This window comes from Paramisgurnus dabryanus, chromosome 14 (assembly GCF_030506205.2).
Source record: "Paramisgurnus dabryanus chromosome 14, PD_genome_1.1, whole genome shotgun sequence".
Classification (NCBI taxonomy): Eukaryota; Metazoa; Chordata; class Actinopteri; order Cypriniformes; family Cobitidae; genus Paramisgurnus; species Paramisgurnus dabryanus.
Genome location: NC_133350.1, coordinates 29997216 through 30132067, shown reverse-complemented (window position 1 = coordinate 30132067; position 134852 = coordinate 29997216). Strand labels below are relative to the sequence as shown.

Genomic DNA, 134852 nt, shown 5'->3' with positions numbered 1-134852 from the left:
ACTTACGTACAGTGGCAAGCTGTTCTGTATGACATACTATTTTTAAGGCCATGGGAAAAGACCAAAAATGCAAACCGACCATATTTGGCAATTAAGACTCAATCGACAACCAATGCAAAGTGCGACAACCAATGCAAAGTGCAACATCTCACTGCGCTTATCGAACACAACTTCAGAGAGACGACGAACCCCAGTGATGGTAAGTTATGGCTTGATGATTCTGAGAGGGACAAAAAAATTGTTAGTCTTAAGAGAGTCTGGCTTGTAACCAGAGGGTTGCCAGTTCGAGTCTCACGGCCTGCAGGTTGTATTTTGGAGGGATTTTGCTGTTGCAGACAGATTTTCATGCCCTGCGTTCCAGTTCGTTTTTTATGACCTGCCCTTGCTAACTTCCCTCAGTCTTGTTCATTAGGATGTACATCATTGCTTACATTGTATGAGTGCCCACTACTGCTGGAACACTTGAAGTAGGTTCAAATGGATTGCCCTAAGCCCTCGATCACATGGACAGTGGAGACCGCCCCTCCATCATTTGAACTGTGCAAAGCGCGAGTTGTCACACCTTGTCAGCTGTGTGTTGTTTTATGGTAAGAAAAGTGACAAAGAGTTATTCAGAAGAATCCACTCAGATGATTCAGGGTTCAATCATATCATCCAACAATTTGTCCAGAAACCAAAAACCAGTCAGAATGTCTCAGTAAACAATTGCAGAAAGCAACAAGTGCTCTTCGACTTCAGCACTCTTCCACAGTATTTCAGTTAAAATTGTATGCGTTTTTTCCCTGCTGTTTACACATATTGGCTGTTTCTCAATGTCAAGGAAGGATCCTCGGATGCCAGAATTTCGAGGATGCTATGTCATTGACATCTGTCGAAGGACTGTTCCAATGTCGAGGATCCTCAGAATTGCCGTAGATAGGAGTTTTCCTTACTCAAACATGTTCTGAGGGCAGCAAGAATATGTTCACAAAAACGACCAATCAAAATGCTCGTTACTGGTTTAAGCCCTCAGCGGAGCCTTCAAGGCAGCTTCTGCAGTGAAGCAGTTCGAGCTCACCGTTGGTCAGATGAGTAGCGCAGATATGGTTAGATAGGAATGAGACTGTTTTTGAATTCAGCTCGAAACGTTTCAAGCATTTAAGTGACACGTTTTCACGTGTCCGTAGCACGACTTTCTTTTTCGTGCCAGTTTCATGTATTGGTTATTCAATTTTTTTTCCTTTTTTCAAACCATTGTCGATTGGGATTGGGGTTAGATTTGTGCGTTTTGTCACATTTTCAAACTGTTTTCGCGCGAGGATAAAGTTGAGTTTGGGTTAGAATTGCATTGTTTATACATTTATTTACGTAAAATTCAAATTGTTCTTGCTTGGGGTTGGGGTTAGAGTTGGGTTAGGGTGAGGATGTCATTTTATGTAACAGAAAGTTGTTCTAACCCTAATCCCAAGCGACAATGGTAAGAAAATAGGAAAAACAATTGAATAAACAATACATGAAACTGGCACGAAAAAGAAAGTCGTGCCACGGACACGTGAAAACGTGTCACTTAAATGCTCGAAACGTTTCGAGCTGAATTCAAAATCAGTCTCATTCCTATCTTACCATATCTGCGCTACTCATCTGACCAACGGTGAGCTCGAACTGCTTCACTGCAGAAGCTGCCTTGAAGGCTCCGCTGAGGGCTTAAACCAGTAACGAGCATTTTGATTGGTCGTTTTTGTGAACATATTCTTGCTGCCCTCAGAACATGTTTGAGTAAGGAAAACTCCTACGTGCAGAATTGCCACCACGGACTGAGTCCTTCGTTTGATAAATATCCCATATACAGGAAAGGATGCATATGTGAATCCTTCACGCTCTTTGTGCTATCAAATCACCCACAATCCTATGCGCGCAGCGCCGAAAGCACACGTTTTTACTGACTTAATGACACAATGACGTGCACTTGCTAGCCTGTTCCATTTAGGTGTTTGCCAAATTCTAAAGAGGAGCCTCGCCTAGGACCAGTCCTGCCAAGTTAGTATCCTTGACATTGAGAAACAGCCATACATTCTGCTTTGCAGTCATGTACGCACTCTCTGTGCGAGCCCACACTTAAAGGGGCAATACCCATTTTTAAAGTAGCGCTTACTACATGTTCATTTGGGATAAAAATGACAGGGGTTACACAAACAATACAGCTTTTCTGAATTGCTAAAAATATATAGTTGAAACCATCACTTGTTTTCTCAAAACCTTAAACACCAATTCAAATTTACAAAAAACTCTGCACAGAACCATGTTCTATCGTTCAATCTCAAATAATAAACCCACTCCAATCATGCACTTTTCTTCTTTAAACCAATTAGGAATAAAGAACATTCATCAATAGTAATGATCGGTGATAGCTATCACCAACCATTCCTTGATTCACACTCAAAGAAACACATCAACGCTCTTCATCGTGGTTCAAGAAACCCAACTCTTTTGAAACACATTTCCTAGTTTAAAACTATAGAAATGATCTCTAAAAGCATAGTCCTGACATCTCACTGCGCTTACCGAACACAACTTCAGAGAGACGATGAACCTCAATGACAGTAAGTTGTGGCTTGATGATTCTGAGAGGGACAAATTGCGCAGAAACACAAACTATAAAACCTTTCAGCATGGACTGTAGTTAATGAATGGATTTGTGCAAATCTGTTAATAACAATACACTATTTATAGTATTAAGGAAACAAAGGTGGCATGGGCAGTCTTAGCCTATTCGTAAGAGAGTCGGGCTTGTAATCTGAGAGTTGTCAGTTCAAATCATCTCGGAGCCTTCAAGTTGCAACTGGTTGCAAGTTGGATTTTGGTGGGATTTTGCTTTCATGGACAGATTTCTAAGGTATGCAACAAAACCCTCCGATAACGACCAAATCGGAGCTTGTTGCAGTCACCAAAGGTCTTTTAGTATATTTCAGCAACGTGATTCAAACCTGTGTCGAGCTATCACAGATGCCACAATATTTTCAGACCTGTTTGATAGTATCCCCAGAGGATCTCGTAATAGGTTTAGTTTGAGATGCAGCTTGCCTTGCCTGAAATTCAGACGAGAGCAGACGGCTGCAGTGAGGGGAGGAGTGAAAAAAATAGCTTTAAGTCAGACACTTCAACAATCTCGCAGTCCAGTCGACTACAAACGTCAGCAGAGGCAGAGATCACGTTCGCATATTTTATCACGAATTAAATAGATGCAACTTAAAAACCAATAAATGCATTTGCATAAAGATGTTTATGAGGAGAATCAACGAAGGTGAACTGTTCGTTACTGGAAAAGGTTACTTAGTAAATGTTGGGATGAATAAATCTAAGTCTAGTGGTAATACAAATTCGTTTCTGTTGTGTCAAATATAAACAGCTCACAGTACAAATAATTAAACACCAATACAAAAGTTTACAGGAATTCATTAAAAATATTAATGTCATAGTAAAGAACAATTTAATTAATATAAAAACTACTTCAGGAATTAGAGTTTTTAGAATTAACAAGTCATCAGCTGACATCCCCGGGCAAATGAGCATTAAGCTGTGTCATCAGCAAGTCATCCTTGTCTCATCTCAAAAAAACCTAATGTCAGCGACAAAATGACAACTTGTAAGTAATCCAGACAATCCCAGCGCAGATGGTATTAACAGAGAAAGGTCAACTAATTGAAGGGCAGGTGGATCTTGCATTCATGAAGTAATGGCCTGAATGTTGAAATTTCGCGCCAGAATTTATTTGAGAAAATGTATTTTCGCTGATGGTCGGGAACGCCTCTTTATAGAGTGTTTTGTATTATGTGTACCTCATCAGTGGTGTGTTGTATTATGCATAAACCAAAACAACAACGTGAAAAGAAACCTTGTTGCACAATTTGAGCAACACAGCGATTCAGATAGTTTTCTAGTAGTGTACTCTACCAAAAATCTAACAGTATGTTTTTTGAAATAGGCAAAAACTATGGCACTCTGAAATGACAAGACAAAAACAAAACATACATTTTAACATTTGTATACACAAACGAAGTACTCTTTATTATATTCTTTCTTTAAACCTCAAAAAACAAACCCACTCAGATCATGCATTTCTCTTCTTTAAACCTATTAGGAGTAAAGAACATTCATCAATAGCAATGATCTGTGATAACTACCACTAACCATTCCTTTATTCACGCTCAGAGAAACACATCAACACTCTTCATCGTGTTCAAGAGACCCAACTCTTCTGAAACACACTTCCTAGTCTAAAACTATAGAAATGATCCCTGAAAGCATAGTCTTGACATCTCACTGCGCTTATCGAACACAACTTCAGAGAGACGATGAACCCCAGTGATGGTAAGTTATGGCTTGATGATTCTGAGAGGGACAAAAAAATTGTTAGTCGTAAGAGTGTCTGGCTTGTAACCAGAGGGTTGCCAGTTCGAGTCTCACAACCTGCAGGTTGTATTTTGGAGGGATTTTGCTGTTGCAGACAGATTTTCATGCCCTGCATTCCAGTTCGTTTTTTATGACCTTCCCTTGCTAACTTCCCTCAGTCTTGTTCATTAGGATGTACATCATTGCTTACATTGTATGAGTGCCCACTACTGCTGGAACACTTGAAGTAGGTTCAAATGGATTGCCCTAAGCCCTCGATCACATGGACAGTGGAGACCGCCCCCTCCATCATTTGAACTGTGCAAAGCGCGAGTTGTCACACCTTGTCAGCTGTGTTGTTTTATGGTAAGAAAAGTGACAAAGAGTTATCCAGAAGAATCCACTCAGATGATTCAGGGTTCAATCATATCATCCAACAATTTGTCCAGGAACCAAAAACCAGTCAGAATGTCTCAGTAAACAATTGCAGAAATGAACAAGTGCTCTTCGACTTCAGCACTCTTCCACAGTATTTCAGTTAAAATTGTATGCATTTTCTCCCTGCTGTTTACACATATTGGCTGTTTCTCAATGTCAAAGAAGGATCCTCGGATGCCAGAATTTCGAGGATGCTACGTCATCGACATCTGTCGAAGGACTGTTCCAATGTCGAGGATCCTCGGAATTGCCACCAAGGACTGAGTCCTTCATTTGAGAAATATCCCATATACAGGAAAGGATGCATATGTGTATCCTACTCACTCTCAAATCATCCACAATCCTATGCGCGCAGTGCCAAAAGCACACGTTTTTACTGACACAATGACGTGCACTTGCTAGCCTGTTCCATTTACCTGTTTTCCAAATTCTAAAGAGGAGCCTCGCCTAGCCTCTGAAGGAAGTGACTTGTAAGGACCAGTCCTGCCAAGGTAGTATCCTTAACATTGAGAAACAGCCATACATTTTGCTTTGCAGCCATGCATGCACTTTCTGTGCAAGCCCACAATTATGCTGAGTTTACACCAACCGCGTTTCAGGCATCAAAATCGCATCTACCCTGCGTGGTTTGCCGCTTGAACAATTTGGGTGCATTTGCGCGTGTAGAGCGGAGTAGACGCGCGAAAAAAGCAATAATTTGACGCGCGTCAGAGGCAAACTCCGCTTCTTGTGGGAGGGGCAAGTGCAATGCGGTTGTCTGTTTGCAAGATGACTAGTGTTGATTGTGCATTTATCGAGAGAGGTACCAGTTTGTATTTGGTAACCTTACTATAGGGGGAAAATAAACGACGCGGGTCGATAAACGTCACATGACTCAAAAGTGAAGTGTGTATTACAACTTACCAGGTTGCCTAATGTCCTCACTGATACTCTTCCGAGCGAGGCCCTTTTTATTCCTGTCTCCTCTATAGAAATAAGAACTTGTGTCGTATAGGACAATATCAAGGATTGGTTGAATGAGTGACTCCGGGCGGGGCTGCCACCACAGCAGCAAGCAGGCTCCTGATTGGTTAATGTGGCGCGAAATTTCGCCAAAGTTAAAATTTTTCAACTCAGGCGTCAGCCGCAAATTTGCGTGAACCGCAAAATGCACAAAAAGCACCATTCGCGTGTACCACACACAACGCTCAATTTGCGCCTTTCGTGCGAGCTTCACGCGCGAATGAGGCAGAAACGCCTCTTCCACGCCACGGGACCTCCTGATGGGCGTCGACGCGTCTTCACATTGACTTAACATTGAAATCACTCGCGCTTCACGCCTCTACCGCGGTTGGTGTAAACGCAGCATTAAAGGGGCAATACACATTTTTAAGGTAGTGCTTACTAAATGTTCATTTGGGATAAAAATGAGAGGGGTTACACAAATAATAAAGCTTTTTGTTACGAACCCCTCAAATTTTTATCTTAAGGGTATAGGGTTCACGCAACATAAAAAGGACACGCGAGTCAAAGCACCATTTAAATATTTATTAATGCCCCTGCACTCACGTGCCGCAGGCAACTACTTGTAAGGTTGAGGACGAAAGATTTTCACAAACAACTAACAAAACAAAAAACATAGAACAGCCAGAAAAATGAAATAAACACACAGCTTTTCAGCATCAGCGGAACATCAGGATGCACACTGAGCTCTTTTCCAAACAGCAGGACAAATAGAGCTTCCCCTCAAGTGTGTGCCACGCTCACGTGGAGCTAAAGACAGTGGCAGAGGCGACCGGGCGACTGGAGTTTAGATGGAAACAGCAAAGGAAACTCAGCCCCCTCACACATCCACACTCTCCTTTTATCTCCACCCCAAGCGTCATCATGAGCCGCAGGTGCACAAGGGCAGAGGTTCTCCTCGGTAAAAGGATAAACCAAAATCAATACAAACTACATACCACATAAAATAATAATACATATAAAGCATGGCCGTAACACTTTTCTGAATTGCTAAAAAACATATTGTTGATACCATCACTTATTTTCTCAAAACTTTAAACACAAATTTACAAAAAATTCCCCACAGGATCATGTTCTTTCTTTTAACCACAAATAACAAACCCACTCAGATCATGCATTTCTCTTCTTTAAACCTATTAGGATTAAAGAACATCCATCAATAGTAATAATCGGTGATAACTATCATCAACTATTCTTTGATTCATGCTCAGAGAAACACATCAACACTCTTCATCGTGGTTCAAGAAACCCAGCTCTTTTGAAACACGTTTCTTAGTTTAAAACTATAGAAATGATACCTGAAAGCATAGTCTTGACATCTCACTGCATTTACCAAACACAACTTCAGAGAGACTATGAACCTCAATGACGGTAAGTTGTGGCTTGATGATTCTGAGAGGGACAAAATGCACAGAAACACAAACTATACAACCTTTCAGCATGGACTGTAGTTAATGAATGGATTTGTGCAAATCTGTTAATAACAATACACTATTTATAGTATTAAGGAAACAAAGGTGGCATGGGCAGTCTTAGCCTATTCGTAAGAGAGTCGGGCTTGTAATCCGAGAGTTGTCAGTTCAAATCTCGGAGCCTTCAAGTTGCAACTGGTTGCAAGTTGGATTTTGGCGGGATTTTGCTGTCATGGACAGATTTCTAAGGTATGCAACAAAACCCTCGGATAACGACCAAATCGGAGCTTGTTGCAGTCACCAAAGGTCTTTTAGTATATTTCAGCAACGTGATTCGAACCTGTGTCGAGCTATCACAGAGGCCACAATATTTTCAAACCTGTTTGATAGTATCCCCAGAGGATCTCGTAATGTGAGCAACACAATGACAACTTGTAAGTAATCCAGCCAATCCCAGCGCACATGGTATTAACAAAGAAAGGTCAACCAATTGAAGGGCAGGTTGATGGTCTATTCATGAAGTAATGGCCTGAACGTTGAAATATTGCGACGGAATTAATTTGAGAAAATGTATTTTCGCTGATGGTCGGAAACGCCTCTTTATAGAGTGTTTTATATTATGTGCACCTCGTCAGCTGTGTGTTCTATTATGCATGCGGTTAAACCAAGACAACAACATGAAAAGAAACCTTGTTGCACAACTTGAGCAACACGGTGATTCTGATAGTTTTCTAGTAGTGTACTCTACCAAAAATCTAGCATTATGTTTGTTGAAATAGGCAAAAATTATTGTCTTCTGAGATGACAAGACAAAAAAACCATACATTTTAATATTTGTATACACAAACGAAATACTCTTTATTATGTTCTTTCTTTAATCTTCAAAAAACAAACCCACTCAGATCATGCATTTCTCTTCTTTAAACCTATTAGGATTAAAGAACATTCATCAATAGCAATGATCTGTGATAACTACCACTAACCATTCCTTGATTCACGCTCAGAGAAACACATCAACACTCTTCATCGTAGATCAAGAGACCCAACTCTTCGGAAACACATTTCCTAGTTTAAAACTATAGAAATGATCCCTGAAAGCATAGTCATGACATCTCATTGCGCTTTTCGAACACAACTTCAGAGAGACGATGAACCCCAGTGATGGTAAGTTATGGCTTGATGATTCTGAGAGGGACAAAAAATTGTTGGTCTTAAGAGAGTCTGGCTTGTAACCAGAGGGTTGCCAGTTCGAGTCTCACAGCCTGCAGGTTGTATTTTGGAGGGATTTTGCTGTTGCAGACAGATTTTCATGCCCTGCATTCCAGTTCGTTTTTGATGACCTTCCCTTGCTAACTTCCCTCAGTCTTGTTCATTAGGATGTACATCATTGCTTACATTGTATGAGTGCCCACTACTGCTGGAACACTTGAAGTAGGTTCAAATGGATTGCCCTAAGCCCTCGATCACATGGACAGTGGAGACCGCCCCCTCCATCATTTGAACTGCGCAAAGCGCGAGTTATCACACCTTGTCAGCTGTGTGTTGTTTTATGGTAAGAAAAGTGACAAAGAGTTATCCAGAAGAATCCACTCAGATGATTCAGGGTTCAATCATATCATCCAACAATTTGTCCAGGAACCAAAAACCAGTCAGAATGTCTCAGTAAACAATTGCAGAAAGCAACAAGTGCTCGTCGACTTCAGCATTCTTCCACAGTATTTCAGTTAAAATTGTATGCGTTTTCTCCCTGCTGTTTACACATATTGTCTGTTTCTCAATGTCAAGGAAGGATCCTCGGATGCCAGAATTTCGAGGATGTTACGTCATCGACATCTGTCGAAGGACTGTTCCAATGTCGAGGATCCTCGGAATTGCCACCAAGGACTGAGTCCTTCATTTGAGAAATATCCCATATACAGGAAAGGATGCATATGTGTATCCTACTCACTCTCAAATCACCCACAATCCTATGCGCGCAGTGCCAAAAGCACACGTTTTTACTGACTTAATGACACAATGACGTGCACTTGCTAGCCTGTTCCATTTACGTGTTTTCCAAATTCCAAAGTAGACGCGCGAAAAAAGCAATAATTTGACGCGCGTCAGAGGCAAACTCCGCTTCTTGTGGGAGGGGCAAGTGCAATGCGGTTGTCTGTTTGCAAGATGACTAGTGTTAATTGTGCATTTATCGAGAGAGGTACCAGTTTGTATTTGGTAACCTTACTATAGGGGGAAAATAAACGACGCGGGTCGATAAACGCCACGTAACTCAAAAGTGAAGTGTGTATTACAACTTACCAGGTTGCCTAATGTCCTCACTGACACTCTTCCGAGCGAGGCCCTTTTTGTTCCTGTCTCCTCTATAGAAATAAGAACTTGTGTCGTATAGGACAATATCAAGGATTGGTTGAATGAGTGACTCCGGGCGGGGCTGCCACCACAGCAGCAAGCAGGCTCCTGATTGGTTAATGTGGCGCGAAATTTCGCCAAAGTAAAAATTTTTCAACTCAGGCGTCAGCCGCAAATTCGCGTGAACCGCAAAATGCACAAAAAGCACCATTCGCGCGTACCATGCACAACGCTCAATTTGCGCCTTTCGTGTGAGCTTCACGCGCGAATGAGGCGTAAACGCCTCTTCCACGCCACGGGACCTCCTGACGGGCGTCGACGCGTCTTCACATTGACTTAACATTGAAATCACTCGCGCTTCACGCCTCTACCGCGGTTGGTGTAAACGCAGCATTAAAGGGGCAATACCCATTTTTAAGGTAGTGCTTACTAAATGTTCATTCGGGATAAAAATGAAAGGGGTTACACAAATAATAAAGCTTTTTGTTACGAACCCCTCAAATTTTTATCGTAAGGGTATAGGGTTCACGCAACATAAAAAGGACACGCGAGTCAAAGCACCATTTAAATATGTATTAATGCCCCTGCACTCACGTGCCGCAGGCAACTACTTGTAAGGTTGAGGACGAAAGATTTTCACAAACAACTAACAAAACAAAAAACATAGAACAGCCAGAAAAATGAAATAAACACACAGCTTTTCAGCATCGGCGGAACATCAGGACGCACACGGAGCTCTTTTCCAAACAGCGGGACAAATAGAGCTTCCCCTCAAGTGTGCGCCACGCTCACGTGGAGCTAAAGACAGTGGCAGTGGCGACCGGGCGACTGGAGTTCAGATTGAAACAGCATAGGAAACTTAGCCCCCTCACACATCCACACTCTCCTTTTATCTCCACCCCAAGCGTCACCATGAGCCGCAGGTGCACAAGGGCAGAGGTTCTCCTCGGTAAAAGGATAAACCAAAATCAATACAAACTACATACCACATAAAATAATAAAACATACAAAGCATGGCAGTAACACTTTTCTGAATTGCTAAAAAACATATTGTTGAAACCATCACTTATTTTCTCAAAACCTTAAACACAAAAAATTCCCCACAGGATCATGTTCTTTCTTTTAACCCCAAATAACAAACCCACTCAGATCATGCATTTCTCTTCTTTAAACCTATTAGGATTAAAGAACATTCATCAATAGTAATAATCGGTGATAACTATCATCAACTATTATTTGATTCACACTCAGAGAAACACATCAACACTCTTCATCGTGGTTCAAGAAACCCAGCTCTTTTGAAACACATTTCCTAGTTTAAAACTATAGAAATGATCTCTGAAAGCATAGTCTTGACATCTCACTGCATTTACCAAACACAACTTCAGAGAGACGATGAACCTCAATGACGGTAAGTTGTGGCTTGATGATTCTGAGAGGGACAAAATGCACAGAAACACAAACTATACAACCTTTCAGAATGAACTGTAGTTAATGAATGGATTTGTGCAAATCTGTTAATAACAATACACTATTTATAGTATTAAGGAAACAAAGGTGGCATGGGCAGTCTTAGCCTATTCGTAAGAGAGTCGGGCTTGTAATCCGAGAGTTGTCAGTTCAAATCTCGGAGCCTTCAAGTTGCAACTGGTTGGAAGTTGGATTTTTGCGGGATTTTGCTGTCATGGACAGATTTCTAAGGTATGCAACAAAACCCTCGGATAACGACCAAATCGGAGCTTGTTGCAGTCACCAAAGGTCTTTTAGTATATTTCAGCAACGTAATTCGAACCTGTGTCGAGCTATCACAGATGCCACAATATTTTCAAACCTGTTTGATAGTATCCCCAGAGGATCTCGTAATGTGAGCAACACAATGACAACTTGTAAGTAATCCAGCCAATCCCAGCGCACATGGTATTAACAGAGAAAGGTCAACCAATTGAAGGGCAGGTTGATGGTCTATTCATGAAGTAATGGCCTGAACGTTGAAATATTGCAACGGAATTTATTTGAGAAAATGTATTTTCGCTGATGGTCGGAAACGCCTCTTTATAGAGTGTTTTATATTACGTGCACCTCGTCAGCTGTGTGTTCTATTATGCATGCGGCTAAACCAAGACAACAACATAAAAAGAAACCTTGTTGCACAATTTGAGCAACACGGTGATTCAGATAGTTTTCTAGTAGTGTACTCTACCAAAAATCTAGCATTATGTTTGTTGAAATAGGCAAAAATTATTGCCTTCTGAGATGACAAGACAAAAAAACCATACATTTTAATATTTGTATACACAAACAAAATACTCTTTTTTATGTTCTTTCTTTAATCCTCAAAAACAAACCCACTCAGACCATGCATTTCTCTTCTTGAAACCTATTAGGATTAAAGAACATTCATCAATAACAACAATCTGTGATAACTACCACTAACAATTCCTTGATTCACGCTCAGAGAAACACATCAATACTCTTCATAATGGTTCAAAAGACCCAACTCTTCTAAAACACATTTCCTAGTTTAAAACTATAGAAATGATCCCTGAAAGCATAGTCTTGACATCTCATTGCACTTATCGAACACAACTTCAGAGAGACGATGAACCCCAGTGATGGTAAGTTATGGCTTGATGATTCTGAGAGGGACAAAAAATTGTTAGTCTTAAGAGAGTCTGGCTTGTAACCAGAGGGTTGCCAGTTCGAGTCTCACAGCCTGCAGGTTGTATTTTGGAGGGATTTTGCTGTTGCAGACAGATTTTCATGCCCTGCGTTCCAGTTCGTTTTTTATGACCTTCCCTTGCTAACTTCCCTCAGTCTTGTTCATTAGGATGTACATCATTGCTTACATTGTATGAGTGCCCACTACTGCTGGAACACTTGAAGTAGGTTCAAATGGATTGCCCTAAGCCCTCGATCACATGGACAGTGGAGACTGCCCCCTCCATCATTTGAACTGTGCAAAGCGCGAGTTGTCACACCTTGTCAGCTGTGTGTTGTTTTATGGTAAGAAAAGTGACAAAGAGTTATCCAGAAGATTCAACTCAGATGATTCAGGGTTCAATTATATCATCCAACAATTTGTCCAGGAACCAAAAACCAGTCCGAATGGTAGATAGGAGTTTTCCTTACTCAAACGCGTGATTTTTTTTCCCAAACCAGTTCAGATAGGAGTTTTACTTAAACATGAGCTCAGGGGCAGAAAGAAATTTGATTGGTTCACAAAAATGACCAATGAAAGTCCTCAACCGGAGCCTTCAAGGCAGCTTCTGCAGTGAAGCAGTTCGAGCTCACCGTTGGTCAGGTGAGTAGCGCAGATGGTTAGATAGGAATGTGACTGGTTTGGAATTCAGCTCGAAATGTTTCGAGCGTTTAAGTTACGTGTAACCATGTTTTCACGTGTCCGTGGCACGACTTTCTTTTTCGTGCCAGTTTCACGTAATGGTTACTCAATTTTTTTTCCTTTTTTCAAACCATTGTCGTTTGGGATTGGGGTTAGATTTGTGGGTTTTTTTCATTTTTAAACTGTTTTCGCGTGAGGATGAAGTTGGGTTTGGGTTAGAATGGCAGTGGTTTATACATTTATTTGTCAGCAATTTAAACTGCTTTCACTTGATGTTGGGGTTAGAGTTGGGTTTGGGTTAGGATGTCATTTTACGTAAAAGAAAGTTGTTCTAACCCCAATCCCAAACGACAATGGTAAGAAAATAGGAAAAACAATTGAGTAAACATTACGTGAAACTGGCACGAAAAAGAAAGTCGTGCCACGGACACGTGAAAACGTGGTAACACGTAACTTAAACGCTCGAAACATTTCGAGCTGAATTCAAAACAGTCACATTCCTATCTAACCATCTGCGCTACTCACCTGACCAACGGTGAGCTCGAACTGCTTCACTGCAGAAGCTGCCTTGAAGGCTCCGGTTGAGGACTTTCATTGGTCATTTTTGTGAACCAATCAAATTTCTTTCTGCCCCTGAGCTCATGTTTAAGTAAAACTCCTATCTGAACTGGTTTGGGAAAAAAAATCACGCTACTCAAACATGTTCTGAGGGCAGAAAGAATATGATTGGTTCACAAAAACGACCAATCAAAATGCTTGTTACTTGTTTAAGCCCTCAGCGGAGCCTTCAAGGCAGCTTCTGCAGTGAAGCAGTTCTAGCTCACCATTGGTCAGATGAGTAGCGCAGATATGGTAAGATAGGAATGAGACTGTATTTAAAATCAGCTTAAAATGTTTTGAGCATTTAAGTGACGAGTTTCTGCGTTTTCACGTGTCAGGGGAAAGTATTGGTTATTCATTATTTTTCATTTTTCAAACCATTGTGGTTTGGGATTGGGTTTAGATTTTTGGTTTTCGTCAGATTCTTAAACTGTTTTTGCGCAAGGATAAAGTTGGGTTTGGGTTAGAATGGCATTGGTTTATACGTATATTTGTCAGAAATTTAAACGGGTTGGGGTGAGGATGTCATTTTATGTAAGAGAAAGTTGTTCTAACCCCAATCCCAAGCGACAATGGTAAGAAAATAGGAAAAACAATTGACTAACCAATACGAGCACTTGTTGCTTTCTGCAATTGTTTACTGAGACATTCTGACTGGTTTTTGGTTACTGGACAAATTTTTGCAATGATGTACATCCGAGTGAACGAGACTGAGGGAAATTAGCGAGGGAAGGTTATAAAAAACGAACTGGAACGCAGGGCATGAAAATCTGTCTACAACAGCAAAATCCCTCCAAAATGCAACCAGTTGCAACCACTTGAACTGGCAACCCTCGGGTTACAAGCCAGACTCTCTTACAACTAGACAACAACTGCCCATGCCACCGTTGTATCCTAAATACTATAAATAACTCATTGTTCTTAACAGATTTGCACAAATCCATTCATTAACTACAGTCCATGCAGAAAGGTTTTATAGTTTGTGTTTCTGCGCAATTTGTCCCTCTCAGAATCATCAAGCCACAACTTACTGTCATTGAGGTTCATCGTCTCTCTGAAGTTGTGTTCGGTAAGCGCAGTGAGATGTCAAAACTATGCTTTCAGAGATCATTTCTATAGTTTTAAACTAGGAAATGTGTTTCAAAAGAGTTGGGTTTCTTGAACCACGATGGAGAGTGTTGATGTGTTTCTTCGAGCGTGAATCATGGAATGGTTGGTGATAGCTATCAACGATCATTACTATTGATGAATGTTCTTCATTCCTAATAAGTTTAAAGAAGAGAAGTGCATGATCTGAGTGGGTTTATTATTTGAGATCAAAATGTAGAACATGGTCCTGTGGGGAGTTTTTTGTAAATTTGAATTGGTGTTTAAGGTTTTGAGAAAACAAGTGATGGTTTCAACTATGTATTTTTAGCAATTCAGAAAAGCTGTATTGTTTGTGTAACCGATGTCATTTTTATCCCAAATGAACATTTAGTAAGCACTACTTTAAAAATGGGTATTGCCCCTTTAAGTGTGGGCTCGCACAGAGAGTGCGTGCATGGCTGCAAAGCAGAATGTATGGCTGTTTCTCAATGTCAAGGATACTAACTTGGCAGGACTGGTCCTTACAAGTCACTTCCTTCAGAGGCTAGGCGGGGCTCCTCTTTAGAAATTGGAAAACACGTAAATGGAACAGGCTAACAAGTGCACGTCATTAAGTCAGTAAAAACGTGTGCTTTCGGCGCTGCGCGCATAGGATTGTGGGTGATTTGATAGCACGAAGAGCGTGAAGAATACACATATGCATCCTTTCCTGTATATGGGATATTTCTCAAACGAAGGACTCAGTCCGTGGTGGCAATTCCGAGGATCCTCGACATTGGAACAGTCCTTTGACAGATGTCGATGACATAGCATCCTCGAAATTCTGGCATCCGAGGATCCTCCTTGACATTGAGAAACAGCCAATATGTGTAACAGCAGGGAGAAAACGCATACAATTTTAACTGAAATACTGTGGAAGAGTGCTGAAGTCGAAGAGCACTTGTTGCTTTCTGCAATTGTTTACTGAGACATTCTGACTGGTTTTTGGTTCCTGGACAAATTGTTGGATGATATGATTGAACCCTGAATCATCTGAGTGGATTCTTCTGGATAACTCTTTGTCACTTTTCTTACCATAAAATAACACACAGCTCACAAGGTGTGACAACTCGCGCTTTGCACAGTTCAAATAATGGATGGGGCGGTCTCCACTGTCCATGTGATCGAGGGCTTAGGGCAATCCATTTGAACCTACTTCAAGTGTTCCAGCAGTAGTGGGCACTCATACAATGTAAGCAATGATGTACATCCTAATGAACAAGACTGAGGGAAGTTAGCAAGGGAAGGTCATAAAAAACAAACTGGAACGCAGGGCATGAAAATCTGTCTGCAACAGCAAAATCCCTCCAAAATACAACCTGCAGGCTGTGAGACTCGAACTGGCAACCCTCTGGTTACAAGCCAGACTCTTTTACGACTAAGAATTTTTTTGTCCCTCTCAGAATCATCAAGCCACAACTTACGATCACTGGGGTTCATTGTCTCTCTGAAGTTGTGTTCGATAAGCGCAGTGAGATGTCAAGACTATGCTTTCAGGAATCATTTCTATAGTTTTAAACTAGGAAATGTGTTTCAGAAGAGTTGGGTCTCTTGAACCACGATGAAGAGTGTTGATGTGTTTCTCTGAGCATGAATCAAGGAATGGTTAGTGGTAGTTATCACAGATCAGTACTGTTGATGAATGTTCTTTAATCCTATTAGGTTTAAAGAAGAGAAATGCATGATCTGAGTGGGTTTGTTTTTTGAGGTTTAAAGAAAGAACATAATAAAGAGTATTTCATTTGTGTAAACAAATATAAAAATGTCTGTTTTTTTGTCTTGTCATCTCAGAGTGCCATAATTTTTGCCTATTTCAACAAACATAATGCTAGATTTTTGGTAGAGTACACTACTAGGAAACTATCTGAATCACCGTGTTGCTCAAATTGTGCAACAAGGTTTCTTTTCACGTTGTTGTCTTGGTTTAGCCGCATGCATAATAGAACACACAGCTGACGAGGTGCACATAATATAAAACACTCTATAAAGAGGCGTTTCCGACCATCAGCGAAAAATACATTTTCTCAAATAAATTTTGTCGCAATATTTCAACGTTCAGGCCATTACTTCATGAATGCACAATCAACCTGCCCTTCAATTGGTTGACCTTTCTCTGTTAATACCATCTGCGCTGGGATTGTCTGGATTACTTACAAGTTGTCATTTTGTCGCTGACATTAGGCTTGTTTGAGATGAGACAAGGATGACTTGCTGATGACACAGCTTAATGCCCATTTGCCCGGGGATGTCAGCTGAATTCTAAAAACTCTAATTCCTGAAGTAGTTTTTATATTAATTAAATTGTTCTTTTCTATGACATTAATATTTTTAATGAATTCCTGTAAACTTTTGTATTGGTGTTTAATTATTTGTACTGTGAGCTGTTTACATTTCACACAACAGAAACTAATTTGTATTACCACTAGACTTAGATTTATTCATCCCAACATTTACTAAGTAACCTTTTCCAGTAACAAACAGTTCACCTTCGTTGATTCTCCTCATAAACATCTTTATGTAAATGCATTTATTGGTATTTAAGTTGCATCTATTTAATTCGTGATAAAATATGCGAACGTGATCTCTGCCTCTGCTGACGTTTGTAGTCTACTGGACTGCGAGATTGGTGAAGTGTCTGACTTAAAGCTATTTTTTCACTCATCCCCTCACTGCAGCCGTCTGCTCTAGTCTGAATTTCAGCAAGGCAAGCTGCATCTCAAACAACCCTATTACGAGATCCTCTAGGGATACTTTCAAACAGGTTTGAAAATATTGTGGCATCTGTGATAGCTCGACACAGGTTTGAATCACGTTGCTGAAAAATACTAAAAGACCTTTGGTGACTGCATCAAGCTCCGATTTGGTCGTTATCCGAGGGTTTTGTTGCATAACTTAGAAATCTGTCCATGACAGCAAAATCCTGCCAAAATCCAACTGGCAACCAGTTGCAACTTGAAGGCTCCGAGATTTGAACTGACAACTCTCGGATTACAAGCCCGACTCTCTTACGAATAGGCTAAGACTGCCCATGCCACCTTTGTTTCCTTAATACTATAAATAGTGTATTGTTATTAACAGATTTGCACAAATCCATTCATTAACTACAGTCCATGCTGAAAGGTTTTATAGTTTGTGTTTCTGCGCAATTTGTCCCTCTCAGAATCATCAAGCCACAACTTACTGTCATTGAGGTTCATCGTCTCTCTGAAGTTGTGTTCGGTAAGCTCAGTGAGATGTCAAGACTATGCTTTCAGAGATCATTTCTATAGTTTTAAACTAGGAAATGTGTTTCAAAAGAGTTGGGTTTCTTGAACCACGATGAAGAGCGTTGATGTGTTTCTTTGAGTGTGAATCAAGGAATGGTTGGTGATAGCTATCAACGATCATTACTATTGATGAATGTTCTTTTTTCCTAATAGGTTTAAAGAAGAGAAGTGCATGATCTGAGTGGGTTTATTATTTGAGATCAAAAGATACACAGTAAAACTCCCAGTGTTAAATTAACACTGCTGGGAGCATATATGGTCCCACTCTACAGGGTGTTAAATTTACACTGAATCAGTGTTGAAGTTAATGAGGTAATGAAGTGATGATTAAGACATTAATGGTGAACACCTGCTGGTCATTTCATGTCAAATCAACTTAATTTTAGAATTGTTCCTGTCTCTAAGTTTTTATTTTATTTTTCTGGAGAAAGTAATACTAAAATAATGAAAAAGGTCAACATATTAAATGCAATAGATATATAAAAACTGCAGTGTGTATATATGAGTCTATCTTACAGAGTTTTAAAAAGTTACACTGAAGCAGAGTAAAAAGCTGCCATCTTTAACTTTTGCCTCTCTATCATCATCTCTGTTTGAAACTTAAAGTTACAACTTGCTTGTAGAGTTACATGGATGATAAGTTTAATCTCTATACAACAGCTGTATTTCTGGTTAATAAAGTGAGTCACCATTGTCCCGATTAGTGTTTCCATTAGTTGGGCACTTGAGTCTTGAAGATCAGAGTTGGCCTTCTTTTGTTCATTGTGTTTATTAAACACATCTGTTGGAGCAGATGGAGGTGACACAGAAGAAGTTATAAACTGTTGGTGTGCTACAGTAGTTGTTAAATATTGTGATTCACTGATCTCAAATTAAAAAAAACACTGAATGTAAATTACATTTTTTTATGTTCAGTCAAACCTGTGATGTTCCTATGCTGTAAATCCATACCCTTAAAAGTTAATTTTTTTACACAAATCTAATCTGTGGTTTCAGTCGGACACCCTGAGACATCAACAATCACCCTATAAAACACAATCATGGTGACAATCAACAACAAAGCTTCATGACATCAACAATCACCCTATAAAACTCAACCATGGTGACAATCAACAACAAAGCTTCATGCCGCAATGCATGCTGGGTACCAGGATTGTAGAAAACTCTTTCATAACTCCCATCATGCATTGCAACATGACACAGTTGTGCAACTTTCTTACCATTTACTGTCACCATTGTTGAGATTTGTATCCGAAGTCATGAAGTCTCTCTAAAAAAAAAAAAAAAAAAAAAAAACTATAGAATCAAAGCACCCTTATCCAAAACTGTGTCATTTGCATAGAGAAACATTTTTTATGCTTTTTTCTTTACCTTTTTCATATCATATCATATATTAATATTTTTAAAACAAGCAATTTTAGGTGGGTTGATAAGATTTTTTCTACATCAAGCAACAAACAAGTGCTTTTATTGAAACACTGTTGCAATTGCTAATATTGGAGAGTTAGTTTAATGAAGGTCAAGGGACAAACACCTAACTAAAGGAAACACTAATCACAATAATGGTGACTTCAAATGAATCTAAAACACAAACTGGAGATTTATTGTGATAATTTTTGTGATAAATATCCATTTGACTTGTGATTACATCGTATCAGAAAAAAGATTTGTCTACTAAATCACATGTGTGGATGCTGGAATAGTTGAGCACTTTTATTTTTTCTGACAACAGTTGTTTAGAAGTTAAACTTATCATCGTCTACAAAATAGCTCTACAACAAAGTTGTAAGTTTGGGTTTCAAACAGAGATGATGATAGAGAGGCAAAAGTGAAAGATTGCAGCTTTTTACTCTGCTTCAGTGTAACTTTTTAAAACTCTGTAAGATAGAATCATATATACACACAGCAGTTTTTATATATCTATTGCATTTAATATTTTGACCTTTTTCATTATTTTAGTATTACTTTCTCCAGAAAAATAAAAGAAAAACTTAGAGACATGAACAATTCTAAAATGAAGTTAATTTGACACAGAATGACCAGCAGGTGTTCACCATTAATGTCTTAATCATCACTTCATTATCTCATTAATTTTAACACTGATTCAGTGTAAATTTAACACTCTGTAGAGTGGGACCATATATGCTCCCAGCAGTGTTAATTTAACACTGGGAGTTTTACTGTGTAGAACATGGTCCTGTGGGGAGTTTTTTGTAAATTTGAATTGGTGTTTAAGGTTTTGAGAAAACAATTGATGGTTTCAACTATATATTTTTAGCAATTAAGAAAAGCTGTATTGTTTGTGTAACCCCCGTCATTTTTATCCCAAATTAACATTTAGTAAGCGCTACTTTAAAGAGCACCTATTATGGGATACACGTTTTTAAACATCCTTTTGTGTGTAAGTGTGCATTAGTACATGCTAACGATATTCAAAAAGTACATACCTCAAAGAAAACGATGACGCGAGTTATCGTCTCTAACGTTCGAGGACTACAAAAAACACTCGGATTGTAGGCAACAGTTTACTTCCTGGGATTAGTGATGTAGATAAGACCAACATTATCATAGTTCAGCCCTCTCTGCTTTGCTTGGGTACGCCCTCAAAGACGGGGGTGGGGAGCGCCGAGTCAGAAGAGAGCTAAAATGGCGGAGGTTGTGAGTCCCTGCTTTTACTCTGTTTGCAAACTCTTGTTTCATCGTTTAAGCGATTAAATCTCTCGAGTAGACGCTGTCTCTTTAGATGCGAGGGAAAAATAGCACTTTATGGACTTCCACAGAGGACATCATGTTTAATACGGTTCCGGAAAAATCCAGTCAGAAGTTGTTCACGGAGTTTTCACAATAACTGCTTCTCATGAACCGAAGCTGGATTTGCGCGACGTCTCCTCTTGAAAGTTGGATTACTGTGCACTTCTGGATCACAGACTGTAAGTATTCATGTTTATTATTTGCCTTTTACTGTACATTACTGTCACCAGGTGACTATGGGAGGGCGGGAACCAAAAGTGGCGGAGAAAGGTTCCGCGAAGATGGTTTCCGCCCGGGCCCGATTTTTAATCAGTTTTGCTTCCTGGTTTCCCTGCCAACGCTGATGACGAGGGAATGAGCAACAGGTGTGGCAAATTAAATGGAGCAACCTGTGATTAGAGGTGAAGGTGAAGGCAAGCCATATAAAAAGGGCCAAGGAAGCACAAAGAAGAGGTTGGTTTTCGGGTGGGAGTCCCTTTATGCCTTGGGCAAATGCAAACACATGCCCCGTCCCTGGAGGAGCCGAAGGGCGCCGTTGATCCGCTAAAAACACTTATGGTGTAAGGAAAGAGTGCGGCTGCCAGAAGAGGCGAGAAGGACGGGGCTGTGGAACTAATTAAAGGGACACTACACCGGTGCTGGTGGTGTACTTTGTGTACGCTGTGTTTTCTGCTTTGCAGACGGACCACGCTGGTTGGATCGCTCTCCTGTGGAAGAGAGAAAGAGACAATCAGCTGACGAAGGAATATTGTGGAGTTTCAGTGAGAAAGAGTGGACACAGAGCCATCAAGAACGCAGTGAACCGAGGTTATTGGAAACAAAGCGTGAGTAACCGTGGTGGTACTTATCTGTACATAACTTGTATGAAGAGTTGTCCTGGTGTGTGCTTTTTGTGTTTCTTGAGGTCCCTGGCCCCACTGGAGAGGAAAGCGTGGGTGAGCCGCGGGTTGACCGGAAGCACGGACAACGCACCGTTTACCAGTAAGTCAGTGGCCCTGTGGGAAAAAGGAAGTGCAGGTGAGCCAGGGGAGTGATAACCAACACGCCGGGCCTGTGAACATCACATATCTCTCCCTCTATTGTGATCCAGTTGTTACCCAACCATCCTCTCGAGGTCGTCGTAGTCAGGTGGCAAGGACGCTCTAAAATTCACGTGAAATTGTATAAGAGTGCTGTGGGTGAGTTTCACTGATTGATGGTGTTTACGCTTTACTTGTTGTGTATATGCTGTGCTTGTAGCGTCCAAACTGCCGAGCCTCCGACGAGTCACGAGAGGACGACATCCGTTGTGGCCTGAGTCCTACAGAGAGAGAGAAAACCAAGCCCTGTGCCCGGGGTGTGACAACGAGAGCTTCGTTTGTACACAGAACAGACAGTGGTAGAACACAGTGAGTAGTATCAAGTGTGTACCGTGCGGATTGTGGGTCGTAACGGTGTGTGTACTGACCTCGTCAACAGAAGCTTGTGGTGAACGGAGCCTCGGCGAAAGTTCGCCCCAGCTCGTGACCCCGGTCGTGGAAGAAGGAGGGGGAGTTTGGGAAGCGTTCGGCTCTGGTCATCGGACTCACTAGTCCCCACGACGCCCGGACAGCCATACTGGAAGGGCGAAGGAATACGGTACACTGACACTGTAGCAAAATCCACTGTATGTAGCAACTACCTACCTGAAACCAGTGAAGCTTTGTGTGGGAACGAGGAACCCCCGGCACTGTGAGTAACGTAACCTGTGAAATAAACCTGTTCTGTGCTTATAGTAACTATCTACCTGAAACCAGTGAAGCTTTGTGTGGGAACGAGGATCCCCCGGCACTGTGAGTAACGCCACCTGTGAAATAAACCTGTTCTGTGCTTATAGCAACTACCTACCTGAAACCAGTGAAGCTTTGTGTGGGAACGAGGATCCCCCGGCACTGTGAGTAACGTAACCTGTGAAGTAAACCTGTTCTTTGCTTATAGTAACTACCTACCTGAAACCAGTGAAGCTTTGTGTGGGAACGAGGATCCCCCGGCACTGTGAGTAACGCAACCTGTGAAATAAACCTGTTCTGTGCTTATAGCAACTACCTACCTGAAACCAGTGAAGCTTTGTGTGGGAACGAGGATCCCCCGGCACTGTGAGTAATGCAACCTGTGAAATAAACCTGTGCTGTGTTTATAGCAACTACCTACCTGAACTAGTGGAGCTCTGTGTGGGAACGAGGATCCCCCGGCACTGTGAGTAACGCAACCTGTGAAATAAACCTGTTCTGTGCTTATAGCAACTACCTACCTGAAACCAGTGAAGCTTTGTGTGGGAACGAGGATCCCCCGGCACTGTGAGTAATGCAACCTGTGAAATAAACCTGTGCTGTGCTTATAGTAACTACCTACCTGAACTAGTGGAGCTCTGTGTGGGAACGAGGATCCCCCGGCATTGTGAGTAACGCCACCTGTGAACTAAACCTGTACTGTGCTTACAGCAACTACCTACCTGAACCAGTGAAGCTCTGTGTGGGAACGAGGATCCCCCGGCACTGTGAGTAACACAACTTGTGGGATAAACCGGTGCTGTGATTATAGCAACTACCTACCTGCATCAGTGAAGCTCTGTGTGGGAACGAGGATCCCCCAGTACTGTGAGTAGCAAAGGAGTACTTACCCTGGTCTGACTGTGTTTGATTCTGCCTCCAGGAGAAGCGGAGCGCGCCACGGATTGCTGGGCCAGAGCCCCGGTCCCCAGTCTTTGCCCCAAGTGGCCCTGGAGGCAAAGAAGAGCCATATTAGTTTTAAGTTTCCCTTTTTCCCTTCCCCCTTTTCCCTTTTTAAATATTTAATAAAGTCTGTTTTAATAGTAGTATACTCGTCTGTCTGGTCATTGGGGTGGTCTTGGGAAACTCCTCGAGGTGGAGGAGTTAAGGGGGGGTGTGACCCTTTAGTCTATTTGTGTCCGCCTCGGGGTGTGACATTACGTAACCGGTAACCGGAGATTAACATAATGTGCGTGTAGAGCTAAGCTTGCAAGCTAATTGTTTTGTGTTGTAATACTGTATTTCATAAACAACGTACCATATTTACACACGTGTATGTTGAATTATGCAGGCTTTCGTTTTTTTTATCGATGTTGGTTTAGACATGTTTACAAACTTGCTAAGTTGCTAAGATAAATACAAATACAAATGCCAGCTAAACTGTTACCGGTAAAATTTGTTCTCATGATCAAACTCAAGAAACTCTAAGTACAGATGATTTGTTTAAAGTTATGTGTATTTTACTGTTGTATTTACTTGAAGCTTTCTTAGATTTTGAAACGAAGTAAACACGTAATATGTGTTGCTAATGTTGGGCCATGTAATATGTAATACATTTACGTTTTAATGAATAGTCTAACGATTTATAGTCGTTGTACTCTATTGTTATAATATTTCTTTTTGACATGTTTGTTTTATTTGTCTATATCATAGATTCGCAGCTGGACACATCCTTCTACACTGTATGCAAACATGCAACATCATTACACACAGTACAAGGAGTCAGACTGGCATATGAGGAGCAAAGGTGTTTAACACATATTATGTATTTACCTAGTGAAACCACTACCAGTCTTAAATGTATAACTGATGATGACAAAGTTTTTTTTCTCTGCATAATAATAGGAACCCAGGCAGTAGCATCGTTTCACAATGTTTCCATCATCATCATCAGTGGATGCCTTTGCCGTCCGTAGCCTGAGATTTCAGATTTGCAGCAAAAAAAATTGATTTTCTCATTTAAGTATTTTAGTAACTGTGTTAAATAAAGTAGTATTTACTTTTACAATAAATTAATTGCTTGTTTATATTTTACAGGTATTTGTACCTTGCAGCCATCCATTACAATGTCACCAAGCCGTAACAAAAGCAGGAGAGGGAAAGTACAAGGCTATGTTCCCAAAACACACAAATGACATACCGTAAGCAGTAATGTTTTATTTCAAATACATTTATAATTAAAAACTTAATGTATGAAGCAGGGAAATAAATGATCAAAACAAAAGATTAATTGACCGCAATATTTCTACAGTTATGTGGAGGATGTGATCAGGCTTGTGTTTGATGAGGTATTTGAAGATAAGCTGAAGGAAACCCCGATTCCAATGGACCTGGCATCACAGTTTGAGAGACCTTCAAAGGAGGACGTGATTGCATGCCATCTTCAGTGCAGGGGTCGTTGAAAGCCAAAATTGTGACCGATCTGATCAGGAAGCTCCAAGCGTATCTGGAGAACAACACACGACAGGATGATAACCTTATAGTGTCGTCTTAGATAGCACCAGCTGACAAAGCTTTGATATGCCATTTATCTGAATAGATAGCTGTAAGAAATGAATTGAACAATTTTTGAAACAAGAGCACAATATGGTTACTAAAGTATGTTTATTTGTATATTGTTTAACATTTAAATATATATTTGTAATAAATAAAAAAAAACTTTTGACTGACTATTATATTTTCTTTAAAGTTGCATCTTTTGTTCTTTTGGGTACTTTGTTACTATAATGATACTTTAGTGTTATTGGTTTAAAAATGTAATAAAACTTACTCTAGTCCTGCACCTCAAAGGCTTATAGTCGGTACAATAAATGTTCTGTGTGTAGGGATTTAGACAATTTGTGCAAAACCTGGATGATGAATCACGCAGGTAAGAGGCCCTGGAACCTGTTGCATTCTCCTTAAAACCTAATAAGTAAAAACATAGCACTTATAAGTAAGCAGTTTTTCATAATAAACTTTACCATAGTGAAATAATGTAGAACATTCATTTCAATTAATACTTTCTTTGTGCTACATTTGGTGTTTCCATATAGTTTGCACAGTAATATAGTATGTAACAGTCTTTTATAATAAAGTTTACAATAGTAAAATAATGTTAATAAGTGAAATAGTTTTATAATCATTTCAACAAATACTTTCTATGTGCTACATTTGGTGTTTCCATATAGTTTGCACAGTAATATAGTATGTAAGCAGTATTTTATAATAAAGTTTACTATAGTAAAATAATGTTAATAAGTGAAATAGTTTTATAATAATTTCAAATAAAACCTTCTATGTGCTACATTTGGTGTTTCCATATAGTTTGCAAAGTAATGTAGTACATTATAATTACCTTTTGGATGTCTTTGCAACACATTTTCGTCTTCGTTTAGCATTCTGGCAGAGCTAAGGACACCTAAAAAAGTTAAATCCAATCGTGTTCATTGACGGAGATCGTTTATATCGTAACGGCCGTCTGAACTCTCTGGATCGAGCTTGAAGTGGTAAGGCAGTACAGACACCATCGTTTATAGAGAAATATAGCGCTTGTTTACGTTGCCTGTGACTCTCAGTCAGAACCGGAAAATCCACGTGTAGTCAGGGGCGTAACCTTTCAAACACACGCCGAACCCAGTTGACCAATAACAGTTGAGTAGTCATCTGACCAATCCGAATACACTAGACATTTTGGGAGGCGGAGACAGGAACTAAACCGAGCGTTTTCCAGACATGCAGAAATCGGTGAGGTATGTAAGCAATTTATAAGACTCACAGTGCATTAGTTCAAGTTTTAATAACATGTATGTACTATGGGATATTACAATAACGTGCTAACGTGCTAATTTATTAGCATAATTGGTGCTCTTTAAAAATGGGTATTGCCCCTTTAAGTTAGGGCTTGCACAGAGAGTGCGTGCATGACTGTAAAGCAGAATGTATGGCTGTTTCTCAATGTCAAGGATACTAACTTGGCAGGACTGGTCCTCGGGGAGGCTCCTCTTTAGAATTTGGCAAACACCTAAATGGAACAGGCTAGCAAGTGCACGTCATTGTGTCATTAAGTCAGTAAAACGTGTGCTTTCAGCGCTGCGCGCATAGGATTGTGGGTGAATTGATAGCACAAAGAGCGTGAAGGATTCACATATGCATCCTTTCCTGTATATGGGATATTTATCAAACGAAGGACTCAGTCCGTGGTGGCAATTCTGAGGATCCTCGACATTGGAACAGTCCTTCGACAGATGTCAATGACATTGCATCCTCGAAATTCTGGCATCCGAGGATCCTTCCTTGACATTGAGAAACAGCCAATATGTGTAAACAGCAGGGAAGAAACGCATACAATTTTAACTAAAATTCTGTGGAAGAGTGCTGAAGTCGAAGAGCACTTGTTGCTTTCTGCAATTGTTTACTGAGACATTCTGACTGGTTTTTGGTTCCTGGACAAATTGTTGGATGATATGATTGAACCCTGAATCATCTGAGTGGATTCTTCTGGATAACTCTTTGTCACTTTTCTTACCATAAAACAACACACAGCTGACAAGGTGTGACAACTCGCGCTTTGCACAGTTCAAATGATGGAGGGGGCGGTCTCCACTGTCCATGTGATCGAGGGCTTATGGCAATCCATTTGAACCTACTTCAACCCACCAAACATGAGACGTCTCCCCGACGTGCAGATCATGTCTATATGAGGTCGGTTGGTCCAGGCCCTTATCTGTACGTCTATAAAACGTGCAGATCAGGTACAGTATCTGGACGTCTGACTATGACCCCTCTTGGACGTCAGGTAGACGTCCAAAAGGGGTTCGGGAAATCAATACAAAAACATTTTATACAAATGTGGTCTATGAGTTCTGAGTCAAAAAACATAAACATCACGTGTATTTTTGTAGAAAAATTTTGTAAAGCTGATAAAATAATGTAATCTTTATATATGAATGTGTGTTCAAAAACATAGCACTGCTCATAGATAAAGTTCCACCTTAAATGCTGTCTCTCTCTCTCTCTCTCTCTCTCTCTCTCTCTCTCTCTCTCTCTCGCTCTCTTTAATTAACAGAGATGTATATGCTGACGTTTTATTGAAAATGTTTTGTCACCATAATGACGATCAGTGATTCCTTTAGTTGGGTAGTTTGACTCTTTGACTTTTTGTAGTAGTGTTTGGTCTTTGTAAGAGTGTTTGCTAAAGCATGTTATTTGCTGCAAAGAAAATTTGTTATAAACAAAACTCACATGTGGATCTTACAACTTCATTCAAAGTTTACCAAGAGTAATACCACATATGTATAGTCCGTAAATTCATTTTGTAAACCATGTAGTATTGTCTCAATTTCTCAGTTGATTTGAGGTGTCACATCCAACTTATTTAGGTTCATACCACCACTGGGAAGCGCTTATATACAATTAACAGTCCAGATTTCATTGTCACATATGCAGACATCAAGAATCAGCCCATGAATCGCAACAGTGGTGACAATCTCTGGACTCATGAGTTTTATAATACGCTGGTGCAATGCATTGCAACATTTAGAAATATCACCATCATTGTGATTCATGAGCTGATTCTTGATGTCTGCATATGTGTCAAAAAAATCTAGACTTTAGATTTTTGATTACAGCCACGAGGTTTCATTTTCAGTTACAGTAGGCAGCAATATGCATCGAAGTATGTTCATTGTAGCTCCAAACAAAACTGAGATCGAGGTTTACTTCTAAACTTAATTTATGATGTTTTATCTGTGTTGTTAGTTCAGTTATGTAATATCATCACTTCTGACCATCAATGTAAGTAATGTGAAGCCACAAGTAAGTTGCATTGGTAACAAACGCTTGGTGCAATAATAATGTGTTTTAAAAAACACCATCATCAAGCACACACACTACAGTATAAAAAAAGAGTCAAACTACCCAACTAAAGGAAACACTGATCACCATGATGGTGACAAAACATGTTCCATAAAACATCAGAATCTTGTAAATTCTCAAAAACGAGCAGGTAGAAATGACAAAAATAGAGTGAATTTGGTTTGTTTAGTCAGTATGGTCCTACTTCAAAACAATGCTTTGTTAAAACAACTTTTTGTAATGGTGATGACATTGTTTTAGAGAATGTACATGTAACAATTATCCAGCGAGAGCAAGTGTGGGAGGGAGAGTGAAGTTCACCTCACTTCACTTCAATAATTGAACGATAGAGAGAGCGAGAGAGAGAGAGAGAGAGAGAGAGAGAGAGAGAGAGAGAGAGAGAGAGAGAGAGAGAGTAGAGAGAGCGCAAGAGAGAGAGAGAGAGAGAGAGAGAGAGAGAGAGAGAGAGAGAGAGAGAGAGAGAGAGAGAGAGAGAGAGAGAGAGAGAGAGAGAGAGAGAGAGAGAGAGAGAGCTCAATTGCACCTTAATGTTTGTTAATATTGTGTTATTGTATGTTTCTCGTTTTATGTATAATGCTTTGGCAATATTGTAAGTGACACAATCATGCCAATAAAGTTCTTTAAATTGAAATTGAATTGAGAGAGAGAGAGCGAGCAAGATTGCAGACGCAGACAGTTAAGGTGGAACTGGTATATTTGGGAATTATCTATAAGCAAAAAAAATTAACATTTATTCATATATAAAGATTATATATATACATATAATGTTTAAAAAGGCCACATTTTAAATAGTTTTACTTTGCGTGTAGGTCCCCTTGACATCAATCTTGGATGTTCAGAACAGGTCATAAAAAGACGTCATAAAAACTTTCATTCTGGCTCCTCATTGGACGTCGAAATGACGTCTTTTTAAGACGCTTTGCTCAGTGGGAAGTGTTCCAGCAGTAGTGGGCACTCATACAATGTAAGCAATGATGTACATCCTAATGAACAAGACTGAGGGAAGTTAGCAAGGGATGGTCATAAAAAACGAACTGGAACGCAGGGCATGAAAATCTGTTTGCAACAGCAAAATCCCTCCAAAATACAACCTGCAAGCCGTGAGACTCGAACTGGCAACCCTCTGGTTACAAGCCAGACTCGTTTACGACTAACAATTTTTTTGTCCCTCTCAGAATCATCAAGCCATAACTTACCATCACTGGGGTTCATCATCTCTCTGAAGTTGTGTTCGATAAGCGCAGTGAGATGTCAAGACTATGCTTTCAGGGATCATTTCTATAGTTTTAAACTAGGAAATGTGTTTCAGAAGAGTTGGGTTTCTTGAACCACGATGGAGAGTGTTGATGTGTTTCTTTGAGCGTGAATCATGGAATGGTTGGTGATAGCTATCAACGATCATTGCTATTGATGAATGTTCTTTACTCCTAATAGGTTTAAAGAAGAGAAATGCATGATCTGAGTGGATTTGTTTTTTGAGGTTTAAAGAAAGAACATAATAAAGAGTACTTCATTTGTGTATAAAAATATTAAAATGTATGTTTTGTCTTGTCATTTCAGAGTGCCATAGTTTTTACCTATTTCAACAAACATACTGTTAGATTTTTGGTAGAGTACACTACTAGAAAACTATCTGAATCACTGTGTTGCTCAAATTGTGCAACAAGGTTTCTTTTCACGTTGTCGTCTTGGTTTAGCCGCATGCATAATACAACACACCGCTGATGAGGTGCACATAATACAAAACACTCTATAAAGAGGCATTCCCGACCATTAGCGAAAATACATTTTCTCAAATAAATTCTGGCGCAATATTTCAACGTTCAGGCCATTACTTCATGAATGCACGATCAACCTGCCCTTCAATTGGTTGACCTTTCTCTGTTAATGTCATGTGCGCTGGGATTGGCTGGATTACTTACAAGTTGTCATTGTATCCCTCACATTAGAAGATCCTCTGGGGAAACTATCAAACAGCCCTTTATTCCAGTTCGTTTTTTATGACCTTCTCTTGCTAACTTCCCTCAGTCTCGTTCATTAGGATGTACATCATTGCTTACACTGTATGAGTGCCCACTACTGCTGGAACACTTGAAGTAGGTTCAAATGGATTGCCCTAAGCCCTCGATCAAATGGACAGTGGAGACCGCCCCCTCCATCATTTGAACTGAGCAAAGCGCGAGTTGTCACACCTTGTCAGCTGTGTGATGTTTTATGGTAAGAAAAGTGACAAAGAGTTATCCAAAAGAATCCACTCAGATGATTCAGGGTTCAATCATATCATCCAACAATTTGTCCAGGAACCAAAAACCAGTCAGAATGTCTCAGTAAACAATTGCAGAAAGCAACAAGTGCTCTTCGACTTCAGCACTCTTCCACAGTATTTCAGTTAAAATTGTATGCGTTTTCTCCCTGCTGTTTACACATATTGGCTGTTTCTCAATGTCAAGGAAGGATCCTCGGATGCCAGAATTTCGAGGATGCTATGTCATCGACATCTGTCGAAGGACTGTTCCAATGTCGAGGATCCTCGGAATTGCCACCACGGACTGAGTCCTTCGTTTGAGAAATATCCCATATACAGGAAAGGATGCATATTTGTATCCTTCACGCTCTTCGTGCTATCAAATCACCCACAATCCTATGCGCGCAGCGCCGAAAGCACACGTTTTTACTGACTTAATGACACAATGACGTGCACTTGCTAGCCTGTTCCATTTACGTGTTTTCCAAATTTTAAAGAGGAGCCTCGCCTAGCCTAGCCTCTGAAGGAAGTGACTTGTAAGGACCAGTCCTGCCAAGGTAGTATCCTTGACATTGAGAAACAGCCAATGTGTATCCTTCGCACTCTTCGCGCTCTCAAATCATCCACAATCCTATGCGCGCAGTGCCGAAAGCACACGTTTTTACTGACTTAATGACACAATGACGTGCACTTGCTAGCCTGTTCCATTTATGTGTTCTCCAAATTCTAAAGAGGAGCCTCGCCTAGTCTCTGAAGGAAGTGACTTGTAAGGACCAGTCCTGCCAAGTTAGTATCCTTGACATTGAGAAACGTAGATAGGAGTTTTCCTTACTCAAACATGTTCTGAGGGCAGAAAGAATATGATTGGTTCACAAAAACGACCAGTCAAAATGCTTGTTACTTGTTTAAGCCCTCAGCGGAGCCTTCAAGGCAGCTTCTGCAGTGAAGCAGTTCTAGCTCACCATTGGTCAGATGAGTAGCGCAGATATGGTAAGATAGGAATGAGACTGTATTTGAATTCAGCTCAAAATGTTTTGAGCATTAAAGTGACGTATTTCTGCGTTTTCATGTGTCAGTGGCATGTATTGGTTATTCAATATTTTTATATGTGTCTAAGTTTTCCCCTGGCTTTTGCATTGCATTTCTGAATACACATACTTCATTTTGTACGTTTTTCTTTGGGGCAAAGTAGTTAGTGAGCTTAGTTTTTGTGTCTGCATATTTATCTGCTGCTTCGGCGAACATGTCATATATGTCGTGTACCTTTTCTCCAGCCAGATGCAACAGCAGAGCTTTGAGTCTCGCTTTGCCACTGATGTTCATCGCAGTAACATAGTTGTTGAATCTTTGCACTCATTTAGTCCAACAAGGTCCGATAGAGTGTGGTTCACTTTCCATATCAAACGCCGGAAACGAGTGCGGGGTAACCGCCATGTCGTCGTCGTCCTCTGGTTGTGATCGTCAGCGTTGAACTGTCGCTCTGTTTTACATATAGATTTTAATCCTTGTCCCCAGTGTGATGTTTCTGTTTGTTAAAGAGACACAGACACGCTTGATGTGTAGTTGAACCAAATGTTCTGCTTTACTCAAAACTCTTCATCATAACATGCACGTTTAGCATAGTGCAGTTTGTGATACTTCCGTATGCGTACCGCGCATGCACATACAAAATGGCATCTTTACTGAGAACATTACAACCGTGTCACTCAAATTGTGCAACAAGGTTTCTTTTCACATTGTCGTCTTTTCACGTTGCTGTCTTTTCACATTGTAATCGAGGTTTCTTTTCACGTTGTCGTCTTGGTTTAGCTGCATGCATAATACAACACACCGCTGATGAGGTGCACATAATACAAAACATTCTATAAAGAGGCGTTCCTGACCATCTGCGAAAATACATTTTCTCAAATAAATTCTGGCGCGAAATTTCAACGTTCAGGCCATTACTTCATCAATGGACGATCAACTTGCCCTTCAATTTGTTGACCTTTCTCTGTTAATACCATGTGCGCTGGGATTGGCTGGATTACTTACAAGTTGTCATTGTTTCACTCACATTACGAGATCCTCTGGGGATACTATCAAACAGGTTTGAAAATATTGTGGCATTTGTGATAGCTCGACACAGGTTCGAATCACGTTGCTGACATACTTATACTACCCAGATAGCAATTTTGTTCCGGCCCAGCTCCGGCCCACACAACCAGTTTTTCCTCGCCCCACATGCAACGAAGAATGACGGCCCTACAGTGGCCCAGTTCTGAATTACGGACAAAGGCCACACATGGCCCTTACGAAAGGAAAATATATTTACCAATACATTATTTGCAATATATTGCAATATATTATTTTACGTTCAATTTTCCAATATATATTGATGGTACATATATTCTATATATGTGTAATATATTGCAGTATATTGCAAAATATACAAATTATTGCCGCTTTCAATATATTGTACATGAATATAATATATGTGTTTGTATATTTAAAAATATATGCAATATTATATTTATAAATATCCCCAATATTGTATTTCGATTTATATGCAAAAATGTATAAGAAAAATGTACAGATATCGTGTCACATGTATGTTTACTATATGGTAGAATATATTTCAAATATATGTAAAATTATATGAAAATATACATGAAATATATGTAGATATGTGTTCGATATATTGTGGAATACATTTGAAAAATTTGTGAAATTAGATGGGAAATATGTGAAATATATGTGCATATATGGAAACATGTATTAACAATATATGTACAGATGTAGTGTCACATACACTGTAAAAAATTGTGCCGTTAAATAACAGTAATCAACTGGCAGCTTGGTTGCCAGCAAGATAATGTTATTTTACGGTTCTGCCTCTGTTAAAATACAGTTCTACTTCCGTTAATTTACAGCTCTCCTATTTTAACAGTATGTTAATGTTATAATGCCCTGAAAGCAACTCATTTCATTTAGGAAACCAATTGCCTGATCCATTCAAGTTTATAAATATATATATTTACATGGTGGTGTTAGTATTGTGAACTTAATTCATTTGAGTCCAATGAAAACTAGTGATGGTCGTTTTCGAAGCACTGCTTCATGAGGCTTCGAAACATTTACGAATCTTTTGTTTCGAATCAGTGGTTCGGAGCGTGTTTCAAACTGGCCCAAGTCACGTGATTTTAGCAAACGAGGCTTCATTACGTCATAACTGTTTCGAAACGTTTCGAAAATCCGACGATTCACCACTAGGGGGAGTTGATCACATGACCAGTGTCTAATATGTTTCGGTGAACTCGGGTCAGTTTTATTATAAAAGTTCATGAAACATTTATCCTTCTGACCAATTACACTGCCATTTTGTCTATTTATTGTTTATAGACAGATTTAATGACAAAAATGTGCATAATTAAAAGGGTAGTTAGTTTTAATGATTTGTTTGCCCTAAATAAAACAAAAAACACATAATACACTTTGAACTATGTCTTAATTAAGTTAAATATTTTTTTAAACATATTTTAATAAAAATCTTGCTATTTTTTGTAAAAAAAAGAGTCTAAAATGTTTGGCCATATCTGCTTTACACTATTTTGACCAGCAGGGGTCGCCAGCGTGTGTGCTGTTTCGAACTGCTTCGAAAAACTGAATCAATTATCGAAGCAATTGGTTCAATTAATTCAAAGCTTCGTTTCTCCCATCACTAATGAAAACAAATATTACTTCTAAAATTGAACTGCAAACATTTAAACTTTCACACAAATCTCATGTAGTTCACCATGAGCAAACTACACAGTTACTGCTTTAAAATAAAACAACAGGCAGCATAACATCAATGACCTACTGCCGATCCTTGACCTAAACAACCACACTACTCTTCAGCACAATGGTAACCCCAAAACTGAGTCAAATCCTAACAAAACAGAACATTAAACACTAAGAGATCTCTCACATTATCATCTTGTGTAAATCCCCTGATCATTTTTTAAGTTAACATAATAAAAAAAACAAAATACAAGGACTTTTCTCTAATGTCTGTGTAAAATTAACATATTTCTGTATGCAAATTTGACTGTTAAGTTTTCTGTTTTTTAACAGCACATTCTGTTAAATAACAGTAATCAACTGGCAGCTTGGTTGCCAGCAAGATAATGTTTTTTTACGGTCTCCCTCGGACTGTTAAAAAACATTAGCATTCTGTGTTTTTATATCTTACATATTTAACCCTTTAAACCCCATCGCAAAATCCTTGGTGTCAAAAGAACACTGCTTAATGTGTCCACACTACAAAGAGTAAAAGAAACAGACCCAATGTTGAAGTTAATGAGATAATGAAGTGATGATTGAGTTAATGATGAACAGCTGCTGTTAACAAACACAATCACTGAATGAAAGATGAACAAAAACCGAATAAAAGAGAAAACAAGCAGAAACTCAACTTACAGACTTAGAAGAGACTCAGATTTTCTAAGATCTCACAAGAAGATCATCAAACAACTCCACAAACAGCATTACCATCTTCACTTATTACAAACCAGTTAGATTTTATTTTATATGTACATTAGCTCTTACTGAGAAATAAATCATGCGGTGTGGTTTCCTAAACAGGTATTATCTTAAACCAGGAATAGTTTAATTAGGAAATTTAACAAGTTTTAACAAACATGCCTAACTAAAAACATTACTTGTGCATTTTCAGGCGAAACAAAGGGCACTGATGTATTTTAAGATATGTCAGTGCAAGTTGTTTTCAGTTTGGACAGCTCTAGTCTATAGTCTAATCCCTAAATAATAGTTACCATTCTCGTGATCAGTGTTTATTTAAGTAGGACTCTTGATCCTTGGGTTTGCCCTTTGGTGTTAAATTTATTCATGCTTATCAATGAGATTTGAAAGACATTGAATATGGCAAAAAGTATAAATAAATTATTATCACTAACTAATGACTGTTATGGTGTAAGTCTCATGAGTCAAAAGTAATTTACTGATTTATACAGAAGCTCATAACTGATTAGATGGGTGGCAACCCCTTATAGTAGTCTAATAATGTGACAGAAACTGTAGTGATGGTCGCTTTCGAAGCACTGCTTCATGAGGCTTCGAAACATTTATGAATCTTTTGTTTCGAATCACTGGTTCGGAGCTTGTTTCAAACTGGCCAAAGTCACGTGATTTTAGCAAAAGAGGCTTCATTCCGTCATGACTGTTTCGAAACGTTTCGAAAATCCGACGATTCACCACTAGGGGGAGTTGATCACAAATAATCAGTGTAGGTGAACTCAGGTCAGTTTTATTATAAAAGTATATAAAACATTAATCCTTCTGACTAAAACACTACCATTTTGTCCATTTACTTTTTGTTTATAGACATATTTAATGACAAAAATGTGCATAATTAAAAAGGGAGTTCGTTTTAATGATTTGTTTGCGCTAAATAAAACTAAAAACACATAATACACTTTTAATTATGTCTTAGTTAAATAATTTTTTAAAACATATTTTTATTAAAATCTTGATATTATTTCGTAAAAAAGTGTAAAATGTTTGGACAGATCTGCTTTTACACTATTTTGACCAGCAGGTGTCGCCAGCGTGTGTGGTGTTTCGAACTGCTTCGAAAAACTGAATAAATTTTCGAAGCAATTGGTTCAATTGATTCGAAGCTTCGAAAGCTTCGTTTCTCCCATCACTACGAAACTGAGTGTTGAGGTAGCCAGAGGAATCTTAAAAACATTGGGATTAAATGAAATTGAAAAACACAAGCAAACTACACACACAGACATCAAGAATCAGGCTATGAATCTCAACAATGGTGACTATCAAATGAAAAGCTTCATGCAGCAATGCATGCTGGGTATCAGCATAGTACAAAACTCATTAGGCCGATGAACTGTTTTTCCATTTTCTTTTGTCACCCTAGTTGAGAATCGTAGGCTGATTCTTGATGTCTGTGAGTGTAAGCTGAGGACTGTTTTTAAGTTTGCAAAAATACATTTGTAGGCAACTCTGTCAAGCTATCAGATTACTGTTATACTAATAATTCATGTAATGATTAAAGATTCAAATACGTAAATACTTATTCATAAACATTCCTAAGAACTACTAATTTTTATGATTAAGCTTCATAAGGCTGGTAAGACAAACTACTGATCAATAATCAGACATACAACCTCACAAGAATCTATCATCTCTTGGTTTTCTTTGCCATAACAAACATGCATCATAAAGACACAGTTATAGCAACCAGACTGTAAACCAAGTCAAGAGCTCAACTAATGAAAACAGTGATCACCATAATGGTGACTTTAAAGAAAATGCTTGTAAAGTCTAGTAAACACCTGTTTGTTCTCAGTAAGAACTTTTGTAGATGTATAACAGAAATAAAGTCTTAAAATTAAAAGTGGTTTAAAAGTGAAGATGGTAATGGTGTTTGTGTAAATGTTAAATTCTCCTCTGGTGATATATGGAGAGGTTTATTGTGTTGTGTTATTTTCAGTTGATGTTCATCAAAGTCTTTGTGTCTGTAAGTGTTTCTGCTCATCTCTTCTCTTTTTTTGTTTGTTTTCTTCAGTGATTCTATTTATTAGCAGCAGGTGTCCATCATTAATGCTTCAGTACTTGAACTCATTGACTTGATTTCAGGTGGATCATAAGGAAACTAATATAGGGAATAGTGAATGAGGGTGTATGGTGTGATTTGGGACGCAGTCTTTAACGGTGGACTCTCAGGGTTGTAAATTCACATTATTCTGAAAACTGTTTTTTTACAGAATGCAGAATTTAACAGTATACTTAAAACAGAATCATGTTAAATTTGGCTGTTTTTAACAGCAATTTTTTACAGTGTATATGCACAGGAAAATCCCCAGTGTTAAATTAACTCTACCAGTGTTAAATCAACACTATTTGGTGTTTATATAATCCACACCAGAATCGGTGTTAAAAAAGACTGGTGTTAAAAATATAACTCTGAATCAGTGTTAAAGTTAATTAGATAATGAAGTGATGATTAAGACATTAATGGTGAACACCTGCTGGTCATTCAAATCAATTACATTTTGGACATTTTCCTGTCTCTAAATTTTTATTTTGATGACTCGTTTTCTGAAGAAAATACTAAAATAATAAAGAAAGACAAATTATTAAATGCAATAGATGAATACTGTTGGGTGTATGCCTCCAAAAGCTGCAATCTTTCACGTTTGCCTCTCTATCAGCATCTCTATTTGAAAAATAAAATGATAACTTGCAGAGTTATTTTCTAAATGGATAAGTTTAACTTCTAAACAGCTGTCAGAACAAAATACAAGTGCTCAACTATTCCAGCATCCACATGCGTGATTTAGTAGACAAATCTTCTTTCTGACGTGATTTCTCACAAGTCAAATAGACATTTATCACAAAATGTATCACATTAAATCTTAAGTTTGTGTTTGTTATGAGTTCATTTGAAGTCACCATTACTGTGATTAGTGTTTCCTTTAGTTAGGCATTTGTCCCTTGACCTTCACTGATCTAACTCTCCTCTTTTAGCAATAGCAACAATGTTTTAGTAAGATCACTTGTTCATTGCTTCGTGTAGAGGGAAGCCCTTCCAGACCTTCTTAGATTGTTTATTTTTATTATATTCTACTCTACAAATCATTGAAACATTTGACCACAAATTAATTATGAAGAAGCAGGCATATAAAAAATCTCTATGCAAATGACATTGTATTGAATAAGTGTTTCATGTGTTTTTTTGATGTTATTGTTTTTTGCTTAAGAGAGACTTCATGATTTCTGATACAAATCTCAACGATGGTGACAGTTAATGGTAAGAAAGTTGCTACATTTTTGTCATGTTGCAATGCATGATGGGATTTTTGAATGAGTTTTCTACAATCCTGGTACCCAGCATGCATTGCGGCATGACGTTTTGTTGTTGATTGTCACCATGATTGTGTTTTATACGCTGATTGTTGATGTCTCAGTGTGTCTGACTGACACCACAGATTAGGTTTGGGTAAACAATATTTAACTCTTCAGGGTATGTGGACTTTTACAGCACTGTTGGATTTCATGGGAGCTTCACAGGGTTGGCAGAACATAAATTAAACACTTATATTCATTCAGTAATTACTATTTTATGATATCATTGAATCCCAAGACTTATACTTTCATACTAATAATCATAGTAACAGTTATAGACTTAATTTCTCTCATCTTCCTCTGCTTTAACAGATGTATTTTATAAACAGACTGCCACAATGAGCAGAAGAAACCTAACACTAAACTTCAAGACCCAAGTACCCAACTAAAGGAAACACTAATCGGAGCAATGGTGACTTACTTTATTAACCAGATTTACAGCAGTTCTTTAGAAGTTAAACCTATCATCCATGTAACTCTGCAAGCAAGTTGTAATTTTAGTTTTCAAACAGAGATGATGATAGTGTTCATTAAACTCTAGGGATTTTATCTATTGCATTTAATATTTTGGCTTTCTTCCTCATTTTAGTATTACTTTCTCCAGAAAAAGTCTCAACAAAATAAAAAATTTAAGACAGGAACAATTCCAAAATGTTGTTGATTTGACACGGAATGACCAGCAGGTGTTCACTATTAATGACTCAATCACTTCATTATCTTATTAACTTTAACACTGATTTAGTGTTTTTTTAACACCAATCTTGGTGTGGATTATATAAACACCGAGCAGTGTTAATTTAACACTGGGGATTTTGCTGTGTGGTAGAATATATTTCAAATATATGTACAACTACATGGAAATGTATACGTAGATATGTGTTTGATATATTGTGGACTACATTTTACATATATGTAAAATTAGATGGAAATATATGTACATATTTATTGTAAATGTATGCACAATATGTGTCCATATATGAGAACATGCACATACAATGTATGAACATATATGGGGATATATACAGTATATATACATGAAACATCTAAAATATATAAAAACTTAATATGCAACCTGCAATATACAAACATTTATAACACATATTAACACAGACTGATGGGTAATCTATCAAAAGCCACCTTTATTTTCTTTTAATTAGGCACAGATACTAAACCCAATTTGAGATACAGAGCTACATAGGCCTATTAAAACCACAAGAGGTTTTGCATATGGTCAGTCAAAGGAAATGTGACGGGCTTTACATTACATTACATAAATGTGTTGCATTGCATTTACATAAATTACATTTTAAAAGAGTGCCATTAAACAAAAAATATACAAAATATAAATTAAAGCCACTTAAATTACCAATGTCCAGGATCACAGGATGTGGTCTATGCATATATTGCAATATATTAAAGCATATAAAGACAAACTATTACGTGTAAAAAATATAGTTCCCTTTTTGTTCTTGATTGCAATATATTTTGTATCATATATACATGTATGGTTTATGCATATATTTCAATATATTGGAAAATATAAATATTAAATCCCATACATGGGAATATGTTGCCTAATATATTACATGATATTTTCCAATATACTGCAATATATTTTTGTTTCGTAAGGGGGGCCACAACTGGCCCATGTCTCTGACAGATAATAGCCCATAATTGGCCCAAACCTGGGCCAGAACAGGTTCTAACATCGGTACCAGTTCTCAGCCATAGGTCAACCATATTAAAACCAGCATTTAACCAGAACTTCCAAAACTGAGCCATAACTCAGCCTAATCTTGCCCAAATTATATTAATAAATAAATCACACGAAAAATTACTTTCAAATTGTTTGCCTTTTTATTAATCAACAGCACACAAGTCAATAACACTACAACATTGTATGTGTTAAAAATCTTCTAGTATAAACTGCCAGCAATAAACAAAAATACTAGTTTGTTCAAATACATTATTGGCATGAATCTAACACCAACAACTTACATTACAAAGCAATTTCATCCTTAGTAAACAAACAAAAGTTTAGAACAAACTGATAATAAAAAAAAACCTTTGTGACAGTTACATTTGTGTGTTAAACGTATCTTGCCCAAATTGCCAGCTATACACAAATACAAAAGTTCATTGAAATTAATATATAAGCATGAATAGAAATTTAAATGAATTACCATGGGTAAATACAAGTTTAAACCAAACTGAACTTAAAAGTTAGTTAATTAGAAACTTCATGTGTATGTGAAACCAACTCTACAGCCAGCCAGCCAGCAAAGATACAAGGTCCCGTTAAAGTATTAGCATGAATCTAACTTAGGTAATTTCAAATAAAACGAAAAATTAAAACAATACAATTCATAAAAATGAAACAAACAATCAAACACTAATAATAATCTATGTGTATGAGAAAGTGTTCCTATTCAGGATTGTCCTCAACAAGAAGTACTGCTTTCCAGCCTATCTTTTCTTCTCAGCTCCTCTTTCCATAGATGTAAAAATTACAGCAGCCCACTGTTATATAAAAGAAAACAGATGCAAATCAATAATTGTTATGAACCAAAAGCCATATAATTAAGTAATTAAAAGCATAATGATATACTTTAAAACAAACAGTTAGATAAACAATTAGAAGATGAACCTTTTAGGATGAACTGATTCTGTTCTTCCTCAAGTTGCTTTGGATGAAAATGTCTGCGTTGAATGTCTAAATAAAATGAAACATAGCTTAGACCTTAAAGACGTACTTTTCATTTAGACAAAGCAAATGAGCAAATGAGATATGTTCTAAGCATGTATTTAAAATATATTATATTAGGAATATCCCCATTATTAGTTACCAAGAAAATTAAGTCAAATCAATATAAATGAAAGAGCGAAGAACCATCCCACGTAGAAGGTGACGTTCTCGCGACCTTTCGCAACGTTCCCTTAAAGTTCTCTAAAGAGGATGAAAAGACCTGAACCTTTAGAGCACATTAGGTACATTCCTAAAACGTCCTTTGTTGGTAATAAAAGTCTTGCAGTTCAAGGTTCCTTATGTGACTTTAGGGGGACGCCTGAGACATTAACAGAACATTCCCATATGGTACTATTTTGGTCAGATAAAAACGTTCCCGATATGACTGTAGGAAGACGTTCCATATTGGTTATCCTGTGGTCACATAAGAACGTTACAGAGAGGACATTTGGAACCTTAACAGAACATTCCCACATGATACTATTTTGGTCAAATCATAACGTTCCTGATATGACTGTAGGAAGACGTTCCATATTGGTTATCCTGTGGTCCCATAGGAACGTTACAGAGAGGACACCTGAAACATTTACAGAACATTCCCACATGGTACTATGTTGGTCAGATAAAAACGTTCCCGATATGACTGTAGGAAGACGTTCCATATTGGTTATCCTGTGGTCACATAAGAACGTTACAGAGAGGACATTTGGAACATTAACAGAACATTCCCACCTGGTACTATTTTGGTCATATCATAATGTTCCCGATATGACTGTAGCTGGACGTTCCATATTGGTTATCCTGTGGTCACATAAGAACATTTCAGAAAGGACATTTGGAACATTAACAGAACATTCCCATATGGTACTATTTTAGTCAGATAACGACGTTCCCGATATGACTGTAGGAAGACGTTCCTTACTGGTTATCCTGTGGTCACATAAGAACGTTACAGAGAGGACACCTGAAACATTTACAGAACATTCCCACATGGTACTATGTTCGTCAGATAAAAACGTTCCCGAAATGACTGTAGGAAGACGTCCCATATTGGTTATCCTGTGGTCACATAAGAACGTTACAGAGAGGACATTTGGAACATTTACAGAACCATCCTACATGGTCCTCTGTTGGTCATATAATAATGTTCCAGATATGACTTTAGGGGGACGTCCCATATTGGTTATTCTGTGGTCACATGGCAACGTTACAAAGAGGACATTTGGAACATTAATAGAATGTTCTCACATGGTCCTCTGTTGGTCATTTAATAATGTTCCTGATATCACTAGGAGGACAAAATATGAACTTACAGTTAGAGCATTTTATTTTTATAGGCAGTTAATACAAAGGATGTGTCAATGTGCAGTGGACCATACAAACAAAGTAATAAATAAATGATTTCAGAATGAAGAAAAATAAATGAGTGATTCAGTCTGCACTATCCTACATCAGACAAAGACAAATAGCAATTAAATAAGACTTTACATTAAATTGTGTTAACAAGCACAAAAATACTAGTAAGTAATACTATACTAATATGTATTATGTTGTACTCTCTGAATATGATGATGTAGATTGCAATGCATCTTGGAAACAGTAGTCAGTTACCAGCAACAGCGTTCAATCCGCTTTATGAAAAGGACTACCTTACCCATAATGCTACAGCTTACAAGAGGACCCGAAAGTCGCATGAAATTCAAACGGCCACACTTGACGACGCGCGATCTTTGTTTTGTCTTTATATAATACTGTAAGGTAAGTTAAGATACTTTTCTTTTTAAACCTACATAGATTTCACTAGTTGTTCTACAGCGAGTTACATGAATGTTTTTTCTGTTTATTTGCTATTCTTTTCTGTGATGTTTTTTATTTCTATGTTAGGCTATATATTCTTATTTGCCATTTAAAGTATAACGATAAACATGCAGGCTTACAGTGAGCTAAACAATTTTAATAAAGAGGATGTTAAAAAAATCTTTAAGATGTTCGATCTTTACAAAATTAATTAATGCTCAGCCCACAAAGAAGCCAACCGAAGATCAAATGTTTTGTGTACAAAACAAAAAAATCGACACTTTTTGGAAATACTTTTGTAAAGGAATTTAATACCTAAGAATCATAAATTAGTGTTTGTCTTACCCATTTATTTACTCTTTTTTTTTTTACAAAAAAAATGTAATGATTATTGTGCTTTGTTTGCAGAAGTCATGTACCACACATTGTCAAACCTGAAGAAGTGTATCTTCCTGCAATCTGGGTAAAGAAGGTGTAACTTTAATACACTATTTAAAAACATAACAGTCATGTTCATTATTTATCTTTGTGTAATTTGATTTAAATTACAATATTGAATGTATTGAATTTGTTAAATTTTGTATGAGGTAATTTCTTGTATGGGTTAATTTGCCTAATATTAGTATTAGATACAAAAGCACAAGTGTTTTGGTTTAAAAGTGATAGCAGGTTTTAAAAATGTTTCAGGTACTTGGGCTTGGATTGTTTAAAGTAGTAAAGAATAATGGCAAATAATGAAGCAGGCAATAAAAAATACTTGACCAACAAGTTTTGGAGCTTAACATTTTTGTAGTTTGTAATTGCTTTTTTCTTTAAGTTGGTAATTTGAAAATCTTTTTGGAAGTCTGACATCTTCCAACATATTTTATCTTATCTTGATTTGAATGTTAAAAATCTTAGTTCTTGGATTTGTGATGTTTTCTAATATGTGTTTTTGCCCTTACTTATGCATTTTATGTAAATGTATTTTTAACTGGATTTGTATTTGTATGCTCTTATTCTGCAGGCTCCAGACCTGGAGATTGAAGTTCCTAAAGGTTGATGTTTATCAAGCTTGTGACCTTATTGCATGGTGTTATTTTTTTACATTTATATATCTAATACACATTTGCACATCTGTAAACATAAATTTAATATTTTGTGGGTTATTTTTAAATTTTATTTAACCAGTTGTTGTATATTGAAATCTGTTATTACATGTTATGCACTCCAACTGTAAATGTTTTGTTTTAATTGCATCTTTATTGTTTTAAACAATTTAATTAATGTGGGTTTTTGTTAGCTTTTATGTTATTCTTGTATGTTTTGGCTATTTATTTGTTTTTATCATCCTTCTGTTAATTTGCCAGATTTTGACCTTCTATTTGTTTTTCCTGTAATCTCACTTCAATTATTTTCTGTGTTTTTCAATGATACATTTTTGTCACAGTCCCAATTTGTTCCTGCTTGTTTCTCCATGTTTCCCCGTTCATCATCCATTTGGACTTCATTTCCCATAATCCTTTTCACTCTCTCACCTGAACTGTGTTTGTTATTATCCTCACCTGACAGTCATCCCCCTCATCACTCCATTGTCTAAATACCCCACTTTTCCGTTTGTCTAGGTCAGTTCTTGTTTATAGTGATGTGTTGTGCGTTTTGCTGTACCAGTTTCCATGTTCCTTGTTTTATATTAATTAAAGATTATCATTTTGGATTCATCATGATCTCCATCTCCTCCTTTATCTTCCACCACACCAACCGTATCAATTTCACAGTATAATTATATATTGTTTGAGTTATGGCTATTTTCTGTCTTAAATGTTCTGGGAACTTTACTAGGCAATGTCCTTAACACCAGTGGGGTCGTTCCGGGAACATAAAATTTCTACATAAAATATGGTTCCCTTAACATTTTCTGAACGTCCTAAATGTTCCGTGAAGGTCTGCCAAATAACTTCCTTCACCCTTTTAAAGAACTCCACAACACGTCCGTCTCATAACGTTCTGGGAACTTTACTGGGCAACGTCCTTAACACCAGTGGGGTCGTTCTAAGAACATTATGGCAACGTAAAGTGTACATAAAATATGGTCCCCTTAACATTTCCAGAACGTCCTGAATGTTCCGTGAAGGTCTGCCAAATAACGTCCTTCAACCTTTTAAAGAACTCCACATCACGTCCATCTCGGAATGTTCTGGGAACTTTACTGGGCAACGTCCTTAACACCAGTGGGGTCGTTCTAAGAACATTATGGGAACGTAAAGTGTACATAAAATATGGTCCCCTTAACATTTCCAGAACGTCCTGAATGTTCCGTGGAGGTCTGCCAAATAACGTCCTCCAGCCCTTTAGGGAACTCCACAACACGTCCGTCTCATAACGTTCTGGGAACTTTACTGGGCAACGTCCTTAACACCAGCAGGGTCGTTCTAAGAACATTATGGGAACGTAAAGTGTACATAAAATTTGGTCCCCTTAACATTTCCAGAACGTCCTGAATGTTCCGTGGAGGTCTGCCAAATAACGTCCTCCAGCCCTTTAGGGAACTCCACAACACGTCCGCCTCATAAAGTTCTGGGAACTTAACTAGGCAACGTCCTTAACACCAGTGGGGTCGTTCTAAGAACATTATGGGAATGTAAAGTGTACATAAAATATGGTCCCCTTAACATTTCCAGAACGTCCTGAATGTTCCGTGGAGGTCTGCCAAATAACGTCCTCCAACCCTTTAGGGAACTCCACAACACGTCCGTCTCATAACGTTCTGGGAACTTTACTGGGCAACGTCCTTAACACCAGCGGGGTCGTTCTGAGAACGTTATGGGAACGTAAAATTTCTAGGGGGGCATATACTGCACGTCTAAGGTCTTCACAATTGCTGTCATACTTATGAGAAATTCAGCTTTGCAGATATAATTCTAAAGATTTGTCAAGTATTGATTTTGGAAGCAATTCAATTAACATTAAATTTAATGGTGGCCCTGATGTACTGTCCTGTCAGCATCATTGTCCCACCTCTTTACCTGAAGCAAACGCAGCAGATGATTAACAGAAAATAATTTCACAGTATTCCATATATTCAAAATATTTGTATTTTTACCATTTTCCTTTGTATTCAACAATGCAATTCGGGTAACTAAATTAATGTTAGGCTATGGTCAGTTCTTACTCACCTAATGAATGAAACCACTGTCCAGCCCTCTGTATTTATCTGCTTTCACTGAAATCACAGAGCAATCTTTTGATATATAAACACAAAGATGCAAACATGAGCCTCAACATTTAATTTACCTTAATGTGTCTTTTGGAATATACACCCCATCATCCTTCTCTTGTCCCACTCCAGAGTCTTCATGTCTTGATGAACACAGACACACTTTCATCAAAAAAGGAAATTAAACGTTACAGAAATACATTTTTAAATATGTTTTTTTATATAAATGTTCTAACATCAGGAAGACCAGATAACCAAATTCGATTACTTCATTATAATATGATCACAGTTATTCTTAACCTGATAGAAAACAGCTAATATAATATCAATATAACGTTAATTGTCACACATTACGTTACACACGAATCACGTAAACGTTTGCATCCCTTTATACGTTTGTAAGACATTTAAACAAAAACATTTTTATGATTGGAAAAGTTTAAATATTTAAGTTCAGGTACTTACTATCTTTCATCCTGCTGCCTTTGAAATCTGTGTGTCCGTTATGATTGATTGACGCGGTGTAACTGCTACTCCGACGGTAACCCCGCCTATTGGTTAATTTGATTGGCCGCCGCTCGGCTTCCGTTAACAGGAAAGCTCGTCTTCTGTTATGTGATCGGCCAGTGGCACTCGCCTTTTTTGATTTGATTGGCCATCTCAATAATTTTTGACAAGGTGTTCAACGTAATGCTGAGTTGCAGGAACTGAGAAACGGATGACGTTAAAATACCGCGAGAGTGATTTAAAATCAGAATTCTGTCCATGATCTTTCGAGTCGCTCTCGCAGTACTTTGATGTCATCCGCGTGTAGGTTCTTGTTGCACTTCATAAATAAACTGCGCATCCTTAACGTAACGCGAAGGTTAACAATACATTTTGTTTATTTCTGCAGTATGTAACATTTGATTGTACACAATGATAGTTTTACTTAGTCATTGAAGTCAGAAATCTTCAGCACAGTAACATTTATTTCTGCAGTATCTAACATCTGATTGTACACAATGATAGTTTAGTCATTGAAGTCAGAAATCTTCAGCAGGAATAAACTCCTGCTACAATGAAAATCGCGCAAAAGCAAGTTTAAATAGAAACGATCCATGGTGCTTCTCAAAGCAACGTTATAGAACCTTTTAAATTCAGAAAGAAAAACTTTTGGAAGTTCAGGGTCATTTAAACAAAATAATCTTGACCCATGATCTGAAGGCAAGTTTATGTGATTGAAATGTAGACAAACATTATTGTCCGAATATATTAGTTTCTTTTAATACAAAACTAACATTTTACTTAAAGGGGACATATTATGAAAATCTGACTTTTTCCATGTTTAAGTGCTATAATTGTGTCCCCAGTGCTTCTATCAACCTAGAAAATATTAAAAAGATCAACCCAATAACTTAGTTTTGGTAAACCATTTTCTGCAAGCATGTGAAAAATAGGTCATTGTAATTTGGCCCTTATTGTGATGTCAGAATAAGGTAATACCGCCCCCTTTATCTGCACTATCCAACCACAGCACAACCATTTAGTATGGAGAGAAAGAGAGAGATAAAATATTTCACAGCACAATTGAGTTTCAATTGCAACAAACCACCATCATTGTGATCAGTGGTTGCACTTCATCCGCTCATTTGCATTTTAAATGACACACCCAAAACGGCACACTTTTGCTCAGACCTATTTTAGACTTAGTTTTCATCTTTAAAAAAATCTCATAATATGTCCCCTTTAATAAAGGTTAAATTAAAATTAAGATTAAAATAGCCTGAAAATCCTTCAATTCTTCTAATTATTTATTATAAATCAGTATTTTAAATGTGGCTTACAATCAATAGACTGATCTGGGCCAGAATCACTACACTGATCTGGGCCACATACCTCCCAATCACAACTGGCCCAAATATTATCTGCCATCATGGATCCAGTGCCATCATTGCCACAACTGGCCCATACTTGGCTGACATGTTGCATGCCGTTGCCGGCAGCACGCCAGCAGTGCCATCATGAGGCCACATTCGGGCCGAGTCCGTCTGCTATCTGGGTACAAGACCTTCAGTGACTGCAACAAGCTCCGATTTGGTTGTTTTCCGAGGGTTTTGTCGCATATCTTAGAAATGTGTCCATTACAGCAAAATCCCGCCAAAATTCAACCTGCAACCCGTCGCAACTTGAAGGCTGCAAGACTTGAACTGACAAATCTCGGATTACCGCCCGACTCTCTTACAAATAGGCTAAGACTGCCCATGCCACCTTTGTATCCTTAATACTATAAATAGTGTATTGTTATTAACAGATTTGCACAAATCCATTCATTAACTACAGTCCATGCTGAGAGGTTTTATAGTTTGTGTTTCTGCGCATTTTGTCCCTCTCAGAATCATCAAGCCACAACTTACTGTCATTGAGGTTCATCATCTCTCTGAAGTTGTGTTCGGTAAGCGCAGTGAGATGTCAAGACTATGCTTTCAGAGATCATTTCTATAGTTTTAAACTAGGAAATGTGTTTCTTGAACCACGATGAAGAGTGTTGATGTGTTTCTCTGTGCGTGAATCAAAGAATGGTTGGTGATAGTTGTCACCGATTATTACTATTGATGAATGTTCTATAATCCTAATAGGTTTAAAGAAGAGAAATGCATGATCTGAGTGGGTTTGCTGTTTCAGTTGAAAAGAAAGAACATGGTCCTGTGGGGATTTTTGTAAAATTAAATTGGTGTTCAAGGTTTGAGAAAATAAGTGATGGTTTCAACAATATATATTTTTAGCAATTTAGAAAAGCTGTATTGTTTGTGTAACCCCTTTCATTTTTTTCCCAAATGAACATTTAGTAAGCACTACTTTAAAAATGGGTATTGCCCCTTTAAGTGTGGGCTCGCACAGAAAGTGCGTGCATGGCTGCAAATGCAGAGTATAGCTGTTTCTCAATGTCAAGGATACTACCTTGGCAGGACTAGTCCGTACAAGTCACTTCCTTCAGAGGCTAGGCGAGGCTCCTCTTTAGAATTCGGAGAACACGTAAATGGAACAGGCTAGCAAGTGCACGTCATTGTTTCATTAAGTCAGTAAAAACGTGTGCTTTCGGCGCTGCGCGCATAGGATTGTGGGTGATTTTGAGAGCACGAAGAGCACGAAGGATACACATATGCATCCTTTCCCGTATATGGGATATTTCTTGAACGAAGGATTCAGTCCTTGGTTGCAATTCCGAGGATCCTTGACATTGGAACAGTCCTTCAACAGATGTCAATGACGTAGCATCCTCAAAATTCTGGCTTCCGAGGATCCTTCCTTGACATTGAGAAACAGCCAGATGTTCTTTAATCCTAATAGGTTTAAAGAGGAGGTTTTTTGAGGTTTAAAGAAAGAACATAATAAAGAGTATTTCGTTTGTGTAAACAAATATTAAAATGTATGGGGGTTTTTTTGTCTTGTTGTCATCTCCGAGTGCCATAGTTTTTGCCTATTGCAACAAACATACTGCTAGATTTTTGGTAGTGTACACTATTGGTGTTAGTTATTGCAAGCTCACACAACAGGAATGGGAAACTACTTGAATCACTGCATTGCTCAAACTGTGCAACAAGGTTTCTTTTTGTCGTCTTGCTTTAGCTGCATGCATAATACAACACACAGCTGACGAGGTGCACATACTACAAAACACTCGATAAAGAGGCATTCCCGACCATCAGCGAAAATACATTTTCTCACATAAATTCTGGGGAGAAATTTCAACCATCAGGCCATTACTTCATTAATGGACGATCAACCTGCCCTTACAATTAGTAGACCTTTCTCTGTTAATACCCTCTGCTCTGGGATTGGCTGGATTACTTACAAGTTGTCATTGTGTCGCTCACATTACGAGGTCATTTGGGGAATTATTTTTTAAAAATGTAATTTGTGTTTAAGGTTTTAAGAAAATAAGTGATGGTTTCAACAATTGTTTTTTAGCAATTCAGAAAAACTGTGTTACTTGCAGTAAAGTTTTTTAGCAGGACATGGCAAAGAACTCTCTGATGGTTTGAGAATTAGAATTTTTACAGTCCACAAAGATGGCAGAAGATCAGTAACAACCTGAAACTGACTTATAGTACAGTGGCCAAGGTCATACAGAATTTTTTCAAGACTGTTTCCACTCAGCACAGGACGATCAAAGAAGTTAAGTCTTTTTGCAGTGTGTCAGGTGCAGAAGCTGGCTTCAGAAACAGATGCACGAGTGCTGCCAGCTTTGCTTTACAGGTTCCAGAAGCAGAAGGTCAGATTGTTAGTGCTCAGTGCTGCACACGGCAACAGTTGGGTTTGACATTTACAACTCTTGATTGGGCTGCCTCCGACATGACAGTGGCAACAGCCAATGAGAGCATGGAAGCTTCAATAGGATTTTCAGTGCTATAGCTGAAACAAGACACTCACAAACATGACATGAAAGAGAAGTATTGAAGAAAGAATAAAGAATACTTGTATAACTATAAAAACAGTGCTTTTATAATGCATCATGCATGTAACGTTTGATCTCGCAATTTTGTGGAAATCAATACTACAGTCATCACGTGTGTGGTCTCATGGTCTGTTCGAATAATCCATTGTGTGCATTCTAAGGATTATGTTGTTAAAAATTGTTTGACAGTCCCTGTGGTCTCCCATGGATTTAAAATTGTTTAAGATCATCCAGTGTGTCCTAAACCTTACTTTGTTTGTCATTATCAGTCAGTGGGTGTTTTTAAAACGCAACGACACATCCTAGGAAGGCAGCATATCTTGGCTGCCACTTCATCATGCATCGTCATGGACATTTCAATTCAAAGGATGCTTTAAGGCAGCATTTGTTTCTTGTCCTTCTTTCTGCCTCTTTTGAAGGATGCACAAAGTATATCCTTTGTGGCCTCAAATCCCCCAACAATATTTTGCACACATTTCAAAAACATCAAAAGAATCGAGTCGTCACTTTGCCCAGTTTCATTCTGAACTACAAGCCAAAGCAAAATTGTAGCAAACAAGTTGGCACAGAGCTCATCTAATTTTGTTATGACATTTTTTATATAGAAGACATTTATGTTATCCTCTGTTTTGTTGTAAATTATTCACATAATGTTAAACTGCCCATGTTGTAAAGAACTGGGAGACCACAAGCGGTTGATACATGATTCTCATTCACTGTAGTGCATTCATGGAAATTACTTAATTCATTCATTCAACATTAAAAATATTGCAAAAATTTCCATTTTTATATTCTATGCTCCCATCTAGACACAGCTCCAATAGTTTTGTGCCGTTTATTAACAACATATCACAAAAACTGCACAGCACTGATGTAAAGGCAACTTATAAAATGCTTAATAAAACTGATTTCTAACAGTGTATGTTTTTCAACAGTGCAAGTCAAAGTCAGTGGCACTGCAGGTTGATCCACAGCTTTCTCTGTCCGGTGTCAAACGATGAGTATGATTAGGCCAAAAAAACACACGTCACATTGTCCCATTACTCCAGTGGGTCACCCATTGCTTTTGAGGAAAATTAAAGTCTTGTCCAGACATTTCGAATGTCGATTGTTTATCCTTGCGCAGAATCTTCACAGTATGATACCGGGCCACTTTATCTCTATACTGAACTCTTTTGAAGAAACCACACTGTGAGACAGAAAGAGGCAGAGCATCAGTTTTTATCAGTTGAATACTTTACAATATTAAAGATATCAAGATGATTTTTTACAGAATGTACTATACATAACGTATGATGAGTTTATGTAGTAAATCACACTGCTGGGTTTTCACAGGCAGGGGCACAGTAATGCTTATAACAAATAAATGTATTTTGTCTTGGTGGACAAGATCTATATATATATATATATACACCCACACTCACCTAAAGGATTATTAGGAACACCTGTTCAATTTCTTTTTAATGCAATTATTTAATCAACCAATCACATGGCAGTTGCCAGTACTGTGCTTCTCCAAGTCAAAGCGTTATTGTGCAGTGAATGGCTGAATAGTAATGACATCACACTACAGGGAGGGGGCACTAGTTCAATTATCAGATTTATCTATCATCGACAAATCATGCAAATAAAAGACACCTTTGTGGTTTTTTTTTTCAAATTTGAATACCCAGTGATAACTATATTAGCCTGGCCTCAGAAGGGGACCTAAAGGATCTGTGTGTTAGAACTGCACGCAGATTACTCTAAAAATAAAGAGGTATTTTTACACCATGTTGGGTTACACCACTGGACAGAACACCCGCTGGATTAAAATTGGCCCAACTGCTGGGATATTATAACCCATGGTTGCATAACAACAACCCAACATTGGGTCATTTTTAACCCAGCATTACCCATTATGAGTTTAAAAATAACCCAGCTATTTTTAGCATGATAATGTAAACACTATGCGCGAATAACAATAACGTAACCATGAGTGGCCAGTACAAGCTGACCCTAATACAACAAGCCTATTTCATAAGGTAAAAATCTTTTAATCTTATAAATTGAGAACAGAGCTCAGTGAAATTCAAGTGATATAATTTACCATTAAATGTGATAAATGTATCCCCAAACTGCTAAGTAATCTTCTACCTCTGACATGCATGCACACACGTACGTACGCACACACATGCACACACACACACACGTTTTTCATATATTTCATATATAAAATTATATTATCCAATATATTTACATATATTTTAACATTACATTATTAGGATTAATGTGCACACATTATTAGTATTGATTTACACACAAACAAGGTTCAATTAAATGAGGTTCACTAAGTTTTTTCTTTACAATTTTGAGATATCATATTAATACCTGGGGTCGGGTATTGTACTGTGATATAAGTGTGTTGTTACAACTTTATTAAATTGAAACAGATAAAATAAAAAAACAGGTAAAATATCTCAGTTATGTTAAGTGATTGGACATACTTGAATAACAGCATTAATAAAGACAGATAGCAATAGACCCGGGGGCGGATCCACCACAGAGTTTATTGCTATCTGAGAAGGTACTAACGAAATTGATAAAAAGTTAAAAGAGACCTGTCTCCCGTCTCCAGCTGCTGTTTCTATTCTTACTCTTCTAGTATTGTACTGTCTTGGTCATTATAAAGATAATAAACACGAATAACATGCAAAATGACATGGCAGTTATTTGAACAAAACAAAGATCAAAGCAGCACACTTCATCTCTGCACTGAGCTTTACCACATCATGGACGCACTAGAGGTAGATGAGGGTTTAAGGTTGATCTTATTGAAGATCTGTGGACTGTGTCCTCTCGGCATCAGACGGCTGCATCTGCAGTTCAGCACGGTAATACTCTGTTTCATAGTGAGCCTTCTTCTCCGTACGTTTGAAAAAACCACACTGGTCCATTACACAGGACATTATACAACAGAAATCAACAAACAAATGTAGGTACAGAAAGAAGAAAAGAGTAAGAATTAGAAATAGAAAAGTGTATATCAATCCTATACCAGTCAAGTATTTCCAGTGACAAGTTTTTTTTGACAAGACTCAAGTACCAGATGAGTCTTTTTAAACTGGGCGTACACAGTGCAAATTCAGACAGTGAGTCTCTGCACATGCCATGACTTGAGTTTACAGACGCTCAAAATGTCTTTGTTTTCACAATAGCTTGTGGAAGACATAAGTAACATAAGTAAGGCCTAGTCCTGGCTTAATCTAAACCCTGTCTGAGAAACCTATCATGTGCAATGAAGTTAAAGGGATAGATTACCCAAAAAGTGTATTGATAAGATCGTCGCTTTATAAGATTCTGATTGAACCACTGATAGCACATGAATGATGGCTTGAATAGGGTCGGTTGAATAGCAGTCTATAAGACTCCTGGTTTTCATCAGAAATATATAAAAATGTGTTCTGAAGACAACCGAAAGACTTACGAGTTTGGAACAACATGGGAGAAAGTTATTTCCCAAATAGCATGCAACCATTGAAACAATGTTAAAAACGGTTGATGTATCAATGTTAATACAACTGAATCAATATCACGTTTGCACCCTCCATTAATATTGAAAAAATATTGACTTTTCAACAAATCGCCATTATTGTGATCAGTGTTTGTTTAAGTTGGGTCATTGACTCTTGACATTAACTTGCCTTTCTTTTTTTTGTGTGTTTGTATGTGTTCATGTAGAAACACATGTGCATTGCAGCATGAAGCTTTCTTTTGTTGATCGTCACCATTGATGAGATTCATAGACAAATTCATTATGTTAGAGATAGATTCAGTAGTTTAATCTTCTAAATGTGTTTTTATAATTCTCAAAATAACCAGTGCTGGGCAGTATCTTCACTACAAGTAGCGAAGCTAGTAGTTTAACTACATTTTTCAGTAGCTTGGCGGTAGCTTAGCTGCTTTCTAAATCAAATAGCTTTTCAGTAGCTAAGCTCTTTTTTTGACCAAGTAGTGAGGTAGCTTCCACACAAGCTACAATTTTCCAAACATTTCTGAAGTCGTCCTGAATTTAAGAATAAGCGCGTCATTTGAATCGACACAGGACGTCGTTTGTTTCGTATTTTCGAGTTGTGCAGCCTTCATTCATACAAAACATTACCACTCGCATTCTGTGAAGACTCGTACTCTACCTCTGATTGGGTTATGTCACCAAGCCAAGCTAATATAAAAACATGTAATAAATATTACAATTGAAACTATTAATAGAATGTGCTTTGGCGGGCACCTCACAGACTCTGTGCAGGCTACTGTACCTGCTGCATGTGGGCCCACGTTGGAGACCCTTGTGTTAAGATATGTCAGGGCCAGGTGTTTTTGAATAAAGGCAGCTCAAACATGCATTTTATTCTGGGAGCAGGATAAGTCCAGCAAACAGCCCCAAAATGTGAAGTACCTAGGCCTACATTATGCTTGTATTGCCTATAATTACCAAAATGATAAATTGAAACTGAATAAATAATTACATAATAAAACTGGTTAAAAATAAAAAAGTAGCTTGGATGTAGCAAGCTACTATTGATGTAGCTTAGCTTGCTACATTTCCCAGGGGGGTAGCTTCAGTGTAGTGAAGCTTCATTTAATGTGAAGTAACTGGTAGCTTAGCTCACTATATTTTCCAAGTTGCTTGCCCGGCACTGAAATTAACAGACCTGACACTGTTTCCAACTAGTACTGTAACATCCATTTCTTACACAACAGAATTTCATTAATATTATTTAGGTATATCTACAAGAATTAAACTAATTGATGATGTTAGATCTTTGTTTTCTTTGCAATATCAAATGTTTTTATAAACACTGCTTCAGCAGCCAAAGAAAACTTAACATTAACACACATGAGTAAAGGGCCCAACTAAAGCAAACACTGATCACGATAACACTGATTTGTTGACATTTCAATATTTTTTCAATATTAATGGAGGGTGCAAACGTGATATTGATTCAATGGCATTAACATTGACAAATCAAAGATTTTTAACATTGTTTCAATGGTTGCATGCTATCTGGGTTATGATTTTAAAAATGCATTTTGGGGTAAACTATCCTTTAAATGTTCAGCGCTTTTCCAGCACCTTCACATGTAGCAAACAATGTTGCCAGGTAATGGCCCTCAGGTGATGCCAAGTACAGTGGACAAATGATCCTAAGAAGCTCTTAAAAAGACCATTAATGTGCTTGTGTTGTAGCAAATTTTAAATAAAAACAAGTAGTAAAACAGATGGTTTCTAAATAGATCACACCTACCTTCCACAGTATACACACAAGCAGCGCAAGAACAAGAATTCCTGCAAGAACGGCAATGAGAAAGATCCACCATGGGATGATGTGCTGGTCTGACAGTCCGTGCTCTGGATAAACTGTTACTGACACCTGCACAAACAAGAACATTGTGATGCTGTAACACTAACACTGCGACAAAGCTATATTTGGTTGCAAAAGAAAAACAAAAAAACAACTATGTTGTTAGGGTTAGACAGGGAACAAACCCAAGCGCAGACGTAGTCGTAATGATAAAGACTTTTATTTTAGAAAACAGAAGAAAAAAACACGATGGGGTAAACAACAAACAATAACTGAACAGAGGACTCGACGGAAATCGACTCAACTAGGCCTTAATCAACCACTGGCCTTGCCTGACACGCAACCCGATAAGTCCAGCGGTGATGAGGAGGATCCACCTAACCGAACTCTACTAGCTGCTATCACAGCACTCAGAGGTAAAATGACTAAGATTAAAGATGACATCTGTGAGAATTTGGAAAGATGTATTGAACGTGTGTTTGCCAATTTGAGAGAGGAGATTGTTACGACTAACTACATTGCCCAGATGTCAATTATTAATCTTGAAGCAAAATCTCAGACGCTAGCTTAAGTCACTGACATAAAATGACGCACGTCATACTTGCGTCTCTGTTGCCCACACTTTGAAATAATACAAATAAGAAGATCAAAGGAAAATGTATTGCAGATGAAAACAAGCATTGTAAAGAACTAGAGCATTGCTAAAGAAAAAAACTTGATGTATCAAAAGAAATGCTGCAAAGAAATTTTTTAAGAAATGAAAATTGAGTTGTGAAAATGTGAGTTTTGCTTACAACTAAACATTTTTCCAATCAAATACAGCTTTGTCTCAATGTGTCATCATACTGTGATATGATGTCTGTTGTCTGACCTGTGTTGAAGCGTCTTTCAGCAATAGATGTTTGATGGTGGATTTAATGGTGATGTTGGCTCTGATTAGTATCTCCACAGCACTGACAGATGAAAACTCCTATTGAACAAAGAGTAAAATGATATAGACACATGACGGTATATTAAAGTAGGCTGCTACCAACTGGGGATGCTGGATTTAATGAAATTAACATCACAATTCAACAGCAACTACAAAAAATCCTAAAAACGGACAACATTTCTTTATGCAAAATGTGAAATATGACCTGGATATTTTTACCTAAAGAGGCTAATGAAATATACCCAACTAAACTTATTTTTATGTCTTATTCATTAAAGCAGTCTAGGTTGTGCGTGATAATGGTGGCATTACATTTAAGTCATAAACATTCTGTTACATATGGCTTCTCATGGCTCATTGCTTTCTGTCAATACTGTGTCAGTGGGGAAAATGACCTCAATGAAAGTGCTGTTCCACACGTTTGCTCGGATTCTGAGACGGATGGAGCCAGAAAATGTATGTAGAGGACATCTGAAGGTCAGACAGCGTGCAGAACCCAGCAAACAGTCCTGAAACATATAAGCTCGTCTCATTTCGGTCACCCGCAACAACCTCAAAATAATGTACTGTACTGTGAGTAATATTTGATAAAGACACATATTTGTAAAAACATTCCTTTATTTTACTTTAGGTTTCAGCTTTGACTCACCAGTGTGAGAGATTTCCTCCTCTCTGATGCAAATACAGCTGGGGTGAACTCGCTATGTGGGTTTTCGAGGACAACATCTTCTGATGTCTCTATGTGAGATCGCACCTTTCTGCTCTGTTCCCAAATCACCCAGAGAAAAGTCATTCTTAAATGTATGCATCTAATTTAAACCAAAGCCAACATTGTTTTTTTTTTAATACCTTGATGTCCGCTGCATGTGGTGGTTCACCGAGGGCTAATCTGAGTGGATTTAATGCTGACTGAGGTTCACAGTGAGTGTCAGGCTGCCCATCAAGTTGCAGAACACTGGGATACAACAACCACTTCCCATTGGTCAACTCGTGCGGCCACAGAATATTCAGAGAGGCCGATCCGAAGGTCTGGAGAGACTGTCCGGTGTTAGACACCTTCAAAAAAGAAAAATTTTTTTACACATGAGTTATTTGCTTTTACCTCTCAACATCCATAAAAAGGAAAAAAGCAGGTAGACACCAATGGACTGGAGTCGTGGAAATGCTTTTATGATGAATGCTCTTTCCCAGCTAACAGAAAAAAGTTCTAATAACGTTCCCTGAAAGTTCCCAAAGTTCCCAAAAACGTTCTGCCAACATAAAAAGTGTCCAGTTTTTTTGACGTTCTAAGGACTTTTTTGTGTTGTCTCAATGTTAGAGGAATGTTACATTTGACCATTTTTAAACATAATGACAATGTCATGTTTTAATGTTCACACAATGTTTAAAACAACAACTGTTTATTATATTGACCTGTTTGATTTTTATGTAAATGATAGAGAAATATTGCATTTTATTATTTTATAAAACATTATTTCTGAATGTTCAGTAAAAATATTCCTGTAGAAAAAACAATTCACTTATTAGGTTTAGATGTTGATGTTTTGTTTCATTTTAAGTCACCATTATTGTGATTAGTGTTTGTTTTAGTTGGACTCTTGACCCTTGACTTTTTATTTGCTAGTTTTTTTCTCTGGTTGTGTTAACTTTGCGTTAATACACCACATTTGTTATGAACATGTAAAGTTAATTGTGTAATTCTGTGGTGGTTGGTACATAATGATTAAGATCTTCACCTAATTAATTTACTAATCAAAAGTTTATTTTTTTGTCAATAATGTAAATGAGATCCAGTGCTTTCACAGCAGTTATAATTATTATTACAAATAATGGTGACTTAAAATGAAACAAAACATCAACATCTAAACCTAATAAGTGAATTGTGTTTTCTAAAGGAATATTTTAACTGAACATTCAGAAATAATGTTTTATAAAATAATAAAATGCAATGTTTCTCTATCATTTACATAAAAATCAAACAAGTCAATATAATAAACAGTTGTTGGTTTAAACATTGACATTTGACATTGTCATAACGTTTTAAAATGGTAAAATTTAACAATCCTCTAACGTTGAGACAACACAAAAATGTTCTTAGAACGTCAAAAAAACTGGACACTTTTTACATTGGCAGAACGTTTTTGGGAACGTAGGGAACTTTCAGGGAACATTTTTAGAACTTTTTTCTGTTAGCTGGGTTTAAAGTTCTGATGTGTTGAGTCCCAAATAAGAACATCAGCAACAACACAATTATATTAAAAGGCAAACACCACAGTTTTTCAATATTTTATTATATTCTTACCTCAACTTAGACGAATGAATACCTACCTATCTTTTTTTACTGTGTGCACTTAATCTTTGTACAGCGCGTTGTGAATGTGTTAGCATTTAGCCTCATTCATTCCTTAGGATCCAAACGGATGAATTTAGAAACCACCAAACACTTCATGTTTTCCATATTTAAAGACTGTTACATGAGTAGTCACACAAGTAAGTATGGTGGCACAAAATAAAATGTGGCGATTTTTAAGCGGATAAAAAATTTGAACTATATTGTATGGCGGAAGAGCACTTAGTTTGCAGACTACTCCCTCTCTCTCTCAAACTTCCATCAATATTACGTTTTATTTTGTGCCTCCATACTTACTCATGTAACTACTTATGTAACAAACTTTTTATAGGGAAAACATGGAAGTACAGTAAATTAAGTAAATTAGGACTTAAGTCTTGCCTGGAGAAGATGGCCACAAATTGCAGTGACTTTCCTAAGGCCTTTGGTGCACATGCATTTTTTTATTAGATCTGCAACCGAGTGGTCATTTATGATTCAGCAACATCATTAGTCACACTCTCCAAATCCATTCTTACCATCTACATTTAAAATATTAAAATGCAAGTTCTGTTTACTTCATATGTATTGCAGTTTCACATTATAGTTTGGTTTTCATTTATTTGGACACATAAGTATTATTTTATTTTAATTAACAAAAATGTTTTAGTTTTCATTTTAGTTTTTGTTTACAAAATAATAACCCTGCTTTTGAAGAACAACATTTACTTACGATAAATTCAAAGTCCACGGCAGTGCCCAGATCCTCCAGAGATGTCATAGCACTCTCTCCCATCACTGCTCCGCTGTAAAAGAGCTGACGGGGATGAGCCAACCTACAACACATCAACATTAAAACAATTACATTTACAGGATACATTTAGTGACTACATTTCAGGCCAATTGGTGCTTTATTCAAAATAAAAATTTGTGTTTCTGTTGGCATGTTCTTTATTTTGAATAAATCTTGTGATATGTATTATTTCCTGTTGTAATCATGTCCATGTTTTTTGTAGTCTTTTTATGTTACCCTACCCTATTGTGTTGTGAGAAGCATGTCTTGTTACCCTTTATTATACCTTACACTGCAATAAATGATTTTTGTTTGGTTTTCAGTAAAAAATCAGTAAAAAATAAAATAAAAAATCTTAAATTAAGATTTATTATCTTGATGAGCAAAATAAACTTGAAAAATAAGCTTGAAGTAAAATATAAACTTTAAGTAAATTAGTGCTTAAAGAAGCAAAAAAAAAAAAGAAAAAAAAAGTCTTAAAATAAGTTTACTAGACTTTTATCAGGAAAATCCATCTTAATTTAAGAATTATTAGATTTTTTTTTACTGAAAACAAGAAAATACTAAAAACAAAAATACTAAATAAGAAAGTATTTTTTGCAGTGTATAAAATATATATAAAAGTGAGTTTTCCATTGCTCTTTTTGATTGTAACAGTAAATGCTTCTCTTGTGCTTTTTGGCTGCTCTTGTGTTTTTATGGTAATGGATTTTGTTTATTCACACTTATATTCTTATAGATTGATCATAGATGCACATATGATGCTGTTCAAGTCCTGGGTTGTTTTTGTTCACAAGCTGGTATGTTGTTTTTACGATGTCAGGTGTGTTCAAGTCACTTTTGTCAGCACAAGACAGCCTTTTTATGAATTACATGACAATACAGCAAGGTTTGTTAACTCTATACACAGAAAAATAAATTAGTTTTGCTTTTTTATGTATTTTATTAGTTATTGAACCACTGTAAACTGTAACTCTATACATTAACTGTTATTATATTATTCAAAATGTTTTTTATAAAACGGGCAGTTCTGGTTCTTCATTCTGATTGGTTGAAACGCATTCTAAGCCGTGATAAAATACACCGGTAACCTCACGGTTCAGACCACATTACAGTAGTATCACTGCGCCCTTGTTGCTGCGTACTGATATATGAAAATAAACACCAGTGTCTTTAATCATATTTTTAATTTGTCTACAATTGCACAATTAATGGCGATATCCAGATAAATGTCAATAAATATTGTTGAGTCATCTCGTCGATAAAGAGAAAACGTTGTCTGAGGAGTTTATAACTCAAGTTCATACGTCCGCTATTATCCACTGGGTGGCGATCTTACCCAACTTAAACACGGACGCATTCACTCAACACTGAAAACACAGCGTGTAAGTTTTGATGGCTTTGAATCTGATCTCTTACAAAAGTTATTCACAAAAATGGAATTATCTCCGCTTTTAGATAAAACATTTGAGAGGTGATAAGAGAACAAATGAAGGTAGGATGAAACGTTTTTTTGATTTTTTTTTGTTTGAAAGCGGATGGTCTGTTCTTTCATTTGATATTTTATGTTTATTTAAAGAAGATAATTTTTCTGCAAGGCATTAAACTAAAACTGGGTGGCAACTTAAAAAAAAAAAAATGCTGACGGGAAAGAGTTCAGCATGCTTTCAAGCATATTTGATCATCATTTCAACAGTTGCACAATATCAATGTTAATGTATAAATAAGATGAATGGTGATTTATAAAATAAACCCCACAGTCTTAAATCATATTTTCATTGTGTCTTTGCTGCATCTGTGTTGGTTGGGAACTGCGCTCTGTTTCAGTCACACTTGATTCTGAAGAAACTACTTTGTTTGGCGGAAGAGTAATATTTGTACTAATATAATTACAACTTATTTGTTTTATTTTATAAAATCCTGCTAACGTTTTGCATATGAAGTAACCATTTTATAAACGCAATAAACCCCTGGAAGCAGTGGGGTTACAGTGCATTTTATAACTCCGCTTCGCTTCGTGCCTAACAACGCCCCTTAGCTGTTATAAAATGCACTGGTAATCCACTGCTTCTTGTGGTTTATTGCTTTAATATAAACTTTTTATACCATATCCTATTTTGTACAGGCTGCTTATTTTGCTGTAAAAACCTTACAACCGTCAAGTGCCGCTTCAATTGGTTCCGACACAACCCCCGTATGATATATCCGCCATGACTTGAACCCACTAATAGGCCGATGACATTGGACATGTATATAAACTTGAAGAATGATTTAGACAGACCCGCTGAGCACCAGAGGAAGCTCAATCACCACTCGTGCATACGCCACAATGGGAACCAAAGCCGGCTGCTCGCTGATCCTGTATGGAATATAAATATATTATTTCATTATCACTATTTTACAAAACAAAGCATATTTGAAAGACAGTTAAAATTCGTGTTACACTATGATATTATTTTTATAATAACAACTCAACCTCCCCTCAAAAAATACTGGTTCTGTAATGCAAACAAAAACATTATAATATTTAAATTGTAAAGTACTGTATTAGATTTTTGGCAGAAATATGATCTAAATATAGGTGAGATTTACTTAACAAACATTTTCAGTTAATTTGCATAATGTTTTTGTTTTGCACACAAATAATTTTTTTTTTGAAGAAACATGTCAAATGTGACACTCACGTAGACATATTGAGTTGGACAGACAGTGATGTGGTTTCAATTGTGATGGCAGATGTGCTCAGAATGAGATAAAATTTGACCTGTTGTAAAACAAAATATTTTAATCTCAACGTCTGTGGGAATTGGTAAAGCGACGCATGTGAGAGTGTTACCATACCATGGCATCTCTTTTGACAGGATTACCAAGTTCACACATCACTTGAGAGCCGTTCTGATTGGCTTCGCACAAAGCCTGCAGAACAGTAACGGATGAAAAAGATAAGTTTGACACAACATGACAAACCATGTCAAAAATTAATGAAGAGCGTGTACCTGCTGAACTGATGAGTATGAGAGGGTGTCCGGTAGAGACACCTGCAGCTGGGCAGCATGGGCATCATCGCCATCTTCCTGTTGGTTGTTGGGGTTGGAGGGCATGTTTGTCACTGTGATCTCCAGCATTATGTACCTCTGATCTGACAGAGAGAACACTGGCGTATCGGACTCATCTCTAAACACAGAGCAGCGTGGGAATATGTCAACAATAAGGAAACCACAATGAAAATGAGTGAGTCATTTATAATGAACTGAATATTTTTTTGAGACGTACCGGGGCAGAGGTGTGAAGGTGTTTGAAATGGGTGTTTTTGTGCCAAACTGAAAGGCCAGCTGAAGGTTGCTCTGGCAAATTTTATCCTCACCACAACCTTCCCTAAGAAAATTAACCTAAAAAGTTGACAGTAAGAAACACATTTCAAGTTACAGCTCCCCTCTCTCCCAGTTGCTATTAAGGACACAAATACTATTAAAATTTAACGCTGCATTGCACAGCAGTACAGAAACATTTTAAAATATTACAAATAAAACCCTTAGCCTGAATTACGCAAGGAGACCGGACCTCTGCCCAAAGTTTTCGGCATGCATTTAGTCATCAATAATAGGTTAGTCATACAGCCAATGATAAAATCCTGATCTACCTCACCTAAATAAAGGAGCAGGCCAAACCTACACAGCTTTAATTTAAATAAATATCAACAATGAAATGTAATGAAACAGATATTTTCTTAATTTTCTATGAACAGATTGTGTCCCTCATAATAAATGTTTTGTTTATCAGTACCTCAGAGTAGAGCGTGTTTGAAGGGCTGGGGCTCAGTACAGGGTTCAGATGGTTATTGTGTTTGTGTCCAACATGGTGCTGATGTCTGGTTCTCCGTATGGTGTGCGTGATAGCCAGAGAGATGGGCCGCAGCTTATCTAAGATGTTTTCCTAGTGAAATAGGAACAGAAACGTGCAATAACAACTCACATAGTATTAATGCAGACATTGATGTCCATCGCTGCCTGCCTTACCTGAACTATAAATGTCACAGTTTTACAGTCAGGATGTTTTTGTCCACGCAGCTCGACTTCCACTGAGTGAGCGTAATCTGGCTCTGATCCGCTGCGCTCCAGGAAGCGAACTCTGTGAGGCAGACCCAACTTCCTGCGATCTGTGTCTGCCTCAAAATGTACACCAAGTGCTGCAGAGGAGGGGAGCAATATAGAGACAGTCATCTGTTTGTTTAATGCATATTTTTGTTTCATATATTATGGTATATCTTACTTATATGTGGTGAATACGAGTCTGGATAAGCAGTGTACGTGTAGCAGGCTTTCACATCCACACTAGATAAAGACAACATTCAGATTTTAAAAACACTGTCATGATACACATCAGTACAATAAATGATTTTCAGAAGGACTCTGTGATATTAGCATAGTTCCACCCTCAGTGAGTTCATTGTACACTGCTCATTACCCAGCTAACAGAAAAAAGTTCTAAGAATGTTCCCTGAAAGTTCCCAAGGTTCCCAAAAACGTTCTGCCAACGGAAAAAGTGTCCAGTTTTCTTGACGTTCTAAGAACGTTTTTGTGTTGTCTCAACGTTAGAGGAATGTTACATTTTACCATTTTTAAACGTTATGACAATGTCATGTTTTAATGTTCACACAATGTTTAAAACAACAACTGTTTATTATGTTGACTTGTTTGACTGTTATGTAAATGATAGAGAAACATTGCATTTTATTATTTAATGAAACATTATTTCTGAATGTTCAGTTAATATATTGCTGTAGAAAACACAATTCACTTATTAGGTTTAGATGTTGATGTTTTGTTTCATTTTATGTCACCATTATTGTGATTAGTGTTTGTTTTAGTTGGACTCTTGACTCTTGCCTTTTTGCTTGCTAGTTTTTTCCTGGTTGTGTTAACACACCACATTTGTTATGAACATGCAAAGTTAATAGTGTAATTCTGTGATAGTTGGTACATAATGGTAAAGATCCTTCCTTAATTAATTTACTAATCAAAAGTTTATTTTCTGTCAAAAATGTAAATAAGATCCAACACTTTCACAGCAGTTTGTCATTAAGGAGTTTTAGAAACTTTGGACAAAAAATATCCGCTGTATATTTGGGATGCACAAACATCAAGAATCAGAGTATGAATCTCAACCATGGTGACAAATAAAATTGTAAAAAAAACATTATTTATCCATGCTGCAGTGCATGTTGGGAATCCTGAATGAGATTTGTAATTTGTTGATACCCAGCATGCATTGCAGCATGAAGTTTTTCATTTATTTGTCACCATGGTTGAGATTCATACTCTTATTCTTGATGTTTTTGTGCATCCCAATTATATAGCGGATATTTTTTGTCCAAAGTTTCCAAAACTCCGTAATGACAGATTGCTGTGAAAGTGTTGGATCTCATTTACATTATTGACAGAAAATAAACTTTTGATTAGTTAATTAGGTGATGATCTTTGCCATTATGTATTAACCACCACAGAAATAAACTATTAACTTTACATGTTCATAACAAATGTAGTGTACTAACACAAAGTTCATACCACCAGGAAAAAAACTAGCAAGCAAAAGTCAAGGGTCAAGAGTCCAACTAAAACAAACACTAATCACAATAATTGTGACTTAAAACTAAACAAAACATCAACATCTAAACCTAATAAGTGAATTGTGTTTTCTACAGCAATTTTTTACTGACCATTCAGAAATAATGCACTGAAAAAAATTATTCATTCAATTTACTCAACTTTATTCAGTTTTTTTAAGGTAAGTGGTTGCAATCACTTTAGTTAAGCTACATTCAAACAAAAAAATTGTCAAATAAAATAAAATAAAAAACTTTTGTTTCAATGTATCTTAAATAAATTGATTGAAAAAACATATCTTAAAAAAATTAAGTAAACCGAATTAATATTTTTTTCAGTGTCTTATTACAGTTTTTAAATTTTAAAATGCAATGTTTCTCTATCATTTACATACCAATTAAACAAGTCAATAAAATAAACAATTCTTGTTTTAAACATTGTGTGAACATTAAAGCATAAAGTTTAAAAATGGTAAAATGTAACTTTCCTCTAACGTTCAGACAACACAAAAACGTTCTTAGAACGTCAAGAAAATTGGACACTTTTTCCGTTGGCAGAACGTTTTTGGGAACCTTGGGAACTTTCAGGGAACGTTCTTAGAACTTTTTTCTGTTAGCTGGGTAATGACTTCATGCCGGAACAGCTGAAGCAAATAAACTGTTTTGTTGTTGGATGTATACCAGTCTTTATTTACTCCTGACTTCTGAGCCACTGAAGACACAGCGGATTTCATTTTATTCATTAAGGGAATGTGCCTATAGGTGAAGTCGTATATGTTTATGTAAATTATTTCACTAGAGTGCTTTGTAAATGAGGGTTCAATACAATACTGGATTTGCACAAAAGTTTATTCTGAAAGATGGGTCTAGGGTTAGGGTTAGGGTAACCCTGCCTATGCACTCCTCTTACAAATCATAAAATTGTGTGGAATTAACATGACTTCATTTTTCTTTACTTCATCATACCTGCATCATGATTGGAAACTGAGCTTGGTGTGTGATGAATTATACAAACAATAAATGCCAGTAATGCTGTACTAATGTGTGGGTTTTTTAAGCTATAATTTATAGTGTTGGCTTTGTGAAACAGCAAAAAATAGGAATTTTATAGGTTGTAATGGAAACTATAATGGTCTCTGTGGGACTCTACTGGTATCTGTTAGGTTCTATTAGTGGGACCATTAAATCCTTCTATGCTCAAAACCCACTATAGAAAGGAATTTTGTAATGGTTTTAATGGTAAATTAAAATGGTATTAAAAAAAAAAATCTGTGATCGTTTCTAGGGAAGCAGGCAAGATTTTTTAAATAACTAAAACACAATATAATGCAAAATGACACATTAGGTATTTAGATGCAGAAATAATGATGGCAACTTATGTAACTAACCAAACACCATTGTTCTCCAGACAGTTGTGCTGAGTAAGGTCAATATATTGAGGATCGATGGAAATATCTCGGATGACATGGACCACTGGACGTGACCTAATGGATAAACAGTCAATCAGTCACAAATGAGACAGTTTAAACCTGTTGAGATGTTTACATCTCTGCATCAAAATCACCATAAACATCATCTGACCTTTTACTAAATTATACCTCATTTATTCATGGAGAAAAATTAGTCAATATTAAATATCTATGTCAATTTATTAGATTAGTAGTTTGTTTGGTAAAGGTTCAATTGAAATCAGTTGTTTTCAATGGGATGATAAGTATGTGTTTCATTCATTGATTCATTTGTTTTACCTGTAAAGTACAACTTGATCGCTGAGAGAGCCGACAGCTAGATCCGGATACAAATTTCCATCGACATCCAACCCTCCTGATATAGAGTAACCAAGTCTCCTCACTCCTGCATTCTGCCCATCTAAAACCTTGATGTGATGATGAATTAGAAATCAAATACTGGAAAGTCACTCCTGGTTCAATAGCACATTTCTATATGGATTTTTGCAGAAACATCTATGCATTTATTAAATAGAGTTTTAGCCAGTCCAACAAGACAACATCCAAACAGTTTGCAGAGAAGCTCACGCATTTTTTTCTAAGCCAAGTTAGTCATACTAAAACAGCACATACTAATTCAAAAACTTTACCCAGTTTTAATGTTATATTAGCGGCCACTTCACATAATGACGTTTTAAAAGTAAGGTAAGCTTAACACATCCTGCCTTAATGTATCCCTGTCCTGTTGCCAACAAGTGATGTTCTCTTCTGCTTCAGACCTGGTATACACTCTTTGCCACGCTATCTGTTCAGTTCTTCCCACACATTGGCTTTATATTATTAGTATATTCCCGCCGCCCAGGTATATTTGGTACCACATTTTGTGTCCATTTGTGATAATGACACTATCTGCAAACAATTGTATAATCAGAACTTTTTTTGTTCTCTTTACAAAGTAGTCTCGTTTTGGTCAACGAAAATGAAGAGACATTTTAGCTTAGTTTTTATTTTGTAAACCACTTTTAGTCTCGTTTTATTCGTCAACAATGTTGCATTATACATTTTATTATAGTCATCGTCACATGACCAGCATTTTCGTTGCGTCTCGTCTCGTTTTCGTCTCGTGAAAAGGTTCGTTGACCACTAGATTTCGTCCTATTTTTCGTTGACGAAAGCAACACTAATGCTATTGTGTATCGTGTTAATAACTGTTTATGTTACACTAACATGTATGGACACCTTTTCAGCCTGCTGTTCTGTGCTATTGTTGAGTTGAATGCCTTTCCAGATTAAATGTCTGTTCATTTGTGAAATCATTTTCTAAATAAACGCGATGTATAGTCCACTGCGCTGAAAAGCTGAAAAAATATTTACTTATATTTTTTCTGTAAGATGGAGAGTTTACCTGAGAGGGTTTGGTATCGATGCCAGACGAAGAGCCGCGGTAAATAAATACTTTCCCATCTCCATCAAATGGGGCTCCGACAGCAAAATCTGTAAGAACAAAGACATTTGGTGCGGAAAAATATTCAGGAAACAATTCAAATCGGCCATTCATTTTTTAGGAAGTTTGCTTTTTTGAGATTTGCTACCATAAATTAGACTACATACAAATATTCCACTTCAGTATTAGGACAGAAAAATGTGTGATGCTGTTTTTACCGTCGTAACCATCCCGGTCCAGATCTCCAATACTGGCAATGGTCATGCCAAACATAGAGTCGTATGTTCCATTGAGTCTGATCGGCCGTGCCTTTTCCCAGTGACTTGCTGGATTCAGGAACACATACACCGCACCTCCAATCTCTGCTTTACGATCAAAGAAATTTGGTGCTCCCACTATAAGATCTGTCCAGCTATAAATTAGCAGATAATGACATTATTCTGTCAGATCAGAACATCAAATTCATTGCTTCACACAGCAGCACGTGAAATGTCTTACCCATCACTATTTAGATCAGCTACGGCCACAGAATAACCAAAAGATGAGGCGAGTTCTTCTCCCCATAGGATAAAATCTGGCATCAGTCTGTAGACATTGTCTTTCTTGAGTAAAACCACAGCTCCTGTGTGATTGGCTCGAGGAGCTCCGGCAACAATTGTCAGCTCAGATTTACTCATCAGACCTTTGGCCGAGTCCACAGAGAAACCTGTGAAAAGTAAATGTGTTCAGCAGAGCTCATTCTTGTATATGTACAGTCACTGTATAAGATCTTGGCTTTTTCTTTCTTGGACTGCGCACTAATATGCTTTGCTTTGCCTTGCTTTCCTTCACTACTTGATGGTGTCATGTCACATGACTTTAGGCTTGTTCGACTTCATGCGGCGGTACAAGACCCGACAGGTGGATGACATCAAAGTTCTGCGAGAGTGATTCAAGGAATCATACATAGAAGTGTAATTTCAATTGGCTCTCGCGGTACTTTGACGTCATCTGCCTGTCAGTTCTTGAAGTCAAACACACCTTTTGCATTTGTCAAACAGTTAGGCACCCTACTGAAAAATCCAGCTAAGACCAGCATAAGCTGGTGAGCTGGTTTTAGGTGGTCTCCCAGCTTGGTTATAGCTGGTTTTGCTGGTGTAGCAAGCTGGTTTTACTGGTGTAGCAAGCTGGTCTAGCTGTGTTTTGGTCACTTTTTAAGCTGGTCTAGCTGGACTTTGCTGGTCAGTAAGACCAGCTGACTCATCAGCATGACTAGCTTTGCCAGACTGGGAGGACCAGCTTAAACCAGCTAGTTCTACCTTAAACCAGCTAAAACCAGCTACCAGCTTATGCTGGTCTTAGCTGGATTTTTCAGTAGGGCATGCTTACATGTATTGAATTATACCTAATGGACAACCTTATTTCAGGCTTTGCTGCCTATTGTTCTTTCTCCAGTTCTTTGGTTTGCCCAAGTGAAGTTTTCTTCATGGTTTTTTGAGTCTAAGAACTCACTTACTGCTGTTTCATAATTCTTGTGGATTACATGTTTTGTGTACCTTTTTTTATAGACTATTTACCTCCATGTATGAATGTTCAAAAAGAACAAGAGTCTGCATTAGAGGCTGCTTCTGCCCCTGAATCTGCTTGCTCTTGTCTTAGTGCTCAGTCCTGTGTTGGCTCAAGCCTTATAAATTCCTGCCACAACAAAGATGGCCACCCCTGTGCTTCCTGCCACAGCCAAGATGGCCACCCCTGTACTTCCTGCCACAACCAAGATGGTGCTTCCTGTCAGGTTTTATAGGAAATGTAATTTGATTGAGAAACCTAAACATAAGTATATAAAGTAATCGTAACCTGTCTTATTTTCAAACAGCGATGGCAGTTGAGAAGCAAAAGTTATGGATTGCAGCTTTAATATGCGTTACACACCACAGATGACCTTCACTCACAGTTGGCGGGTGGGTTTTTTTCAAACCCTAACTGTTAATGCCTTATTACTGTTTGCAATTGCTTCATTTACCACCAGTTTCACAGACAAGGCTTAAGGCTAGTATACTAGACTAAAATGCATGTCTCAACAGAAAATAACTTGCGCTGACAGATCCAAAAATATGCTAGTGCCATTGATTTGTCTGAAGATACACACCAGTGACATCTTTTTCTAAGCCATGTTTATAAAAGTTGCTTAAACATCTTAATTTAACTCAATTTAACTATGTCTTTACCCCAAAGCTACTGTATTCACAAAAAAATGTGGAAAACAACTAAAGCCAGGCTCACGCTACATGATTTTCGGCGCAGTTTTACACTGATTTTCCCCTCCTAAGAATCTGATTTAAAACCAGGTCTAGGACCTCAGTCAGTTCTATGTTTGGGGCACAGTTGCGTCAGTCAGTGTGAATACTAATCCCAGAAACAAATCATCCCAGAAATGCAAATACATCTGTGCAGTCTCTTTTAGAGAAAATCTCTTTTGTGACACTGAAGTACGCAGGGGTGACTTGATAGGGGAACCATCGCTGCAATGCCATAACGCCAATGTCTCTTGGACAAGAGCTCTCTCTCTAGATCAGACACACACTTCTTGGTCAGAAATTTGTGTATGCCAATATTTATTGGCGCTTTCTAGATACATGAAGCAGATCTAAGCGAGTTCCCAATTCGTTCGTCACCAATGTGACGTCAGAGTGACCGACTGAAAGAGAACATGGATATTGCTGAGTTATAAGTAATGTTTTTTTGTGTACAAACCCAAGTAGCTGTTACGAGCTACATCCTCAATTGAGCTTTTGGATGGTTCCAGAGTTTTGTAGACGAGAGAATCCTCTACAGGACTGGCCATGAACAACAGCCCTGAATTGTGAGACACAATCAGAAAGATAAAGGTCAAGACATTTTTGACTATATATTTTTTTATAGTTTTTATACTGCATATAGACACCCTGTATGTTTTATTGTATTATAATACAAATACTGAGAAGTAATTATTAACTCTAATGGTGACATGGCAGTGTAGGACTAGTACTGTAAATACTATATACAAACATATACTGTATAAAACAGTTGGAGTCAAAATACTCTGTGATTCTGGGTACTTTATGCAGAATAATGTTTCTCTATCATTTACATAACAATCAAACAATTCAATATAATAAACAGTTGTTGTTTTAAACAGTTGTGTGAACATTAAAACATGACGTTTAAAAATGGTCAAATGTAACATTCCTCTAAAGTTCAGACAACACAAAAACGTTCTTAGAACGTCAAGAAAACTGGACACTTTTTACGTTGGCAGAATGTTTTTGGGAACGTTAGGAACTTTCAGGGAACGTTCTTAGAACTTTTTTCTGTTAGCTGGGAATACATCTGATTGATGAAACCACATGTCAGCGCTTTACTCCTCCCAGACGTAAGCACGTCACCCGAAGTTAGCCGGCAAAGAGTCAAACAAATAAAAATGACGCGCTTTTTGCTTTATGGAGCAACGACAGCGGGTAAAAATCTTTCTAGAACCAATAAAAAAGTCTAATGACACACTTAAATGATATTAAACAAAGAAATAAAACTCTGAGAGAGAGTTTTGTGAACGCTTTCCCCGTCATGGACCTGTACATTAAATCACTGTGCCACCACTTTCCTGCGGCTCTGTACTGCGCGCTCCAGCTCATGCCAAGGAAGGAGATGCGTGTCCCCTGCCCAACATACTGTAGTAGATAAATTAAGTGCTGCCTTTTGTTGCATAAACGTTGTCTTAAATTTTTGAATGTAATGAATAGTGTATTTGCATTTTGCGTGGGAGTAGAAGATCAGTTTCATATCCATTTTCACAAGATGCATTTATGTGGCCAAATGTAAATGAAACAGTTTAACAAATCAGATAATTATCCGATCAGAGAAAACACATGAATTGACCAGGTGTAAAAAGCCTCTCAGATATTCTACTTTGATGAAACATTGTAATTTGTGTTCCTTTATGAATTAGGGAAACAATATTTATGTTTTCAAACTTACAAGAAAAACTACTACGTCTACAAAACCGATAACATGCTGTATGTTGTAACTTATAAAACAAAGCAATGTTCCCTTTAAAAATCACACATCATCAGCAAGTGTGTGTAAATTAATCATCCTCAAAACCACCCTGCAAGCTCATTCTCCTGTCAAGTTTTTTCTTCATAGATCACAACCTTTGCATGGGAACTGGTGCATGCACGTTTCTAGACCCGTTTTGTCCGTAGTAGGGATGTTCACATTGACCGTTAAACCGTTAACCGAAGGTAAGAATTTATGACCGATTAACATTATCAGTTAAAATAAAAAATAAAAATTTGTTAATACATGGTGCGTGTTGTCATGAGCCGACAGACATTTCGCCACTTTTCTATCTGTAATTTGTGAATGTCCTGTAAATGACACAAATTATTGCTGCCCTGACGGTCTGATAAAGTAATCATTTGTATGAGAAATCATTTGTATGCGTGTTTGGAAGCTGGTGAACGGAGACGCGCGCGTGTCCGCGCAAGATGACGCGGTCCGTCTCACGCACATCCGGACAGACGTTCGCTGATGGCTTCTGACCCTGACCAAAAACATCTATCTTTTTGCACAAACAGAGAAAGACGACGCAAAAGCAAAACTTTCTGAAAAGCATCCTGCTTTAGAAATTACCACTGTGGTAGATGAAACAGAGACAATCTGCCCTTTTTGGATATTAATCCTCTGGACCGATCGCGTGCTTTTTAATAAGGTATTGTTGCGTGAATATCTGATAATGTATGAATCCTGGTGCTGTTGTTGATTTGTCGCTGCTGTTAAATGTTTTGTTTTTACTAGTTCACAGACAACCGTCAACTGTATTTTTACTCAATGACAAGTTTCATATTAAAATCTTATAAGTTAACGGTCAATGTTCGGGTTTAGAAGCTACGGTTGTTGGTCGGGGAAATTAACTGATATGAGCATCCCTAGTCCGTAGGCACGCTTTATAAATGAGACCTCTGGTCAGGGCATGTTCACGTGTTTTAGAGGAGGCGTGGCTTTGGATGGCCATTTGAATGGAGGGTGGGATGGTCATTTCAGTGTTAGTAGGCTAAAGTTAGCTTTTTTCAAAATCACGCACCCTGCCTTTAATCTTTGCTTGCTATTTTTCAATATAATATTATAAAACTTGTGTTTAGACATGATTTAATACCTTCATACCTTTCCAGTTGTAGGTACCCGGAGCTCCAAACAGGATGTAGTTGTTGTCAGCTGTAAAACTAACAGAAAGTCCCTGCTGGCAAAATCCAAACTCATCATGTCCTTGTAGACGACCCTCGCAGAGCTTCCACTCGCCTCCATCCAGATCATCTCTCTCAGTCAGGTCCTCACTCAGCATATAACAGCGTCCAATGGGGTCACGTGTCTCAAACGTCTGATTGACATGTTGTCTGAGCTCATACAGGTGAGCGCACGTCTGGATGATGACATCAGAACGCACATGTCATGCTCACATTCAGCCATTAAATATAACATCCTGTCATGTCAGAAAACAGAACCCAAATGCAGACATCGGTTTGAACTTGATTGGTAAAAAACCTACTTGTGTTTGTGTCACATTTTTACATCATGTTAAAGAGTCAACATAGTTAAAGTTACCTTATTTTTATTTGAACCATACAGTATATATAGACTGTAAATGGTGAAGCAAAACACTGTTTCTCCAGGACCAAGGCACTACACAAAACAACACAAGACCAGAGTTGCTTATAATATAGGACGTTGAGTTTCTTTTTTGTAAGGTTGCGTTTAAATCATGGTTCTTGAGTTTTTGAGATGCCCAATTATGGCAAACAATGATACTAATAATTATAAGTCATTGATAATAATATACATTTAAACCATATTTATGTACTACATTGCAAAATTTACATTGCTCTAATTATTTATTGTAATAAACAAATATGTAAGTTATAACTGAGGACGGGCCGATGAATTATGTAAGGGATAATGTATAGTCAGCTGGTCAGAAATAAACCTGATCAGTGTGATCGGGACACCCGTCAAGAAGCGGAGGGTCTTGAATCACACTAAAGGGGCTTATTTCTGTCATAACAACCTGCTGCCTATATATTACCCCACTTATTACACGGCTATTTACCTCATAAGTAAGGAACATTAAATATTAATTTGAAATCTTTTATTTGCTCATTTTTAATGAATGCAGACCTTCCGTCTGGAAAACCTGTTTACTTTTGGTTTTAAGATAAGACAAGACATCACAAACACACTATTTGGTTTAATCGTTTGTAAATATAATAAAACAATATTCACTTGTTTCAAAATTAAGATTAAAGTCTTTATAAGTTACCTTACTAACAAAAATACAACATCATTGCATTAACGGTAAATTATTGTACAAGAAGAATTAAGTTATATGAGTTTAATAAAGAAATCTACTTCAGATTTAAGAACAAGCACATCTGATCTGAAATGTTCACTACGGTAATGTAGATAAATGTAACTCACTTACTGTAATAAGCAGAGAAAATGTATAAATGTAATAAAAACTATTTACATGCTTAGGACGTTTGTGTTTGTGTGAGAACACAGGAAGATTAAAGATAATAAGACTAAAATAAGAGATTGGTAAGGCACTGTTTTCAATAAAAAATTGATTCGATTGAACTTCATATTAATTCAACAAAATGTTTGGGCAATATTTTGACGTCAAGCACAATCCATTTATTTATTAAAGATGGCGCAAGATGGCAACCTGAAAAGTTTGAGCTCTGAGGCTCTCTTTGCTTTTTGATACATCATCTGGAGACCATGATTCATCTTCAAATACACAAAAAAAGTAGTCCTTTCTAAAAAAAAACCTGTCAGAAAGATGATCATAAAGTTTTGAATGCTGATGTACTTCATGCTTTCAATGTCCCTAATGATCGTTTTACATCGATGGAACAACAAAACATTTAAAACCTTAATTAAGGTAAAATATTTTACTACATTTCATATGTATAAAAATGACACCATACCAAATCCTTGTTATTATATAGCTACTTATATATGTAATTTAATGATTTGATGGGTGCTAATTTTAAACCGTTTACATATTTACATAGAGAAAATACTCACCACCACTTTTCCACCAATGCCCTGGCTTTTAACTGTGACACCCAACCACTGGTTGTGTTTGTTCTCTCGCTCCGGACTCACTTAAGAAAACACAATCTTATAATTATGTTGTGCAAGTGTTGTGAACAGTTTGTTTCTAAACCTCTTTTTGTCTTAAATAATCACCCAAAAATGAAATGTATTCATTCAATTAATGACTAAATTGACTTCACTAATGGTTGTATGATTTGGCAAACATCTGAGGATAAATAAATGATGAGAGAATTTCCCTTTCTTCTGTCCAGAGTGACCAATCTCACCATTCCCGTCAATGTCCACTCGTTTACACTTTTCTTGTGTGACCGGACAGCGATACAGGGCACCAGGGCGGCTCCCATGCAAAGGTCCTGTTCCTCGTGCCTGAGGTGCTCCCACTAATATCCTGAAGAAGAGAGATTAAAAAGCTAAAATAAAGCTTTAGTTTAATCATGCTATCATGCTTTTTGACAGTTAACAGCTTGATCTATGTAAACTAGTGAACAAACATTAATTTACTCAATGTTAAAGTTAAATCTTTTAAAGTTCCCCACATCACGCAATAATACAATGTATAATAATATATTAACAAAAATACAATTTACCAGAAACACAAAGCCTGAAACACTGCAAAATAATAAGCAAAGCACTTTATGTAGACACACATATATGCACAACCAACATCTCCCACTTTACAATATATTTGATAGAAAAGAAATGAAAACAAAATAAAACTGCATATGAGAGGCTGGCAATTTTTTTTTAAATGCTTGCGGTGAAAGAGTTAACAGTCTACCTGGAAACAACACAAAAGCCTTCTGATCAAATAAGAAAGCTGTTATGTTTACATCGAGACAATGCTTCATCACGATCGATTAAACACTGCATTTTTAGTATGCAAGGATCACAGAATAAAGTCATTAAAATATGTCTTTTGTTTGAAGCAACCAGTGGAAACTAAAACAGATAGTTTAAAGTCTTTGCCATTGTTGATATAAAGTTTAGAGATTTTGGTGAGCAGCCCCCCTCACTTAATTTGCAGGTGGGAGAGGTCCCAACCGCTTTATGCCCAAGTTGATTGTGTCCCAAGTCCTAACCACTTATTGGAAGAATTCTTGCATTAGGAAACAGCAGGACGCGCCGCTTTCTTCTGCTTTTCAAAGTGTTCACTTGTGAACACGAGTTCGGTTTCAGACGTGTCTATGTTTGAGAGTGCTTGCGCGCGTCTAGATTTAAAACAAAGGAAAATGATCTACAAATCTGTTTTTATATCTAAATCATAGATGGAACATTATCGTCTATGTCAAGAGTAACAAAAATCTATTTGATTTCTAACAGTTTATTGGAAAAGAGTAAGTTTCATATAAATATGATATTTCTCAAGTAAAATACATTTTTATAGTTAATTATATATTTGTTATTTTTTGACACAAGGTAGGCCTACCTTACGTTATTTGGCAATATACATGATCATACAAGGAAACAAGAATTTTTATTTTTCCATCTGTTTCCCCTGCATAGCCTACTTGATAAATGTTGCTTGTGTATTGTAGCCTAAATCAGTGATTTCCAAACTCACCATTTAAAAAAAATAGAAATATTGGGGGAAAGACAAACATATTTGTTACCTTTCAGTAATTTACGAATCAGTTTTTTGATTAATATTAAAAACCTTATTGTAGGGCTGCATTATTATGGCAAAAATCATAATTGTTTAGGCGACTGTATTTGCACTGAATTGAAAATGATATTTTTGAGAAATACAATGAATTGCAAGGCTGCAGAGAACAGTGCACTATTGCAGACTTATGTAAGCTACTAAGGATTTAATGATATTATTTTTATATAGTCAGTTGTAAACTAAATTGGGCCGATCTAAGGCATAAAACTTTAGGGCTGAAAATGAGTCCCGCTCCGGCCCTGCCAGAGAATGATGGTTGCACACCAGTGTGTTATGTGGAGACACCTCCATGGCTTTAAACATGATGCTGATTGGTTGCTTTAAGTGTCAGTCCTATGGCCACTTGGGCGGTCCTTGGCCATTCAAAGCTACCATGATTCCCAGGCCTTCAGTATGAAGGAGGCTACAATTTAATAGCTAAACACCAAGAGGAAATAATTACTCCATTCAACAGGAGCGTCTAACCACAACCACCAAATCCCATTCACACAGCACCTTCATCCCAGCAAATATCCGTACAATTGGCATAGAGGCTTCTGTGTGAACACAAGCACGCCCTGTAAATGTTCTGAGATCGCTTCTGTAACGTAAGGGGCGTGTCATCACAAGAAAAAGTTATTGTTCAACACTTTGACATGGGGAATGTAAATGCAGATTAACATTCACAACAAGAAATATCTACATACTGGACTGAAGTATAAATCAGGGACTTTAAATATGTTACGTGTTTTTATGGGATAATTAGCCTTTCGCCGAGCCCCGCCCCCCTTAGTTACTGTTGCTACTTAAATGACCAGCGCGACAGATTGCCATGACGGAAAGCGATATACCCGTGCGTCAGGGGCGTAACTATCGGTAAGCAGGGTAAGCGTTGCTTACGGGCCCGGACCAATCAGGGGCCCGCCCGACTGGAAGAATTTGATTGACATTCGGCTGGCCCTATCACATATTCATTGCTATCCGCTGTTCCCAGGCTTTCTCACGGGTTTTCATTAGGCAGCTGGATGACGTCAAAGTTCCGCGAGAGCGATTTAAAAGCAAACTCCTTCGTATGGTTTCGCGAATCACTCTCGCGGTGGTTTGACGTAACCCGGCTATCAATTCTTGCGGCGCATGAAGTCGAACAAGCCATCGCCCAATGAAATCACCGCTAGCTATAGAGCCCAACCAATCACAGCCCAGAGTTTCTGTGCACGTTTGAAATCGGCTGGTTTGTATCTTTTTGTTTTTTAGCACAATCAAGAAACCATAACGCTTTAAATACCCAAACACTACACCAGACACCTAAAGCAAAGCACAAAGTGCAGCAGTAAGTAAACAAATGATTTTAAACAGGATGGATCGATCCTGCGTATGTAATGATTGAGCTGTGTTTTGTCTGAAGTTTAGAGCTCCTGTGTGCATCATGCCATCCAGAACTGAAGCCCGGAAAATGCCTCTACAAATTATAATGTGGTTATAATGTAACGGTATAGCCTATAATGTAAGTGAGCATCTTTTTTATGTATTTAGACCTAGGTGTATGTGTGTGTAGTCATAGCAAAGAGTAACAAAATGTTATAGTGTGCTGTCACCAGCAGTGTTTTTTCATATGTTATGGTGCGCTGTCACCAGTGTTATGTTTTTGTTGTGGTGCGCGTAGGCTATTTCTGATTTTGTCAGTCATCTCATGTCTCTATGATCCTGTCCTGTACCCATTCATTGTAGCCTGCTTGTGGACATTGCGTAATCACGTGCTGTAGTAAAGGGCCCGCCTTGATAATCCTGCTTAGGGGCCCGGTGTTGGCTCGTTTCGCTACTGCCGTGCGTGTCCTTTTTTGGAGCAATACCTCTTCGATATCCTCCAGATCGAGGCAAAAGGGGTTACAGTATGCAGTGGAGGGATATATTCCAAATATAAAAATATGCAATGAAGGAGACACGCAGTGGCGGCTTGTCACTAGGGGGCGCTGGGGCGCCGCCCCCCAAAGTTGGCCAGAGAAGAAAGCTACTTTAGCATGTTACAAAAAAGATGAATATATAATGCAAATTAATACAAAATAAAATTGTTTAGTGGTACTATTTCACTGTTACTCATGTTATAATTTATTTAAAAAAATAAATAATCAAAACTGAGTTCGTTTTGTGTGTGTCATGTTTGTGTGTCTGGGGCGCACCCCTAATGAGTGTCTATGTAGGTTCGTAAAAAGGGTAAAAACATGTGACCTGAGGCTGAGCTCTAATTGGCTGGTTTCGGATCCGCCCTGGGGCGCAGGACTGTGCGCCCCAAACCCTTCCACTTATGTTGTAAGCAAATCAGAATAGTTTTTTGTGTCTTTTACCTCATGTGATTGGAGCGTTTTCAGAGTTTCATAACCGCGCTGCAGATTGCCATGTAACTGCTATAGATACAGTACTGTTCAGTGAAAGTAAGTGAATTACCTTGAGATAGGAAAATGTGTTTTATGCAAACAAAATCACCCTTTACAAGACATTCAGTTGAAGAATAAATAAAGGATTAAGGAGCTTGGACCAGATTGAGCAGCAGGAAATCATCAGATCATGGTCGAGATTACATCCTTTTCCAGAACTTATGGCAAACGGAGTTGGCTAACGTTAGCTGGATGCTATGTAAGTCAAATGCCTTTTATTATTTCCCTGTTTGCTGTTTATAAGAGCTGCCTTTGAGTGGACATGATGTTCAGATAATCCGGTATTTTCCGTGGCTTGGTCAACTTTGTTGCAACATACTGGTCTGTGATTAGGCAACTTTACTGTGTGTGTGTGTGTGTGTGTGTGTGTGTGTGTGTGTGTGTGTGTGTGTGTGTGTGTGTGTGTGTGTGTGTGCGTGCGTGCGTGCGTGCGTGCGTGCGTGCGTGCGTGCGTGCGTGCGTGCGTGCGTGTGTGCGTGTGTACGTGTGTCAGATCGCGTTAAACGAACCTTGACGTTAACCGAATCTTCACAAATGAAACCACTTCTAGTGTTGTAGTTCTCGAGACCGGTCTCGGTCTCAAGACCGGTCTCAAGACCACTTTTTAAAGGTCTTGGTCTCGTCTTGGAATCGACCGCATTTTTACTCGGTCTCGTCTCGGTCTCAGACACAGAGGACTTGGAATTTTATTTCAAGACTGGTCAACTGATGGCACACTGCAAAAAATGATTTTCAAGAAAATAAATTCTTAAATTAAGATGCTTTTTCTTGATGAATAAAACAACCAAAGAAAATAAGTCTAGTTTTTAGACCATAAATATCAAATTTAAGTGATTTTGTGCATAAAACAAGCAAATAAATCTGCCAATTGGGTAAGCAAATTTTTCTTGAATTTTTCTTCAATTAAGAGTTTAAGAAAAAGGTTTAAGATTTTTTTCTTACCCCATTGGCAGATTTATTTGAAGACAGCTCAGATTAAATGGTTAAGTTGATTTCAGCTCTTTAGTGTTTGTTCACTTTTATTTGCTTATAGACAAAGATAAATTCCCACATATCTGCAATGCCTTTGATTATTTTATCAACGTCTCTGATGGCAAACACACGCACATGCACGCATGCACACACACAAACAAGAAGTGCCTAATCATATGCATATTCCACATTTTATCATAAGTGTTTTAATGCAGTGACTTGCAATGATCTTGACTTGGTCTCAGCCTGTCTTGGTCTTGACTCGGTCGCGGCCTGTCTTGGTCTTGACTCGGTCGCGGCCTGTCTTGGTCTTGGTCATGACTTGGTCTCGGTTTAGGTGGTCTTGACTAAAACACTAACCAATTCTATGAAGATTGAAGTGTACATGTGTTAACTAGAAATACGTAAAGAATAATTGCGGCACCAAGCGGTGTTACACTGCGGGTGTGCATTATTTTCAAATAATTCAAAGGACCAGAGTCTATTATTCCTCTAATACCACGGTTACCACAGACATTTTTTTGGTGGTTATTTAAAGACATTTGACAGGTTAGTTGTGCATTTTACAGAAAAATAATCAACACCCATTAAATTTTTCTCAAACAATCAGAATAAAGCATTCAACAGCCCATGGTATAAAAAAAATTAGACTTCAAAATTCATAAAAGTTGTGTTCATCAGTGAAGATTAATTGGTTGGACAAAACGTGTAAGTGTCATACACTTTTGTTAAACACAGAGCTTATTTTTTGTGATAATCCAAAAGTTTATGGGAAAAATTAATAGGCTTTCTGGCAAGGGAACCAGTGTCCCACTAACTTCTGGGTTGGCCTTAAAAAATACATTATCCCTCTGGGACTCTATTGTAGGCATTGGTCGCACACAGGAGAATGTAGTATGCAGCCCAGGAGATGCATTGCATTTTGTCGCTATGTGTATGGGTTGAACGTTTGTGTACAAGTGCGAGTTAAATAAACTATACTTTGCAAAGCTGTGCATTTGACCATGCACGTATGTTCACATACACATAAAAAACAGAATATACTCTGGGCTTTAGTGTTAAGATCAAATGTTTTGTGAATACGCACCCTGATCTTAATCAAACCGATCTTATGGGTAAAAGTTATGACATTATGAGGCAAAAATCAGCATGCTGCCATATTTGATTGCCATTAAGAAAAATGTGTTTTGTATATATGCTAATACTGAGTAGTAGTGCAAAAGAAAATGCAAGATGTTTTAACACAGAATGTGATAAAGCCAGTCTTGCCAATAGTTTTGTATGATGGCGCCTGGAGACGGTACAAGCCCTCTGAAAACTTCTGGGAACTAATTAGCATAATAAAGACTCAATGTGAACAGCATCTACATGAAGAACAATGAGCGTGTCCCCCCTCTGCTCCTTCTTTTCTATATATCATTCAACTGTACTCTTCTTATCATTTCATGCATTCTGGCTTTCATTTAGTAAAGGCTGCTGGGGAATAAAAAACCATCATGCGGACACATCTTGAAGTGTAAGCATTTTTCTCAGGCAAGAGTATTTTGTGATTTTGCTCACCCCAGATAGCATGCAAACCATTGAAACAATGTTAAAAACAGTTGATTTGTCAATGTTAACTGCATTGAATCAATATCAGGTTTGCACCCTTCATTAATATTGAAAACATTTTGAAATTTCAACAAACCACCATTATTGTGATCAGTGTTTGCTTTAGTTGTATCCTTGACTCTTGACATCCACTAAGTTAAATCTTTATTTTCTTCTACTCGTTTGTATAGAAACACATGTGCATTTGAAAAGAAATATGTGTTTTAAAATTAAGTTGAAACTGATTTTTTTTTTAGATGTCAAGATTATATACAATTTAAATGCTTTACATGATTATGTTGATCCATTTTTTACCATTATAGTTGTTCTGGTTTGTAAATCCATTGTGATAAGATAAACAGAAAAATTGCTGACACATTCAGATATCATTACTCATCCTACAAATCTCAATAATGGTGACAATCATCAAACAAATTCAGATAAAACAATCAACTGCAATGCATGCTGGGAGTTATAAATTAGTTTAGTACTACGATGATACCCAGCATGCATTGCAGCATGAAGCTTTCGTTTGTTGATCATCACCATTGATGAAATTCATAGACTGATTTATGATGTCAGAGATAGATACAGTAGTTTAACCTTCTGAATGTGTTTATATAATCCTCAAAATAACAGACCTGACATTGTTTCCAAATAGTTCTGTAATATCCACTTCTTGCACAACTTTAACAGCATTTCATTAATATTATTTAGGTATATCTACAATAATTAAACTACTTGATAACATTAGATATTTGTTTTCTTTGCAATAGCAGATGTATTTTAAAAAACTGCTTCAACAGCCAAAGAAAACTTAACATTAAAACACAATAGTAAAGGGCCCCAACTAAAGCAAACACTGATCACGATAATGGTGATTTGTTGAAATTTCAATATTTTTTCAATATTAATGGAGGTTGCAAACCTGATATTGATTCAACGGTATTAACATTGACAAATCAATGATTTTTAACATTGTTTGTTGCATGCTATCTGGGACAGCTGTGGTTGTGTTTTTGGAAGTCATAACATTGTAAATTTTTCTTGCACCAATGGTTTGACAGACACCTTTATTAGCACAGGCGGATTAACCCTACTGTATAAGCAAGTTTAAAGGGGGTCACACACCAGCTCAGTGCAGTGCCACATGTTTATAAACACATTATTGTGTCTGAACACAGGCAGCATCATTCAGAACCTGTCTGTGACTTTGAATGCTGCTCCAAATCCTTCCATGCCACTAATACAGTTTAACAAGTTATTTGTCCCAAATATACTGTTATGTACAAACTTCAGAGATTGTAAGATACATTGATTTATTTGAAAAACAGTGCATTAATCCAGCAAAAGCATTCACAGTTTACTTGATTCAACCTTATATTAAATAACAGATAAAATCTGTGGCCTTGACGCGATGCCAAAAACAAAGAATACATTTAGCCACTTACAGTATTAAAAAACACAAATATGGCCACCACTGCCGCTGAGTATAGTCGGTTTCAGCAGTAACAACATAAAAAAACAGCTTTCGTGGAACACACAAAACTTCTGGAAAACTCCACTAAGAATCGATAACATGACAGTCCTATTAGAATAGTTTATTTCTGATGACAAGCAAAATAAACAACAAGTAGATTACCTTCATAGCTTATAATATAGCTTGTAATATCTTCAAAAAATATATTTGAAAGTTAATTCTCACATGATCAATTCTGCACTGTAATGTTTTTTGTCAAATCAACATACAGTGCCAAAAAAGATATGAACCCCTAGGAATGATTGAATTTGATTGATTTGCAAAACCAAGCTGTTTTACTATTTTTTACTGTCTGTGTGCTCGTGGGACACCGGTGAGGTCTTAATAAGCCTATGCAAATGAGCATTTAATTTAACATTTTGAAAGCTGACAATAATCACAGGATTCACAGATAAAAGTAGAAATAGTTTTCCAGCTAGCATGAAAAGGGAGAGTTTTATATTATTATTAAATGGTTCACAAAGTGAAACAATGGAAAGTTAAGGGTCCTTAGGGAAGTGTGCTTGATGTAACAGCTGTGTTTATTTCCAGTTGTTTGTTCCTTAAAAGTTGTGATGGCCTCTGCAGTTCAGGTGGATGCTGGCACTTCATTCTGTCAGAAATTAATTCAACTGGGGACACACAAAAACAACGTGTGGTGTCATAGCGGTTATTTTTCTGTGCTCCCAATCGCCGGAGCCTCCCCGATCCCAAATCGTAAACATTAGACATGTTTGATAGACGATGTGGTTGGGTTGGGTTTGTTTTAGACATAGACTATAACAGGCAGCAGACCTCAGATGAGTATAAATAGAGGACAGGCACAGTAACAGCACCACATGACTTCCTTATACAAACTCAATCAATTCTGTCCAGACTGCATTCACACCAACAGAACGTGGAGTTTGCTTTACTTCAGTTTATATTCGGTCACAAACCGCAGTCATTTCTACCCTATAGACATCTCTGTGTTAAAGAGATGAAGCCCTTTTCAATGTTTCCCATCTGACTAACATACTTTGGTATTTCCTGTATAGGATCCAGTGGATCCTTTATCAAACACAACACTTTAGGCATTATAACCTTTCAGTAATCTGAAACATTCAGAATTGAGAAAGCCATGAGTCATAGAGATTGGGTTTATATCAGGCTCAACAATGACTTGCATCCCCTTAAGGTATAAGTACATCAATAAACAAGCTGAGAAATACATCAGCTACAAATCATCAATCCAATACAAAGCTTTCTGGGGTTTATAAAGTACTGCTGGTATTTATTTAACAGGTAAGCATTTGTGCACAATGGGTTGTACCTCATTTGTAAGCTGCTCTGAATGATTAACTCCCATGAATATTTGGCTGCAAATGTGAGAATCATATCATTCACAATGACGTCTGCCGTCAGGCATTAAACTCTCTCTACATTATGAGTCAGACTCTTGCTAAAAAGGCATCTCGTAACCTTATAGCTCCCTGACACAAACATACACAAGCTCTTTTTAGATGCTGGCGACAGACAGGCACCGCTTTACTGTAAGTAAAGTAAGTCACTGTTATATAGCAGCAGATGAAGATGCTCATATACACGTAGGCTACAGTTAAGTGACTAATAAATGACCTGATAGTCTTGATGAGGTCTTGTTTGGGTTCAGGGTCATGAGCAGATGTGTTCTTGTGTTCATTAACTAACACTGTACATTTTGAGTCTTTGTTATGTTTGTACAGAGCGAAGAGTCACAAACAAAGTTATATTCACTCTGTGTACATTTGAAACATACAAAAAAGAAATGTTTGCTTCAACATGAGTCAGTTTTTAGACAAAAATATCAAATTTAAGTGATTTTGTGCATGAAACAAGCGAAAAAAATCTTGAACATTTTTCTTTAACACTAAATTCAAGAAAGAGTCAAGAAAAAATTGCTTACCCCACTGGCAAATTTTTTGGCTTGTGTTATGCATAAATTCACTTAAATTTGATATTTTTTGGTCTAAAAACTAGACTTATTTTCTTGGGTCGTTTTGCTCATCAAGAAAAAGTATCTTAATTTAAAAATTTTAGATATTTTTACTGAAAACAAGACAAAAAATACTAAGAACATTTTTTATTGAAAATAATTTTTTGCAGTGCAACATTGCAAAAAAAAGACTTTCTTACTTAGTATTTTTGTTTTGTTTTCAGTCCAAATATACAAAAATTCTCTAATCAAGAAGCAAATTCTTGATGAGCAAAATTACCTAAAAAAAAATTTTTTTGACAAAAAACGTTAATTGAATTTGTGCTTAAAACAAGCAAAAAAAATCTGCAAATGAGGTTAAAAAATTCTTGAATTTAGTGTTTAAAAAAAAAGGAAACTTATTTTTTCTTATCCCATTGGCAGATTATTTTGCTTGTTTCAAGCACAAATTCACTTAAATTTGATATTTTTTGGTCTAAAAACTAGACTTATTTTCTTGGGTCGTTTTGCTCATCAAGAAAAAGTATCTTAATTTAAAAATTTTTGATATTTTTACTGAAAACAAGACAAAAAATACTAAGAACATTTTTTATTAAAAATATTTTTTGCAGTGCAACATTGCAAAAAAAAAGACTTTCCTACTTAGTATTTTTGTTTTGTTTTCAGCACAAGTATACAAAAATTCTCTAATCAAGATGCAAATTCTTGATGAGCAAAATTACCTAAAAAAAATTTTTTTGACAAAAAACGTTAATTGAATTTGTGCTTAAAACAAGCAAAAAAAATCTGCAAATGAGGTTAAAAAATTCTTGAATTTAGTGTTTAAAAAAAAAGGAAACTTATTTTTTCTTATCCCATTGGCAGATTATTTTGCTTGTTTCAAGCACAAATTCACTTAAATTTGATATTTTTTGGTCTAAAAACTAGACTTATTTTCTTGGGTCGTTTTGCTCATCAAGAAAAAGTATCTTAATTTAAAAATGTTAGATATTTTTACTGAAAACAAGACAAAAAATACTAAGAACATTTTTTATTGAAAATATTTTTGCAGTTCAACATTGCAAAAAAAAGACTTTCTTACTTAGTATTTTTGTTTTGTTTTCAGCACAAGTATACAAAAATTCTCTAATCAAGATGCAAATTCTTGATGAGCAAAATTACCTCAAATTTTTTTTTTTTTTTTTGATAAAAAACTTTAATTGAATTTGTGCTTAAAACAAGCAAAAAAAATCTGCAAATGAGGTTAAAAAATTCTTGAATTTAGTGTTTAAGAAAAAAGGAAACTTATTTTTTCTTATCCCATTGGCAGATTATTTTGCTTGTTTCAAGCACAAATTCACTTAAATTTGATATTTTTTGGTCTAAAAACTAGACTTATTTTCTTGGGTCGTTTTGCTCATCAAGAAAAAGTATCTTAATTTAAAAATTTTAGATATTTTTACTGAAAACAAGACAAAAAATACTAAGAACATTTTTTATTGGAAATATTTTTTGCAGTGCAACATTGCAAAAAAAAAAGACTTTCCTACTTAGTATTTTTGTTTTGTTTTCAGCACAAGTATACAAAAATTCTCTAATCAAGAAGCAAATTCTTGATGAGCAAAATTACATAAAAAATTTTTTTTTGACATAAAACGTTAATTGAATTTGTGCTTAAAACAAGCAAAAAAAAAAAAAAAAAAAAATCTGCAAATGAGGTTAAAAATGCTTGAATTTAGTGTTTAAGAAAAAAGGAAACTTATTTTTTCTTATCCCATTGGCAGATTATTTTGCTTGTTTCAAGCACAAATTCACTTAAATTTGATATTTTTGTCTAAAAACTAGACTTATTTTCATAGGTCATTTTACTCATCAAGACAATACCTCTTGATTTAAGAATTTTTAGATATTTGTACTTAAAACAAGACAAAAATACTAAGTAAGAAAGTCATTTTTTGCAATGAAATCAATTACCATTAGTGTTGATATTATCACACATTCTCCTATACTCTCCATGGTCCGATCTTAAATGTTCACATACGTGTACAGTATCAGATGAAGACATTTTTTTTAAACTGCCACAATGCTACACAGTAGTTTGGTGTAGATGGTCACCAGGTTAGTGATGTGTGCTTGCTTATCTTCAGTTATAAACTTTCAGTCCAATGTGAACAAGCTACATAAAGTTTCATTCATGTCTGTCACATGAAGATGTCAAATCAATAATAACTCTTTATAATTCAGTAATAGTAAGAATAGCGCTCACACCTTACACACGATCACTATACACAAACGTGTCTGTCAGAAGATAAAATTCCCTTTAAGACATTGATGTCTCAAACCTGCTGTGTCACTCGGTGAACATCGTTCAGCACATAAACAGATTCCTGACATTGATTTAATATGAAGAGCCTTTGACCAAACACACACACACAGCTACACTACATTACAATTACTGTAAACCATCCACTCATTTGTCAGATCTTATGGCAGATGACCGCTGATGTTCAGCCTCACAGTTTCATTCGCTGCCTTTTGTCCACTGTATGAGAGGAATGAATCATTCGCATGTATTGATACTCACCAGCTGTGAGGTTCAGGTGTAAGCTGCTTGTGTAAAGCCAAAGAAAAGCCAAAGAAACTTCCATACTCTCCTTCCTTGATAATGGGATTTGTGGTGTCCAGATTAAATGTTGAGATGTGAGAGAAGAGAGACAGCAGCAGGATCCAGCCCAGCACAGTCTCACCACAACACCACAGAGACATGACAAACTTCAGCTGTCCAACACAACAACACAGTCCTGGAGCAAACAGTCCTACTAGTAATCTCTTATTCAATTTGTGTCTCTCACTCGCCTCCACTTAATGTTGCTCTGTATGAGAATGTGTGAGCAAGTCTGTCGAGAAAGATTCAAGAACACAAGTGCACTGCCACCCCTGTGACACACACACAGGCACATGAGCTGTGAATAGAGTTCCCTCACCCCCCCGCCCGTCCCGTCCTCAGCTGACATCATCACTCATGCCACACTGTTCAGTATGGTTTGAAATGTGATCCAGTCTGTAAAAACCCAGCTCAAGTCATTTTTTATTTTTTTCTGTTTTTTTACATAAACTCGTTCTAGTTTCTACAAAATGTTAATAATATTCTGTGAAAATATTACCTTGATATCTTTAATATTGGCTGAGTAAGATCATGACAAAGAATGAGATCAATGAGTTAAAATAAAGTCTGATGTTTCTCATCTCATCATTTGATTCTGAGACTTTAATCTGGATTACGCAGACAACATCACAAATATGACTAAAGCTGATATTCAGATCTAGTAAACAAGCACAAACACATCATGAAGTTCACTAATAGCTGCTTGTTTTATCAGGAATGTGAGATTATTATTCAAAGGAAACTTTTAACCCAATAAGAAACAAACATTTTCATCAAATACTTACTGATAATTCAGAACCATATGAAGTTTTTTTTAATGAAACACAAACATAGAGAATAATTAAGAAGAATGTTTCTGTTAAACTGTTTTATACTGAACTGTGACATTTTATAAAAGACAAAAAGCAGCATAAAATTGTCTATAGAAGTTATTTTTAAATCCTCTGATAATTTAAGATGTTACTCATTGAAAATATAACTAAATATAACTCAAAGCTCATGAAATAATAAAAGAATGAAGTGAGACGGTAAAGATGCTTTGACGTTATAAATATGGCTGAGCCGGTCATCATTGTTGCAATATTTGGCCACAGCTGTTTTTAATGGACTCACTAAATCTGCTTTCGTCCTCTTCATGGCCTTATGCAACTGTCAGTCAACATCTTCAGCAAGCTTCCTGGCAAGGACCTGAGAAATGTTTCCACTTTATTTTTAGATTCTAGGCACAAGAATAGCATGCATTTGTTTAGTAGTGACACAAATAGATGTTTATTATTGCCCACAGCCCGTTTACTGACCGTCTGATATTGCACACAAAATTAGAAATGTACAGTACATGTACACAGACGTTTGACGCATGCACATTGCAACAAAATGGAAAACCTTTTCTGGCCTACATTCTACAGGCGCATGAACAACCTACACATACAAAAGACAAACGGTTACAAAGAATAGTTTTGAATGTCATGACTCGTCAGGTGTGAGTTTTTCATTGCACGTGACAAAGTGGACAGAGTGCACTGCTGCAGGCAGCTCAATACCAGCCCATTCTCATGCAATGCGTACAAATAACACGCAATGTGAATATCATGCAATACATACGCCAAATTTCAATGTTGCATGCATATGATACGCCAGTCCTTTCCGTTTACTTATACGGCTCATCTTTTCATGTCATTTTATTTATTGGTTTCTCATTTGTTTTCTTTGTTTTTTTACCATTGTCGCTTGGGTTTGGGGTTAGATCAAGTTTTTGTAACATAAAATGACATCCTAACCCAAACCCCAATTCTAGCCCAACTCCAAGCCACCATGGTTTAAAAATAGACAAAACATGGAGAAACCTATATATGACATCCTAAAGCAAAAGCCAAATCTAACCCCAAACCCAAACAACAATGGTTTTGAAAAAGAGAACAAATGAGAAACCAATGAATTTAGGTGAGTGGGAATAAAAGTGAAGGACTGGCTTATCATATGTACGCAAAAATTAAATTTTGCGTATGTATTGCACGATAATAACACTGCGTTTTTATTTGTATGCATTTGATGAGAATACATAGCCAAAACTGAGCGCTTAAAACACTATAAGTTACCCTGGACCACAAAACCAGCCGTAAGTCACATTTGTATATTTCTAGAAAAGCATAAAATACATTGCATGGGTTAAAATTATCGATTTTTCTTTTATTGCAAAATAATGTTTAATGTTTTAAAAAAGATAATGTTTCATGAAAATATTTTGTAAATTTCCTACTGATCATTACAGTGGTTGGCCTGTAGAAAGTGCTAAACAAAGTTTTTATTTTTAATATGTGTGGTAAAGACTTAATTTGGACTTTAAAAGAAAATTTTGCACAATCAGACTCCAGATATTCAAATAGTTGTAACACACAGTACAGTGGACTCATTGTCATGTTCAAGAAACCAATTTGAAATGATGGTCAGAAACAATGCAATTGGCACTAAGGGGCCTAAAGTGTGCCAAGAAACATCCCCCACACCATTACACCACCACCAGCAGCCTGCACAGTGGTAACAAGGCATGATGAATCCATGTTCTCATTCTGTTAATGCCAAATTCTGACTCTACCATCTGAATATCTCAACAGAAATCGAGACTCATCAGACCAGGCAAAATTTTTCCAGTCTTCAACTGACCAATTTTGGTGAGCTAATGCAAATTGTAGCCTCTTTTTCCTATTTGTAGTGGAGATGAGTGGTACCCGGTGGGGTCTTCTGCTGTTTTAGCCCATCCGCCTCAAGGTTGTGTGTGTTGTGGATTCACAAATGCTTTGCTGCATACCTCGGTTGTAATGAGTGGTTATTTCAGTCAAAGTTGCTCTTCTATTAGATTGAATCAGTCAGCCCATTCTCCTCTGACCTCTAGCATCAACAAGGCATTTTCACCCACAGGACTGCTGCATACTGGATGTTTTTCCCTTTTCACACCATTCTTTGTAAACCCTAGAAATGGTTGTGTGTGAAAATCCCAGTAACTGAGTAGATTGTGAAATACTCAGATTGGCTCTTCTGGCACCAACAACAATGCCATGCTCAAAATTGCTTAAATCACCTTTTTTTCCCATTCTGACATTCAGTTTGGAGTTCAGGAGATTGTCTTGACCAGGACCACACCCCTAAATGCATTGAAGCAACTGCCATGTGATTGGTTGATTAGATAATTGCATTAATGAGAAATTGAACAGGTGTTCCTAATAATCCTTTAGGTAAGTGTATCTCACATTTAAAATATTGACCTTTATGGTTTGTGGTCCAGGGTCACACATATTCATCAGTGGCCAGTTGCATAAACTGATTAGACTAGTCTTACAAAGTTAAGTCATCTCATTTTTTTCTTGTGACCTTTTAAAGCTTTAAAGTGTCTTAAGAAGGGCGGTTGCTAACAAGTTGCTACATGGGACTAAAGATGTTGTCAGGGACCTTAAACTTCATGGTGCATGAAGATTTTAAAAACAACGCAACATGGGCACAATACCCAACAGAGATTCATCCAGAGTATTTCATTATCAGGAAACATGTTTTGTTAAATGTGTTTAATACAGTTTGAAAGAGCTGTCAGAAGCTTGGTGGTGATGATGTTGATGGTGAGAGACTGTGGTGTAGTTTGTTTGTAGCCTAAGGTTAGCTTTTAATATACCAGTGGTTCTTAAACATTTTCGGCGTATGGCCCCCCTTTTGTACTCCCAACAAAAATTGATGCCATTAAACATTCGAAAACATAAAATTTGAATAAAAAAAAAACTTATTAAAGTTTTGAGAAGTAGTGTTTATCTGTAAAAATTATCTTGTTGGACAAAACGTACAAGTGTAATAAACTTTGTAAAAACAGAGCTTAATTTTTGCGATAATCCAAAACTCTATGGAAGACCAGTGTCCCACCAACTTCCGCGTTGGCCTACAAAAATACGTCATCCCTGCATTGCTCTATTGTTTGTTCAGTTGTTCGCTGCCTGTCTTCTATCTTTGCCTGTCTGGATTATATTTGTGAATGTACACTGCCAAAGTATGTCATTGTGTCCCTAAAAAGTTGTACAACACTGAAAACTCTTCAGATTCACTTTGAATAATATCACGTAATCCTGTTAAGAATATGACAGGGGGAAGATCACAAACATAATTTTGTATTCAATTCAATTCAATTTTATTTATATAGCGCTTTTCACAATTGTTTAATTCATAAAGATCAAAAGATGTTTACTCCTCCTGCTCACAAATGCCTCTATAATGTGATTTCTCTTTTAGATTGCTTAGGGACCAATCAGTCTAAACCTGAAGGGGTTGAGTACCTGCAAAGCTTTTCATGCATTAAAAGTACTTGAACTTTATGAGAATATTTTTATATTGGAAAACTTTTACTTCACCAAACTTTAAAGCATAATATTGTTCTTCAACATTGGCTCCAAGAAGAAATATTGACGTCCAACGTGAGAACGACCTGATTCCTTTTAATATAAAATCTTTGTCAGAATGATGGCTAATGATAATGTAATACTAAAATTTTACACTTACAGTAAGAAGAATAAAGACACCAGAATGGTCATTGTTGTGTGGTGTATCATCAGATGATATCAATACACCAGCATGCTTTTCTACACAAACCTGTGTATCTATTCTTGTAAGAATAAACTATTTGTTATTTAACTTTCTATAATGACTTTTAATAACTGAACTAAAATCTAAGACAGTTTGTAGTCATCATATTTCTTCAAGAAGAGCATCTTTAAAACCAAGACGTGTAACACAGAGGGGAAAGATAGACTTAAGTTTAATGTTTAAGTCATTAAAATGAATCTCTATATGAAACGTTTATGTTCTAACAATCATTTTCTGATAAAGGATTTTAACTTCTAACTTTAAGTTTTCAGACATAAAAGTTTTCTTGCTGTGTTTTGGTGGATTCAATAAGGATATATGATGATGGATGTGTGCTGAATTGAATATGTCTGGTTAAGTTTACCTGTTACCTCAATGACCTCTTTAGACAGATATTTATGTAACACTGAGCGTCCATTCATGGTTTTAAAACAATTTAATATTGCACACAAATTCATTACAATTACTGTTATGATGCAACACAATAGATAGAGTTAATATAGTGCCTTCAGAAAGCATTTCAACACAATGACCGCTTGTCCATCATTCAATCAAAAGAAATTCACAAATTCAAGAATCTAAAATGAAAACAAAAATCAATCACATTGAGAAATAAAGAATGTATACTTTCTTAAGGCACTGCATAGGTATGTATACAATCATTCAATCCCAGTTACTGATACTTGCCCACTTACAACATCTACAAAGATCATCAACTGTAACAAGGTTATAATGAGACAAATAATTACACTTCTGTCAGTAATCCATCTAGAAGTTATACCTCTTCTCTGTATTTATATTAATGCAAAGCAATATAAAAACTAACACAGGCAGAATAACACATAAAGGGGTGGTTTCCCAGACTGGGTTTATTCTAGTCCCAGACTAAGATGCATGTTTGAGCTGCCTTCATTTAAAAACATCTTGCACTGACGTATCTTAACATACATCAGTGCCATTGTTTTGTCTCGAGGTGCACACCAGTATTGTTTTATGTATGTAAAAACTACTTTAATCTCTTAATATAACTAAGGCCTAGTCCTGGATTAATCTAAACCCTGTCCGGGAAACTGGACCATAGTATGTAAATCCCTTGAATGGCACAATGTTGTCTTCTGTATGATTTTAAGCAGTCATGTATTGTACTGAGGCATCAGAAATGTATGGTTGATATAAATGAAATCTTAGTGGGTGTGTGCACTACATATTAAATGTTGATATCTGACCGCCTCAGTGACGCTGCATAACGTTTTTTTTTCTTTATTTATAATAATGGGTCAGAATTCAGCAACACGTTGTTTTCATCCATCACATGTTCTCAATATACTGTATAGCGTCTTTCACATGATATACAAAAATAGACTGTATTGACTATTGACAGTAGCAAATGTCAGAATATATTAGTTATCTGTAGTGAGGCGTAGAAACTTTGTTAAGCTTTGTCCCTATAACAGTGAAAATGCATTTGTGTTGTGACTTTAACACAGAAGGATGTTTTTATCATTTTTAAAACGTGACCGGGAACTGCAAGTTTTCTGTGTACTAAGCAATGTGCAATATTTTTAGCACTTAAATATTAAAAGATTGAAAATGACACTTTAAGTCAATGTTGTAAATGCAAATGCACACTTATTAGCTTAAAGATGTAGTGTGTAATTTTTGACACAGCACCAAAGCGGTTTGATTAATTCTGCCCCTTCTTCTCATCCATCTGCCCCTGGTCAGATTTATTCTGACACAAATTGACTGAAAGTTGACATATCAAGCCATTCAAACAAAGAGCGTAAACACTGTACATTTCACAGAAGTCGTCGACCTACCAATGGCTGTCACATAGTTGACTGGTAAACTGTGAGACGGTAACAGCCCAAAAATTACACACAGCACCTGTAAAGAAGAAAAATCACAAGCTAGAAGAAACACGAGAGCTAATGGACAAACTTCTCATCCATAGTTATAGGTGAAATTATAAGTGCTGGGTTCCTTCGGCACTGGGGGCGGAGCCTCGGGGATGGTAATGTTTTCCAAATCGAGGAGGCGGAGCTTCATTTCCATGCTCATTAATGTGTCAAGGTCACTTCGTGTGAGGTCGCTCCCCAACTCCTTCCCCAAAAGTGCAGAGAGTCCATCCGTCCAGATACAATACTGTTCAAAATACAAAGAACATTTAAGAAGTCTAATCTAAGAAATCTTTATATGCAAATCAGCGCATGTGAAAAACAAATGTGATGGATCTGTTTGAACTGTGGAAGTACAAAATGTATTTTTTGTTAATACTAACCTCATATTTGCTGGGTGCCACAAAGTTGAGAGCTTCATCTGGATCATAGAGAATGGAGAACGCCAACTCCAATACTTCCTACACACACACAAATTAATTTTAACATTAATTCTTCTATATAATCAAACATTTTGAGAATGATGTATATAATACAGACAGCATTTATACAAAGAATCATACATTTTTTATTAGCAGCAGGACAAAGTAACAAGTGTTTTGCAAATGTTTGGGTTTTACCTTGTTCTGTTTGAGTGCACTTTTCTCCTTCATGTGAGGACAATCTTTCCCCGTCAGTACTGCTTTAATGTCAGACACAGCGACTGTGAAAAGAAAGTTTTGGGATAAGTTATTGTGCAAATAAATATGGATTACATTCAATTGACTTTATATTCACACAAGTGTGCTCACTTTTATCCATAAGCATTTCGAAAGGAACTTCACCCTGTGGAGACTCATCCAAATCTCCGTAGTGTAGGACCTTGTGATTTAAGGACAGACGGCAGAACCAAAACTTCTCTGTGAAGGACCCGAAGCAAGAAACGTTAGACTTCTCAAAATGTGTTACTGAAAATCTTTATCAACAGTGGCTTATATAAGTTAAAGTCACCTTGTCTTCGTCTGTTACCGAGCTTACGGAAGCAGGTGCCCTCACACAAGCGATTGAGGCGCTGCTGTTTGATCAGTTCCAAAATCTCGGGTTGGATTCTCTCTCGAAGCTCACTGAAATCCAACACACATACAACGTAAGCACAAATCTAAATTCAACAAGAATGATTGTGAAATAATAATCATGAGCTGGAGAAACACACATTATGGGTGGAGACTGGAAATCATCCTGGCTCATTCTCTCCGACTGACGCAAACGAAGGATCTCAGTATAGTTTAGACTGCGCAGTTTGACTCGTAGCTGCTCCAATGACAACGGCTTCATTGCCAGAGATCTGGTGATCTGCTCTCTTACAACTGTCATCACCTGCACACAATGTTACTCTGTAACTCATATATAAACTATACAGTACACACACACACATACACAAACACATGCAGACACACACCTTGTTAAAATCCTCAGCAGTGGCTCTCATCTCTTTCCATGTCTTGTTGAGCAGCTGCATGCAGATGCAGAAGAATTCTTCCCAAGCACGCTCATGAGTAAAAAACATCGGATGGTAGTCGTTGCAACCTTCATTTGCTTTGGGGACCATGCAGGCACGTTTTTGAAAGGGCAGGTAGATGTCATTGAATACAAAACAGCATTCAAAGTAGAAGGTTAGATCTCATTTCTAATGAGTCATACCGTATAAAAATGCATTACTGTGGCAGAGGAAAGTTCAAAGTCAAATGAATTCTCTATGACCTACAAAACACTTACGCAGTTCTCCGACCTGTAGAATATCACAAAGCATCCGCGTCAACTCAATGGCGCAGCGACCAAATGGGCATTCGTGTTTGTCTTCACGACTGCTGTTTTCTAGAACTATCTGAAAAACACAAGCACAATCTGTTCACATCTTGATTGTAAAGGTGCACTCGAAAGTGTTTCTGGTTTTCTTACAGTAATAGGGAAAGGCAAACAGGAAAGTAAAAGAGGAAATGCTTGTATATAACATGGCAAAGATGAATGCACATTTATATATTCATTCAATAGATTTATAGAATTTTGAAAAAAAAAAACTTAATCATGGATTTATTAAATATTCTGGAAAAAAAATAATCAGTTTTTATAATAAATCTTTGAAAATTAAATTATAGATTTGAATTTTAATGTTATTAACATAATGTTATTAACCTAAAGATGCTATGTGAAAGTTTGTAACAGAAAATAGTGGTTTTAATCTTTCTTGGTATAGAAAACACATATTTACAGAAATTTGTCAAAACTCTTCATATAATTGTTGTTTATATTTACTGCCAAACTGTAATTGATTATGATGTCAATATTTGATCACTTTTAACTCTGTTTTAGTTACAGTTACATTTTTTTATGTTAATGTAGTCAACAAATGTTTTATTAATTTGAATTATCTTTAGTTTGCAGTAAAAATCATAGCATTTGTTTCATTATAGATACTATGATAGACCGGTCTAATCCCAAGGAAGATGAGTTTTCTCATGTGTAGCACTTAAACTTGGAAACAGGCCTCATGACACAGTTCGGACACATTATCCCAGATTAAACACATCTCTTTAACCCAGCATTCACATCTCATAACCTTGTGTTACAGTAAAACCAGATCAAATGCAGATTACCTTTTGGTTAAAAAAAGAAAAGTGTCTACACTAATTATTTTCTATCTGTTTTTCCCCATGATGTGTTTTGACATGAAGCGTGATGCACACAGGTTCACATGCACACCAAACCCATATTTTGAGATGACGAGTCACACATAAAACGCTAAACACATATTTTGCATTCCTGCCTCCCTGGAAGAGAAGTTGCGGCACGCCACAGCAGAAACTATAATAACTGAGTGTTAATTGTAATGTAGAAACATGCACTGAATGATAAGTGTTGTTAAAAGCGCTACACAGATCAATTTTAACTAAATTGAAATGAAATATATTGTAGAAATGTAGTTATAGTTCTTACTCTGATATATGTGTCCTGATGTATTTTGGCAAGGTACAGCATGTTGTCCAAGGCCAGCATTCCTGGAGGAGTCTGAGTAAAATCCATGGCAGGATTCACAGGATTCTGTGTACAGAGCATTAAGCATCATTACATTACATCCCTACCATTACACCTCTTTACTGGCACATAAAATATTACTAGTACACAATCATACATTCACTCGTTCATTTACTACTGAATATTTTCTCTCTCTAGACATCTGAGACAGCAAACATCACTCACAGTGAAGCCCAGCATCTTGTAGTCTTTAGTATAGATGGCTTTCCTCTTTTCTGTCCCGCTGGGATCAATGTCTCCGTCAAATGCAATTCTCCGCAGTTCAAAGATGAAATCTCTCTGTGCCTGAGGATACATTAGAAAATTAACACTACGGTAACTGCAATCGTATTTTCCTGACAAGCCAAAAGCAAAGAATGACAAGCAATCGCAACAACCATGATGTTCATGAAGCTATTCCCTTCTTATTTTACACTTCATACAAGTATAATAAAGGCCAAATCAATTGCCAACAAACAAATAGTCATTTATTTGTCATAAATTATTCGAAATGTAGGCTGTCCAGGTCAGATTTGGTGTTTGCGTAAGTATGTCTCTTTAAGTATTAGTTTATACTATTTTTTCTGATTTATTCTTTTATATTTTCTAAAGTTTAAACAATTGTCGCCTGGCGTTGGGGTTAGAGTTGGGTTTGAGTAAGGATGTCATTTTATGTAAATCTAACCCTAAATCGAAGAGACAATTGTAAGGAAATAGGACAAAACAGTGAGTAACCAATCCATGAGAATGCCACGGAAAAAATTAGCAAAAAAATTAGTGACTATCCCAGGGAAATTCGTGAGATCAGGTTGCTTTTAACACGTAGCCTCTGATTCCTTTATTTACAGTTGTGTTGTTATATTTTGTTGTCTATTGATGTTTTTATTGGAAAGCACCTTGTGCTCCTTTTGGTTGTTGTAAGGCGCTCTAAAAATAAAATTTGATTGATTGAAAATGTAAAAAAATACTTTCGTTAAATCATGCAAACTTTTCCTAAATCCTTCTTAGACTTTATTTGAATAAAGATTCATTCATTTTCATATTCTATTTTTGCATACAAATATATTAGTGAAAAATGGCCAATATTAACATGCATTGACTTCTGTATTACATTCGTTTTATACAAAATATGGTGATTTTCCATTGCATAGTACCCCACGATTTGGGTCAGGTTGGGTCAGCTCACCTCACTTTGGCTTGGTTAGCTTTTCCATCGATTTTAGTAACACTTCGGAGTGGGAGGGATTATAGGTGTGTCGTTATATTTGCGCTGCCTACTGCTGTGACATCATACAAGTGAGAGCGTTGTTGTACATTCCCATACATTTATTTATTTCTCAGTCTGCCACAAAATTAAAATTGACCTTCACAAATAGATGTTTGCACACCACGTTTAACTCTACCTCTCACATGACAGTTTCTTTACAAACACCCGTGGCGTCAGTTGACGCGCTCCCCTGAGCCTCATTTAAGTTGCATTTAAGCAAATATGCAGACGCTTGCGTCGCGACTCGCGACTGTGCCACCACAAACTGCAAGTCTAGAAAAAACTGTTATGGTGTTCCTGATTCACAACCTGTGGATGTTTTTTATCGCTTAAAGGGAGTTTGGGAACTCATAGCAGAGCACAGATGACAACTCGAGACAGCACAAGCTAGCTTGAAGCTAAAGCTAATCTTTACATTATAGCGGTGACACTGGAAGTGACGATTCTCTTAGACCAATCAGTGATCTACAGTATTTTCGCATCACATTTTTACAATACTTCAGACTGTATTACTATACTAATTAACTATTAATTAACTAGAACATTGATTAATGGATACTGTCATAAACTGATAAATGAACTCATTATACAATGATGTGAATGGGACATAAGCATATTGATACAACACCACAAATCTAACCAAAATGCTCTTTTCTGTTCAAAAATTGAAGATGACTTTGATTGATTGATTTTATTTAAATCTTCTTATTTTTTAAGAATTACAACTTAATTGTCTGTCTTGAATAACCTTGAATTAAACTCAAAATATGTGAAAGTGTGTTTTGTGATTCATACAGTATATGTAGGATTAGGTTTCACCTTATCGTTCATTTCAACTCTACAAATAAAAGAAATTGACTGACCTGGTCATTAGGATCCATTTTGGTCATCATGCGCTCCTCCAGAAGATTAAAGGTTAAAACCTGCAGCACGTAGAGTTGATGTGCCATCTCAGCTTTTACTGGTCGATTCCCGCGAATGATGTGCTGGACACATTATAAAAAAACAAACATATCTTCTCTTTACACATTGCTACCACTATACAGTACACCTATATGTATGTGCATTTTGAGATATCACATAAAAAAGCATTGGATGGAAACACCAAACTGCACATAAATTCTAAAAATGCGCTTGGAAACGTATGCGCTCAAGTGTGTCGGATAAATTTCCTATCTGAAGATATGAGCATCAAAAAGTAATGTGACTTTACCTTTTCTGTTTAGATGTAGAACTGTTTATATAAATTTTTTATTAAAAGTCTGTATAGTCCAGAACTATCTTTCAAAACTGCATTTTGATTGGGATGTAACTGACATGACAGCTGCAATAGCCAATGACAGCGTGCAAACTTCAACCGGATATTGAGTGCTTTTATAGCTGAAACAAGACATTTTTTACTACCCATAACTTTTCACAGATTTAGGAGCTAGTATTAGTACTGAAACACTGTATTTTAAAAAAGAGCTACTTTCAGCCTTGAGATGTTTTGTAAATACGGATACTGAGCAATAAAGGTATTTTTGGATTTTGCTCCCAATCTCTTATTTAAGAAATATTTCTGAGATAGACTTACATTGAGTATGATGGCACGCAAGTGTTTCTGTGCCAGTGTACTTGCCATTTCCTGCAATAAATACACACGCATAATCACAAACACACAGCGGAGGGATTCAGCAGCTCAGTTAAAGCAAACACAAAATATACTGGGAAACTCAGATACTGTGTAGGAAAAACATTACAGCTGTTTAAGATTCAAATTCACAGATAGAGGTGAAAGATCAAGAGCTAACACCTGTGTCCAGGGTTAACAGAGATGTGTTGGTACCTGTCGTCTGTCCTCTGGTGTCTTGAGGAACAGTGCATTGATCAGAGCGATGGCGTATGTTTGAATCTCCTGGTTAGACCTGCAGAAATAATCGCAGAGACACTGTTAGCGGTATCTCGTTCTTGTCAAATGAACGTGTTTAACTTAGCACTGTGCAGAAGAGCAGAGGAACTCAACTTTAAAAGACATTTTGTTCCTCTTTATCTCAAAAAAGGTATTAATCATTAATAAATGAAGTTAATTTAAAAGTGTGGTGTAACTTCAATTAGGAAAGCCATGTCCATCACATTTCGCTGTAAAACATGTGAAGTGCTTTCCAAAGAGCACCTACTACGACCCATGTCAATGTTTTGATTGTACAAAATGTATTCGTAATGCCATTTTTCAAGGACAAAATCTGGACCATTACTAAATTCAAACTAATTTATGATGATGAAAACTAAGGAAAACAAGACAAAAAAAATTGTGATTTGGGGAAATATCCAATCAGAAATGATGTTCTTGTGGGGTAGTAAAGTCAGACAGTTGAGGTGAAAGTCAAGTACGGTAGCCCATACTTAATTTATCTTCTGCATTTAATCCATCCCAGTGAGTAGTAAACAACACACACACACACGTTTCCATGTTTTGTGGGGACATTTCATAGACGTAATGGTTTTTATACTGTACAAACTGTATATTCTTTCCCTAACCCAAACCCCAACATCACAGAAAACTTTCTGATACTTTACATTTTCAAGAAACATCATTTTGTTTAATTTATAAGCTTGTTTCCTCATGGGGACCTCAAAATGTCCCCACAAGGTAAAAAATGTACTGGTATTCGTATCTTTGTGGGGACAATTGGTAATTTGATAATTACCAAGTACACACACACACACACACACACACACACACACACACACACACACACACACACACACACACACACACACACACACACACACACACACACACACACACACACACACACACACACACTGTCACTGCAGCAACCAAAGAGCAACTGGGCTTAAGATGCCTTGCTTAAGAGCACCACAGTCGCAACCCGCCGGCCATGAGATTGCATTTTAATTCAATGTTTCACTGTTAGGGTCACACTAGCTGTTCATAAGTTTGAAATTATTTTGTAATTGTATTATTATGTAATTTTAGAATCAGTATAACTCTCTGTGTTCACATCTATATTTCTGAACTTGGACGGCTGTTTAAAGCTGTTCAGATTTGTTAGCCCATTGCCAAAGTGCTTATTTTACAGGCAAACGACAGCACACAGTTGCATTATAAACTGTGACAAAACTATCGCTCGCATTTAAAACCAATGAAACGCACGCTGGGGTACTGACGCAAGATTCATGGTCAGATTGAAATCTGGGCTAAAAGCGATGTTGTCAAACATGTTTCACTAAAGATGCTGCAGACTCATTGCATGGTGTTTTCCTGCAGAACACAAACTCATGTAATTCAAACTCATAACAATAATGATCCACGTGTTCATCACCTGCAGAAACACACAAAGAGACGTGTTTGCAAAGCACTCAACTTAATAAAATCACCTGATGACCAGATACTGGATCAAATTACTGTACGTCTGCACTGACGTCTTCTGCAGTCTTTGTGCCGTTCAAGGTTAGTCATCTTAATAAACTGAAACCTCAGCTTCAGTAAATGTGTAATTGTCAACAGTATCACAGTAAGATGAAAATGTATTACACTGCAAATACTCAAATAAACTAAATCTACATTAACAAAAAATACAGAGAAAATGATGCATGTGCAAACAACAGCACGTATAATAGTGCTAATGTACTGTGTGAACATAGTATGGCTTTGTGACAATATGTTTGTTTGTATTTATAAAACAGTGAGGTCCAGTCCTTGATTCTGATTGGTCAATAGTTGTGCTTTACTCTGCTTTGCGTTGTGCATAATATGATAAAGCAGCTTCTTGTACCTTACAGATTACATAAACATCTCTCTTTTACACATTTACTATCAGGGGGTCCCTGCTCCATGCCTCTCATATCTAAGGGGCTCCTGCCCCGAAAAACATTGAAGACCTCTGATCTAGATTATTAAGCAATTAGCAAACACACACTTTTATCCTATCACTTGTCATTAGATTGTGTCCACAATTCACACATACTGCGCACATACTGCTGTCACGAAACTAAGGTAATGAAGACGATGAGTCGTAAATACATATAACATTTAAAGCTTTACTTAGTTTTAAACACGAAGTCAGCATACACATGGAGGTAACACATACAATAACCGACAAAGGGATGAACTAAACAGGGAGTATAAATACACATAGTGATGATAGAGTTAATCAAAGACAGGTGTGAGCAAACTAATCATGACGAATGAGGACAGGTGCAGTCAATACAGGACAATGTGTGACAGTACGCCCCCCTCGAAAAAGGCGCGTCATCGCGCCAAGATGACTGGAGTGGAGAGTGGTGACAAGGGGCGGAGGCTTAGGTGAAGGGCGTGGAGTAGTCGGTGACATGGACCATGGTGGAGCTGAAGGTGGGAGGAGCCAGGGTGGAACGGATGACGTGCAGGGGGAATCCCAGGATCTGAACACCTGATGCGGAAACATGGGGAAATGGGCAACCGATGACGAGAGGATGAAGGGGCGGGACAACAACATGGTGCAGGAGATACGGAGGCCAGACGCTGACTCCCAGAGCCGAAGTGCTGGTGGGGACTTGGCTGAACGGGGCGACGATGTGGTGAGAGAGGGTGACGGGGAAGCCAGAAGAAGGGAGGAGTCCGACGTAGACGTAGGGGTGCAGGTGAGAGGCATAGCTGAGAAACCGGAAGTCCGTGTCGGAGGAAGGATGTCGACCGCCGGTGGCTGATCCGGAGTCCACAGGTCTATAAGGTCGACGTCAGCTCCTGGCTGAGTGGTGGACTGCTCCGCACGCTCTAGCTCCGGCTCGGGTACAGGAACCGCCTCGGGCTCTGGAGCAAAGAAAGAAGGCCCCCGCCACTGGAGTGTCATCTCCATGTAGGCCATGAGTCCTCGGTTCTCCGGACGAAGAAGAGCGTGCAGTACGGGTGAGTCCATTTTGTTTGTTTAGGGTCGGTTATTCTGTCACGAAACTAAGGTAATGAAGATGATGAGTCGTAAATACATATAACATTTAAAGCGTTACTTAGTTTTAAACACAAAGACAGCATACACATGGAGGTAACACATACAATAACCGACAAAGGGATGAACTAAACAGGGAGTATAAATACACAGAGTGATGATGGAGTTAATCAAAGACAGGTGTGAGCAAACTAATCATGACGAATGAGGACAGGTGCAGTCAATACAGGACAATGTGTGACAACTGCGCGCCTACATTTGAAATAATTAACTTGAGCGCGCAATAGACGCAATATGTGAATAACCGCTTCCACAGTACCTTTGTTTGCGGCGTCATCTCTCCTAAATCCAAAATAATTCCATGATATAGCTGAAGTCCTGTTCCTTTTCACCACATGGTCTTCGTCTGACAACACATTTTCCTCACTCTTCTCTCCTTCCTCTGCCATCGTTTTTGCTAACAGGCACAGCGTCGCAACTGACACCTCACAAATCAATCTGAGCGTAGCTGACTTGGGGGTTCCCCTGATTGGCCTAATAGCATGAACACGCAAACCATGTCTTCAGGACTAAACGTGATAGGTCAAACGTTATTACATGCGCTTACCGTTTTCCCTTCATTCATCGCGTCAAGGCTGTCTGTTGCGATGTGTTCATCGCGTGACTTCATATCGCGATGACGATGAAAATTCGATGTATCGTTCAGCCCTAATGAAAACATACAATAACATCCCGACAACATGAATAAGAGGAAAACTCTCTGCCTTGCAGAGATCTGATTCCCACATCTGAACACAAGACAGCAGCCTAGGGATCGACCGATATGGATTTTTTTGTGCCGATGCCGATACCGATTTTTTCCCATCAGCCTTAGCCGATGACCGATACAAGCTGCCGATTTTCTTTAGCCGATATTTGGAGCCGATACTGCTTTTTCTCATTCAGTTTATATCATAAAAATAACACAATGATAAAACCAAATGTTACAACTGTTAATTTAAAAAAGGAACAATTATTGAACTATATTTAACAAATAGTAAAAAAAGGTGAGGTAGAACAAGTAAGAAAATTCAGTGCTGCTTAAAATACATAAATAAAATAATAATTACACCATTGCACACAATAGTAGCAACCAAGCAGCATAACAAGGGGAACACTTTACTTTATCCATGAAAGTAACCAACTATTTACAACCTATTTAATGCTTAGGTCTAAGTTTTAGTGCACTTAACTTAATCTCTTGTATAGCAAATGTCTTTAATAAGAAGACAAGGAAAATGTAAACAGCAATACTGATCAAAAAACAACTTTCTGAATTCTGAATAACATGCCAATTGCCCCACTTCTTTACCTCACACACCCTAGTGCCCTATAATAAATGCGAGGGATAGTTAGTTTGCCTCAGCTCGCTTAAAACGCATAAAACTGAACACATACAATAGGATTTGTGTATGGACTTCGGTCAGATAGTAGAGCGCGTGCACGTGGGAGAGGTGCAGTGAGACATGGATGAGAGAGGGCATGTATCTTTGCGCTCCCAGTGAACGGAAATGTTGACAAAACTTACAAAAAAACACTTCTCCGGTCACATAAAAGTCATGTGTGAAGTGTTTGGAACTAAGTGCTTTGGGTCGAATGTCTTAATTTTTTTCGCTGATGAAAATTCCGCGAAACTCCGCGTTAACAACCATAAACGTATGCAACCATGAACTGCGCTCTCCACAATGACGAGAAACTATCAGCAATGGATATTGATTTTTAGCCTTTTACTACTACATATATTTATGGAGATGAGACTTAAAAACCCACCCTGTCCAGCTATGATCAGCTGTTCGGCTGATCACATGACCTGCGTTCGCTTGCGGCATTATGAGCACGCGTCGCGTCCAAACGTCAGACTGGTGGTCGCTGAATAAAACTCCTATAAATACCACAAAATCACAGAACAACGTCAGCATTATTTAATCATATGACCAGTGTTCGTAACAGCTGCCGTATGCATACGGTTAGCCTAAAAGCTATTTGAAGCTCCCTAAATACAATGACAAGCAGTTTTATAGGCATTCGCGTTTTCCATTAGGACCACCAAACTTTCTTAGCTATGGTTGCACGCACATATAGAGCAACGTGTTAACACTTTCAAAGTATATGGAAATATTTCAGTCAAACAGTTAAAAGATGCTTTGAAGTTTAAAACTTACCAGAGCAGTCTTTGAGCGCTCCGCTCTGCTAGTGGGGGGAGGGGCAATGCACGGGCTGCAGGCAGCCTCCAGCAACACAGAGCTGCCTGTGGGCGCCTGTCTGTAATTAATGCCGGGGAAAAACTATCGGCGAATGCAAGCCGCGAATCGGCCGATGCCGATACACCTAAAACCTGCTAAAATCGGCCCGATGTATCGGCCGGCCGATATATCGGTCGATCACTACAGCAGCCACAGCTCTTCCAGTACACTCATTGTCTGAAGTCACTTACTTTATTTTCATTCACACTTTCAAATTGACTAATGTAAGGAATAGTGAATGAGGGTATAGAGGGTTATTTCTGAAACACTCTGTGGTGTAAATCACTGCACAGCATGTAAAGTTAACACTACTGATAAATCACAAGCATCATTCTGCCTGACTGAAGCAACCATACTCACACTCATACTCGCACCCGCAACCGCACTCGCACCCGCACTCGCACCGGCACTCGCACTCGCACTCGTACTCTCACTCGTACTCGCACCCGCACTCTCATCCGCACTCTCACCCGCACTATCACTCGCACTCGCACTCGTACTCGTACTCTCACTCATACTCTCACTCTCACTTGTACTCTCACTTGCACTCTCATTCGCACTCTCACTCATACTCTCACTCGCACTCTCACTCATACTCGCACCCGCAACCGCACTCGCACCCGCACTTGCACCCCTGCACTCTCACTCGCACTCGTACTCTCACTCGTACTCGCACCCGCACTCTCATCCGCACTCTCACCCGCACTATCACTCGCACTCGCACTCGTACTCTCACTCATACTCTCACTCTCACTTGTACTCTCACTTGCACTCTCACTCATACTCTCACTCGTACTCTCACTCGTACTCTCACTCGCACTCTCACTCACACTCTCACCCGCACTCTCACTCGTACTCTCACACACCCTAACACTTACAGTGAGGAAAATAAGTATTTGAACACCCTGCTATTTTGCAAGTTCTCCCACTTAGAAATCATGGAGCGGTCAGAAATTGTCATCGTAGGTGCATGTCCACTGTGAAAGACATAATCTAAAAAAACACAATGTATGATTTTTTAAACTATTTATTTGTATGATACAGCTGCAAAAAAGTATTTGAACACCTGACAAAATCAATGTTAATATTTGGTACAGTAGCCTTTGTTTACAAATACAGAGGTCAAACGTTTCCTGTAGTTTTTCAATTAGGGCTGCGTAGAACCATCGGTAGATTCAACTGAGTGCATGGTGACATAAAACATTTGATGTGTCATGCATATTTGAAATGGTAAGTGTGCATGGCACAAATGTCCTAATCCAACAGACTGTAAACAAAGTTGGGCGCACCAGATAACACGTCAGCAGCATCGTACGTCATTGAATGCGGATTCACAACAGACCCGGAAAAGAAGACAATGTATTTTCGATGCTTCAACATGGACTACTTTGATGATATTTTTATACCTTTCTGGACATGGACAGTATACCGCACATACATTTTCAATGAAGGGTCAGAAAGCTCGGACTAAATCTAAAACATCTTAAACTGTGTTTCCGAAGATGAACGGAGTTCTTACGGGTTTGAAATGACATGAGGGTGAGTCATTTATGACATCATTTTATTTTTAGATTAACTAACCATTTAAGTGCGATCTACATACCAAGTTTATTTTCATGTAACGGGAGCGCTGCAAAGCCCCTCTCAAATTGTACCACAACATGTGCCAGCAATGTTTTAAGCATATTAAAGGACACTAGGGGCCCTATTTTAACGATCTGAAACGCAAGTACGAAGCGCAAAGCGCAAGTGAGTTTGTGGGCGGATCTTGGGCGCTGTTGCTATTTTCCCGGCGTGAGAAATAACTCTTGCGCCAGGCGCAAATCAATAAGGGGTTGGTCTGAAGTAGGTTCATTATTCATAGGTGTGGTTTAGGCGTAACGTCAAATAAACCAATCAGAACGCTATCCAACATTCCCTTTAAACGCAAGGGCGCAAGTTCCACGGCGGGTTGCTATTATTATGACGGATTTACCAGGCGTACGCCAGGAGCGGTTCACAGCCGAGGAGACCCACGTTCTTGTAAGAGCAGTCAAAGACAGAGAAGTTGTTTTGTATGGGGATAGGAGAAACCCGCCCAAATCAGCGTAGGTTAAACAGGCGTGAGAGGAAATAGCCACAGGCTCATCAGCTGGCATCCCCATCGTTGCGCCAAGCACTACAATGATGTCAGGAGACAGGGGAATCCCAAGCTTGCCAGCATAAATCGGGCACGCCGTGTAAGGGGAGGTGGATCTGCCTCAGGACCTGACGCCAGCAGAGGACATCGCTGCGTCACCTCACCGCTGAAAGGATTTGGGGGCTTTGAAATCGGACCCAAGAAACGCAAGCAAGGTCCAACCCCAAAGTACTCTTACAAATCAAGTTCATATACATTAAGGTTTCTTATGAAAACATTTTAATTATTATTTACATAAAATAAACGTAATACAGCCACACAACAAACTTATGAAAATATTTTAATCGTTATTTATATGAGAATTTTTTAACGCAGCCACACAATAAATAAAAACTATCACCACAATGCTCACCACTATGATTCCCCTTATCTCGTGTTTTAATATTTTTTAGTGTAACAATTTATGAATTGCAAAAATAACTGTTGCATCTGTGTAGATTAGATGCAAAGTGTATGCGCGTTGTGCACGCTATACATTATGGTCAAGCATGCGCACTTAAAATAGCATAATGAACAACGCGCCACTGAATTTAAACTTTTTTTTTCTGGTCAGTGGCGCAATTGTTTTTTGAAACTGCGAAATAGCACCAGGGATGGTTTGCGCCGGAACACGCCTCCTTTTTTGCGCTGAACCGCCCAAGGAGCGCAAGTTCATTCCCTAGTTTGCCGAAGTGCGTCTGTTGAGGGAAAAACCCGCTGTGCGCCGGTGCAAAATACGAATGATACATGCGTCACTGACAAAGTCAATTGCGCTGGCTGCAAGATAGGGCCCTAAATGTCCCAAAATGCTAACTAAAAATAAATAATGCTTATAAAAACAACAAAATCCTGCACACTTTCAGTGCTTGGGCTCCAAAAAGAAATTAGCTGTCTCCTTGTCCCAGGGGCACATAAGGTCTGTGCAAATATGGCAAATCCAACTAACTCTCAAGAGAAAATGAAGAAAAATCTACCCAGAGTTCACAAGAGATTCAATTATTTCAAACTATCTGGGTTTCTTTCTACTTACTCTATATCTTTGCACAAGGCACTATGACAATGACTACTCAATTTCATAACTGATGTAATCAGAAGTGTCCCTGTAAATTTGACACTGATTTTAGTAATGTCAACCTTTTCTTTTAGCATGTTGTGACAAGTCAATTTTTTGCTATTATGTCATTTTTTTAAGAACTCCAATATTATTTTACAATTTCATGAGTTCGCCCTTACATCTAATCTGATTGCGAAAGTAAGCATATTTTGGCGTGCTGTCCTGGGGGAGGGCTCAGGATCCGGAGTGAAGCTCGAACTCCGAATCCGGGGTATGACCCGAACCCGGAAACTCCCCCATCCCAAACTGGGATAGAAGAGATTAGAGTGGCGAGTTGGGGTGGTGGAGGGATATCTGAAAACAATCTCAGGACTGAGGTAGGTAGGATGTCTGTATATGTAGTGTTTGGCTGATTACCAAATGAGATGCACCCGAACCTTGTTAATAAAACATCATTTCACGAGTTCGCCCTTACATCTAATCTGATTGCAAAAGTAATCATATTTTGGCGTGCTGTCCTTTGGGAGGGCTCAGGATCCGGACTCAAGCTCAAACTTGAAGCATAGGACAGCAGCCGGAGAGTAAAAATATTTCTGATCCCCCCCCCCAAAATATGCGTGTTGAGAAATATGCCGGCCGACCGGGAGAGCTTATGTGGTGCTTGATAGGAACTGAGGCTCGCAGCGTCGGACTGGCAAGCCCTGCAAGGGCTAGAAGAGGAGCAGGAATGTGATGCGCCTAAATTAGCGCATCAGACGGAGGGCTCCTGCTGCGCCCGAAGGGAGCCAGCGGCTCTGCTGCACCGGTCAGGGGGATCCCTGTTCATCACAGAACATGGTATAGCTCAGGCGACAGACGGGGGGTTTGCCCTGCGACCGAAGGGAGCCGTGGGTCTGCTGCACCGGGAGGGGAGCCCTGTCAGATGCTGAATAGGCATTTAATTAAAGCGGGGTTGACGCGTCGGACGGAGGGCTCCTGCTGCACCCGAAGGGAGCCAGCGGCTCTGCTGCACCGTGCAGGGGGATCCCCATCATCGCAGAACATGGTATAGCTCAGGGGACCGACGGGGGGTTCGCCCTGCGACCGAAGGGAGCCGTGGGTCTGCTGCACCAGGAGGGGAGCCCTGTACAATGCTGAATAGGCATGTTATTAAAGCGGGGTTGGTGCGTCGGACGGAGGGCTCCTGCTGCGCCCGAAGGGAGCCAGCGGCTCTGCTGCACCGTGCAGGGGGATCCCCATCCATCGCAGAACATGGTATAGCTCAGGTGACAGACGGGGGGTTCGCCCTGCGACCGAAGGGAGTCGTGGGTCTGCTGCACCGGGAGGGAGCCCTGTCCGATGCTGAGAGATTGACAAAAATAATAAAATGATAATTAGGGATCGACCGATATGGATTTTTTGTGCCGATGCCGATACCGATTTTTTTCCATCAGCCTTAGCCGATGACCGATACAGGCTGCCGATTTTCTTTAGCCGATATTTGGAGCTGATACTGCTTTTTCTCATTCAGTTTATATCATAAAAATGACACAATGATAAAACCAAATGTTACAACTCTTAATTTAAAAAAGGAACATTTACTGAACTATATTTAACAAATAGTAAGAAAAGGTGAGGTAGAACAAGTAAGAAAATTCAGTGCTGCTTAAAATACATAAATAAAATAATAATTACACCATTGCACACAATAGTAGCAACCAAGCAGCATAACAAGGGGAACACTTTACTTTATCCATGAAAGTAACCAACTATTTACAACCTATTTAATGCTTAGGTCTAAGTTTTAGTGCACTTAACTTAATCTCTTGTAGAGCAAATGTCTTTAATAAGAAGACAAGGAAAATGTAAACAGCAATACTGATCAAAAAACAACTTAAGAATTCTGAATAACATGCCAATTGCCCCACTTCTGTACCTCACACACCCTAGTGCCCTATAATAAATGCGAGGGATAGTTAGTTTGCCTCAGCTCGCTTAAAACGCATAAAACTGAACAAATACATGAGGATTTGTGTACGGACTTCGGTCAGATAGTAGAGCGCGTGCACGTGGGAGAGGTGCAGTGAGACATGGATGAGAGAGTGCATGTATCTTTGTGCCCCCAGTGAACGGAAATGTTCACAAAACTTACAAAAAAACACTTCTCCGGTCACATAAAAGTCATGTGTGAACTGTTTGGAACTAAGTGCTTTGGGTCGAATTTCTTATTTTCGCTGACGAAAATTCCGCGAAACTCCGCGTTAACAACCATAAACGTATGCAACCATGAACTGCGCTCTCCACAATGACGAGAAACTATCAGCAATGGATATTGATTTTTAGCCTTTTACTACTACATATATTTATGGAGATGAGACTTAAAAACCCACCCTGTCCAGCTATGATCAGCTGTTCGGCTGATCACATGACCTGCGTTCGCTTGCGGCATTATGAGCACGCGTCGCGTCCAAACGTCAGACTGGTGGTCGCTGAATAAAACTCCTATAAATACCACAAAATCACGGAACAACGTCAGCATTATATAATCCTATGACCAGTGTTCGTAACAGCTGCCGTATGCATACAGTTAGCCTAAAAGCTATTTGAAGCTCCCTAAATACAATGGCAAGCAGTTTTATAGGCATTCGCGTTTTCCATTAGGACCACCAAACTTTCTTAGCTATGGTTGCACGCACATATAGAGCAACGTGTTTACACTTTCAAAGTATATGGCAATATTTCAGTCAAACAGTTTAAAGATGCTTTGAAGTTTAAAACTTACCAGCGCAAGCTTGGAGCGCTCCGCTCTGCTAGTGGGGGGAGGGGCAATGCACGGGCTGCAGGCAGCCTCCAGCCACACAGAGCTGCCTGTGGGCGCCTGTCTGTAATTAATGCCGGGGAAAAACTATCGGCGAACGCAAGCCGCGAATCGGCCGATGCCGATACACCTAAAACCTGCTAAAATCGGCCCGATGTATCGGCCGGCCGATATATCGGTCGATCACTAATGATAATGAGATGAGTTGTGACTTATGTATATAAAATTATGGCCTGTTGATCGGAAAAAATGTTTAACCGATCATGGCTGCATGTGCTTCTTTAATGTGAAGATGATTATACCTGATGTAGCTTTTGAAAGCGTCTGATGACCATCGACCGAGGGCTTGTATCTGATTTTGTGATAGGCCTTTTTGAGCTGCAGTAGTTGCTGCTCCGATGCGAAATGAGTGGCTGGAAAAATTCTCCACAGGTAAACCTGACAGAGCTATGATTCGTTTTAAGTGTTTTTGGAACCAAAAACGTGAAAAAGGGATGGTTGGATCGTCGACGAAGAGAGGGTCCAGTGCGGATTTAGACTGGGCATTTCTGAGTTTAAAATAAGACAAGAGAGCCTGATACAGTTGAATTGGGGATGGGAGATTAAAAATGTATATATAATGGCCTTTCTTTTCTTGGTCCGTCCTACTTTGTTTGATGAAGTAAGCGATTGTTTCGCTATCGATAATGGACAAGTCGGAGATTGTCGGGTGGACTTTCGGGTTGAATTTGGAGTTTATTGCAATTTCGGAGCATCTCAGGAAACCGAAAAAAAGACAATAAGAACATGGCATCGAGGGTATGAGCTGTATGGATCGAATGATAACCTGTGCGTAGATTTTGGATACATTTTGTGAGGATGTCCAGGGTTATAGGTTGTCTCGAATCTACTTTTGAAGGACGAGAGTGCTGGATTCCTTTAATTAGAAGAGAAGTTTGAGAATTATTTATTTCCTGGGAGGGGAAACCGTGGATTAACTTATGAAAAAATTGGATGCCGCTTAAATATCCTTTAATAGACCCTACTTGGAGGTTCTTAATGGAATTGAGGTAGGAAATAAATGAAGTAATTGTGTGGAGAGAAAAATCGGGAAATTGCAGGTTAAAAGAAAGGTGAAATGTTTTGAAACATCTCCATGCTGTTAGACATGAATGAATGGTTCTGGGTGAAACTGCTTGGAGAATAGAATCGCGTGACGCGTCGAGGAGCGCTTTAAAAGGATGCGTTATGGGAATATGAGTTGTGAATAATGAGGTACTGGAGTTGGTGATGAGTCTGCCTCCGGAGCCAGCATTCTGAATTTCTGTTAGAATCTGAGTTTTGATGGAGTTAGGCATGGGAGGTGGTTCCATAGCGGCAGCATTCAATGGGGTAGGTAGAGGGGTTGCTGTGAAAAGAGTGTAGCGAGGTTTGTCTTGTAAAGATGAGTTTGAAGGAAGAAAAAGAGGTGCTGAAACCGTTTGCAGAGGCAGCCTCACGCACGGATTAGCGCCTGGGTCTTGGGGAAGCCCGTAGAAAGGTGTAGGAGGAAATTGAGAAAATAGGGGGGGCGTAGCCGTTTGCGGAGGAAGCCTCACGCACGGATTAGCCCCTGGTGCTTGGAGAAGCCCGTAGGATGGAAAAGAGGGAGAAGCCTGGTGAGCTATGGCAGGCTGATGGTGTACTGCTTGTGCACCCCCAGCAGGGGCTGCTGGCCATTGGTAGGGAAAAGTAGCAGAAGGGAAAGGTAGAAGAGGCTGAGTTTGAGGGGCTGGCGGAGGCATCCTCATGCCAGCGTCTGCAGCCGGGGGAAAAATAGAGGGTTGAGAAACCAAGCCTGTAGCTGATGCAATTGATTGGAAGGAGGAGGGAGGCAGAGCAGTGTGAGAGACGGCGTGGCCCAGACTTGCTGATGGTCTGCTACGTCTTGGAGCTTGAGGGGAACCGGAACTTGATCTGGAAGATGACGTTAGATGGAAATGTTGATTTTTGGTTTAACGAGATTTTGTTACCTTTTTTGGGGTGGGTGAATCATTTCCCAAAAAAAATATAAAGCTCGTAAAGTTGAGCTTTGCGGGTGGTGGGCCTTTTGGACTTCCAGCCGCGTGCCGAGACGTGTGGCTCGGCAGAAGATCCTGGTTGTTCGGGAGTTCTTTAGAGCCGGTCGGAGGAAATACCTTGGAGCCGGCTGCTTGTTTTGAGCCGGTGGCTTGCGGTGGAGCATAAAACTCGCCGTCAGAAGGGTAAAGCTCGACTTCAGACATGTTGGCAGTGCGAAGCAGTATATCTGAAAACAATCTCAGGACTGAGGTAGGTAGGATGTCTGTATATGTAGTGTTTGGCTGATTACCAAATGAGATGCACCTGTGCTTGATTAGTTAATTATCTGATCGTGCTCCTCCCGAACCTTGTTAATAAAACATCATTTATTATCACTAGGGGTGTCACGATTCTCCAAATCCTCGATTCGATTACATTTTCGATTCTAAGGTCACGATTCGATCCGATTCTCGATTTTTACATATTTTTTATATGGCATATAATTTAGACAAAAATTATATGCCATTATTTATTATTATTATTATTATTATACTTTAACATTAACATGCACATTGCACAACTCGCATGGGGGTTTGTGGGCTTCACTTAACGCGAGAGCTTGTAGAGAGAGGATTCCTTCTTGCACGCACATGGACTATGCGCGGTTGGCAGTTACATGGATCGGGCGGATGACGTGACGAAAAATAATATTTTAATTAAATTCGGGCGGGTACCGGATCGACTGCTTGTTATTAGCTGTGTCCTTCTAAGCATGCGACCTCTCTGTCTTTCATACTGGCAGCCTCAGAAGTTCAAGAAGAGAACTGAAATGAGACGGTCTAGCATTCTGAGGACCCAAAATTTGCGTCACCTGCTGCACACGCCCCCAGTAGCGCCCACCGCGCCTGTCAGCAGAAAACAACGGAGACATTTCTGACTTATTAAAATAAATATGTAATCAGAAAAATATTAATTTATTTTAGAACATATGACACATTGATGTAGATTAATCTATTCAACAGCATATCAAATAATCAACCTAGAAATATATACGCAACATAAACCGAATAATATTAACACAAAACATAACTTATAATACTAAAACAGTGTCAAGAAAAAGTTTTCTAATAAATACACACTTTTATTTAATAAACTTTTAATTGTTTGGGATATCCTCGGCTGTTAAGGATCCATTCGTTCTATCATTAACAGCGCGGAGAAACGAGGACGCATTTTGACACAGCTCTTATCAACGCGGGCAAAGGAGGTACGTGGCAAACTCAAAAAATGAGAATTGAAAACAAAGGAAATAGAATGTCAGAAAAGGGTTGCCTGGAATAAGTTTTACAACGTGGTAAATCAGGATGACACCAGTGCAGGCTATGTAATTTGTGCGTTTAATTTAGGCTATTTATTTATTTATTTATTTTTGTCCCTGTGCGCCGATGTTCACTGCTGATATTCTGAGAGCTTTCTAGTCTCGCGGCTGTCATCAGCACTTAATGCACATAGACTTAATGCGCGTGTCTTGGACTCATAGCATCTGAAATAAATCCAGCATCATGTCTCACGTGCACGCGCTCTCGCATCTGTCCGAAGTCTGAACATAAACTAAAGTAGTAATCCTTATGTATTTGTTCAGTTTTATGCGTTTCATGCGAGCTGAGGCAAACTATCCTTTTGTTTAAAATATAACCCGCTGCATCTTTGCGCCTCCCTCACTATCGCGCACGTGCAGAGAGCTGCACTCTGTCCAAAGTCAGATCACTGGTAATCCTGTTTATGATACCTATGCATTTCAAGGAGTTGTAGCAATACAACCCTCGTGTTTAAAATATGATCGCGTTCCGCTGGACAGATGGTTTTTACAGGCATCTCTGAGAGTTTTTTTTCCTCGCTTGGCAAGCCGACCGGATGTGAAATGGGGGCGTGGCAGCATCGACGATCCCATTTTTTAATTCGAAGTTCGAAGCTGTGACTTAATTTCGATCGATTTCGATTTAAAATCGAAATCGTGACACCCTTAATTATCACGTATGTTTAAAGATTACTATAGCCAACTTTCAAGAAACTTCAATATGTCCATATTGTACAGTAATTTACGCTTAAATAAATCACAGTTTAACTAAACCTGTTACATTTTAAGTTGACTCATTTTTTTATTATGTCGACTAAAACTAGAAAAAGTAAGCCAATTAGGGCTGTCAAATTTTAATTCGAATTTCGAATATTCGTCGAATGTAAAAAAAATATGCGTATTCGAACGTAAAACTTTGCATTCGAATTTACCTGTGTCAGAAAGCTCACGCAACGTGATGATGACGTAACTGACGCGGATTGTTATACAGAGCGTTAGCGGCTCAGCCAACTATGCAGAGCAAGCCAGCGTTATTCATTTGAAAAATAGCAAGAAATGACAGTGGGGATTACGAGTCGGACAGAATACATATTAAAAGGGCTGTGTGATGCTGCTTTGGTTTTTGGAGCATCAACTGGAATTCAACCGCAAAGTGAAACTGAATTATTGTCGTCTGCTTCTAAATGCAGTTTTAAAGTTTAAAATAACTGATCAACACGAAAGTGCCATAATACAGCTGCTTGTTTAGCAACATTAAAACCATATGTGCATCTACAGAGTCCACACCGCATATGAGAGAGTTGCAATTTAATGCCGCGGTGGCTTTATTTTAACTGACTGGAAACTTGACTTTCACCTGGACATTTGATATGCAAGTTTTTCATCAACATTATCTGCGTGAAATATAAACATGATCATCTGCCAACTCGACTGTTTCAGCACGTCCTCTATGTTAATTACGGAGAGTCTGCTTTATTAACGGCTTCGCTCTGCGCGTAAGTTAAACATTTCTGTTCTGTACTTTAAACTTTTAAATAATTATTACTCGCATATATTTCTACATATTTTCAACCAAGGAACACACAAAATATAATATAAGTTGTTGTGAATAGCGTTTAAGCTTGACAAAATTTAAATGACTAATGATCTTTCCCCACTTATTTTGGCTTAAATAAAGATTAATTCGTTTTTATACTTTATTAGAAACACGTACTTATCTACTTATATAAAATGCCCTATATTAATATGCATTGTCTATGTATGGCATTCGTTTTGTACATTTACAGGTGCACAACTATACTGGTTAATTTTGATTTCATTAGTAGTGTTTATAACATTCGTTTTAACAAAAAATATGCTGTGCATGATTATATTATTGGGGCTTTGTGCTGCGCCCTCTTGTGGGCTTTTAGGAGTATTTTCTCCAAGATAAAGTAGGTCTTTATAATTCGAATATAATTCGAATTTTATTATTTTTCAAGGACGAATTTCGAATGTACTTGTTCAGCCATTTTGACAGCCCTAAAGCCAATGCAGATGACTAAAATATGACACAAACTAAAGTGCATCATAGCCAAAAGCCTACATCAAAATGTACAATGGTGTTGTGATGAAACTACGACATAAGCAGAGCAACAATCACAACTATATTTGGATGATAAATAATCTGTCAGGTATTTAAGTTCACAAAATTCCTTGATCTATTAACTGAACCGTGTAACCTGGTGATAAAAAACAGGAGGTACAATTCAACTTTCATTCATAATAAATTCTCCTTTATACCCCCACAAAACATTTCTTAATTTGTCCTCATTATCATTTAAAACAAAGTTAAGAACAAAATATTATACCCTTTATAATGAGCTCCCATGACAGATCAGATTCAAGTCGTCCGTATCAGAACCAAATCAAGCCAAATCAAACATTGGTGTTGAATTTTTATAAAAAAGTCAACATTTAAGTCAAACCTGCGATCCGGATGCATGTTGAGTTCCTCTGCAGAGCTTCAGTTGTCATGCATGCGTGTGTGCGTGCAGGAATGCATGTGCTCTAGTGTAAGCGTGTGCATGTGTGTATGTGTGCGTGTATGCGCTCACACTTGCAGGTGAGAGATGAGCTGTCCCACAGTGATCTCCTGAGCTACACGCTGGTACAGACTGTGACTGTTCAACACCATGCTCTCCAGGATGGCCAGCGAGCGCTGCAGAATGGACACATCCACCATGGGCTGGTTCACATAACCCGTAATCTACGATACACAACAGAACCCTTAATCGCACCTTTGATCATCTTTATAAAAAAACTCATCAGATTCATTAGCATTTAAAGGAACACGCCCACATTTTGGGAATTAAGCTTATTCACCGTATCCCCCAGAGTTAGATAAGTCCATACATACCTTTCTCATCTCCGTGCATGCTGTAACTCTGTGTGACACACCCACCGCCAGCTTAGCTTAGCACAAAGACTGGAAGTGAATGGCTCCAGCTAGCAAACTGCTCCCAATAAGTGACAAAATAATGCGAACATTTTCTTAACAAGGTCATATGAGACACAGCCTTCTTTTAACAGTATACATACTGGGAACTATATTCTCAGAAGGCGAAGCACTGCTACTTGGGCGGAGTGATTTGCACAACTCTGACCTAACTCTTTGCTCCTCACCACAGGGCTTCTTGGGTGCTGCGAGCAAATCACTCCGGAAATATTCGCTTTATTTTGTTACTTATTGGGAGCAGTTTGCTAGCTGGAGCCATTCACTTCCAGTCTTTGTGCTAAGCTAAGCTAGCGGGGGCTGCGTCAGACAGAGTTACAGCACGCACGGAGATGAGAAAGGTATGTATGGACTTATCTAACTCTGGGGGATATGGTGAATAAGCCAAATTCACAAAATGGTTTGGCCTTTAAGTGTAAGAAATTATTACGTTTGATCAGAAAACAGTCAGGTAGAAAAAGCTCAATGAAAACCAATGCCCAATCCCCTCAAAATGCAACTATGAGTGTAGGATTCAGAGCACAGAAATTTACCAACCTTACCTTTAAATGTGTGCTGTGCATGAGGATAGGTCTGGGGGATATTGATCTAAATTCACATGTTAGTAATTTGGGGATTAGGGATGCATAACGATTAATCGTGATTAATCTATAGCAGAATAAAAGTGTTTGTCTACATCATATATGTGTGTAAACTGTGTATAATAATTATGTATATATAAATATGCACACATGCATGTATAATTTTAATTTATAAAAAATGTTTATATATTAAGTATTTATATTTATGATGACCTAGGTTCAGTCACAGTTTTAAGAAGTTTTTAAGAAGTTTCTGTAAGTGGCAGCACACAATCTTTGGGTACATTATTTTATATGCAAGCATTCAATTGTGAAAACTGAAACTGCCTTTGACTGCAGTATAGAAGGGCCTAGCCGGGGTCTTACAAATGCATGGATGCCCACATTCACTCCCTTACTGGGTCTTCTGGATCAATGGATCCCGGATTTGTCAAGACCCTACTAATATACATATCACAGAAGAAAAGATTATGAAGACTATGTCTGAATAAAGACATATATGAACGTATAACTTACCTGTTTAATGAAGGAAACAGAAATGAGGTCCCAGGAAACAATGCCATGATCCATCAGCTCTAGAAATGCTGTGAGAGTGAAGGCCAACATCTCTCCAAAACTACACACACACACACACAAACACACACAATATTTCTCTCTGTAAAGCTTGTGGGACAGCAATCACAACAAGTGTTACAAGTAGATAATCTCATATAAAGGTAATTATTTTAGGACTATATTTATTTACTGTGTGCCACTCTCCACCAGACGTGCCAGCGTTCCCAAGCCTTCCATGTTAATGAATTCAGTGGCAAACGTTGGGTCAGCTGAGAGTTTAGCAAGCTCCTTCAAAGCCTCCAGACGGGCATCGATCCCATGAGACTGGATTCTCTCCAGCAGCTGTCGAGCGGCGCGCATCTAAAGCACAAAACATTACATTTTACAAACACCCTGCTTACATAGTGGAGAAGTGGTTAGTTAGAGGAACCACAAGTCTGGATACTAGTTTTACATTTTCTGCATTGTCTTTTAAAGAAAACCTACAAAATTGATTTTTTTTTAAAAATGTTCAACAGAACTGTGTGTACTGACCAAACTAAACAAAAACGTAAAAGACAGAGATGTGTGAAAGTGTGCGAGTGAAGATTCATTTAATAATCAGACTGTTGTGTATTTAGTTGACATTAAGTTTATCAACTCTAAAAAATTATAATTTCTCACTGATCTGTAAATAAAGACTAACTACAGTATGACTGAGATGAAACACAGCATGATAAGCCTGAAGAAAGACAGGATTGTGTCCCAGCAAACACAGCAAGTTCTGATGATGTCATCAGACATCTTTTGGTCAGCATGACGTTACTTTATAACAATGACGTCTTGATAAACTTCCATTTATTCAAATCTTGGCTTAAATCCCAGAAATATTATAGATAATTTTATATTATCATGTATATAGGAAAATTAAGATCACAGTAATGGCAAAATGTTACAGTACATGTTTGACTTTTCTCAGATGATAAAATAAAAGCAGGGTTAAATAAGTGTAAAAATACATCAGAAATCTGTGTGTTTCTTTTGCATTAGTCTTCGCTCTTCTCCAGCTGTTTATCAAAAACATCCTCAATATAACTTAATAATGAATCAACAAAGACAATACCATAACACTGTTAGTAACTGTAACTGAGAAGTTTTCGATTATGTTTACAGAAAAGTTATGACAAGACTCTAATGTTAGTCTTAAGTTATCAGACTTACAGGTGAGATGGCTAATCGAAGTATGGTCCCATTTTTTATATCACCACGGCTCTGGAAATGAAAACAAAATTAAAATTAGTGCAAAGAACTTTATGTTCTCATAAAAACAGAAACATAAGATCTCATAATAATGAGTTAATATCTCATAACAATGGGCTAACTGTTCATAAGTTCACTTTAATTTTATGAAACACAAGGTTAGACTTTAATTTTATGAAATATGTCTATTATTATTATTATTATTATTATTATTATTTTGTTTTGCTTTGCTTTTTTGCTGATGAGTTGAATCAAGTGTACTGTATAAGATGAGGGACTAGGAGTCCTGTATGACCCGGCACTAGATAACATTACACTACACATAAACCAACACATTACCACTAGAGACCCATAGAGACCATTATCTCCAATGACATTTCTGTGATGGGACATGTAAAACCAAAGTATTACTATGGTATTCTAAAGTGAGTGCTATGTGAATACAATATAATAAACGAAAGAAACACATTTAACCCAGGGTTGTGAACTTTTGGATCAGTTTATAACACATGACTGCAACTTATTCATATGAGCCTATTAACGAGTTAACTTGTCAATTAAGAGAAAACGCTTCTCTGCCGATGATAAGTATTTCTGCCTTTCCGCAATACCACTATTATCCACCAGGTGGCAACTTACAAAATCCGGAAGTATCACCCTAGGTTATATATTTTAAGAATAACATTTTCTGGAAGGCATTAAACTTTTGTGAAAATAATGCTGGCGCTGGCTGGCAACTTTTTTGTAAATGCTTGCGAGGAAAGGGTTAACCAATCTGACTAAAAAGGTTTGAAAAAATCAATTATTTTATAAAGTTGATGCATATGACTAAAAAGCAGACACTACAGACAAATAACACTTATATTTATTAATATTGTATATCTGTTTAGTAGTTGTTTTTCAATATATAAGAATTTAAATTGTATGTTCTGACTTATGTTGAAGCCTTTGCAAGCAAACAGAAAGTCCACTATTTAAGCTAAACAGTAAACATGCACCTATGTGTTTATGATGTATGTAAGCCGTTTACCTGTTCAGTGATATAAAGCTGTTGACCATCAGCGTAACGCAGGGCAAACTGCTCTGAGCCCGATAGAGACCAACTACAAACATCACCAAACAGAATTACAGTAAATACTCAACACCTATAGAGGCAGACATGATGAGCGAAGCAAGCATTGGGTTTAGGTTTCAAGAAAAAGGTGCTTTGTTTCTTTAGATGATAAAACCAAAAATATATTGATAATAAAGTAACTGCCATACCGTAGTTGATGCAAAACAACCCATTTCATGATGTTATACAAAAAAAGGCTCTGGTGGTCTTTCAAAGCAAAACATAAAATACTTTGTGTCTACTGTCTGATATATAGTCTGCACAGTGTTCACATTAATTAAAAACCTTCCTGTGTATCTAATTCATTTTCAGCATAGCTGTTCATATCGTACTACAGTACAGGCTTGAGAAACTGAGAAAAGTTAAGAACTTACCCATCACACACTTCTCTAATGATGGATGACAACGGCTTTTTCTGCAACATACAAGATAAACTTGATATAAAAGTGTGTTTAATGAAAACAAATGCTAAAACCAAAACCCTTTAGTCTGCTCTAAAAAGTATGCTAGCATTGGTTTGAATTTGTATTGACACACAATAAAATTTCTCAGATTTTCTTCAGTTAATTGTGTTAAAGTGCCAGAACCTCCTGCCCAACACATAAAGAGCATTTACTCAAACTCTTTCTCTTTTTCCTTTAATTTGTGATATGAGCAGAGGACAGACGGCACATCAATGTCATTATCCACACAGGGCAGGACAAAAGTTACAGACAAAAAGGCAAATCGCAAGGGCGCCAACAACAAATTGATAAAATCCATAAGAATCAACGTTGTCAACCAATTCTATTATCAATTAGTTGGCCTGTGATGTCAAATGCTACCGTACCACCGTCGGACAGCGCGAACATGCTGCGTTTATAATTAAAGTCATGTGCTGTTTCTTCATACAACGCAAGCTACACATTTATCAGGCGCTTCTTCTTCTTATCGCGCGACTGGCTTGGTTAAAAGCAACCTTGCGGCGGAAATCTGAATTGTGCTTCTTTTAAACTGTTTCTGCAGGTTAAAGGGACACTTTATTGAAAATATGTTCATTTGTCAGCTCCCCTAGAGTTAAACATTTGATTTTTACCGTTTTGGAATCCATTCAGCTGATCTCCGGGTCTGGTGATACCACTTTTAGCATAGCTTAGCACAATCCATTGAATCTGATTAGACCATTAGCATCGCTCTCAAAAATGACCAAAGAGTTTCAATATATTTCCTATTTAAAACTTGACTCTTCTGTAGTTACATCATGTACTAAGACCGACGGAAAATTAAAAGTTGCAATTTTCTAGGCAGATAAGACTAGGAACTATACTCTCATTCTGGCGTAATAATCAAGGACTTTGCTGCCATAACATTGCTGCAGGGGGCACAATGATATTACGAACGCAGCACCTGAAAGTAGTCCCCTTGGTTATTTTCAACAGCAGAGGACTATTTTATAAAATATCATTGTGCCTCCTGCAGCCATGGTAAAAGAATGTGTGAGCATGTGACCATCCGCTCTGCCGGCAGCTTTTTCCAGGCACAGATATGTAAGTGACCGTACGGCTGGTTCACACCTCCCTCAAACATTCTAAAATCACCAGTGGTGGGATGATATGTAAACAATATGAACAACTATCTGCCAATCAGATTCAAGAACAAGAAAGAACTGTAATAGTAACCTGGTCAATTTCAATGAGCTGAGCATTCGCGCCCGGCCATTCAATGGCCACCTTCACAATGTCTGACGTCTGAGGTGGCATGGCTGGCGTTTGCTCCTGATGGGTAAAACAAAACACATAAAAAAAAAATTAACTACAGCACACATTTAAACCAGTTTTATCTAAAACATGAGAGCAATGTTCACACATATTTTACTCATCCTTATACCATTCCAGATATATGCAGGGCTCAACATAAAGGACTGCCCGGTGGCCCGGGGCAAGCGTGAGAGACGTTCAGGCCAGTAAAAAGTATTGTCACTTGCCTGATCGTGCCAGTGCTTCACCCTCAGTCACTAAAATATATTTTCATCAATGTATATTATTTAACATCTTGGAAGCAGACATTTACTTGGGTAAAACACGAAGAAAGAAACTATGCAATATTTTGCGCAGTTTGCTGTAAACTGATGTCTGTTGTATACGTATACAATTATATTTGACTTTTGAATTATTATTTTTAAATATGTGACATTGACTTTTTTTATTGGGGCAAGTGAAAATTTTGGCAGGGCAAGTAAAAACCTGAACCACTGGCCCGACCTGGCCAGTATAAAAAATTATTTGCGTTGAGCCCTGGTATATGACTTAATTTCCTCAGTTGAACACAAACAGATGGTTTTATAGTAAAATGTTATCATGTTATTATTATATCTTATTATATAAAAGAAAAACTGGGGAAGCTCAAAGCACAAACACTTATCAATAAAGTTTTAATGAGTTTTAGTCTAAATGTGTCAGGAAACGGACTCAGAGTCAAGTGCAAGTTAAATAGTTTATTTAGAAAAATATAGAAAACAGGAGAGCAAGTCACTGGTAGATCCACACACGGCGTACACCCGTTGACTCACTCCGATGGAAACACTACTGTGGGAATGAATCACTCCCACAGTAGGGGAGAGTGAGTCGGCGCTACACAATAATTCAGTACAGATCCAAAGGAAGAGAGAGCCACCCACGCGCTCCGTCGAGAACGCCAGCACTGTCACCACACGCAACAGAGGGATGAAACACGCCGCCCTGAAGGTGGATGACAGGCGGAGATGGAAGTCCAAGTACTCAGACGGGTAATCCACTGTGTAATCCAGATGTAGAAGGACCACCCAGAAACCACTGGTCACCGCCTAAAAACGAAGCGAACCAGCGGTTCCGAGAAACAACAGTCGTTAGAGTCAATATAATCCACAAGGTAAAATGGGTGAACTCCACTCACGGGTGATGATGCAAACCGGAGAGAGGGAGACAGCTGGTATACCGCCTAGAAACGAAGCGAACCAGCTGTATCGAGAGACAAACAAAGTCAGTATAATCCAATGCTCCTACAAGCGAGCGGTCCGGGTGAAGACGCGTCCCCGAACGCCGAAACCAAACCTGGGGTAACAAAGGAGAAGACAGAGAGCGACTGACAAGACAAGGCAGGGCAGCAGGACTGTGATAAAACAATGAGCGCGCAACAAAGGACAGGACTACGTGCAATATAAAGGGAAAGGTAAACGAGACACCACCGGTGAACAATCAACTGAAACAAGGGGGCGGAGTTAGTGAACACACGAGGAACCGGCACCACAGGTAAACAACACACACACACAGATCACACAGCCATCGATCACCCAGCAGTCATGACAGTAGCCCCCCCTCCACGACCGGCACCAGACGGACCGGGGAACTCACCCTGTCGCCGACGGAGGTCCTCGATCAGCCCAGGATCCAGCAAATCCCGACCCGGAACCCAGCTCCTCTCATCAGGACCGTATCCTTCCCAATCCACTAAATACTGAAATCCTCTGCCCCTGCGGCGGGAGTCTAGTAACCTCTTAACAGTGTAGACAGGGGCACCATCCACTAGACGAGGGGCGGGGGGAATGGGGGCAGAGACAGGGGGGTTATAGCGAGCAAACATCGCAGGTTTAACCTTGGATACATGAAAAACAGGGTGAACCCGACCAAGAGAAAGGGGTAACTTAAGCTTAATCGTCACCGGATTAATGACCTTAGAAATACTGTATGGCCCAATGAATCTCGGAGCCAGCTTACGAGAAGGCTCACGGAGAGACAGATCCTTGGTAGAAAGCCATACCTTTTGACCACAAACGTAACGGGGTGGAGGTCGCCGATGACGATCAGCTGCAGCTTTGGTTCGTCTGGAATTAGATAATAACAGTGTCTTAGCTCTCCTCCAGGTGCGTCTGCACCTGCGTACGAAAGCTAACGCAGACGGAACCGCTGCCTCGGGCTCCTGTGATGGAAACAGGGGAGGTTGATAACCGATGGAAAGTTCAAACGGGGACAAATTGGTAGACGTAACGGGAAGAGAATTATGAGAATACTCAACCCACGGGAGCTGATCGCACCAGGAATTCGGATATTGTGACGACAGACAGCGGAGCGTTCTACCGAGATCCTGATTAGCCCGTTCGCATTGCCCATTGGTCTGCGGGTGATAACCAGAAGACAAGCTGGCCGTGGCGCCAATTTGTCTACAAAACTCCTGCCAAAAACGAGAGATGAACTGAGGACCCCTATCTGACACTACGTCAGTCGGAATACCATGTAACCGAAAAACGTGATTAATCAAAACCTGAGCCATCTCTTTTGCAGAAGGTAGCTTGGGCAGGGGAATGAAATGAACCGCCTTCGAAAAACGATCCACCACAGTTAGAACAACAGTGTTACCATTAGATGCCGGTAAGCCGGTGACAAAATCAAGAGCTATATGAGACCAGGGGCGGGAGGGCACGGGCAAAGATTTAAGCAGACCAGCGGGTGGTAAGTTAGATGCTTTATTACGAGCACAAACCGAACAGGCTAATACAAACTGTCTGACGTCAGTGGACATAGAAGGCCACCAAAAACGCTGACGGACGGCAGCCAACGTTCTCCGAATACCTGGATGGCCGACAAATTTGGACTCGTGACCCCACCGGATGACATCCGAACGTAACCGCTCAGGAACCCATAGGCGACCCGCTGGACACCCCTCCGGAACTTCCCCCTCCCGGCCGGCCTCTCTCACCCGCTGTTCGATTCCCCATACGAGGGCGCCGACCACCCTCCCCTCCGGGAGAATGGTCTCCGTCCTCTCCGAATCAGACTTTTCGAACAGACGGGAGAGAGCATCAGGTTTGGTATTTTTCGAGCCAGGCCGGTACGAGAGGGTGAAGTTGAAACGATCAAAGAAGAGTGCCCAACGAGCCTGCCTAGATGTTAGTCTTCTGGCCGAACGGATATATTCAAGATTCTTATGATCCGTCCAGACCAGAAAGGGCTCCGAGGTTCCCTCCAACCAGTGACGCCATTCACCCAAAGCGAGTCTAACCGCCAACAGCTCCCGATTCCCTATGTCGTAATTACGTTCTGCTGGGTTTAACCGGTGAGAGAAAAAAGCACACGGATGTACTTTCCCATCAATAGACGATCGCTGTGATAAGACGGCGCCTACCCCGACATCAGATGCATCCACTTCCACTATAAATTGTTTAGCCGGATCGGGAATAGAGAGGACAGGCGCAGAGATGAACCGGGATTTTAACACATCAAAGGCCTCCTGAGCCTCTCTACTCCAACGGAAACATACATTAGGTGAAGTGAGAGCGGTGAGAGGCTTAGCGATCTGACCAAAATTTCTGATGAAACGCCGATAAAAATTGGCGAACCCCAGAAATCGCTGAAGCTCCTTCCGAGTGTCGGGTACTGGCCAATCGGCAACCGTCTTAACCTTAGCGGGATCGGGACGAATTTCTCCCTCGGCAATGACAAAACCCAGAAACGAAACCGACTTTTTGTGGAACTCGCACTTCTCCGCCTTAACGAATAGCTGATTCTCTAATAGCCGTTGTAAAACCATGCGAACGTGCTGAGTGTGTATCTGCATGGAGGGAGAAAAGATGAGAATGTCATCGAGATACACAAAGACAAATCTGTTAATCATGTCACCCAGCACTTCATTGACCATGGTCTGGAAGACAGCTGGAGCGTTACAAAGACCGAACGGCAGAACGGAATATTCCCAGTGTCCAGAAGGTGTATTAAAGGCTGTCTTCCACTCATCGCCCTCTCTAATACGTACCAAGTGATAAGCGTTGCGCAGATCTAATTTGGTAAATACGCGCGCTCCCTGTAATAACTCGAATGCTGATGACATTAAAGGCAAGGGGTACTTATTCTTAACAGTAATGTCATTCAGCCCTCGATAATCAATGCACGGACGAAGAGACCCGTCTTTCTTTTTTACAAAGAAAAATCCAGCACCAGCTGGAGACGAGGAGCGGCGAATGAGACCGGCTTTAAGAGCGTCATTAATGTATTTATCCATAGCCTCTCTTTCTGGTTTAGCTAGGGAAAATATGCGACCCTTAGGCGGAGAAGTGTTGGGAAGTAGTTTAATCTCGCAATCATACGACCGATGAGGAGGCAGAGAAGTAGCCCGGGACTTACTGAAAACCTGATACAGATCCGAGTACTCCGCCGGGACCCCTGAGAGATCGATAGCCGGGACCTGCGAGACAGAACAAGAGACAAGAGAGGGAGCAGGACCAAGACAAGAAACATAACACGAAGACTTCCATGATAACACAACATTGTTCTGCCAATCAACGTGAGGATTATGTTTGGATAGCCAGTCATGACCTAAAATGACTGGCGATTGTGAATCCTCTAAGATGTAAAATTCAATCTCCTCACGATGATTGCCAGAAACAAACAAACTCACAGGGGGTGTGCGGTGCGTGATCACAGCCATATGCTGGCCCTTCAATGTCCAGGCAGACAAAGGAGAGGAGAGAGGGATGAATGGAATACCCCAGGACTTGGCCAACCCAGCATCCAAAAGACACGCCTCCGCACCGGAATCCAGCAACGCCTGTGACGAGAAAGAGTTAATCATGACAGGTAGTGTGGTGCTGCTTACGGGAGATTTAAATGACGATGCGCCCACCGAGACTCCCAGGTTCATCGGCGGGCGTGAGCTTTTACCGGACAGGTGGCCGCCAGATGCCCCGGCTTGCCACAATACAAACAGAGGCCATTAGATAGCCGACGACTTCTCTCTCCAGCAGAAATTCGGAACTTGCCCAGCTGCATAGGCTCCTCGGAGGGCGTCTCTGAAGCGATCTCCCCTGGTTCTGACATCAGGTGGCGAAATGAGCGACGCAGATCTCTCTGCCGATGGCGAGACTCGACCCTCAGAGCCAGATCGATGGCAGCTTCCAGGGACGTGGGTGGCTCCCTCAGTGCAATCTCGTCTTGAATACCTGGCGTGAGACCCTCGAGGAACTGTGCTCTTAATGCCGCGTCATTCCAGTTGCAGCAAATAGCGAGCGTTTTGAATCGTATGGCAAAATCTGTCACAGAGTCATTACGTTGCCGTAATCTCACCAACTCAGCCGCTGCCATGTCTCCCTTGAGTGAGCGGTCAAACAGTTTTAACATCTCCTCCTCGAGAGCCTCAAATGAAAAAGTAAAAGGAGCTTTAGCCCCCCAGGCGGCCATACCCCAGTCTCTCGCCCTTCCAGTGAGTAATGTCAGGACATAGGCCACCTTGGAAGTGGATGAAGAAAATCGACGGGGCTGGAGCGCGAAGACGAGAGAGCACTGCTGTAAAAAGGGTCTGCAGGTGTTGGGATCGCCATTGTAGGTGGGGGGTGTAGCCGTGTGTGGCTCCCGTTCAAATGAAGCGGCTCCTCCGGATGAGGTTGAGGCTTCATGGCGAGGAGTCACTTGGTCCAAGCGATTGCTGAGCTCTTTCAGTTGCTCAGACAGGATGCTGAAATCTCTGGCAGCAGCAGACAATAACGACGAATGTTGGTCGATGGCCGCCCCCTGCTGGTGAAGGGCGGTCTGTACCTCCAGACTCTCTAAACTTGCTGACTCCATTTTTGGCGCGCTCATCTGTCAGGAAACGGACTCAGAGTCAAGTGCAAGTTAAATAGTTTATTTAGAAAAATATAGAAAACAGGAGAGCAAGTCACTGGTAGATCCACACATGGCGTACACCCGTTGACTCACTCCGATGGAAACACTACTGTGGGAATGAATCACTCCCACAGTAGGGGAGAGTGAGTCGGCGCTACACAATAATTCAGTACAGATCCAAAGGAAGAGAGAGCCACCCACGCGCTCCGTCGAGAACGCCAGCACTGTCACCACACGCAACAGAGGGATGAAACACGCCGCCCTGAAGGTGGATGACAGGCGGAGATGGAAGTCCAAGTTCTCAGACGGGTAATCCACTGTGTAATCCAGATGTAGAAGGACCACCCGGAAACCACTGGTCACCGCCTAAAAACGAAGCGAACCAGCGGTTCCGAGAAACAACAGTCGTTAGAGTCAATATAATCCACAAGGTAAAATGGGTGAACTCCACTCACGGGTGATGATGCAAACCGGAGAGAGGGAGACAGCTGGTATACCGCCTAGAAACGAAGCGAACCAGCTGTATCGAGAGACAAACAAAGTCAGTATAATCCAATGCTCCTACAAGCGAGCGGTCCGGGTGAAGACGCGTCCCCGAACGCCGAAACCAAACCTGGGGTAACAAAGGAGAAGACAGAGAGCGACTGACAAGACAAGGCAGGGCAGCAGGACTGTGATAAAACAATGAGCGCGCAACAAAGGACAGGACTACGTGCAATATAAAGGGAAAGGTAAACGAGACACCACCGGTGAACAATCAACTGAAACAAGGGGGCGGAGTTAGTGAACACACGAGGAACCGGCACCACAGGTAAACAACACACACACACAGATCACACAGCCATCGATCACCCAGCAGTCATGACAAAATGACTCCAGTGGGTTAATAAAAGTCTGAAGTGAAACCATATGTTAGTAAGGATAAACAAGTTACTTACAATGACAATTTGTAATGTTATGACATGATATCTTCAAAGTGGTCCTTAGCTAACTTGCTCACCAACCTCTTTAAAATTCTCGGTATTTAGTTTGTGCTCATAGCTAAACACTCAATCAAGCTAAGGACGACTAAACTCTACTGTATGCACTCTGTGAGTCTTTTACTTTATTTGGTTCACAAGAATCAAGAGTTTACTTGGTATTGAATTTATTTGGACATTTATTTAGGTTATAAAAAGTGATTTGTATATACACGCTGACATCACAACAGACTAGGCAAGCCGACCAATCAGAGTAGACTGAGCATTTAATAAAGGGAAGCCTTAAAGAGACAAAAGGTAGAGCAGAGCATTTCAGCCTGAGGATGCAAAGAGATGCTGCAATAATACAAAATTAGTGTGAAAATAAAGCACTTTAAGTACACTATGTAAGTGTACTACATTTTCACCTAGGACCGAGACAGAGAGTAGACAGAAATGACAGAGACAATCTTGATCGGCTAAAATGCTAATGACATTCGTTTATATGCAAACAACCACACATGTAAACACTATGGCAATATACATTAGGCTACAGAGGTCATGCTCACATATCGAGCGATAAGTCGATATAGTCATTATGTTGCATCAGTACGAATTAGCCTTTAGCTAATTGACTAGCAGGGTCAAACAACGTTGCTTGTTGTTTAGGTCGTTGCAATAATAATTACAAGTAAAACTTAGCTGTTATGCGATGAGCGACAGTGGATTCGGTTTATATTTCTGCAATGTCAAAAGTCAACTTCTGCTGACAGCTCCACCTACACAGTGTTCTCATTCAATGAAAGTTCTGCACATTATGAATATTAATTAAAAGCAGAATTATATAACAAATCCTTCAACAACTATTCCTCTTCTCTAGCAGCACAACAAGGCCTCGTCCCCTTTTTTGACACATATTCCAATGCACTGTGTTTATTTAATTTACAGACATCATTACTTACCATGCATGTAAGAAGGAAGAGAGAGCTGTAGTCCTTTATTAGCCGTTTGTTGTAACAATTTATTTTAATAACAATATCTCTCATTGCAGTGAACTTTCAGCATTGTAACTTTTTATGCTCAAACAGCAACATTACAAACTGACTATTTAATTAAAAAAATTAAAAAGGGGAAACTGCATAACAGGACCCCTATAAATCACATAAATGTATTCAAGGACAAGGGTTCTCTAAGTGGGGGACCACAATCCATAGCCAGGGGGTCCGCAAAATAATATGTTGTAAATTAAGAAAGTGATGGATTATAAAAAAATACATTTACATATGTGGACCATCTAATGATTATGACATCACAACACAAGCTGTAAATGATGCACACCTTTTTACCCTTTCTTAAAGCCCAGCTGAACAACTTCCTCAACAGGTTTGACCACCCCAACTCATTCACACCTCATAACAATGTACCCCCATCCTCTCTTCTGCTCTCTCTGTCCCCCCTATTATAAACTTTAGCACAAATGAGAATGTCCCACCACCCACGATTACAGCAGCCCAGATGTGCAGAGAGCTGCGGAGGCTTCGACCCAGCAAAGCAGCTGGTCCAGATGGAGTATCCCCATGACAACTGAAGGCATGCGCGTTGGAGTTGGGAGATCCTCTACAGCGCATATTCAACCTGAGCCTAGAACAGGATATGCTCCCTCAGCTATGGAAAACATTCTGTATCATCCCAGCTTCAAAGAAACCACGTCCTGGAGAAATGAATGACTTCAGGAGGACCAGGCCTCAACCGGAACCATGTAACAATCAAAGGTGACTGTGTGAAGTATGTGTAAAGACTTACAAATATCTGGGAGTGCATTTGGATGAAAGCTGGACTGGACTGCTAACACAGGTCTACGCTCTGTGCAGGAGAGTATAAAGCCGCTTGTACTTTCTTAAAAGGCTGGCATCCTTCAACATCTGCAAAAAGCGGCAGCAGATGTTAAATCAGACTGTTGTGGTGAGTTTCCTCTTTTATGCAGCGGTGTGCTGGGGAGACGGCATCAAGAAGAGGGACGCCTTATGTCTAGACATGCTAGTGAGAAAGGGGGCTTTACAGCATTTCTCCTTATCAACAAACCCCTTTTCTCTGACCCTAGGACCTAAGCTAGGGTGGTCAAAAATATCCATCTAAATGATCTTGCAAAAGTATGGTTTCACATCATAATACATTTCTTACCCACTGGACTCACTCAGATTACTTTATTAGATGTTCGATGCCATATAAGAAGAAGCGGGGCACAAACGAATGTTTTTCGGCTTTGGCTCTATCGTTCAAAAAATATTTAAGTTAGATATATCATTTTTTACACAATCAATACACACATCTGGGGTTAACTGTAACAAACAGAGGGTTTGTTGTAACACCTGCTTGAAATTGTTTTTTTTTAAACACAAATAATATTTCAAATGATGTGTGAATTGTCGTCCTGATGAGCTTTTCCTTTAAATTAACTATTTCAATTTTATTTTAAGTAAAACTATAAAGTATAGTTCAGGAAAGTAATCATAATTCTGATTACATGTTGTGTAGGCTATTGCCTATAAGAAATTAGATCTTTTTTTAACATTGTTAGAGTCACTTTGCAGTAATTTCACATCTGCCTTGTATTGTTTGGTTGTATTATTATTATTAGTAGTATTGTTGTTGATATTAAGGAGAAACATCTAAACATTTAACTAAACTCATGTGAACATCACTCAGTAGTGTACAGTGTTGCTCTTTCAGGGGTTTGGATCTCATACATATACAGTTTACTGTATCATATGTTCACGAGCGTTGCATGGTGTCACGAAATTTAAATGTGTAATTGTTTATAAATGGGCATGTTTACTAGTTCACATCTATGGGAAACATCTCAGGATTAAATGGTTGTTAAAACTGTCAAAGGCTTATGAAACCTAAGTGTCATATGAAAGCATTATCACGTGAACACACAGTGACAGCAATTGTGCGTATAAATTACACTAAATCATATTTATAACATTATTCACGTGGAACATTAATCGTCAGATCTGTTTATATCTGATGCAATAACAATTATATTCACGCACCGAGTGTCATTTAACGTTTAAAGAGCGGCTGTATTTAAGACGATATCAAACGATAAAGAGAGATAAAATCTTCCAGCATTCATAGAAACAGATGTAAAATGATCTTGTCTTATTGACATTCTGCTACGGGGTGATGTGTTATTTTGTGTGTTGTGTGTTATGTAAGCAGTATGTCGTTTTGATGTGCTTACCTCAGAAGATTTAACACGCGACGTTTTCCTCGACTGGATCAGATTTTAGACGGAGGATGATGGGCGGAGTTTACGCCGTCTCGTCTTCATCACAACACTCTTTTCAATCTTATCGCAGTCATCTGATGAATCAACGATCCGATCCTATTATAATCCTGCAAAAAGTCGCTTTATTTAATGTTTATTTCAGTGCAAGAGAAAGACTTCAGCTTCTCCATCAGATCCCACCCCGACTGACAGATCAGCCAATGAAATCACTGCCTGGAGTTGATTGATGTAATGAAATCCCGCCCTATGATTCACCACAGCAGCAGCAGCATCATCATCATCAGTGGTCTGGTTAAGAGGAATGTCCGCTGCTTTACTCTGACGATGTTTACTACAGACAGTCTGGTTAAAGTTTTCGATATTAAAAAACACATGCAAATGTAAGAATGAATACAGATAAGTAACAGCTGTGGCAATAGTCTAACAGCATGCAAGACAAAAGTATAACTACAATGTAAAAAAAAACTCTAATGACAATGAATAGCTGGGAAAACCATATTCAGATTTAGTGGATTTCTGTAACGTTTACATTGTTGTAAAGCAGCTTTAATGAAAACATTTTAGCACAAAATAGTACATGGGAGGAAATAAACAAATACATTATACATAAATAGAAAAAAATATTATTTTTATATAAATATAAAAAATAAAGAGGTTATTTTTACATTTCACATTT

At 38.4% G+C, this 134852-nt stretch overlaps 3 protein-coding genes, 1 long non-coding RNA gene, 10 other non-coding genes and 1 pseudogene across 17 annotated transcripts; 6 read left to right on the top strand and 9 right to left on the bottom strand.

Moving 5' to 3' along the window:
• Window positions 1–2308: 2308 nt before the first annotated feature.
• On the bottom strand, window positions 2309–2522 carry LOC135719598 (small nucleolar RNA U3). The gene has a single exon (XR_010521225.1). It is a non-coding gene; the product is annotated as a small nucleolar RNA U3 (small nucleolar RNA).
• Window positions 2523–4077: 1555 nt separating this feature from the next.
• LOC135719591 (small nucleolar RNA U3) lies at window positions 4078–4290 on the bottom strand. The gene has a single exon (XR_010521219.1). It is a non-coding gene; the product is annotated as a small nucleolar RNA U3 (small nucleolar RNA).
• Window positions 4291–6908: 2618 nt separating this feature from the next.
• LOC135719588 (small nucleolar RNA U3) lies at window positions 6909–7122 on the bottom strand. Its single transcript, XR_010521217.1, has one exon. It is a non-coding gene; the product is annotated as a small nucleolar RNA U3 (small nucleolar RNA).
• Window positions 7123–8113: 991 nt separating this feature from the next.
• On the bottom strand, window positions 8114–8327 carry LOC135719582 (small nucleolar RNA U3). The gene has a single exon (XR_010521211.1). It is a non-coding gene; the product is annotated as a small nucleolar RNA U3 (small nucleolar RNA).
• A 2382-nt stretch (window positions 8328–10709) lies between these two features.
• LOC135719584 (small nucleolar RNA U3) lies at window positions 10710–10923 on the bottom strand. The gene has a single exon (XR_010521213.1). It is a non-coding gene; the product is annotated as a small nucleolar RNA U3 (small nucleolar RNA).
• Window positions 10924–11913: 990 nt separating this feature from the next.
• Window positions 11914–12127, bottom strand: LOC135719599 (small nucleolar RNA U3). The gene has a single exon (XR_010521226.1). It is a non-coding gene; the product is annotated as a small nucleolar RNA U3 (small nucleolar RNA).
• A 2470-nt stretch (window positions 12128–14597) lies between these two features.
• On the top strand, window positions 14598–14811 carry LOC135719600 (small nucleolar RNA U3). The gene has a single exon (XR_010521227.1). It is a non-coding gene; the product is annotated as a small nucleolar RNA U3 (small nucleolar RNA).
• Window positions 14812–16118: 1307 nt separating this feature from the next.
• On the top strand, window positions 16119–16332 carry LOC135719577 (small nucleolar RNA U3). Its single transcript, XR_010521207.1, has one exon. It is a non-coding gene; the product is annotated as a small nucleolar RNA U3 (small nucleolar RNA).
• A 1543-nt stretch (window positions 16333–17875) lies between these two features.
• Window positions 17876–18089, top strand: LOC135719593 (small nucleolar RNA U3). Its single transcript, XR_010521221.1, has one exon. It is a non-coding gene; the product is annotated as a small nucleolar RNA U3 (small nucleolar RNA).
• An 11461-nt stretch (window positions 18090–29550) lies between these two features.
• Window positions 29551–29764, top strand: LOC135719589 (small nucleolar RNA U3). Its single transcript, XR_010521218.1, has one exon. It is a non-coding gene; the product is annotated as a small nucleolar RNA U3 (small nucleolar RNA).
• Window positions 29765–42921: 13157 nt separating this feature from the next.
• LOC135719471 (uncharacterized) lies at window positions 42922–44614 on the top strand. The gene is made up of 3 exons (XR_010521112.2): window positions 42922–42954; window positions 43402–43456; window positions 44000–44614. It is a non-coding gene; the product is annotated as an uncharacterized lncRNA (long non-coding RNA).
• A 4028-nt stretch (window positions 44615–48642) lies between these two features.
• On the top strand, window positions 48643–48840 carry LOC135719596 (small nucleolar RNA U3; annotated as a pseudogene).
• A 2608-nt stretch (window positions 48841–51448) lies between these two features.
• Window positions 51449–88671, bottom strand: itga7 (integrin, alpha 7). Of its 3 annotated transcripts, none has more exons than XM_065241981.1 (26): window positions 88320–88671; window positions 75914–76035; window positions 75615–75694; window positions 73695–73950; window positions 71247–71348; window positions 69015–69222; window positions 68735–68928; window positions 68478–68566; window positions 67373–67500; window positions 67013–67108; window positions 64292–64353; window positions 64039–64208; window positions 63806–63955; window positions 63296–63411; window positions 63019–63196; window positions 62864–62938; window positions 62707–62786; window positions 62304–62381; window positions 59963–60065; window positions 57750–57956; window positions 57550–57663; window positions 57296–57409; window positions 56841–56939; window positions 55913–56038; window positions 53409–53554; window positions 51676–51816 (listed from the first exon to the last, which is right to left on the bottom strand). In XM_065241981.1, exons 1-25 carry the CDS (start codon window positions 88499–88501, stop codon window positions 53438–53440), a joined length of 3246 nt encoding a protein of 1081 aa, XP_065098053.1. In that variant the 5' UTR covers window positions 88502–88671; the 3' UTR covers window positions 51676–51816; window positions 53409–53437. The 3 variants fall into 3 exon arrangements, with proteins under 3 accessions (XP_065098051.1, XP_065098053.1, XP_065098054.1); XM_065241982.1 differs by having other exon boundaries at window positions 51678–51816; window positions 53393–53554; XM_065241979.1 differs by lacking the exon at window positions 53409–53554 and having other exon boundaries at window positions 51449–51816.
• A 4767-nt stretch (window positions 88672–93438) lies between these two features.
• Window positions 93439–134369, bottom strand: elmo2 (engulfment and cell motility 2). Of its 2 annotated transcripts, none has more exons than XM_065241976.1 (21): window positions 134129–134369; window positions 123974–124069; window positions 122690–122730; window positions 122232–122304; window positions 121163–121213; window positions 120153–120322; window positions 119924–120023; window positions 118429–118580; window positions 101062–101140; window positions 100810–100860; window positions 100097–100219; window positions 98153–98272; window positions 97889–97993; window positions 96671–96779; window positions 96354–96490; window positions 96108–96271; window positions 95906–96018; window positions 95707–95814; window positions 95536–95618; window positions 95299–95376; window positions 93439–95162 (listed from the first exon to the last, which is right to left on the bottom strand). In XM_065241976.1, exons 2-21 carry the CDS (start codon window positions 124052–124054, stop codon window positions 94962–94964), a joined length of 2139 nt encoding a protein of 712 aa, XP_065098048.1. In that variant the 5' UTR covers window positions 124055–124069; window positions 134129–134369; the 3' UTR covers window positions 93439–94961. The 2 variants fall into 2 exon arrangements, with proteins under 2 accessions (XP_065098048.1, XP_065098049.1); XM_065241977.1 differs by having other exon boundaries at window positions 118435–118580.
• On the bottom strand, window positions 102022–106794 carry LOC135719317 (uncharacterized). The gene is made up of 2 exons (XM_065241978.2): window positions 106598–106794; window positions 102022–104971 (listed from the first exon to the last, which is right to left on the bottom strand). The coding sequence occupies exon 2, from the start codon at window positions 104135–104137 to the stop codon at window positions 103415–103417; it is 723 nt and encodes a 240-aa protein (XP_065098050.1). The 5' UTR covers window positions 104138–104971; window positions 106598–106794; the 3' UTR covers window positions 102022–103414.
• Window positions 134370–134852: the final 483 nt, after the last annotated feature.

Coding starts and splice junctions, on each gene's coding strand:
- itga7 (XM_065241979.1), bottom strand. CDS start 88,501: ATGTCTCTGTGGTGTTGTGGTGAGACTGTGCTGGGCTGGATCCTGCTG. Junction 64,354..67,012: donor CTGGAGAACAATGGTGTTTG/GTTAGTTACATA, acceptor GTCTTTATCTAG/TGTGGATGTGAAAGCCTGCT. Junction 63,197..63,295: donor ACCTTCACACCTCTGCCCCG/GTACGTCTCAAA, acceptor CTCTGTGTTTAG/AGATGAGTCCGATACGCCAG.
- LOC135719317 (XM_065241978.2), bottom strand. CDS start 104,137: ATGGACTCACCCGTACTGCACGCTCTTCTTCGTCCGGAGAACCGAGGA.
- elmo2 (XM_065241976.1), bottom strand. CDS start 124,054: ATGCCACCTCAGACGTCAGACATTGTGAAGGTGGCCATTGAATGGCCG. Junction 96,272..96,353: donor CTGCTGAGGATTTTAACAAG/GTGTGTGTCTGC, acceptor CATTGTGTGCAG/GTGATGACAGTTGTAAGAGA. Junction 95,377..95,535: donor GTGCACTCAAACAGAACAAG/GTAAAACCCAAA, acceptor GTGTGTGTGTAG/GAAGTATTGGAGTTGGCGTT.